Raw genomic sequence first — 144179 nt, forward strand, 5'->3', positions numbered from 1 at the left:
CCTAGAATCACAGCTCTTTCCCTCTCAGCAGCACTGACCTGTACACTGCAGGTCTGGTGGGGTAAAGACCATTCACAAGTCTGGAAAAAAGGTATCCTCTGAATCAAGGGACCTGAGTCCCAACATGTGAATTTAAATAAGCTTCTGACTCAGGAGAACAGGGACTCCCCATATGTTTTTTTCCAGTAGTTGCCCCAAACAGGTATGCATAAGCAGAATGGTGTGGATGGAGGAGGTGCTTCCCTTAAAAAAAAGTGATGAGTTTTCTGAAATGATGGGGGGTGGTGGTGGTGGGAGAGATAGATGATACATTTTTAGCAGGCTTTTCAATTTTATTGTCTTCAGGGAGAGATTAAAAAAATCAGAACACGTCATGTCAAGCAGGCTGTAATACTTAAGTCTCAATCATCGGGATGCAAGACCTGTCAAACTGATTGTAGCTTTGCACTTTTGTATCGTAAAGCACAGGTAGAGAGACCTAGGTATTTTTATTATGCCTGCTCTGTGGACGGATTTCTTCATTTTGATGCAAGCCATATGGCTTTCACAAAATTTATTTATTTTTTTCCTCGAAATACTAAAATAGAGTAATATATGCCTAATATTTTATTTACTTGCCAGTATCTTCTGAGGACAGTGATTCAGTCTGGGACAAAATATGCATTACAAAATTTGTGACAGTTACTGAGGAGGTGTATCAAGATACAGAGGTATTTGTCTTATTCCTTGCTGAAATGAGTTTGACTCATAAAACCATGTCTCCATTGGAATTTTACTCATGCCATGAGAGCACTAAAATAAATACAAGTGAAAATATTAAGTGTTCTATTTTTTACTTAGAGATTATTATTCATGTCAGAGAAATGTATCTGCAGAGCTACAGAACCTAATTCATCCTTAACACTAAAATTCACTGGAATTAGACCAGAGATGAGAGTGGCATAGCAACTCCAATACTGCAAAACCATTTCTGTGTGTGTGTGTGAAGGCATTCAGGACTGGTATTTATTTTCCTTCACCCATCTTTCTTTACTTCAGACATGGTATTTGTTCAGAGGAGTTCTAAAACCTCTTCTTAGATGTAAAATTATGTTAGGATCCCAGACATTACTTAAGTGAAGTAAAAGAGAAAGTAAAAAAAAAAAAAGTGCTTTCTGGAATTTAAAGAAATTGTTGTTACCAAGCAATGTTTTTGCTATTTCTTTAAAACATCACTTTGATGTTTGAGGAGGTCACAGTTTGCTAGTATACAAAATACTTGAAAAATGAAGTACAAAGTGTACAGCTCATGTTGATGAAAGCATACAAAGGGATGGCAAAGCACAGGCCAAATTCTGTTCTCCTGGGCTAGTCTTACAAAAGAGTAGTTTCAAATGAGCAGTAAAGAGCACAATTTGCTTACTTTTCAAGCATTTTACAGCATTCCAGAAATGAAGAGAACAAAGTTTTCTATGTGTCACATCTAGCTAGATTGTTCTGTACTTTTAGAAGAAACTCATAAAACAAGATTATAACTTGTATTAACAAAAGAATACAAATCAACAGTTTACATAACAAATGTGTCAAGTAATTGACCCCCTCCCTGCAAATATGAAGATTACAGAAAGCACTTGGTGTGATGGTGCAGGAAAGAAATTGCATTGTGTTTGATAGTGGGATTCAGAACTATAGCAGGACAGCTCACTGGATAAGGAGAGCTGTAGTTTATCTGGACAGATTCAATTTCCAGAAGACAGAGAAGGTTTGGTAGATCAACAGAAAACCACTTATGTAGCTTGATAGTTTGGATGGTATAATAAAGTTATAGCAATGACGCATTTTAAGACAGAGAGAAAGCCAAAAAGGAATAGCAGTCAGTATCTGCAACAGAATACCACATCTGCCGCTCAGAAGAGCTAATGAATGAATTCTGAAATGTCAGCATGACAGGTGCAGAAATTAACTTTAATCTTGGGAGGAAATCTGAATGAAGTTACTTCAGTGATACTACACAAAAGATGAGCATAAAATCAAGCAACTGTAAAATATTCAAGTGCAGCACATCAAAGTACTGGTTTGCAAGGTAGCACAGAAAGTAATTGGGGAGGACAGAAAGAAAGGCAATTCTATGGCACAGGAATATTCATGTACAACTACAAAAAAGGCTATCAGGTTGGCTGTGCAGACTCCTTAGGAAGTGCAATGTAATAAAATCTGTTAGCATAATTAAAATTGTAGGTTTTGTGTTCCATGCACACATGGGGAGATTATGTTTAAAACAAATGCAGTTTCTTCCTTACTTTTCTCTCAGGATGATACATTCAGCTCTGAAAGTGTGAGAGGATTTGGGAAGTCCATCTGAACCAGTGAAGCCTCCCAGGGAAGCCTCTGCCTCCATTTTGCACCTCATTTGGTAGCACAGCCATCGGCAGCTATTCAATTCCTTTTCTCAAACATCACCCTTCTCAGACAGCAGTACCATTGGGCCCCTGTCCTGGATGCGTTGTGAAAACAGACTTGGAGCTGACAGAAGAAAAACAGGCATGAGAGTCACCTAACATTATGCAGTCCTGCGGTGGAAGGTGAAGGAGGGGAGCGCCCTGCTGCAGAGATATCTTTGCTGGCTTCTACGACTTTCCGTTCAGACTGCAGCTGGGATTTGCAAGTCCCTGACCAGGTAATTGCTAGCAAAATGAAAGAAGAAAGATCTCTAAATTGTTTCCTGTTTCTAGTCTTGACATAATTGCCTTGCATCACAGCAAAAACATTTCACAATAATGCAAAGTGTATTGAGTCTAAGGCAAAAGAAGAAGGGCTAGAGATTCCGAATTAAAACCCTGTGATGCTGGTGTGAGATACAGTTCACCTGAGTGACTCTAGCAGTGATAAATTATTAAGACCAAATGGAGGAATGGAACTGCAGGGAACCCTACAGTCAGTCTATGATCTTCCTTCAATGATCACAGATAGTATTTGGAGTGTTCTGAAGTGCTAACACAGTGCCCACAAGCAAGCTAACAGTTCACTTCAGAAAATGTGCACGATCCAGACTTCACTGACACCCATGAAATGGATAACTTTCACTACAAGCGACAGTAAAATGTTAATTTAAATACTTTTGGAATATTCTTTTAGCTTCTGAATTTTTCCAGGCAAAAGAATATGCGATCCCTTCACGCCAGATCAACATATTTTCTTCATATTCTGTGGTGATATTGTACATCATATGTCCGCAACTGCAATATCTATGGCATCAAAGTTTGATTTTAGCACATCATAAATATACATAAGTACAAATACACTTACATTGGAAGAAATGCATATTACAGGTCAATAGAATCAAAAGTCAGACAGCCATGCAACCCCAGAATATTGCTGCCACCTTCAGGGAACATATGATAAAAAAAAAAAGACCAAATACTAATTAGAAAAGAAATGGAAAATAAATTGGAGATTTATGATGCCACTTGGTTATATGGTATTTCTGTGACATTAATTTTTATAATGGTATGTAAATATAATTTTATTATGCTCAATTTCCAATAGAGATGTAAGTCCAATGTTAAGAGACTTGCCTAAGGCCAATGGGAGCCAGTGACACGGGTGTTCTTCACTCCTTGAAGTTTCACCAAGAAAGATTTGTGAATCAGAAAATAATTTTATTGGCATTTGGATATTTATATTGTCATTGAAGCCTCTTTTGTCTTTAATTCAGTGAGGCAGTTACTTTGCATTGCAGTGTAAATTTTATCACTCGCACTGTACCTCAGTTCCAATAGTTACTTTTACAACCACATGCAGAAACTGAAAACTTCACCATAAAATACAGATGAAAAAAATCAGTGTCTATATATTCACTAAGTTAAAATTTTAATCAATAACATTTCCTGATTGCTATTGGGCAGAATGGTTCTGAGTTGGTGCTTTACAATGTTATAAGAGAGTCTCCTGCTAGTTTCTCACTTCTTCTTCTCAGACAAGAGAAGCAATGTAAGGTCTTTAGTCTTTATGAAATGTCAGCATAACTGAAGTTTAATTATCAAATAAGTAAACTAACCCAATTTTAATTTTTGATTCCTTTAAGAGCTTGCATGCATCTCATATTGGCTTAGCTCTCAGTAGTAGGGTACAAACTCAGCTGATGTAACTTTAGACAAGAGTCATGATAATTGTTTTGTTATGGAACCGATGTAAATTCTGTATGGATATGTTTTAACACAAGCCTTCAAAGTAGAGCTGATAGTATGAAGTGATCCAGCATGCAACTCTCATGCCCATTTACCCACCAATTCCTTATTGTTTGTTTTAACGGAAACATCTAGTAATGTGCTAGTATTTCTAGTATGTCCCCAGAGTGCACAGGGAGGAAAGGACAGATGGTCTCCAAAACAAAAAATTTCCTTTGGAGATTATTTAAAAAGACTTTCCCATCAGCTGTAATATTTTAAGCAGTTTCCTTTTTGATATTTATGGTAAGATTATGATCTAATGAAGTTTCAAAACATGTTCATTGTTCCTCCAAATTTGGGAAACTCCCATGAATAATGATGGGAGAGGGCAACAAATGCTACAGTGGTCATAAAAGGGTTGACCCATAAAAGGGTCTTCATTTTTGCCTGGGGGCTCAAGAACTGCTTTAGGGATATCAGAGTACTCAGAAAAGTGTGGTAGGCTTCTTGTGTAACCTCCAGAGCCAGATTTCACACTTACTTCTCCTTTCCTGACACTTATCTTCGTCCTATCACCTGTCTAAAGAGGGGATATCCTGGACTCTCCTGGTCTTGACTTAGCTGTGGACTAGAGTACAGAAAGTTTGGTTTGATCAAGCGCAGTTTGCTTTTCTCTTTAGTTCTTCTTTGATACATACTCCTTTGAAAACTGTATCAGCCAATGAAAAGCATGACATGGGATTTCAATATAAATTGGTTATGGTAAGTTATTCTATCAGATACCAAAAACATAATCCCTTTAATTAAAAAAAAACAAAAACAAAAACAAAAAACACCAAACCAAAAAAACACCCCCCCAAAAAAGCTCTTTAGTTTTTGCTTAAAAAAAAAAACAACAAAAACCGTAGGAAGTCTCTACCTACTTAGCTGCTGAAAGTCTTAGTTAAACATTCTTGGAGACACTAATAGCTGTGCATAAACTACATAAAATCAAAAGCTCTCCAGACCTTTGTGTGCCATCCACAAAAGAGTGGTCTTTTGGACAGTTACAATGCAAGAAAAGAGAATGATGAGAGAAATTCTGTCCCTGGGTGTAAGGACATCAGCATTAAGACTGGCTGTTCCCACTACTACAGTTAGCTGTAAAGAAGATTTTGTTGTCCGTCCTGAACTGCCACATTGGAGAAACTACAGGTACATTTTAAATTTACAGAAACTTAGGGTAAATTAGTAATTCAAATTTTAGTACATGTTCAAGGTATGGAGAGAGAATCTTATATGAGTCATAAGGTATGGAAATGAAACTCCTCTATAATACCTGACTCACATCTCTATGTTTCACAGTTTGAAACTTTGTTTATCCTATGTGCTACACACTCCAAGAACTGATGCACCTGCTGTTTCCTCTGTTTCTAAAATTGTAGAAGTCAGGGGTCTTCCTGGTTGTACAACCAGGAGAGAACAACTGGACTATTTTTGTTGCCAATGAGAAGGATGCCTTGGTCTACGAGACTGTGGAATCTGAGCAGCATGAAACTGGCATGAGTAATTTCACAGTGATTGCAACATCTCTTTCGTGTGACTGACATGCATCCATGTAAACATAATAATCTTCAGGATAGTGTTGCTCACTCTGTAATATCAACCTCAGAAGGTATTTGCCTGGATGCACACTCACGACCATGCCAAATGGCATCTGAGGTCTGCAGTTCGGCTCCGGAGAAAGGGCGCTGGGTTCCAACTGCTGCAAAACATATAGCAAGAGAAGCTGGAGGAGATCCAGAAAGTGGGAGAGAACAGAAAGAAATGAAAGTATTTTGGAATCACTATAGGTACCATGAGAACTTCTTTCTGTGATACCACTACAACTGAAATTTGTCTTATAAGGTGCTTTATAAGATAGGAATGGCATGCTGAAATGGAGGCTCTTTCAGTAAGGACTCGGAATGCTGAATGTTATGTATATTGAGTTCCTTTATTCCATACCAGCCATGAATTGAGGCGCTGTCACCTGAATCAGTGCTTGTGAAGCAACAGAGCAATTAGAAGTGTTGGACCGCAACACTTCTCATCTGGTATGGGGACAGATAAGGAGTAAGCTGCTCTGCTGCCTGTGAAATAAGAGCCTGGCATGGATGAAGAATAAACTGCTGTCACTTGTAGCCCATTCTGAACAGTGCACTTAGAAGACATGGAGAGTACACAGCTGAGCTAACAGGGCTCTGGTGAATGCAGCAGCCAGCAGATAATTATTCCAGTTTTTGTTTTGCAGGAACCCGAGGGCACCGACCACTTCAAAGTGCTGGAGGCAACAGCATTAAAGGTACCCCAGAGACTCTATTCCAACTGATCAAAATCTTGTTTCTGAGGAGCTACCAGGTTTATGTTTCAGTTCTTGAATCATCATTTTCCAATAGAAATACTGCATTTTACATGCCTGACCCCAGTGTCCTAGCAGTTCTGTGAGAGGCTGGATCATCTCACTTAGATAGAGCTCTATTAACTGTATGGGCTACAGATACACTTAAAGGAACATGTCCTCATGAAAGACTAGCATTACTGACATTATCAAAATCATTAGAAAAAAAAAGGAGTAAAGGAAAAAATAGGTGTGTCACATTACATTGAAGCACTGTCAAACATCATTATCGGTGTTTACTGGAACTCATTCCTGGCTTGCTATAGCTAAGCTAATTGGAAATGATTTCAAATAAAAATGCTTTTGCTGTTTTGTGTTACGCATTTGTCAAATAGTTAAAATATTATTTGTTGATTTTGTAATATGTCCTTCATTTCAGCAGGGGATGGAGAGTTGAAAAGCACTGGAAAATACCTTGCCATTCATGTTTCAATCTATTGAGACAATCTGCTCCTCTGCTGATGTAAACTGGAAGAAACAGCATGAGTGTTTTCCTTTGACTTCTCTGGAAAACCTGTGCCACACAGGCAGCTGCGGGCCACCAGGGCTGGGCAGAGGCGAGCCCTGACACTCCAGTCTGAAGACAGGGAAAGCCAAATTATCTGCAGCTGAATGTTTAGAGTTTTGCTGGGTGGGTGGGGATCATTATCGATCAATGTTCCAGTTATCTATGCCATGGGTTTTCCCTTGTCATTACCTGGGTGCAGGGTACTTCACGATGTAAATCAAACAATTGTAGACTACCAGGTAGGAAGGAACCTCAAGGATCACCTGGTCTGACCTTTCTAGGCAAAGCATGACCTAGACTAGATGTCCCATCATCCTGTCCACCTAAATCTTAAAAGTGTCTACTGTTGATGGACAGCACTTCCAATGGCTGATTGATCTCACTGTGAAAAATCTTCCTTTTGTCCAGTCAGTATCTCCCCAGGAGTAACCTGTGCCCATTACTCATCTTTTCCATGTGCCTCCTTGTAAAAAGGTGAGTTGTCTTCTTGGTAATCACCCTTAAAATAACTCTCCACTTGACAACATGCATGAAGGTTACTCAATCCCCTCCCGCATGTGGTTTTTCTCAATGGCATGTGAATTCCATAATTAGACCATTTCTTAAACTTTTTTTAATTGGACAGACTCCCAAATATATGTTGTGGGTTTTTTTTTTCTTTAAAAAAATAATTACAATTTATCCACTTAAAATAACTGATAAGAATTTAGTAATTTTGTCATCAGAATATGCCATCACAGTGCTAAGAGGGCAAACCGCAGATCAATCTTTCCCAGGTTAGTGCTATACCTCGGCATCTTCGTTTTGCATTATTTGGCAAACACAAACCACCAAGGCACGCTATGAAGCACCGAGAAAGCCAAACGGCCGGTGCACAGCAAACGACGAAGCTTCATGCTCCACAGGGTTGCCGCAGGACCTCTGGGGCTACCACTCTTCCCGCCCCTGTGGCCGGGAAACCCTGCGGCGACCCAGAGTACAGGCGAGGTTTGGAGCCAGCGAGGGCCGACACCTCAGCCTCGCGTTGAGCCAGGACGGCGGCGCGACTTTGCCCCGCAGGCAGGAGTGGAACTAGCGGTGACCTGCAATGGCCCAGCCTTCCCGCGTCCCTCCGGACTCTCGCGATGTTGCTAAGGGCCCTGCGAGAGTCAGCAGCAGGCGCCGCTGGTTGCTAAGGGCCGCCGCCCCGGGAGGCGCACGGCCGCCGGGACGGGGAGGGAAGCCGCTGCCACAAGGTGATTCCCTCCGGCCCGGGCGCTCGGGATGGGGCAGGGGCAGGGGCAGAGGCAGAGGCAGAGGCAGAGGCAGAGGCAGAGGCAGAGGCAGAGACAGAGAGACGGCTGGGTCGTGCACCGTGACGCTGCTTTCCGCAAGCCGCGAGGCCCAGTTGGGCCCCCGGAGCCTGGGGCTGGGCGGAACTGGTCCTGCGGGGCCCTGGGGCCGGGTCGAACCGGGCCGGGCGGAGCGCCCCTCGGAGAGCTCTTGGCAAGCAGCCGCGGTTCTCATCCGGCGCTTGGGGCTGAGCGCGTTCAAGATGCCGTGGCGTACCTCCTCTGTGCTTTTAGAGGTAGCGTTGAGAGAAGGACCTGGTCAGGCTTAGCTTCTCCTAATACTTTAAAAGACAAGCTGCTCTCGTACGTGAGTTGTTAGAAATCTGGTTGCTGCCAAAAACTGATGCGCAGTTGAATGATGATAAAAAATCAAGAGGGGGTGGGAATTCTCACACTACTTTTATGTCTGTTAACTGCTACAGTATGTTTGTTGCTAAAATTACCACTTTCTTTTGTTCAAGCAAAAGCTCGTGCAAAGATAAACGTTGCCCCCAACCTGCTGCTTCTGAATCATCCCATGGGTTTTGGGGCAGGATTTTCAGGTGTGGGACAGTGCTGGGAAAATGAATTTGAACTTGGAAAGACAGCACAAACTGGGTTTAGGGCAAAGTTTTTTAGGGAGAAAACAATAACTTGACTTTTGCCTGGAAACAGAATGGGGGATATGTCTGCAGAGAAAAAACGGCTATAAAAACCTGAACTCAACAGGTCACAAACCTATACAAATTAATTTTAAGATAAATATCTGTGTTGATGATTACAGAAGTCGGATAAGTCTTTTCAAAACAAACTGGAGGTGAAACGGCAGTATTCTTGTTATTTGTCTTTATGAACAATTTAAGTGGGTCTTTGCACTGATTGCCAGCTAGCATCCAGATACTTTATGCTTTTGAAAATGCCTAGTTATACCAAAATACTAAGTGAAGTTTTTGCAGGGGATTAGGATATTACCCAGTGCTAAGGTCAAAATAGAAGGCTTATGAGACTGGTTTATATAGACCTAAAAATGCATTGACTTCGATTAAATATCTTGAGACTCGAAAGAGGGCTGTAAATCAAGGAGTTAAGATTGTTACAAGGGATTTATGTGTGTTTGTTTGTTTGTTTTTTTTAATTTATTTTATTGCAGTTTCTGGTAAGATGATTGAGTTAATGCTGAACTCTGTTTGGTCAAAGTAAAATGTTCAGCAACTGTGCTACTTCTCACAGAGAAGTTAGCTTTCGTAAAGGGGTAATTTTCCAGCTGGTGTTACATGGCCTTGATTGTTTTGTTAGTTAATAGTGTTTAAGTCTGAAGAAGTGATTTATTATATTGTTTCTTTCAAGTGTGCATGTTGTTTATTCAAAGAGAGTCTGATTGACTTTTTAAAATAAAAGTCTCTAAATTAGCCTTCCTCAAATAGACTAGAAATATATAAGCTGGAACTGCCCCTGGGGGTTGAAAGTATTCTTTGGCATATAAAGAAGTTTAAGCAACAAATTTAGGTTAATTAATCCATGACAGAAGTGGATGTTTGGGTGGTGGGGTTTGTTTTTTTTTTTTTTTTCAACCTTTGAAAATTAAGCTGATGGACAGTCTTCTGAACTTGGCAGATGTCTCTAGTTTCTCACTGCTGCTGCTGCTTCTCCCAGGTTTTCCCAGTAGCTGTAGGGTTAAATTGACAGGACTCTTGCCGGGTCATTTTAATTGATTACTGCAGGGAAATGAAACTGTTCTCATTATTCCACCTGGTCCTTGCAAAAGCTGCCAGCACCTTCAGTGATGGGCTGCAGCTCTGAGGAGAAGGATCCAAAAGTCAGAACTGGGTAGTAACAATAGATGAGAAGCAGCTGAGAGACATGTAGAGGTTTCTCATCATCATTACATCTGTAAAAATCGTTTTTTGTTTGTTTTTGTTTTTTTTTTTAAATTATGGTGTAAACTTGTGCCTATTTGATAGGTCCTTAAACAACTACAAAAAGGAATAATCAGTTTTTTCTTAATGCAGTATCTCATTTAAGAATGTTGTACTAAGATAGCTTTATGAAAACTGATTTGGTTATTTTGTTTCCAGTTAGTCTGAAGATAAGCTTTTATCAAATATTTTCTGTCTGTAATTGTGTCTTTTGATAGAATATTTCTTGTTATTTATAACAGGAAAAAAGTGGCAATTTAAGGATTTATGCTTTTCTTAGAATCTTGAGGGGAGGGAGCTCTGAAAACTTGTTACTATGTTTGCTTTATACAGATGTCTTGCTTTACAAGTGAAGATGAAGCTCAGTTACAGTCTATGCTTAGACAGTTGCTACAGAGTGTGAAGGAAAAAATCACTGGAGCCCCATCAGTAGAGCGTGCAGAAGAGATCCTCTTGCACTTGGAGGAAACAGATGAGAATTTTCACAAGTAAAACTATTTTTGCTGTTTTTAATATTTTGAAGGGATGTGAAATGTGTTGAATTATATTATTCCTGGGAAATGCTTACAGTTTATATTGCAGTGTGAATGTGTATGTATTTTTATATATAGGCATTCCTGTCACAAGCCAGCTGTCAAAAGATGCTAAATTAAAGAATGAATTAATTTTGTCAGATTTCTTTTTTGTGTTTTTTTTTTTTTTTCTTTTTCACTCTTGGTAGTATATTTCTAATGTAATAGTAACTCATCAGCTGTTTGTGAGAGGAACTTGCAAAACTGCCTTACTCTAGCCCATTCTGAATGTCCACATGTAATGTACTAAATGCACACGTGAACAGAAGGAAGGAGAAATCCTCACTTAAGGCTGTCGGGCAGTATTTTTGACATCTGCTAGACAATTTTTTTTTAATTTTTTTTTTCCCCTCCCAAAATAAGGTAAAATTTTCAGTAGGCTATTTCCACATTTGATCTGTCTGGCTTATATTACCAAATCCTTCTATATCTTACAGGTAGTTGTTCTTTAATTTATGTTTTGAATAAAGCAGAAATGTGTCCCTGTCACACTCATGTTAAATCAGACATGACAGTGTGACCTCACTTACATGCAATCTAGATTTTTGGAGCCCACACTCCTCTTCCCTTTCCATGGTATTCTAACTTGTTTACTTTTTTACACATGGGAGATTTTTAGGATGCATTTATGATAAGTCAAGAGGCTATCAAGCTGGAATGACTTTGGAGGCATTTTAGTGAAGACCAGAATTTTGGGTACTGATTCCTGAGAAAGCTGATTGCCTGCCAGTTTTGTTTGTTGTGGGTTTGTTTTTTTTGTTTGTTGTTTTTTTTCCCCAAAAGTGGCACAATCTGTGTTCTCTTAAATTTATCTAGTTTTTACCATTACTTTGTCAGTGATAGAAGTTAGGTGAAAATAAATGAAATAGAGCTTATTTATCTAAAATGTTCACTATAATTTTAAAACATTTGTGGCATTGTATCTTCTGAAGATGCTAAATGTTTTAAAATGTATTTTAGCTCAATTTTAATTTGTATTACGAATTGTATCAGCTACCACTTTGTTGGCAGTCTTACTAGGTGACAAGCATCAGATTAAAAAAGGTTAATTAAACACATCAAGTTGAAAATTACATGTAATTTGGAAGGAAAAAAAATGAAACCTCAACAATTTAAAGGAGGATATATGCAGTAAAAAAGTATGAACAACAACAAAAAAAAAGTGAAATTACTTCTGTCAATGTTTCTTCCTCTGAGAATAGCCAGAATGAGGAAGTAAAGCCCACAGCTGATGGAAACAGTGTGTATACAGCTTTCCACTTCAGAACAGTGAAACCATGGCATCTGTTAATCTTTCTGGTATGTTAAAAACTTGGGTCATCCTAAGGATTCTTTGTTTTTATAAGAAAAGCTTTTGACTTTCATTTAATGGAAAACCGAGTGATGCTTTACATGCAGAATGTGAGTATTACTCTGCTGCTGAAATATCTTTCTGGAGGTATTCTAGTCTTGTTCATGACCCATGGCAGTATAGGCTGGTGTTTGTGGAAGGTCAAAGAGACCATGTGGTGGTTTATTAGTAAGACCATTAAGAAACTTTCTCTTTGACCCTTAGCCCATCCATCTACACTGCAAATGTCTTTATCAGTAGTGTGTGCTTTAGGATTGTCCAGTTTGCTAGTTCAGAGCAATATTTTGATGAGCACTCTCTTTGCTTCATGGTTATTTTGCCTCAGAAATTTAATCAGATTCTGAGACCTGCCTTTATCCCTCATTCCCACTATGATGTAGAAAAGAGGGAAGCATGAGATCTTCAGAAAGCTAATAAAAAGGAAAGTTGAATAAAATTAAAAATTTATGTGCAGTGATAGAAATCAGGATTTTAAACTATATAAGTAGCATGTATTCTGTTGTATTTTTTCATTAAAGTCCTACAACTAGTTTTGGGTTTGTTGTTTGGGTTTTTTTTTTGTTTGTTTTCTTTCTCCTCCTGTTTCCCTGGTGCTTCCTTTGTAAACCCTGTTTGATTCCACATGTGAAGAATTAGTTCTGTAATTGCTGAAACACTTATTTGTTACGAAACATTTTTAAGGTGGAAGAATGATGCAGAAGATCAAGGCTACAACATCAAGGAGACACAAACTTAGGGGAATGAATAGTGATGTGATTGCTGTGTATTTCAGGGTGAAGCAGTCACTGCAAAAAATGTATGCCCTGAAAATGTTGCTGTCATAAAACAAATAGGAGAAAGTTTTATGAAAGCTTTTGTTCAGTGGAGAGTCATGTGCAGTTTCATTATTGCAGAAGTAAAAAGACAGCCTCAAAGATAAATGAAATGAAACGTTTGCATCTTTCTTGAGGTGTATTTCTGTTACTTTCATTGAGAATAAAAAGTGATGTAGGAATGGAAATAAGGGGGAGATGGAACTGTTATACCTGATGGAACTTGAGGTAGGTAATGCAGTAAGAAAGTTATGTATCTTGATACGAGACAATATTCGATGCTTATTTTTTATATATATCTTGAATGTAGTCTGTTTATGTATATTCACCCAAGACAGGCAAAAGCTGCTGCCTGTTTTAACAGTTGTTTTTACTTATATTTGCATTTTACAGCTTTGGACTTTGTACCTACATGGTGAACTTTTTATTTGAATTTTTCTCATTCTGTGTTTAGCCAAATTAACACAAAGTAGCTGCACATCTGCGTTTGATGTAATGAAAATGCAATGATGCATAGAAAATACAATGATTCATCTACTGTTTATGTATGTTTACTTTTTTGTGTGTGTTTGTTTGTCTTGTCCTTTGAACAAATTGAAAGACTAACAAAAAAAAGTTTACACATTATGAGCAATATTTTTTAGCAATTTCTGTAGCTAATACAGGGAACCCAGTGATAGTCTCTCTTTTGAAACCCCTGAATGCTTATCCTTTTGTTTAAACTAGTTTCTGTTATTATCTAGTAAGAGCCTTAAGTGCCAATTTCTTTATGTTTGAGACATACATGTAATCACAGAGAGTTAGTTTGAGTACGATCTTCTGTATGTTGTCAGGACATACTGACTTTCATAAACCTTTTAGAAAACCTTCTAGCGTGCTTGTATGCTAGAATTTGTAAATTGTGTTTTCTGTGTTACCTTTCATATGCAATGGCATAAATAGTAATACCAGAAGGATATACTGTAAGGCAGTGTTATATTCAGGATGCCCCAAGTAAGATTCTTGTGGAATTTTAAATTTGGGATTTTTTGATATTCTATGATTTTTGTCTACAAAACCTTAACCTTTTGTCTGAGTAGACTTTTTCATTTAAAAGAAGTGCAAAAGGAAATTAGGAACTATTTCATATTGTAGATTTAAATTGCATTATTAGGGGGATATTCTTCTGTAATTGTGGTGAGACACTGGAAGAGGTAGCCCAGAGAAGCTGTGGCTGCCCCATCCCTGGCAGTGTTCAAGGCCAGGTTGGATGGGGCTTTGGGAAACCTGATCTGTTGGATCATGGCAGGGAGGTTGGAACTAGATGTTCTTTAAGGTCCCTTCCAACCCAAACCATTGTATGGTTGTTTCTGATAATGACCATATTGAAGAAAATCAAACTCTATTGTGTTTTTTTTTTTACACTGATAAAGTCACAAAACCTCACCTTAAAGTAACAAGTCTGCTGGGATGGAAGATAGCACATGTAATGTTGAAAATGTTTGATGGTGAGTTTAAGGAAATCTGTTACATTTTATTATTGTATATTTGTTGCAGCTATGAGTTTGTGAAATACCTTAGGAAATGTATAAATAGCACTGTGGGATCTCTGATTGAAGAAGAAACAGAAAAATGTATTTCTGCTCAAAGTCAGGGTGAAGTATCTGGCTATGACACGCTTGTCCAACATGTTACTAAGAAGACCCGTGAATCAAAAGAGTGAGTATATACATGTAATTCACTTTTTTGTTTCTTCTCGGCCTTTTTCTTCCATTTTCTTTGCAAGAACTTGTTTTGAAAAAATAAATTCTGAAGCAGTGGGTGACAAAAGCGATTCTTTGCTTTCAAAATCCAGTGCTAAGCAGTTCATATATTCCCACCCTACACTGCAATTTGTCTTGCTTCATCTCACTCTGGAATTGAGATTATGATCTATGACCTAAACCTGTTGAATTTATTATGAACCAAAGATGCTTCTTCAGTGCTGTCCATGTAATGAACATACCAAAGAACTGGTATGCATACCAACTGTCTATAATCATCCAAGATTTTTTGACTCAGGCTGTCAAATGGCTAGTAGTAAGTAGATGTGCAAAACAACATATTACCACAGGGGTCTATAGTCCAGATTAGTTGCCTTTGAACACTGTATTTAGTAAAGAAGCCGTAAATGGGAAAAAAAAAGCTCTGTGAGTACCAGTTATTTTTTTTTTTCTCAGTCATCTCTTCCCTACCAACTTTATTCACATTCCCATGGGTATTAAAATAACTATTCCTTGGAATACAGAGGCTGGTAGCAATCTTACTGAATTTTCATGCTTTGTATTTCGAATTTGCATAGGCAAATAATTGCTGTGATTCTTTAAAGCAGTGGTCTGTAGTGCTTATGAGATGGATTTTAGTATATACAGCTGTTATTTCTAGGAAATATGTAAAACCTCAAAAATATAGTAATCTTAAACATTTAAGGTACATATATCTTTTGTTGCTCATTTTGGATTTGCATTTGCTTTTCATTCATTTCTGTAAATTCACTGAGTTTGGGTCTATGTAACATTATAGCATATTCAGTTACTCATGATTTAGAGGTGTTTTTTTTTAATTGGGGGTTCTTATGCTCTTTAATATTAAAATAATTTTTACTTTGAAGATACAGAGAAATGATGCATGCCTTGAAGAATGTCATGATGGTTGTGGTAGAATCTTTGATTAACAAGTTTGAAGAAGATCGGATACATAATAAGGAGCTGGATAATAAAACAAAGAAAGAACGTCGGAGTGGCTATTACACAGACAACTGTTCCGACAGTGACTCCTCACTCAACCAAGTACAATGTGTTTTCTCTCTTACGAAATAAGCATGATACTGCAAAATTGTTCAGTTTGTTGGTGGAGACTGAAAGCAACTGTATATATCCCAAGACTGATTAATTACCTTTCTCTCACACTGAAATACTAAGCATATGCTAGCTATCTAACCTTTAGATAGCATATGCTAGATGAGATTAATATGATGGCCATATGCTCTAAAGTACAGATGCAAGTACTGCAGATAAAAAGATAAAATAATGGTAAAAGCAATACGTCATCTAAATTTTTGTGATTTTACTTCTGCAATTTATTTCCAGAGTACTGCGCTAAGATATATTGCTTACTGAAAGAATTATTACAAGGGATTTTATGAAGATAGAGGAAACTTTAAAGCAAAGTAAACTATGTAACAGTAATTCTGTTGCTGTAAATTTAACTTTGGACAAATGGCAGAAGACATTTAGAATGTTGATTTTAATGTTAAATTAATATAAATGTTGAAGTTCAATTATTAAAAGTAAATTAGATATCAGAAAGAGGGATGATTTTAATCTTCTGCTGTTCAGTTTAATGAAATATACTAATGATCATTGTATAATATATTACAGAGTTATACGTTCTTGAGTCAAGAGCAATTGCAGCTGCTTGTAGAAAGGCTTGACCCTATTCAGCCTACGGAAGTAAGTTTAAAAGCAGAAATAAAATGTTAATGATGAATATTTATGGCATATTGGAAAACAGACTATGTACATAAGAGTTTATATGTACCTAAGTGGAATCTTGTCTTTGTTGGTTTGTATCTCTTGGCTTCAGTGCAGCAGCAACTGCTCTGCAGTGCAGTATTTCATTGTTCATAACCATGTGCTTCAAAAACTAGTGTTGTATCAAGTATCTGTCTTGTTTTGTTTTGTTGGGAGTTTATGTGTCTATAGATGGGCATTTATAGTTTGGAAAAGGTTGTTCTGTCTGAGATAAAGTTATTGAAGCTTATTTTCCTGTATATGTGTCCCTTGTCCTTGGTAACTTTCATGTTGTCCTTTGTGTTACCTCCTGCTGATTTGCTAACAAGCTACTGCCAGAGGGAATATATAAAGTCCAAGTTAGGTTTGCTTTCCTGTCAGTGGCAGTACTAATTTGGGTCTCTAACTGTCAATCGGTACCAGCTGCTGATATTTTTGAAGCTTTTAGAAGCATCATTTTGAGAATGCTGTCTCAATAACATTTGGGATTGTCTGCCAGTTGAAAAATGCATGGTAGGTTGGGATTGGTATAAACATTGTGATCAAGTTTTGTTAGAAAACCATGTAGAAAGACTGATACTATTAAATATTGTTAAAATTTCCAGTTTGTTTCAGTAATATGAAATGAATTACTAGAGATTACAGTTGTCTACAAACAGAAAGAAAAAGTTATTTGAAATTATTTAGATTATAATGCTGATGAAATTCGGCAGTAAAACAGTGTCTTAATAACTCTGTTTCCAATGTATTGATGTTTTGGAGAGCTGCTGGGCACATTTGTGTTATTTGGTGATAGTTCCTATATACCCTGATAAAAACGTATCTGAGTACAAGCAGAAAGTAGAACATAATCTTTGCACCCAGCATTGAAAACTTACATGAAATAGTTTTGTTACTTCTTCAAATATGTGCTTTTTTTTTTTTAAACCTTATCTCAGTGATACAGTGTTTTGCCTAAATTGCTATAAAAATGTAGCAGAAGGTAACTATTCTGGAATTCCTTATCTGTTGTACAGCTGGGTCCTGTTCCTTCCTTCCTCCAAATTATATTGTAAATTAAATATTTGAGAGGTTGTTGTGAATGGATTTGTGGTGTTTATCTTTCTGACCACATCAGGTTCGCCAAGAAGCATTGCAGACACTGTGCTTTGCCCCTCCTTCTGATATACTGAACTCTGAGACTTGGCCAAATCTGCGTAAGCATCTGACGATGTGTCTGTCAGATCCTGATGCTGCATTCAGTGTAAGCTAATGTTCTGTATTTAGTTATCACATGTGTAGCCATAGTAGAGAGTACTGAAGAGGTCTCAGAAGTTAAATATATGTTATGAGTAGTCCAGCAGTGTCCGAAGACATTTTCTTATTTATGTGTCACAAACTCTTTTTGAAGTAAAAGAACTGTATGATATCAGTAGGTCTTAATTTAAAGCATTACAACAGGATTTCAATATTTCAAATTTCAAAATATTTAGAGACTGGAATACTCGTGAATCTTTTAATGGGAATGAAGAGGTTTGAATATCTTTTAGCAGACATGTAAAAATAAAAGTTGACAAAATTCTTCTGTAAAACATGCTATGTTAATATTTCCTATTTAAGTCAGGTATGTGCTCCATGGTGAAAATGATAGGTGGTAATATTACACAGGCCCTGATGAGGAAAAAACATAGCAGCTACTTAAACTGCTTTTAGATTATTTATTATGCCAATTAAGTGTTTTTTTTAAATTTCTTTGAATTTTAAAGTGATTACCAAATTAATAGGAAAGCTGCTGTCATGTACTTCTCTGTCATCGTAGAAAGTATACAGTTTCTTTTAAAACAGTGCTAGTTACAAGTCACTGGTATATTTAATAACATAAAAACATTAATGCTAATGGAAAAGTACAGCAGAATACCCTGATCTAGTTATTTGTATTGTAGTGAGACTTTGGTGCTGTCAGTTAAAGTATTCAAATAAAATTTCCTTTAGACTGGAGGTTTCTGTTGTCCGAACCTGTGTATTTGTATGAACTATGCTTAACATCTGTGGATCTCAGAGCTATATATGTTAAGAATAATGCCACTACATATTGATTATTGTGCAATAATAATATACAGTTACATGACTATTTAATACATTGCTTGCTTTTTCTCCCTTAGGAGAAAATTCTTAGGTTCTATGCAAAAGCCTTTTCTTCTTCTCCATTTAATATGACAAGAGATGTGTATACAAGCTTAGGTATGTACATTTAATTATATTTAAGACTTAATGATTTGTGTGCAGTATAGTCTGTATCACTACTAGTTTCATGGAGGTTTTTTTTTTTTTCTCTTGTTTTTTAGCAAAACACTTGGAGTTCTATTTTCTTTCTGGAGAATATTCTCTCCGTATTTCAGCTGGTCTGGATGTATCTAACCCAGATATAGATCGTTTACTTAGAAAGGTATAAATAAATTCTCTACCTTTTTTTATCATTACTAAAACTTCATGCATTATTTCTTTTTATATTTTAATAATTATGTTTCAGGTCCGCCTTTTAAATGAGTACCAGAAGGAAGCTCCGTCTTCCTGGATTCGGCATCCAGAAAAGTATGTTACCTGCAAAAATCTGTCACTGTTTCTTAATTTAATGACTTCTGACATACAATTAGATGCATGTAATTGCTTAGTAAAGGGTTAATTACAAGACACATAATGACTGGTCAGTGGTGTAATAGTGAAGTTATATAGGAGTAGTCACGGGTCATATTAAGCTGCATATTTAGCTTTTGAAATGTTGCAGGTGTTTTTTAACAAAAATAATTTGGATGTTTTAAGAAGTGACAAGTGTAGTAGTTGGTACTTACAAAACATGAAATAATTTAGGAGAATGCATGAGTATGTTAATATTAGTTTTATTCATGATAATACAGAGAATGAATATTCTTACAAGATCAAGTTAAAGATGATGTTGATATTTATGATTTATCTGAACAGCAAGGTTTTACAAGATTTTTTTTTCCCTGGGTATTACTGGTAGAAGGATTTATGTAATTTTTGATTTCTGCTAATTTTTTTCTATTTGTGTCATAAGGTACATGGAAGAAGTAGTAGATGCTACCTTCTCACTTTTGTCAGTAATCCATGAGCCTACTCATCCTGCCTCTCCAGATGTTTTGAGTCCAGTCTACTTCTTGGCCTTGCTAGATATCAAAGCAGTATGGTTTAAAAAGTGGACGGTAAGCAAAAAATCTCCAACCCAACAATCCATGACTTGTTCATGTCCGACATGTATTTTGAAAAGTTTGATTTATGACTGTTGCTATCACAGATCCATTGTGTCCTGATAACAGCCTATAATGAGCACTGTAATTAAGGAAGTCTGTTTTTTTTTTTTCAGGCATTTATGGCCTTTGCCCTTTAATGCTACTGTCTCCTTCCGTTTCTATTCAGTCAATAGTTTTCATAAGATTTCTGAGAATTTACTGCACTTAGTGACTTCAGTCCCTTTTGTCATGATTGACTGACAGCCATCAAAAGATAAAAGTATTTTTCTGGAAGAAATGATGAGTATGAAACTACAGTTACCTATATCATACACCCCACACAACTTGCTAAACTCCAGAGGACATTTGAGCTTTTTCCACCCTACCATGTTTAAAATAGTTTATAGTATAGTTTAGGATTTACATGGCTATGCCAAAGCATTAACCTAACATTTCAATGTGGTTATTGCTTACTGTGTGTTCTGCTACATATTTTTTTAATGATGGTTTTTTTGTCATCCTAAATGTACTGCAAACAAAAGACTCAGTTGAGTATAATTTGGTTTACACAATCTGGAGTTCAATACATTGAATATGTACTGTGCATGGGATTCCTAATAGAATAGAATTAGAGATAATTTTACTTTTTAATTAAAAAATAAACATGTTTGAAGTTGACATCAGGTTGTCTTTGTCATTTTAGCATGCATATTACAGCAGAGCAGTGGTACTTAGGCTTTTGGAAAAGAAATACAAATCATTGGTAAGTATTTCCCAAGGTAAATTTATCTGTAACTTTATCTGGAACTTCCTGCTCTTCACATTGTGGTTTGAATATGTGTTTTTCTTTTTTCTGTTTTGTCAGAGCTATTCCATGTTGTTTAGCTAGATAAGCCTTTTGGATTTTCAAAATTTATTTTTAAATTCTTTTTGCTTAAATTACTTACTGTTAAATGCAAAGAAGGGTATGTGACCAGCTCTGAGTAAGAGGAAATTTGGATGTTTTATAGCAGGTGTTTAATTAGGATTATTATTTCTTAATTCCTGTATAAAACAGCAATGGTGGATGAAAAAACATCATGAAACCTCTATTCTGAATTTGGGTTTTTTGATGGGCGTAAACTAAAAAATCACCATTGTGTTCTTAAAGTTGTGATACAAAGCATTAAGGATTCAAAGATAAACTGAGAAAACATCTTTAGTAATGGAGGTGTTAATCCTGTCACATATTCTGTATGGGCAGTTCTCTTCAGTGGGATGGAACTGTCATTTGTGTCAGTAAGACCAATGTAAAATTTTGCCTCCTGTTGGTTAACCCATCCAAAGCACTGAAACATGAGGTATTTGCTGTGAAGTGGCTGTTCAGGTTCTTGTGTTAAAGGACAGTACTTGGATACAAGAGAGAATGATGTTGTAAAATATCAGGTATTTTATTATTTTGTGCTTTTCTTCACAGATTAATGCAGCTGTCCAGCAATGTCTTGATTATTTTGAATCTTGCAAGGCACGAGTTAATAAAAATTCCAGTGTGAGTGACTTCTCCCATCAGTATTGTAGTGAGTATCTTTGCATGTACATCCACATTCTCTAGGTCTTTGAGTATGCTACCTCAAGAGGAAGACATTTTATCTGTTCTTTTACTTCCCAAAATATTGTATGTGTGTCTTTTGAGAGAGAACTAATAGCAGTGATTAAGTAACAGCAGTTACTTAAGCTGTCTGTCTTTATATACAAAATGATCCATATTATGTTGCAGGTAATAGTTAGGTATTGTGAAGTAAACGAAAAGAATCAAGTTCTAATTTTTTTTTTTTATTGCTAAAGGTGATGAGAAAAACTTTTCTTACACTGGACAAGAACTGCAGTATGTCTATTTTGTTCATTCACTGTGCCTTTTAGGAAGATTGTTGATATATAAGCAAGGCCAAAATCTCTTTCCAGTACAGCTGAAAAATAAAAAAGGTAAGAGGAGGGCTGAGGAAAATGGGAGCTGTTGGGAAACACTTTATCCATACTTGATAGGCTTCTACTGCACCATTGTGGACATTATAGGACAGTACTCTGTTCAGTAATTCTGTGCCTGGAAACCTTTCTTAAAAGATGGTATGGGTAACTTTGAGCATCAACACAGTTTCTTTGATGGATGTGGTTGAATAGATTGCTTTTTGTCCTTATGTTTAATGTGTTAATTTCATGTGGAAGGAGTTGGATTCGTATGGGATTCAGTCTTTCTAGGTATGAATAATAACTTCTGTTGAACTATCAATATAATTGGTTGGAGGAGAGACATATCCAGGGACCAGAACTGTTTTTCAGGTGTGAAAACCAGTCTTTCAAACTAATTGTGCATTAAAAAGGATTGCTCTGAGTTTAATGTATTAATAAAAACAATGGTAGAGGAAAAGGTGGTACCTGTGGAACAGATGAGTTAATGAGGACAGAAGGTAAGAGATGGAAAAGCTGTTGCGAAATTTGCATTGTGCAGGGTTGGCAAATACAAGTGTTTGAGGATTGTAGTGTTCCATTACATTAATATCTCTATTAATTCAGTGTAGAATTCAAAACAATACTGTATACTAATTCTGAGGTGTTTGAAGGTATTTTTTCCTTCTGGTTTGAGGATCAGGACTTAACAGATCCAACAGAGCAGTTGTGAGGAAGAAACATCTAATAAAAGGCTTTTGTCATTTCCCTGTACAAGACTATTCAAGCAGTGATCCATTGGTGATGTTTGTTTTTTTTTTCCCTTTCCCCTACAAAAGTAACAATCTCAGTCTTCTTAAGTGTCCTTCTCAGCCTCGTAGATAGCAATGATTTCCTCACAAATTGTCTGATTTATTAGCATAATTACATTAAACTTGGAGCAATAGTTCCCAACCTACATTTAGCTACACATTTTTGTTTCAGACCTGAGGAAGAGTTGTCTGGCAGCTTGTCTCTTTTCCAGTTGCTTCGCTTAATCCAGTTGCAAGGTAGCGCTTTGTCCTACAGCTGTGTATATTCAGTATTCTCAAATGTTTGCTGCCGTTTTTTTATTTTTTATTTTTTTATGGAAGACTTGGTAAAATTACAATTGGCTAAATTGGGAGCAAGATGAAGGCTTCTAAACTGATCATGAAATACTTTGGTAGAATCCCAGGGGCGTGCATGTCATTTACCAATTGTATATATGTTGTTTTCCTCAATATAGCAAGAAATTGTTTACCATATATTTACAAAATCCATTTTATTTGTGAAATTAAAAGTTGCACATTAATTTGCAGAGTACCTCCTTTTTTTTTTTTTTTAAATAGATCGTGTATCCATAACTGATCTGTTGGTATTGTTTACTCAGCTTATTTATTACTCTCCAAGTTACCCGAAGACAGCTTTGGCAGGGCATACAGGTAAATGCTTGATTTTTCATATCTACTAATGATAATGAGGCACCTGGTAACTTCTTGTGCAGTTTTTAATTTGGGTCTGTTATTTGTGAAGATTTTTCTTTTCCCTTTTCCCTGTACCTTTCTTTCTGTTCTCTGTGTTAAATCAGTACTTAGGAAAATGGTAATTCAGAAGCATGTATATAAGCCATACAGATATGTCTGCGTAAGCTAAAATATAAATAAATACTTCTTGTGTTCACCAGACAATTATTCTCCAGCAAGTCTTGTTATGGAGATTCTGCAAGTTTTTTGTGATCAGACAGGATGTGCTGCTGAATGTTTATATACAGATGCAGTGATAGATGCCCTGCTTCATCCTGTTCAAAGTGTACTGAGTGGCACAGAGGTTTGTAGAAATCTTACAAATAATTTCTAAATCTATACAATATTACATTTTTCTGTATTTTCAATGTATAAGATCCATATGGTCAAATCGTAACTTCTGTAGTATTTTCTGCATTTGCTGTTATAGTATGCCTTAAATAGCAAAGACTGTCATAATGATTGGTCTGACAAACTTGGCTTTCTTGAAATCATATGAATAGTAGAAAAAAAATCTGCTGTGCTGAGACTGTTCCCTCAGGAAAATCATATAGCTTAATTTTTTTTTTTTTCCCTTCTGATGTCTTTTGGATATTTCTTGGGTGCTTATTTACTCTTATCTGCTATTTAAAAGGCATCATACATTTATTTCTTTTTAATTCAGATGGCAGCTTGAAGCAAAGTATTCTTAATAATAGTATATGTAAAATATGTAATTCTTCATGGAAAAATATTACTTTCTGAATTGGTAAAAGCAAGGTTATTTTTTTTTGTTGTTGTTGCCTTTTTCTAAAACATTTCTGTAAGAATTGTGAAAATGTTGGGAAACATTACCTCTAGGTGTTTAAAAGTTAAGTTATTGTTTCAGATTGTCCTATTATTTTTGTTTTGACTGAGATGCTTTAATTGATCTAGGTAGCTGTAAGTCTCAAGAAAAAAGGTCTGAAATGACTGTGGACGAGCCTGACCTGTCTCGCATAACGAGACTTTGAGAGAAATGAATGCTGAGAATTTCTGAATTTATTTCCTGAGACTCATGCTTGCAAAGAGTCTGGGTCCCCAGCTTAAATACCTCAGCTAGGTTCTTGAAGTTGAATTTTGTGAGAATCCGTCTAATTATATTTTCAGAGCAGCTTGTTTGTTTTTCAGAAAAGATTCTTCATAATAATTCCCCAAAACATTTTTACCTATACAGAAATATTCCAGTGCTGTTTCAAAAGTGTAAACAAGGAATTTCCAAGTAAATATTTTAAAGTATGTATTTGCAAGTGAATGTAGGGATAGGACAAGGGGGAATGGCTTTAAACTGGAAGAGGGTAGATGTAGATTAGAGTTCTTTATTGTGAAAAAAATTCCTTAGTGTGAGGGCAATGAAACGCCAGAACAGGTTGCCCAGGGAAGCTGTGGCTGCCACATCCTTGTAAGTGTTCAAGGCCAGGTTGGATGGGACTTTGAGCAACCTGGCCTATTGGAAGGTGACCCTTCCTGTGGCAGGGGGATTGGAACTAGATGAGCTTTGAGGTCCCTTCCAACCAAAACCATTCTATTATTCTGTGAAGCTTAAAACCGTAGTCCTGCAAAAACTTGATCGTGTAAATAATTTAGCTCTTCTGTGTGTATCTGTACTGAATACAGTAGCATTATTCATACATTTCGTTATAAGCTTATCTATGGATCCTTTTGCAAGATTAATATTTTAAGTTGTCTTGTTTTTACCATACTTTGCAAAAATTTAGTGCAATTTTTTTCAAGTAGGCTGAGCCTGCGAATACTTTGGACACAGTCAAAAACCGTACAAAGGCAATACTTCATTGATTTGCTGTGATGGAGTCTGTAGTCATATGGTACGCTAAAGAATATGCACTGTAACCTTTATTATACATTAGTAATTAAAAAAGAAAACATTTTAATATTTAACAGTTTCTCATTTTCATTTTTTTTTGTTTCTGTCATGCTCAGCTGTCTCTTGTAGGTAGATGAACTCAACAAATGGTAAACCCTCCTGTGACTTGATAACCGGTCTGTTTAAAAAAAACAGGTCATGTGTAGGAATACTTAATGCACAGTAGCAGTAGTAGATTGGTTATGTGTTATGAATCTGGAATATGTCATATCTGTTCTAACAAAGGTGCAAATAGCTAGAAAGGTAGACCAAGTCAGAGTGATCATCTTCCTCTTTTACAATTGTAACTGTTTTTTCTCCCCAGCCAAGCCATTGTCACTTCTTAGACACCCAGAAATCCTAATGCTGGATTCTAGTACTGGGCCGTGTCTGCCTCACAAGGAAGGATATGGCCATGCATGCGTCTTTCTTCAGCTGGAACTGGGGGGTGGGTGGCACTAGAACTGCATATGGGCCTAATGAGCAAATGCAATGCTGTTATGTTTGAGCTTTGAACTCACTCAGATAAATGCAAGGCTTACCAGGTTTTTAAGCAGAGTAGTATTATATGTTTGTGGGAATTCATCTGAGAGCAGGAGTTGTTAGAAGGATCAGTTCCTGGGCAGCAATATTGACCTTTTGGACTCTGTAGCCTTGGAGTTGCTGCTGAAGCATAGCTGGTGCAGAACATTGCATTCACATTTTAAATAAACAAAGTACTGTGTTTTGGGTTTTCTTTTGGTGATGCACAAAGAAAGCAAATTAACAGTTTTAAAGAAACTGACGGCCCAGTATGTCCTTTCTTAGAATCCTGAACAATGATACCCAGTAACTGAAAAAAATAAAGAGGTCAGGGAGATTTTTAACCCTCTGTCACTGAAAATTTTAACTATGAAACAAAATCAAAATTTTGTTTTTCTCTTGGGTTACTTTGACCACTGGCATTAATAATAAATGCTTTAAATTTTAAAGCAGGAAGACTGTTTTTCCTCTTCGCTATATAAAACGTAGAGCTCCCTGTAAGAGAAGAAGCAGGAGCATTTAAAAAATAATTTGTCTTGTGAGTCCAGCTGTCCTTCGTGAATAACAGAAGAGTAGAAAAACTTTATGCAGCAGACTTCAGCAGAGTGGTATTTATTTCCCTATTCTGACATACTAGATACTTAACAAGTGCTACTGGGAGCAGTTATCCTCCCTAGCTCATCGTTGCCTCCACTCTGTAGTTCTGGGTGTGGGCATGGGGAAACTACCAAAGAGGACTTCTCGCTTTGAAAACCATCCTTCTCCTTTTAAGTATGTTTATGCATAAATCCTAGGAATTTGGAGTGTTTCTCAGTCCCTGGGTGAAGAAGGTACACTCTGACTATGTCGTGACTATATAGTTGAGGCCTATGGACAGTAACAGAGTTTTGGTGAGCACCTTTAGGAAACTGTAAATCCTGCAGAATTACAGCTACTTGTCTGCTGTCAGGTCTTGGCACATCTTCCCCCTAACTTCCCCTCACGTGGGCTTGGAAGCCTAGGCTCAGAGCCAGCATAGGTAATGCTGTGGGTGTTCAGCCTTCAAGATAACTGTTTTAGAAAGCTCTGCTAGGAAGCCTTAGCAGAGATCTCCCCTGTGACAACTCTGTTGATAAGGTTCAGTGTGGACTCATCACAGGAGTGGCTTTTAAGACAACATTCTTCTCATTCACTGCCTGTACTAGGTTGTAGCAGCAAGAAAGCCTCCTGTCCCATTAATCTGAACCTTGACCCACAGACCATGATTTCTTAGGTTGTTTTACCTCAGACCTGCATTGTCACTAAAAATTCAGTTGCATGGTGAGCACTGTGCTTTGTCTGACTGTGGTTGCTCTGACTGGAGCTGACCCTAACTCAGACTTTGTTTCCTGGCTTAACCTTGGCCCTTCCTCATCACTGTGAAGGGAATCTAGACTGTTGGGTGAACCTGGTTACTATGACTGGACCTCTGGACCTTGTCTGCTCACCTTGTTTGGGTATGGTGGGACTGCCTCCTCATCCGATAGTAAGCCATTGTCTCTGCCTGCATCATTATTCTCGGCTTCCAGCTTTTTGTTCCTTGTAGAGTATTCTCCCCTTGCTGCTCCCTGACAGGTTCTTCATCGAACATCCATGTTCTGCTTGTCTGCCGTGGGACATGTTGACTTCACTTACTAAAAAGGAGTGGCCAGTTTAACCTTGATTTGGATTTAACCATGTTTTCAAGTAGTCATGGTACCATATCGAACAGTCTGAATCTCAGTGTTAAATGTTCAGGTTGCTTGATTACAGTCTAGTTATGGCTATACAGTAATCTGAAGTGAGTAAGAAATTGGTAGAAGACTTCTGCTTTGCTGTAGTGGGGAAGAATCTCCTCATGGTTCCAAAGCAAACCACTGTTTCAGCCTACTGCAGCCTACAAGTGAGGTGAATGCAGATGATCTTGAAAACTTGAATTCCATTTCAAGCCAAAAAGTTGTCAGTGCTTATGCAGCAACAAATGAGTAAGAATGTTTCTTGCCTTGATTCAGATGTTGTTCTTAAACCCCTAGATGGCATATCAAGAGCCTTTTCACATTTATGTGGGAAAAGAGAAAAAGGAGTTCAGAAACGTTTGTTTTCTATATCTGTGCAATCTTTGGACTTCTGCCATAATCATTGAAAGTGACGATTACTGCCATTTGTGATGAAGATTTGTATATGATGGTGATAGGCTGTTTACTTATTTTGTGTAAGTGATTAAGCAGTTGTATGAGAGGTGGCCTTCACGTTCTGCATACATAAGCCGGACTTGAATAAGCAGCTTTCACAAAAGCATTAAATTTAAAACTTTCTCTTTTTTTCTTCCATATAGGTGTATTTGAATTGTCTTGAAACCACTTTAATTGATGTAGCTGATATTCTGGCAAGGATTGCTGCTGTAGATGATGGTCTTTCTTTTCTTCTTCACGGAGAAAATGAAAAAACTGCCAAAGAAGATAGGTAAGAGTGCTTTAATGAATGGCATTAGTGAGTACTTTAATGCATTAGATTAATGTTACGAGATTTATTTTCTCTTTTCTCATTTATCTGTAACATAATGTGTTTTGTTTGGAGTAAAATACCTGATTATCAAGTAAAGTAGTAAGTGATGTATTAGGGAGATGTGTATAACCAGGTGAAATGACAATTTAAAGAAATACTTTTATTAAGGGAGATTTCAACAGTTCTTGTTTTTCTTATTCACATGAGAGCTTTTCTTTCTCTGAATATATTTCCATTGTATTTGTAGTGCTACTACTCAAGCCAAAGGCTTTTCTTCTCTGTTTTTTATTTGTTTCTTTTTAGAATAAATATTAAAAATCAATTTATTTAAAGAATAGATTTAATAGAGCATTCACTTTTCAATACATCTGGTAAAGACAGATCCTCTATCAGAAGCTGAAATTTGTAACACTGTAGCTAACTTAAGACCTGTGTGATGCTGTGGGCAGTATATTGTTAGCTGATGCTAAAACTTAAAACTGGACAGTAAAATTGAGACTAGCCTTTAAAAATAGCTAAGATGCAGGTGATGAAAATATTTGGTGTATGTCTGCTAAGTGGACGGATCTCAGAAGTTGCATGTTTTTATGGGGGATTGGAAGTAAAAGAAAAGCATTTTGAGAAAGAGTTGTCCCTTGTATTGCAAACCTAGAAGACTTCAAAATGACATCTCAGATAGGAAAAAGGAGGAAAGAGGACAAATATTGACTTGTAGTGATATCCTTAACACTGATTAAGCAGAAGCTAAAATGGTTGTCTTGTTACTCTTCCCAACTGGATTCTTATAAAACACACAGGCTGTGTAGATCATGGCCGTGTGGGATGGATGGAAGACAATGGATGCATTTTTGCTTTATGTAGACCTGTAGCCAAAATAAAATCACTTCCTGTACATTTCTTTCCTTCTGACTGGTGCCACAAATTATGATGTAGTGGTTCATAGTTTTTTTCCCCCTAGAAAAAATTGAGTAGATTTGGTCAGAGGTTTTGTTTCATGGTTTATTGATGACTACAAACCAACATTTTAAAAGTGTTACTTTATTTCTAGTCCTACAGGTGTTCATGTAATTGTTCAGTTTACAAAGAAACTTCTTCATGACGACATTTCTCTTTTGTCTGGATCCGAGCTTTTGCCAGTTGTTAAAGGAGCTTTCATTTTTGTATGCCGTCAGATGTACAGAACATGTGAAGGCCTGCAAGTGCTAATTCCTTATGGCTTGCATGAATCTATGGCAGAGGCCTGGAAAAAGGTAAATCTTGTTTTGGACTGGGAAAATTGAAAAAAAAAATCTTGAGAGATTCAGCTTATGCAATAGTTGTACTTTGCTTCGGGTTGCTTATATTTAAGTAGTGAGGTAATGCTTGGGATTGTTCTAAAAATGAAGTTCTACTTTTCAAATTTGCCTTCTCTATGTGAACCTAGCAGAAGCTTTGTTCGAGACTTGATGCCTTAGGATTAAACCAGGAACTCTCAAGGTGGAAAGGCCATTGCTCTTGATGCTAGAGGTCTCTTGCTGTCATGATAGCTGGTGTCCACTACAGATCTTGTCTTTACTCTTGATTTGGGAAATACTGAAAGAAAAACTCCCAAGATGTAGTCTTAGTAATTTTTAGATTAAACTAGTTCATTTTGGTGGGAGATATGGAGGAAAACAAAAAGGGAGTTTCCAAATATTTGACTAAGATGGCATTGAAATGCTCTGAAGAAACCATAATGAGAAATGCTGGTTAAGAGTTCTAGCTTACCTATGTACTTAGACATCTTATTAAGTGTAAACTCTGTACCATACTTCAGTTTGATTGCTAGTCCACTAAGAGCTTGGATCTAACAGTTCTGGGTAATCTGCTTTCTGTTATAAATTTACTGAAAAAGTTATATAGATCTCTGCTTTATTCACTATTCTGTTTTCGTTGTTCTGATAGCCATGCAAAGTGTGAAAATTCTTATCTGTTATAAATATTTAGTTAAGATGGAAAAATGATAGCAGATGCTGCAAGATTAGTTTTCAAAAAGTTGACAGTGAAGTAAAATTCAAACAAATGTTTGAATCTTTAAAGTGACATTGACAGCATTGAGGGGAGGGTAGCACACAAAGCTTCAACTTTGGCTTCCAGCTAAACTGAAAGTATATTTAAACTATAGGTATTAGAACTCTTAGTGGAAAGCAAAAACAGCTAGTTTGTTTCACTTTATATTGAAAAATTGAACTACCTTTCTTTTTTTTTCCTTCCCTCCCCCCCGCCCCAGTAATCGTAAAATATTTTCTTAGAGAATCAGACCAAGGTGGAAGAAAAAGCTGGCTAAAGGGGTTTTATTTTTTTCATGCGAGGAAGTGGGAGAGAGATTGAATGCAAGGGAGAGAAAATAGCTATTCTTCCTGTCAAATGTTGTATGCTTTTATTACAATTAGAAATTTTAAGAAATACAGTTGCAATTTAAATTGAGGCAGAAAACATTATAAAGATGAAACATGAATAGAAGAGACTCTTAAATCACCAGCTTGTGGGTATTTCTCACTGTTTTTATATATTAATATTATCAGGAATGCATACATTTTACTTATTTACAGTCATAATTCCATCACAGTAAGCTCTTGTTTCTCACCAGAGAACGCTGGTTTTGGAACTTACTTTCTTCTTTGCATTGAGAACTTTAGGATCTTGTTGAATTATGGAGTTTGGTTCACTTGAATCATGCTGTAGTTTACATAATCTGTCTTTTGAGTGGCTAGTCAGTCTTCCTTGAACTAACCTGTTGTCTGTTTAATGTTTATCACAGGCAAACCATTAGATGCTTTTGATGGGCATTTCCAGTTATTTGCTCTAAAGCACAGCAGCATTTACACATGCACAAAAGACTTCTTTGCACATGAAAATCTTTTATTATGGTGTAGAACATTGTTTAGAGAAATTGTTTTGACACATACAAGATAAGTAGGCTGAATGTGATGAATTAAAAAAAAAAATTAAACATTTAACTGACAAAAGGCCATTTCCTCATTCACTTTGGAGATCAAATTGAGACTGAAATGGAATCTACATATTCAGGACTTCAAGAATCGACAAGTCACATTTTGAACTTTGCCATCTTGATTATTTTTTTTAATTATTTTCTGACATTGTTAGTTTTTAAAACATCTGCAGTTTATAAAATATTGCGCCATTTATAGCGTAGCAAAAATGGTGGATTTTGGAGTCTGTCCAAGCTGCAGTGACAATTTTTTTAATGGATAGACTGCTAATTTGATTCCTCCTCTTTTGCACATCTCCTGGAGTTTTAAGCCTGATGGAGAAACAACTTTTTTTTTAGTAGTTTTTGCTGGAATTCTGGGACAGAATTTGCAGGACAGTTGACTATTTTAATAGAAGAGTCTTTTGTATATTTATTAAATCACATTTATAAGAGAGTAGATTAATGACTAATGACTTTCATTTGTGTGGTGCAGTTTGCTTTTATCTCTGGAAATATAAAGCCACTTAAATCAGCGATCTGAAATATACAGTGTTTTTCACACCAGTTATTTTCAAATATCATTTAAATAAGAAACCTTGTCAAATACAAAGGCATGTATAGAGCTACATAAATATATAATTATATCCACACAAATATAAATAAATTTATACAATTTATAAGTACAAGTTGTCAGAATTACTTCATTTGTTGACTCCAGAGGCTGTTATTTCCATTACCTGTGATGGAAGTGAAGAGTTGCTTTATTTATTATTTTTAACAATATTAAGGTTAGAAAGTAAGAAGAGTTTTAAGAATTTTAATAAAATTGTAATAGCTTTAAAATGGTTTATACTCAAGGAAGAAAAACATGCCAGCCTTTTCTGTAATAAAAAATGTAGTGAAATAGTGTATTCTGTGCCAAAGGCTAGACCTGTTCACTGCTTGGTTTGATTGGTTTTTTTTTGTTTGTTTTTTTTTGTTTGCTTTCCTTAAACATAGAACAAGAATATCTGGAGTTTAAAAATGGTGTAAATAAACATTAAGGAGGCATTTATTTATTTTTGATTTTATTTCACAGATGAGTGTGCTTTCAGAAAGAGTACCGACTCCTGTAACTGGTGTGGACTCAATTTCATCAATAAGTCTAGAGTCAAAAAACAGGTAAGTTGATACTTAATTTATACCCATGCATAAGTGTTGAGTACACACTGACTCTTTATCCACAACTGAGGCATCTTAATTACCCTGCTTTTTTTTTTTTTCCAAAAGCATAGTGGTTAGTAGAGTGAAATCATCCTGGCATAGGCCTTAGTAGAGTTACAAAATTGTTCTTGAGCTTTCACAACTTTCTTGGCTTACAGAATTGTTTCTCATTTATGTAAAATTGACTTATGGTCGATTCTGACTACAGAAATTGACTTGATGAAAATGTGAATTAGAAAGCATAAAACAAAGTGCCTGTCAGAGTTTATCTTACGGGTTTAATGTGGTGTTAGTCTAAAATGCTGTTCTGCTGAATGGTACCGTACACCTTCACAATATTATGTAACAAAAAATGCATTATGCATATTAAGTGAAAGTCATCCTTCCTTTTATACAAAAACTTGGTGTCCTTTTATAGAAGTTTGTGTGCATTAGGATGGGAAATAACAGGTATTTGTGAGCCTGAAAATTCAGGGTGACATTGGTGTTAGTGCAGAACCTAGTTAATTAACTAGATTCTTGTTTATCCTTTACAATAGAGTTCATGTATAATTTGCAAAGATACTTCAACAGCTCTAGTCTGTGATGGTGGCATGTGAACTGGTTATAGCACCTCAAATCTAGAGGCAAAAAGAAATCTCGGGTGCAGAGCTCTGACTGTGAAGGCTGTTACTAGTCATTACCAGAGACATAAAGTTTTCTCCTAGTATCTAGATTTTTCATTTAGCTGTGAAACAAGACAGCTGGGTCTTTGGGTGAAATTTTTGCTTCTGAACATGACATGGCAGGGATTCTGCAGAAATGATTAAAGCTTGGGGTAATGGATGACTGCTATGAGGAAAGCTGCATGCCGCTTACTGGTGCGAGAAGTCAAAAATGGGGAATGAGAACAGAACTCAAGATGAGAATCCACTTAGCAAGTGCTTTAAGAGAAGCAGAATCACAAGAGTCTAATGGTACCTGCAGGAATGGTACCTAGTCAGAGGTGATGTAGTTGCTTCACTTTTCTTTATGGGGGATAGAATATTTTGTAGGGCAGAGGGATATCATCATACCTCATTCTTACAATTGCTGTCCTTCCTGCCATGTCTGTAGGAAATAGGTTCCGTTTATTGTTGTTAGTACATGAATGTATTTTCTTTATATATAATATTTTAGTTTCATAATTCTGTACTCACTTTTAGAAGGTGCTTTATCTCCTCTAATGTGAGTTTTTTAGCTCCTTGTAAGTCATCTTATGTTGGTGAGAAACTGTGCCCGTTTTGCTAGTTTGTAACTGCCACATTAAAACCTCAAGACTTGTCTAGAGTCAGATAATAAGTCATAAGTATATTTAAAGATGGCATAGGTCTTTTGGGTTCCCCATTACATCATATTTCTGTTATGTGTTCCTATTTAACCTTAGTTTTGCCAGGATGAGTTTGAATATTTGTACAAATACAGTCTAATACATAAGTTTCCCAAACATTTTTCTTAAAACCAACATAAATGTTGTAAACATAGGGTAAACATAGAGTCCAGGAAATGAAGTGGTGTTTTTCAAAGCTAGAAATTGTAGTCTTAGATTTTTCTCCTTGCTTTTTTACATATCTTTTAAAATTATTATTTTTCTACTCTTGCAGTTTGTTATGGGAAGAGACTTTGTTAGATGCCTTGCTAAATTTTTCTGCCACACCCAGAGGATTGTTTCTGCTTCATAGTACAGGTGCCATGAATGACTGTGTGAACTTTATATTCAGCAGTTTATCAAAGAAACTCCAGGTAAGCATTGCAAGTCTGTCTGTACAATTTTACTTTCTTTTAGTGATTATGATGAAATAAAAAGGAAGAAAATAGTACATAAAAGAATCCAGAAGCCACTTTATCACTTTCTTTTTTTTTTCTCCCCAAAAATGAATTTAAATGCAGCTTATCTTTGGTATTTGCACTACCTTAATTTAAGTTTATTGGATGTTGCTTATCTTCAGATATAGAGGCATATATTTATTTTTCAGACTTCTTACTGTAAAGTTTGAAATGCTAGGATTTTTTGTTTGTTTGTTTTAAGTGCAAATTTTTTTTGACCACCTTGTTAGATGTTAAATCTAGATATGCTAGACAGTACTTGCAATGCACATATCAGGAGACGAAAGATGATGTTATAGGTATCTTAATGAATGTGTACAAAAACCGTGATACCAGTGTTTTTATTCGTTGCTGATGTTGCATGTCTCAGCCATAGTATTTTGTATTTAAATTTTTAGAAGACACTTGTTAAAGATGTTTGATTTGGAATCTGACCCTGGTAAGTCTTTAGAGGCTAGTTTCTCTGAACTGTTCAAGTCTAACCATATAGTGGATTAAATTCTGTAAACAAGTGTAGGAAAGATCAATATTTAAGAGATCATTGAAGAGTTTCGTGCCCTCTGAATAACTAACACTGAGCTTTATATGTGTTACTAACAGGCAAATGAATATGAAGAGTTTGGTAATAAAGTGATTATTACACAAATGGCAACAACACCATCAGGTGCAGTAGCTCTGCAAAGTTCAGGTAAATTGAAGAATGGTAGTATTATGAAGACTTATCTGCTGTAGTCTTGCATATTGGAAAAAGACAGTGAGAATGATGTTAAAAAAGATCAGCTGCATAGAATAATTATACTTTATTAGAAAAGAATGCCTAGATGTCCATTGATTTCTTCTTGATGAAACTTTCTTCTTTCCAACTTTTAAGTAATCTGCTTATCTTGATGCAGCGCTGTATTTGTTTTGGTTCGGTTTGTCTTTTTTTATTTCCTTAAATTAATCAAAATCTTTACTCCATTGGTTTGGATTTCCAGAAATTTCCTGTATGTGCATGAAGACATTTACATCTGTTAAAAAAAAAAAAAAAATTGCTTACAATTTGCAAGTGCTTCTTATGATATACACATCAGAATTGCTAACTGTTGATTTCTGTAATTTGTATGTACTTTTCCATGGTTACTGAGTACTCAAAGAGTGAGAAACTGCAATGGCCTGAATTTCATTGGTGCTCTTATAAAATAGTGAGATGGAATTCAGATTGTCTGAATTGACAGTTCTCGTATGTCAATCCATACCACAGAGTCCCTTAGTTGTTATGTTAAGACTAGAATCTTACCAATAAAGTAAAGCTACTTAAGTTGCTAAGGAAGTCTATGAGGTACAAGTTTCCAAGTATCTTTTGAGTGTTCAGAAGTGGCTGATGTGTAATTAAAATGACTTGACGGAAAGACTCAGAAATGTAGGCAAATTCTGCCAGGAATTCAAGGAAACTGATTGCTTGTTGGTTATTTTCGCATCTGGGGTCTTTCGGAAAGCAGCGAGCAGATCTAGTTGAGGAGTAACGATCTTGTTTATGGTTCTCAGCCAGATTGCTTCGTATAGCCCTTGGCATCAAAGACAAATAATAAGCATTGTGTTTCAACCCTGAAAGGAGGCTCTGTAATGGACGTGAAGTTTGTATTAAGCACATAACTTAGGATAGTCATCTAACTCTGAAATCTCCAAACTTTTCTCTTGTATTTTAAAAGGTAACATTATAAAGTCAGCTAGTAGTGCTTCTCTTAAAAATTTTTGTTTCAGTCCTTAACTTTTCATTGTGGTATATTTTCATTTATTAATGAGTTATACCAAATCTGTATTTTTTTTTTTAAACCATAGAGACAGTGCTAGCTAAGCCTTGATCTGTAGCAGTTAACTTGTTAAAGAAGGTCAGATATGTGGAAGATATATATAAATATCATCCTACTCTAGTGTAATAGTCTTTGCAAACTGTTGCTGTATAGCTTAGATTTAATATAAGGAGGTAGCTTGACAAAGGATTGAGAATGGCAGGAAAAGTACCCCTCAGGCAGTCTGTCTTGTGAAATTTTAGTCTACAGTGTAGAGGATATTTGAGAATCTGAGTTAGAATTGTGGTGTAAAATGTTTTTCTTATGAAAATTGTTTTTCTGGTATTCTTGTCATTTTCGTGATTAGAAAAAAAATTTGTTTAGGCTTTATAAAGGCACTTGTAACTGAATTATGGGCTCTTCTGGAGTGTGGAAAAGATGATTTAAGGATAGCCCAACCCAAATCTACTCCCATTGACCCTATTGACCAAAGCTGTCAGAAGGTGAGAAATTACTTAATCTTCTGTATTGGCATGGAAAAAACAGTGGTGTATGTCAGATAGGATGTACATACCTTTCTGTAAATTTTTATTGCACTATACCAGCTTCTTGAGACGTGGGACAAAATTAGTATAATACACTAGTCAAAGGATGACTGATTGAAAGGATTCTTTCGTTTCATGGCAAGTCACAATGCCAAGGACCCATTAAAGTAAATATAAAATAATTTATAGCAATCTTGACAAAAGCGAAATTCTTAAAATACTGGCCATCAGTTCATGTCTCTGATTACTGTAGTTAGATCAGAGAGGGTGACGTTTTAGAGTATGCTGTGTCTCTAGATTTTAGAATTACATGGTTATGAAAATACTATAATTTTAAAAATTGCTTGCACAACTTGATAAATAGTACAAATTTCACAGACATTACTGTGCTTTTAGATTATATAGACACCTGCCAGGTTTTGTGGTCTCCTTTTAGGCAGCTCTATTTATGTCAAGTTCAGCCTATAAAGAAGAATAAGAACAAACTTAAAGTAAATGGCAAATAATTCTTAATATTTACTTGTTTAGACTTAATGGATTAATGCTTCCCGCCCCCCTTTTTTTCTTTTTCTAGTCTTTTCTGTCTCTGATAAACTTGCTTACATATCCTGCAGTTTTTGAGCTCCTGAGTAAACAAGATATACCAAATAAGCCAGTGTATTCATTCCGTGAAGTACCTACAGATATTATTGTAAGTACAATTTTTATTTTGAGAGAAAAATACTTATCTAAAGATATTTTTCCTGAGAAAATGTTACTGTAATAATAGAATATGCTTTTTCTTATCACCGAAAGATATTGACATTTTCTGCATTTTATATTATATACAGCATGAGGGCAGTATATGCACATACCACTTCATGTTAACCTAAATTTTCATTTTGAAATCCTAAAGATAATATGAAATATAATCTGTGACCTTGAGTGGCAGTTAAAATCATGTTTGTTTTTTTCCTAATAAGCTAGCACTTTGAATTGCAGCTGTGTTTAAGTGTTTGTTTAGCACAAGATCTCGATTTATGTTAGTTGAAGTTGTTTAGACAGAGTATACCATGATAGTGTATGTTTGGGATTTTGTAGTTCTTTTATGTAATACTGTTTTGTGATTTCAGGAGGAAATTGTATGATAAATTCTATTTTTCCAATTCATTCAATGTTAGTGTCTGCCAGTGGATAGTTCTCTTCAGTCATCAAGTTTTCTGAGGCACTGGGGGAAGGGATATAGATCTATGTTGAAAGTGAAACATATTTGAGAGCTTTCAGATCGGGGTAGATTTTAAGTAACAATTTTTGTGACTGTTGAAAGCTTATGTTGTTTTGGCTTTTGAGGTGGCACTTCAATATTTTGATGGAATTCTGTCAGTTTCTAGAAATAGCAATACTGATACAGTTACGTATGGTACAGTTAAAAGTTCTGAGAACAGTTATAGGTGTTTTGGGTGGGAGTTGTCTCACTAACTTCTGTGCAGCAGTGGTTTTTGTAACCCTAAACTGGTCATCCAAGATTATGTAATGTAACAGAAGGGAAATAGTTCCTCTGATGTTAATTTAGTATCTCATGGCTAAGTCTAAATACTCAGTAAACTTCTGGGGTTAAGCAGACGTATAGATATCCTATAACTGTATTTTTGGGCAATGATTGTAAAAAGCTAAAGATAAAAGATTTGACAGGATGCAACTATGGTTAAAAAGCAAAGTAAAGGCAGTTTCAGTGGCACTAGAAGATTTGGTTAGATTTAATTGGTCTGCGTGCTTAATTTTTCTATGTTTGTGAATCATGTCACATTACCACAGGATCTGACTTTTAATATTCATGCTGAACTTTATTGATAGCGCACAGACCTTCGTCATCTTTGTATGCCCTTTATTTCTTAAATACACAGGATTTAAACCTTTCTTCCTCCTTTATATTTTTGGCTAATTACTTGCATTACTTGCATCATTGACAAGAACAGATCATCAGTTGAGCTTTTCCTATTTTCAGCTGTGCCCTTAGGAATTTTTTTCTAAATATATACTGCCTTGGGTCTTTAGGGGGGGATTTGTTGTCATTGTTTTGGTTTTGGTTTTGGTTTGTTTGGGGTTTTTTGGTTTTTGTTGATTTTTTTTTTCTTTTTTTTTTTTTTTTGGTGGGTGGGGTTTTATTTGTTTTTTTTTTTTTTTTAGCTCTGCTTGCCATATTTTAGAAAATGGAGCAGATAAATCAGATATCAGCAGATAAATCCCTCTACCTTCCATCACTCTTCCTTTGAGAGGTTCTACAGTACACAGGAATCTAGTTTGAAAGATACCCTGCAGATCTGTAGCTTTGAAAGGCATGCCAAAGTGGGTGAAATTTCCCCCTCTTTGCCTTCCCCCATGAATATATAGAATCTTATTTTTAGATGGTGTTTCTTAGGTAGTCAAAGTAGATGACACCCTACCTGTAATTTTTAAGCTGTGCTGTGCGGTTGGGCAGTGGAGATCTATCTGCACATTTTTCTTACTGGGCCTTGTGTTGGATCCTGTTTGTTTTCTTCTTTCCTTATTTCCCAGATCAGAGCTTGGTCTGCTTTCTCAGTAGTCTCATATCTTTTGCAAGCTCCAAGCTTTGATATATAGATGAGAGGAGGAGGTTGTCACCAGGGAAATAGCCCTTGGCATTTAACTTTTTGTATGTTCAAATACTTAAAAAGCCCCAAACAAATCAATTACTTTTATTACCAATTTTATCAACAGCCCTGAGGTGTGAGTTGAATTGTTTTATTGTGAATTTTATTGTGAACATACTTTGTGGAAGAAGTGCAGTGTTCACAGCTGCCACCCAGAAAATCTAATAGGAAGATATGGTTTCACTGTATTCTAAATAAGAATGCATTTTTTGAAGACAAGTACTTTGACAAGTACTAGATTATTTTTTTTTCTCTTCCTGGAAGTTTTACTTGTAGAGTTTACTTTTCTCTCTGTTAAAAAAACAGAGCTGTAGTTGGTTTCATGAAACCACAGATCCTTACTTTTCTCTCATATCATATTGATATGACTCATTGTTCTAACTAGTTAAATAACTACTCTCTCAGAAGTCTCTGAAACTGTACTTCTTATATGCAGAGAAAATTGAAGTTTGGATTTAATCCAGATTATCTAAAACCCACAAGGACTGCGTAGCTTGTTTCTTCTGACCGTAACATAGTAGTCTGTGTCTGAGATGATAACATCAGTGAATGTGTTTATGCATTTCTTAGTCTCTTAATGAAATTATTTCTTCAGAAGCAGTTTCAATATGCAGTGAACCAAAGTGGAAGATAATTAGGTTGGATTTGTGGAAAAAGTGGGAAGCAGCCACAGATCATTGTCTATTACATGAGATGGTGTAGGATAAGATGTAAGCCTCAACATCCAAGCCAGGCCTTGCTACACTGAGAATAAATAGCTGTGTTTTGAAGCATGTAGCATTAACTAGTGTTAGAAAGGGTATTATACTAAAGGATTTACTGTTCTTTTCAAGAAAACAGATGTATGCACATTTCAAACATAGGAAAAACAGTTTAACATTTTTGTTGTGGATTAATAGTAAATGAGAACTAGTATATTTGATATGCTAGGATCTTTTATGCCCACTAACCTTCTGTATGGTTTCTTTTTTGTCATTGACATTTATGGTGGACAGAAATAATTCCACTGTGTGTTCAATAGTAGGTTTCATTTTATAGAAAACATCCCTATAAAACTGTTACATGCATAAAATATGAAATCATAAATCAAGTTTTTAATATTTGTCATCTTTTGGCAGGATATCATTGACAGGCTTATAATTTTGAACTCGGAAGCTAAAATTCATTCCTTATTCAGTTATGAGCAATCACATATTTTTGGGCTGAGGTAAGACACTCAGTTTTTGTTCTTTGGTCACATTAACTAGGATACAACATGCTTGGATGTTTTGCTTCTGATAACAATGTTTGGTTTCTATTATGCATGAAGGTGAAATTCCCTCTTTTTTTAAAATAAGAAGATTAAATGAAAATGGTGATGAGTCTAATCTTATTACCCTCTTAAAATAAGAAGATTAAATGAAAAATGGCCTACGAAATGGAAAATGAGTCTAATTTTTTAAAATAAGAAGATTAAATGAAAAATGGCCTACGAAATGGAAATGGTGATGAGTCTAATCTTATTACCCCTAAATGGATATATTGTAATATGATATGCAGTAACAGAAATTGCATGTTATTTCACCTAGTTGATTATAAAGAACATGCAGCACAGCCATCGTAGCTCAAAAACTAAAAAACCTTCCACAGTACTAAAATATTTTTTACCATGCTTATATTGGAATTTGGTTTATCTAGTTTCCCTGTACTTAAAATTATTTTTTAAAGTATTAATTTAATTATCCCCAATTTATCAAAAACTATTTTGAGAAGGAAAGTACCATTTAATCCCAACTATTTCTAGAGCATAAAGGAACACTTACGCTCACACTGTTATGTCATGCTTATGTTTTGTAATATTAAGTGCTTTATAATATTTTAACATAGAAATTGGTTTCTAATTCTTTCCAAATTTGAGTATATAAATCCTTGAATTCACATTTTTGTTATTAACATATTTTATGCAACTGAAGTAGATCTGCTGGATTGTACTTCATAGTATGGAAAAATTTCATAACCTTGCTCGACAAGATATAACCCAATTGATTAAGTACTGTGACGTTAGCGTTCTGCAGCTGTATTTTTACTTTGATATCACAGTAAAATTATTTCATAACTCTGTATGAATAATCATAATATACAGTATAATTTGCTGATAAGGATAAGCATGGAGGAGATGAACAGTGGCAGAATTTGGAATTGAAAGATACATGATTTTATCATATAAATCAGAAGTTTTAAATGCTGCTTTGGAGGAAATCACTAGTTGGGTAGGAATGAGAAGTCCCAAGATGAGATTTGAAAAATAAGATACTATTTTTCATTAAGGATTATACTGACTTCATAAAAAGCTTGACAGAACTCCCATTGATTGAATTAGAATAAGGGAAAGTGAGATGTTTTATGGTTTTAAAATTATAGTTTACTTTAGATTGTATTCTATCTTTGTAAGGTAAAAGAACAGATTTATCCCACAGTGATGCTAGGAACACTTATAAGGTATAGGCAATTGAATTATTCAATCTGATTGTATATGCTGTTGACTCCCATGCTGTAAGACAGAGGCTGATGATACACAAATACATGGAACATGTGTTGAAGTTGTGGTGAATGCTTGCAATATTTTTTTAAGGAGACCTACACCCTGTGAAGCAACAGAACCATTTGTAAGTACGCATATGAGCAATGTAACAAACTCATCTGTAATCATGTAAAAAAAACACTGTTACATGGATAAGAAGATGAGCTTTAGAGTTCACTGTGGTAATGGTATTTACTGCTGCGCACTGACAAAGTCAAAAACCAGGTGAAAGTCCAGCAAACTCCCAGATTTCAAGAAAAGTTTTAGTATTTTCAGTGCAGAAACCTACTCATAAAAGTGGTAGATATTGTAATAATTAAGTAGTAATCAGGCAAAGGAAAGATTTTTGAAACAGTTAAATATTTTCAGTGGAAGCTTTTGTCTTCTGCAGGGATTTTTCAAATCTCAGTGATACTTTTTCTTTTATTTTTTAATTTTAACTCTTAAAAAGCCATGTTTCCTGCCCCCCAGCTTTCTTTACCTTTGCTGTAAAAGAAAGGAAGATAAAATTCTAGTGATTTTAATATCAGCCTCTTTATACCACAAACAACGTAAGAGTGTGTTTACATACTGATTAAATGGCTTCTCAGGAGCATTTGGGGCTTGCTGTAAAGATGTTTTTCCCACATAATAGAGAATTGGCACATGCAAGCCTTTTATTATGACTAATTCTCCTGCCTGCACAGTGAGAATTTTTATTCTTACAGTTATTCAAAGTTCCCTGTTAAAATGATACCAGAATTCTGGATGATTCTGGAATTCATCATGCTTGCTATATTGTTTTTTAGTGTTAAGGCTTAAAAGAAACCCTAGGCTATATTATCTGAATATGAGAGGTATTACAGTTTATTTTAAATACCTTTTGAAAACAAGTTCCATGAACATTTCTGTGAGCGCTCCTGATTGCAGACAACTGTGTTCTATAAAGTGAACCTTGCCTTGTGTAGTTGGTTTGCTCCTTGACCAAATTCCATCAGAATACCAATTTCAGCAGCAGTTAGATCCAGTAATATCAAATGCTTAACAGATCTGAAAATTTAGAAAGTTAATTAGAAAGAGCAAACCTCTTTGCTGTTATGTAGAAATAAAATATTTAAATGTTTATGGTAACCACATTATTGAAAAAGTGAACAGTTTTGTGAAACATTTGTCTAGAAACATTTCTTTCTGCTAGACTTAATACCAACTATACAGCCAAACCCACATTCTTTTAATCATTCACAGATCTGCACAGCTATATATTTTGTTCTTTGTATACGTGGCTCACCCAGAGCTGAGTGCTGAAATTCAGTTCCCCTTAACTTACAGGTTATACTCTGAGTTCCTGTAACCCACTTTTATTGTTCAAAAGGTTTACAAAGTTGCTTACTTGAATGTTGAGCAACTCTGCAATTTAGAGCTACATTTTTGTTCATGTATATACTGTGCTTCAGTGACTTAAAATTATTTTGGTTACTAGCTGTGTGACTGCATTTAAGCTTTAAAGTATATAGGTATTTGCACAGTCTGTTTAATCCAGAACACACAAGCGTATCTATTATGCTTTTAATGTTAATATTGCATTTTTTGGTCATAGAATTGTAGAATGGCTTGTGTTGGAAGGGACCCTAACAATCATCTAGTTCGAACCCCCCTGCTGTGGGCAAGGATGCCTCACACTAGACCAGATCGCTCAAATCCCCACCCAGCCTTGCCATGAACACTGCTAGGAATGGACGGGGCAGCCACAGCTTCTCTGGGCAACCTGTTCCAGTGTCTTACTACCCTCACAGTGAAGATTTTTTTCCTAATATCTAATCTAAATCTGTGCTAATTCAGCTTAAGGCTATTACCCCTTGTGCTGTCACTACATGCCTTCATAAAAAGTCCCTCTCCAGCTCTTTTGTAGGCTTCATTTAGGCACTGGAAGCTGCTCTGAGGTCTCCCCTGAGTCTTCTCCAGGCTCAACAAGCCCAACTCTCTCAGCCTGTCTTCACAGGAGAGATGCTTCAGCCCTCTGATCATTGTGGCCCTCCTCTGGAATTGCTCGAGTAGTTCCATGTTCCTCTTGTGTTGGAGGCTTCAGGGCTGAATGCGCTACTCCAGGTGGGGTCTCTTGAGAGCAGAGTAGAGGGGCATAATAACCTTCCTCAACCTCCTGGACACACTCCTTTTGATGTAGCCCGGCAGTCTTGCACAGGCTCTGAGGTCAACTTTCCTGTTCAAGCTTGCCCACTCTGAAAAGTCGCGTGCATGCGGTAGAAATCAAAGGGGAAACATAAGGAAGCTAGATGTAGATTTGCATAATCAATATCTCTGCCTATAAAGAATGCTCTGTATAGAATATATTCTATAAAGAATATAAAGAGTGTGTTCATACAGACTAGGTTCTGTGTGATCAAGGTAAAATACTTTGTTCCACAGCAAGCTATAGCCTAGTGCAAATCTTTTTTTTTTTTTTCCCCAGTTTTTAGTTTGGAAGTATCTCGGCCTAGGATTCTTCTTCAGTAGTTTCACAGAAACATGTCTGATATTCCTTTAATTGCAGTTATTGCATGCTTCTAGGATGAGATTTACTCTCTTGAAGGTCCTTTTAAATGTTTTTTTTTTTAAATAATATTGATAATTATTAAAGAAAAACTTCAGGAAAGAAGTTGGAGATAAGAATAGAAAAGTAAAAGTGTATAGATAGTTCCTACTTTGTGTATTGAAAGATTTTTCAAGCTGTCAGTTCAACTTTCAATTTCAGTGAGGATTTGTACTTATTTAGAATCAGGAAGTCTCTCGAGCAGCCAGTATTGGTTGATAAAAGAACACTGAAGGCTGTTTCAGCCACTCCTTTGTGGCTGAGAAATATGGATGTGTAGGAACTGATGCAAAAATTCTCAATAGTCTCTTTCTTCTACAAGATTCTGAAGTTAAATTGCTTTCGGAGAACAAATCGTAGAGAAAGGAAATTCAAAGCAGTAATTACAGTAATAAATTTTAACATGGAAAATTCTCTTAATGATCAACTTTATTTTTGCAAAAGTGTACACATTGATCTTATTTAGAAGTTATTGAATATGAGAGAAAATTCTTGTAAAGGTGTAACATTAGAGATCTTAACCACCACCCTTTCAAGGCAAAGCTCTTTGAATGTTCTTCTTTTATAGTAACAAAGGAATAATATACTTTTTCAGAGTGGTAAATTCTATCAAGGCAACTTATCTAGTATTTAAACATAAACGTATGCATAATATATATTTTCAAAGTCTCTGTATAAAGCGTTATTCAGGTATTTACATATTGCTGTTCTCTCAATTCAGAAACTTGAGTTTTCTGTGAATGTTAGTGACACTGTGCTGTTAGCTGGATTCAAATGGAGCAAAGTACTAAATTTTTACCTTTAATTACCAACCCTCAATCCCTAATAAGTATCAGTGTTCCAAAATAAATCCAAAGATACTCCGTCAGTGTCGTCTTGCGTAAAAAACAGAAGGAGAAACACTTCTGGGAACAGACACAGACTACAGGCAGTAGAAAGGGATCAGAGCTGGTCTTAAGGCAGCTTTGCAAAAATTCCCCCTATTTATTGCTTTGGCTATACTATGTACATATGCCACTATTGATATAATTTTTTGGGGCTGTAAGTCAGTAAAACTTGTAAATATCATGAGGTCGAAAGGCCTTTTGTATGTACATTCTGAATTAGACCAATCATTGTTCACTTGTTCACTGAAACACCTCTTGCTAATGAGCATCAAGCACCAAAGACAGCACTGTGTTCAAGAGTTTGGCTTTCTGAGGAAAATACCTGGGAAACTGAGATTAAATCTTTTTCCTTCAGATACATAAATTGGACTGTTTAATTTTAAAGACACAGTGTGCTTGCTTGGCATTAGAGATATCTGAAGATTACCTATTTTGTAGAGTCACAAGTTGATCTGCAATGAAAAACAGATTTATTTTAAGCCTGGGTAAGGTAAGGCTGAAAAAGAAATATTTATGATTATAATGCTCTGTGTGAATCATATAAATACATTTATGTTTCTGTGGAATTATAGAATATTGTCAATATTAGTTTAAGTGACATGTTCATCAATATCAGCCCCAGGATTGTAGAGCTGCAGAGCCCTCTGCAGATAGAAAAAAAGTATTGGCTTGTAATTTTCAGATTTGTATAATAAATATTTTGACATTAAGTCACTTTTTTGTCATATAAGATATCATTGTGAATGTTTTTTCTCATAATACTCATTTTCTTGCTTGAATGGGTGCAGGAGATGATAAAAATGCATTTTGTCAGCCTACAGAGCTACTAGGAGAAAAATTTAGGAGAGAGAATTTAAATGCCTTATATAGTACTGGCATCAAAATCAATCAGCATCTTGAAATTTGCCTCAAAACAGTATGTATTAATGAAAATTTCATCTAGTGAACTCCAGTGAAATACAGATGAATGAATTAAAACCTACAGGAGCTGGAAGGTGAACAAACGTGATGGGCAAGAGATAAATTTGTGGGTTTAGGAAATGCAGATAATAAACACTCTTGCATTCTTTTCCATTGTTTTTTTATCTGCAATTTAAACACACTGTTTTCCATATAATTGCATTTTAATGAGGTAGATTCAGCATATAAAATAATTTGCTCGTTTAATTGTACTTACATTATGTGTATTGTTAATTAAGAAAAGGTGTGATTTTAATGATTGCAACACAGTGGAAGGAGCATTAATTACCTTGTTTTCTTAAGGTAGAAGATTTGAATCCTGATCTTTATTCTTCAGGTCAATCTGCTGTTCAGATTTGTCCCCTCTTTCTCTGTATTAAAAAGCATCATGAATAACAGAAGATTTCCTATAAAATTCTTCAGAGTGTCGTTCATTAAAAATTGAAGCAGGACTTTTTATTTAAAACTGGTTTTAAACAAATTTAGTTTCCCCTTTAGAAAACCTGGCATTTTTTTTAATAGTTTCTTGTATTCTTTCCCATCTTCACTGCGAAGCCAGAAACAATTCCATACATCTTGCTTTTCATGTATCTTTATTACAAATACCTGTCACAGGCCATGAGCATTGTTGTCTGGTGTCACTGATGGATCTCTTTGCTCACTAACATTCTAATGATTGGCTGGTACGTTTACTCTTGCAACAAGATTTGTGGTGCTGTTGGCTGGATGTATTCATGCCACATCCTGGAGCATTCAACATCCTTATGTGTTTGTGTATGGAAGAAAGCCATATTCATGGAGTTCCTCTTCTCGGAGGAAGGAGTATGGTAAAAGAAGGGAGATATTGAGCCTGTAACAGTATTTCTTTCTTCCTCTGAATCTGCCAGATTCGAGTTCTCTTATGTTGGAGGCCTGAAAGGCTATGTAGTCCTCCAGTTACTTTCTACCAATTTTTTTTCAATTAAATAAGGAGAATTGAGTTAATAATTAATCAGTGAGCTATTTTCTATTATTTTAAGCATGTTTTCTGTTTAGTAAGTGATATACATTTATTCGGAAACAAACCTCTTCGAAGTGTGCATGCTGGATGTGTGAGGGAAAAGACTTCTGTAGTAGTGACCACTGGATAGCGCATGTGTCCTGTAAATCCTTGAACCTTGTTTAATGATCCAGAGGTGACAAGAGTCTTCATTAGTAGTGGTGGGGATTGGACGCAGGATTAAGTTGGCACGCTTCCGTATAGAGTTATTTTTTTTGTTAGTCTAGATGTTAATGGAAGTTTGTTAGATGTATTAATTTAAAACAATTTATAATTAATAAAATAGAAACAATAGATTCTGTCATAGGATTGTGTCACTTGATGTTTTTTTATTTTTTCTTCGCTGAGGGATATTAAAATGCTTCACTTGTGCAATTTAAAATCTGCTTCAATTCTGCGTCCTCTAGGCTGGCAAGTGATGCTCATGAAAAGCATTTTTGTTTAGCTAGGGAAACTTTTATCTTAGTAATCATATTGCATGTGGTTTGTAAGTACATTGTGTAGCTGTAGGTACTCCTTTGAAAATCTTTTCATGTGGAAAACATTGTAAGGAATACATCAGTCCCTGAGTTTTCTTACTGGGAGAGACATGATTGCCCTGAGGTAGTAGCTTCCAGTGCCCCAGGCATTGGAGGTGTAACTCAGGGTACTCTGTATCCACAAGAGCTGATGTTTTTCAGGACCACTATGAGCATTGCCTTCAGTGTTCTGCCATAATTAAAGAATTCGTAATGATTCCACCTACCAAAACCCAAGGAGATACCAGTTTATGTAGGTACACAAGTACTAGTTAGAATGCCTTCTTTCAGACTAGAGAGTTCTACATTGAAGTATTAGGTGTGGAATTACAATTCAAGGGGGGAGAGTCCATGGAGGACTGGTCAAGAAATTCAGGGATGACACAGGACAGTAAATGGAGAATTAGGAAACAAAATTACTTATTAATACTGTATTTTCACAACTATGATGCATATTTTGACTTTTCTGAATTTCTTTAAAATTTCTTTTAAATATATTTAAAGTTATTTTTTCTGTATTGCAATTTGTTTCTGGTAATATAGTATATCTTGTTAGTGGTTTTCATGGAATTGTAGATTCAGGATTGATAGAGAGATTGAAGATTGAGCAGAGCAGTTGGACTATGCAAAGTGGGTTTGAGCATTATTCAGGGCTATGTCCAGTTTAGAATATCTCCAAGGTTGGTGATCTTGCAGCATATCTGGGCAACTTGGTCCACTATTACACTACCATGACAGTATATTAAAGTGGAATTTCGTGTGTTTCAATTTGTGCCCACTGCCTCTTGTTCTTTCACTGGGTATCAGTGAGAAGTGTCTGGCTCCATCTTCAAACCCTACTGTGAGGTATTTATACACATTGACAAGCTCTCTCCTGGGCCTTCTCTTCTCCAAGCTGAGCTCTCTCAGCCTCCTTCCCTGTGTCAAACAGCCCAAGGCCTTCATCATCTTCGTGGCCTTTTGCTGGACTCACTCCATCTCATGCTTTTACTGGGGAGTCCAGAACTGGACCCAGCACCCCAGGTATGAACTTACTAGTATTAATAGAGGGGAAGAGTCACCTCCCTCGCATAATGTTCTGGCAGCACTCTTCCTTACACAGTCTAGGATGCTTTCGGTCTTCAAGGGCACGTTGCTGTCTAACGTTCAACCTGTTGAGCACCAGGATCCTTGTCTGAAGAGCTGCTCTCTACCCGGTCAGTCCCCCAGCCTGTCTGTTGCGTGAGGCTGACCAGGTAGAAACACATGCATCCTTTCCAGGTACAAGACCTTGCATCAAAACCTATCTTCCAATTTTCAGAAACATTTAAGTTGGAAATTCTATCCTCTGCATTAAAAAAAAAAACAAATTTAAAATATATCTCAGAAAATATATGCTTTCATTTTTATTGTATCTGTCAAGGTTATATACTTTTTTATATGCCTATACTCCTTATAGATGGGATATTGAGCTGAATGGTCTGATCAGTTGTTATGTTCCCAATGCAATTAAACAAAAAAGCAAAATTTCATAGCTATATTCAAACATGATCACAAATATACACAGTGTAAAATGTGGGGGGGTTGTTTGTTTTTTTTTAAGTTTCAAACTTTAGTCTATACATTTATGACTTTGGAAGATAAAGCAATAGAGCATTGCCTTCAACCAAATACCTGCAGTTTAGTGATGACATTTTAAAATAGATCTTTCCATGTAGATCTAAGTTTCATTTGAATGCTTCAGTAGAGGCTCCTAATACTAGATCTCATATATTTTGTCATTTATTCTACCACTATCCTGTCTACCTAATTTTATTTGCTTATGCTTTGTTTCTTTTTTATTCCCCCACCTCTCCTTTCTCTGCCTTGTGTACCAGGTGAGATGATATAAGCAGTCTCAGCCATAAATCTTTTCCCAAGGGGTTTTTAGCTGCTGGAAACAAGTTCTGTGCCATCTAAAGTCATCATACTTAACAGAAGAAATGGTCCATCTTCATAATGATTTCAGTACACTTTTTGTAGGTTTTTCTTATATATATTAAAAAAAAATATCCAGTGGAATTGTAATTTCTTTTTTTGTGATTTGGAAAAGTACTGATACAAATCAATGTCAGGAAATAGTTAACATAAAATAAATAAAGCCTGAAGAGGGCTGAAACTGAACAGATCAAATTATATTTAAGAAAAGCAATAAACCAAAACAAAACAAAACAAAAAAGCCCCAAGCCCCCATGTATTATCATCTTGACTGTTGAGTCCCTGGCCGCAACTGTGTGAATCTGCAGGTGTTAAATATCTGGAGAAAGGCTTTTTTTGCTGTTGTCAGTAGAAGCATATTGGGAATTACGTGGAAGAGAACAAGCACTGACTAACAGATTTCAAATTTCAAGCTATGTATTGTCTAGTTCATATTAAGTCTTATGTGAATGCAGAATATAATGCTGATCAGGCTAATTTAGGTGGTGTTTTATAACTGTGATAAAACAGGAAGTAAAACTAGCAATAAGAATGTTTAGTCATATTATTTTCCAGGAATGGGAAGCCTTGAATGAAATTTCTGTTGCTGAGTTAGAGTGAATAGATCAGTGAAAAAAAAAAAGTGATAGGATTTGAATTGCTGTACATCAGATTTACATGAAATATATTGGAGTACTTCACTGTCCTGAAGTTATAAAAATTGTATGTAATCTGCTGTCACGTGCTCATGATTATTAATTTCACTTACCATTGTTTTGTGTTTCTCTCAAAAAAAAAAACAAAAAAACCCCAACCCCAAAACAGTAGACTTCGTTGTTTTGGGTTTTATTTGCATTTTAAATCCTTCCTTGCTTTTGAACTGTGTTAAATGTGATTAGACAGAAATGTTTAAAGACCTGTTTTCTGAAGGAAAGATGTATTTCTATCTCCCTCTTCCCCCTTATGTAGAAAAACTGATTCTGAGTTGCCTTATCAGCCTATTATTGCATAATTTCCTCTTATTTCACATGGAATGTGTTATTAAGTCTGTTATTCTGTTATTTAAGCTCAAAACCAGATTGGGCTCACCAGTGAATATTTTTCCTGGTTGATCAGTGCATACAAAAAATCTGTTGGGAAACTTGTGCTATTTGGTTAAGGGTGTGCCTCTTTAGTGGCTAAAAAGGATATAAAAGAGTTTTCCTGACCCAATTCTGGCTGGGTATTTTTTAATGTTTCGTATCTCTCAGGTTTTTTGTTTGTCTCTTTTTCCATTCTGAGATCTCATAAGCATGTTTGCCTCTGTCTTACTCCGCATTACTAGGTTCCTGACTTACGTGCTGTCATTTCATGTGTCCTTCTGCAGGTTGTTAAATGTGCTGTGCTGTGAGCTCAATACCCTTTTACTCTTGGAGAGTCAGTATAAAGTGTCACAAGTTTTACTAACAGCTCAGGAGGAAAATGTCACAGAAACTTCAGAAGGACCAGGGTAAGAAGTGACTGATGTAAATGTTATTTTAACTATAAACCTTTCCTTCTGAGAACAAATACATGAATACCTTAGTGGCTTTAAACGTACAAGTGTTCTCACTGAAGCTGGCTTATAATATGTAAGTTTACTTACATGTAAGTTTGTCATCAACCTTACATTATGACAAGATACAACAGTACTGGTTTTAATCCCACATCCATGTTAAAAGTGTAAGGGATAAAAAAGCAAATATTTTTCTCATTTTTATTTGTGTTTATCTTATTTCTTAAACAACAAAGTGCAAAATTTATGGATGTAAATATTCCTAATACTAGTATCCCTTTAAGTTTTGTATATAATATAAAATTAGGGTATTGTTTAAATGTTTATAAATTAAAGGCACCATCAGTACTTTTTTTTATTTTGTGTTTTTTATTTAGGTATAACTTAGTCAACTCCCCAACTTTTGTGACTTTCTATTGCTGACTTCTAAATAAAATTGCACAATGCATCTTTTCAAAAGGGAAACTGTATTTTTGGGACAGAAATGGACAGTCATTTAGGCACAGGCATGTTGTCCTTTCTCTCAGCATGCTGAGTTTAAGAATCTTCCTCTTACTGTTTGTTACCTGGGACCAGTACAGAGTTTAAACCAAACAGTATGGGTGAGATCTCAGCAGATAGAGATGATAGTTATTTACCATTTGAGGATGAAGCTTATTTCCTTATTTGTAAAAAATTGTAAGAAACTTGGTGTATAAAAGCTGAAAATTCAAATGAAAAAAGAGGCTTATAAAAAGTGGAAGCAAGGACAGGTGACCTGGGAAGAGTACAGGGATGTTGTCTGGGAAGCTAGGGACCAGGTTAGGAAAGCTAAGGCCCAGTTAGATTTAGACTTGGCTAGGGATGTGAAAGATAACAGGAAGGGATTTTACAGGTACATAGCAAATAAAAAAAAGAGTAGGGACAACGTGGGCCCCCTCCAGAAGGTCTCGGGAGAACTGGCTACACAGGATTTGGAGAAGGCTGAGGTTCTGAATGACTTCTTTGCCTCGGTCTTCACTGGCAAAGGCTCTGACCACACCACCCAAGTCTTGGAAGGCAGACACAAGGACTGTGAGAATGAAGACCTTGCGCGCACTGTAGGAGAGGATCTGGTTTGAGACCGTCTTAAAAATCTGAACGTGCACAAGTCCATGGGTCCTGATGAGATCCATCCGTGGGTACTGAAGGAGCTGGCAAATGAAGTTGTGAAGCCACTGGCCATCATATTTGAGAAATCATGGCAGTCAGGTGAAGTTCCCGATGACTGGAAAAAGGGAAATACAACCCCCATTTTCAAGAAGGGGAAAATGGATGACCCAGGAAACTACAGACCAGTCAGTCTCACCTCTGTGCCTGGCAAAATCTTGGAGCAGATTCTCCTGGATGGCATGCTAAGGCACATGAAAATGAACAAGGTGCTTGGTGACAGCCAGCATGGCTTCACTAAGGGGAAATCCTGCCTGACCAGTTTGGTGGCCTTCTATGATGGGGCTACAGAACTGATGGATGGGGTAGAGCAGTTGATGTCATCTACCTGGACTTGTGTAAAGCGTTTGACACTGTCCCACATGACATCCTTGTCTCTAGATTGGAGCGACATCAATTTGATGGATGGACCACTCGGTGGATAAAGAACTGGCTGGATGGCTGCACACAGAGAGTTGTGGTCAATGGCTCAATGTCCAGCTGGAGACCAGTAATGAGTGGCATCCCTCAGGGATCAGTGTTGGGACCAGTCTTGTTCAACATCTTTGTCGCTGACATGGACAGTGGGATTGTGCACGCCCCCAGCAGGTTTACCTATGACACTAAGCTGTGTGGTTCGGTTGATACGCTGAAGGGAAGGAATGCCATCCAGAGGGACCTTGACACACTTGTGAGGTGGGCTGATGCCAACTTCATGAAATTTAACCATGCCAAGTGCAAGGTCCTACGCCTGGGTGGGAGCAATCCTAGACACAGCTACAGGGTGGGCAGAGAAGAGATTCAGAGCAGCCCTGAGGAGAAGGACTTGAGGGTGCTGGTCGATGAGAAAATGAACATGAGCCAACAGTGTGCGCTTGCAGCCCAGAAAGCCAAGCGTACCCTGGGCTACATCAAAAGGAGCGTGACCAGCAGGTCGAAGGAGGTGATCCTGCCCCTCTACTCTGCTCTTGTGAGACCTCACCTGGAGTATTGTGTGCAGTTCTGGTGTCCTCAACATAAAAAGGACATGGAACTGTTGGAACAAGTCCAGAGGAGGGCCACAAGGATGATCAGAGGACTGGAGCACCTCCCATATGAAGACAGGCTGAGAAAGCTGGGGCTGTTCAGCCTGGAGAAGAGAAGGCTGCGTGGAGACCTCATAGCAGCCTTCCAGTATCTGAAGGGGGCCTATAGGGATGCTGGGGAGGGACTCTTCACTAGGGACTGTAGTGACAGGACAAGACATAATGGGTTAAAACTTAAACAGGGGAAGTTTAGATTGGATATAAGGAGGAAATTCTTTCCTGTTAGGGTGGTGAGGCACTGGAATGGCGTTGCCCAGGGAGGTTGTGAATGCTCCATCCCTGGTGGTGTTTAAGACCAGGCTGGACTAAGCCTTGGGTGCTATGGTTTAGTGTGAGGTGTCCCTGCCCATGGCAGGGGGGTTGGTACTAGATGATCTTAAGGTCTTTTCCAACCCTAGCTATTCTATGATTCTATTTTTATTCCATTTAAAACGTTACGTAGCTTGGGCCACAGAGTGACTTCAGATAACAAGTTGGCTGCATGTCAAGTTATCAGTAACTGCTTATTTGTGACAGCAGACATTTGCTGATAGGCCAAATAAGGAGCAAATTTTATTGCCATTAGCTGTGCCCTAATTACTGAGCATCTGGGCATAATAAAGCTTGTAACGTTTTCTATGCTTTTGCATACAGTAATTGCTCAGATGTTTCCAATCAGCAGTCAGTACAAAGTTACTATAATGCTTGCATGCGTCTCAAAATACTTTGGTTTTGTTTGCTTCTTTATGCCTTTGTGTTTTCCAGATTGCGTTTTAACTCCAGCATGTGTCTCAAGGTATTCTTGTTTATTGAAGTTTTCCAAATTAAACTGTTGGTAAATCAAAGTTGTTCTGATTTTTTGAGGTTATGGGGTTTTGTTTGTTTTTTCCCCAGAGATTTTATAATTGATTGTCTATCAGTGGAAAGAAATCATGTTCTTGTAAGGATGAATCTGATTGGAGGACCACGGGAAAGGATTTTGCCTTTGAGAGTACTAGATAAGGTTAGAAACTAAAGTTTTAGAGTGTCTCTTTCCATAACTCCTGCCTTCATTAATTGAACACTTTTGCTGATAATCAACATGTTGAACATGATTTATGAAATACCAGTCCATCTTTAGCTTTATAAAGCGCTAAAATTTTTAAGAAGCGATGCACTGAAAAAAAACCCACTTTATTTCCACTATCTGGTGGAATGTGCATATGTGAAGGACATACTGTGTTCAGATGTAATATATATATTGCTTCTTGTTACTTTTCCTACTATATAAGTGAATGCAACTCATCTTTTACTTACTTTCGTATTTCTGTTTGTTCTATCTTCCTTTTATTTGATATTTTTTCCTTGTTTGGGTTTCATCTGCAGCATGTAATACCTGGAGCTTTTCATCAATGTTCTAACAATAGTTTTTGTAAGCAGCTCCTTTAAATGTTCTGCTTCTCACTGGCTGTCAGTCTTATAAAGATGAAATGCAAATTACTGTGCTGTCAGCACAGCAAAGACAGATCAATGTATAAAATTGGAAATGCAGTTCTGTGGGATGTTTTTGTGTGTGTTTATAATTTCGTGATATACACCCAAAAAAAAAAAACCTGGCTCAAATGCTTTTTAGATTTTTATATCCTTTAACTTTTTTCTTTTTTTCTTTTTATCCTGTTATTTACAGAAAATGTAATTGCAAATTACTGTATCAAGCATAATTTTTGTGCATAGACAGTAATTCTGGGAACTTCACCTGTGTGTTAATCAAGCAAATGCTATTAATTCTTCTCCTAAATTAATTTCTTTCTGGTCTTGTTTCTAGGGCAGTAATTCATATCCTTGGCCAATGTTTTCATCGCTTCCTTTGCCAAAGTGCTATCTTGCAGAAATCCCTAGGAAAGATGAATTCAGACATGGTACGTATGAAGCATGCAAACAGTGCAGATGTCAAACAAGTGTCTGGTTTGATTTTGTATCTATTTGTTTATCCTTCCTCTACACCTCCCTCCATCCCCCAAATTATAATCTCATAAGTATTTAAGGATTTTTGTTATTGTTCACTGTATTTGTAGCTAAATAAGTCAGTTTGAATTTGCTCGTCTGGTTTTGTCCAACTGTCAATCTGCAAAGCTCTGTTTAGTAATCTAATTCGTATGCAGACTTTAAGATTAACCTTTTGGCTCACCTTAGGTGAGTGACTCAGGAGATACATTTATATAATCTCTCCAGTAACTGAAGCAAGACAGTATGGTTAAGCTACAATTATTTTGTACACTGTTTTCATGATTCAGATCCCTGTGTTTACAAAGCTTGGTGGTGTGTGAAATAGACAGTGTTTAGGATAGTTGGTTTTCATATTGAACATCAATTTGGCATGTGAGCAGACTGGAGAATCCTTTCAAGAGCTACCTAGGCAAAGAGGTTTAATTCATACGGAGAAACCATTTTAAGGTTTTAATTTGCATAGAAAATGGAGAAGAACCTGATGAATGGTTTATAGGAAATAAATAATTTGTTGTATTTGTTCATGTTTACTGTATCCTTGAGGTGTACTTATGAGAAATTATTTGTGAATTTCCTTAGCAGATGCAGATTTTCAGAAATGACAGAAATTCTACATTATAATATAAAATAGTCTGTTTATGAATGTCTAGAAAAAAAAAAACAAACAAAAAAGGTGATTCCCTTGTCTAATAAGGAAAGGACATGTAGTTATAAGAGGGATCTTTTCTGTATCTTAACATTAGTAATACCATTCCAAGCTTCCCAAGGCAATTTTCATAGGACAGCAACAAAATCACCATAAAATGAGTGCCCAATTGTTTTAAATGTGTCTTTAAGGAGGCAGGTAATGCTCTTAGATTGGAAACAAGCATGTTTTATTGTATCCTACAGGACCTCTCCGCTCTCTTGTTCAGAGCAATTCTGTTGCTCATCATTAACCAGTGGGATAATGGAATAGATATTATAGTTGTCACTTTTGTAGGTGACAGCCACCTAGAAAAGCTTGGATAAAACTTCTTGACTAGCAGTATGTTGGGTAAAATGAAGTTTCAAAGTTTGCAAATGTTTGATGAAGTATTGAAGTATTTTAATTTTAAATAGTATTTTTGATATTAAAGGTAACTGAAGTAAAAGACTAAAAATGAACAGAACATTTATTTTCATAGTCAAAGTATTTTGTGTTTTCTCTTTGAGAAAAGAAGGGGAAATGACATTGAAAATGTTCTATTTCAGTTCTTATTAAAAGAAAAAAAAAAAATTGATTCTTCCAGCAAACTGAATATTTGATTTGCCAGACTGGTTTTCAGGATGTTAGTTATATTGAAAGAAAGTATCAGAATAAATAGATCAAAAATGAAAAGAATGAAATTCATAAATTGATATTTCCAGTGCTTAGTAAAAAAAGAAATCAAGTGCATGAGGAGAAGATGGGGATTATCTGAACTGTATTCAGCACTATGGTATGGTAGTGATAGGAATGCTCTTTTACAAGAGAGCTTAAAACTATGATTGTGAGAAAGACCTCCGAGTTATATTTATACAAAACAGAAGATGGCAATTATCAGCTGAAGGTGGCGAGTCCTTGGGTGGAGTACCTCTAACAGGGGCCCTTGCAGTCTAAGGGAAATTGATACGTTTGAGGGATTCTGGAGCACAGCTACATATCACAACTTTGAAATGTGATATGCTAATATAGATTGAAATAATTGGAACTGGCTGATGCTGAAAAAACAGAGGTCATGCAAGTGTCAGTATTTTAAAAGCAGTTATAAGGAAAGCAGGTTGATGGTTTTCTATGTCTGTGCAGAAAACGGAATAGTTTGCTTACTTGGCAATGAAGATTTGTTATAAATTAATAAAAAAATCTAATTGGATACATTTTGAAATAGTGAAATCATCATTGGAGGTTTTAAGACAACCTCTTTGATGTGAATATTCAGAGTTCATGTTGTGTGTTATATAGCTTGCTTGAAGGTTTTAAAATTAGTTTGGACAAATACTTGTTAAACCTTAATTCTGCTTCAGTTCAAGGAAATGGACAGGATTCACAGAGAAATTTTCTGAATGGCAAGAATTCTGCAGTCATGCAAACTCTTGTGCATTGTGTGGCTGGGAATGCATGACTGCTTTGTTATCTCTCACCAAGAGTTGAAGGCTAGCGCAATGTTTCTGCAATTCCCTGAAGCTGTCTGTGTTCAGATTTCATGCTGCAGTGTTTCATTATGTTACCTGTGTGGTATTATTCCTGTCCTCTTCTTGGGGTGTTTCTATTACTTGGATTGTTAAGACTACTAGATCCTTAGTACAGATAAAGAATGTACAGTTTCTTTGGCTGAAAAGGCTGTAATGGTAGGTTTTATTCTGTCTGTTCTGCTTTCTTAGTTACCCCCTCTCCTACTGCCTAGGTGACACTGACACCTGAAGAGAAACTTATCTTCTCTTTCTCCTTTGAAAATTGGATGTGTCCATCACATAATTGTTTTTTCTGTTTTGTTTTGGTTGGTTGGTTTTCAGTTTTGGTGATTTTTTTTTTTGTTTTTTTTTTTGTTTTTTTTTAAATTTGATCTCTTTTCAGCCATGGGTTTGGTGGGGTTTTTGGTGGTTTTTTTTTTTTTCTCTTTCTTTTTATATCTGCCTGAAACTACTGTCAGTTTATTTTTTTTAACTTTCTCTGTTAAAGAGCCACCTATATTGGCTTTCCTGTTATCTCTTAGAATTTCACTTAAATGGCTTCATCATCTGCATTTATTTGACTTGACCTCTTTTTTATATTTGTCTCTGTATTCATGTATGAGCCTGTTGTCCTCCACTCTAAGAAATCGTGATGAGAAGCGGACAGGTCCATCAGAAATGTACCTGAGCTTTCTAAAATACATATCCTTATATGGATTTGTTTTCATGTAATAGTCAAGTGTAATATAGTCATGTTATTCATTATCTCAAGTTTAGATTCTGAATAAGATACACATGGATTTGCAGGTCTTTATATCTTAGTCACAGAAAAACAATTTTTATCACAACATCCAATCAGATGAGAAATGGCTTGGGCCGTTTCTGCCATTTATGAAAACAGCTATGAAGACACTGTATGAAACAGGCTAAGTTGGAGCTGTTCAGCCTGGAGAAGAGAAGGCTGCGTGGAGACCTCATAGCAGCCTTCCAGTATCTGAAGGGGGCCTACAAGGGTGCAGGAGAGGGACTTTTCATCAGGAACTGCAGTGACAGGACAAGGGGTAGTGGGTTCAGGCTTAAACAGGGGAAGTTCAGGTTAGATATAAGGAAGAAGTGTTTTACTGTGAGGGAGGTGAGGCATTGGAATGGGCTGCCCAAAGAAGTGGTAAATGCTCCATCCCTGGCAGTGTTCAAGGCCAGGTTGGATAGAGCCTTGGGCGACACGGTCTAGTGTGAGACATTCCTGTCCATGGCAGAGGGGTTGGAAATATATGATCTTAAGGTCCTTTCCAATGGTGACCATGCTGTGATTCTATGGATTTTCCTAAGTCTTACCTGCTTTAGATACAAACACTCAGTGAAGAATTATTTGAAGAATTATTTGAAGAATTGTAAAGCAGGATCTTTTAGGGAATGAGATTAGTCTAAACCTGCAGAAAGTTATGGTGTGGTGGTTTAGATCTCATATATACAGGTGTCGTGGTTTAAACCCAGTCAGGTAACTTGTTCACTCACTCCCAGTGAGTGGTGCCGAGCTGACAACAATCGAGGTCCATGTCCCCCCCCCCACCGGGGTTCTCCCCCACTCCTGGAGGAACGGGGAGGAGGATCGAAAGAGTGCAACTCCCACGGGTTGAGACAAGAACAGTCCAGCAACCAATGTACACAAATCACCACCGCAACTATCAACTACAACAATGATAAGGGAAAATAACAAGGGAAGAGAATACGATACCACCGGCCAAGAAGACGAGTTCCACCCGGAAGCCCATGTCCTTCCGGGTAACTCCCAGTCACCCCCCATCCCGGCCATGACGTGCTGTGGTATGGAATACCTCCCTGGCTAGCCCGAGTCAGGTGCCCCATCTCTGCTTCCTCCCGGCTTCCCCTCCTCCCTGGCAGAGCATGAGCCTCACAAAGTCCTTGGTCAGGGTAAACATCACTTAGCAACAACTGAAAACATTGACTTCACCAACACTGTTCTCAGGCTGGAAGTCAAAACACAGCACTGCACCAGCTAGCACAAAGGAAAAAAAAAACAAACATGACTGCTACTGCTGAACCCAGGACAACAGGTAATTCTAGGTTATTTGTAGTGCAGTTACATAGCTTCATAAACTAGTAAATGTAGTTATTTGTGACAAGGCTACACGGAGCAACCAGTACTAGCACAAAGGAAGGGATGGGATGGCAAAATATGACCACATAGGAGGAAGAAAGCAGGACTGTAGCAGCTTAATTAATTAAATTGACAATAAATTTCTCTTCAATCACACTCCTGGGGTTGAGCATATTTAAAAGAAAACTATCATCAGAAGAGGAAGGTCTTACTCATTTCCTTCCTTGCTGTTTTTTTTTTAATCTCTCCTCCCACCCATTCCCTTTCCTTCTGTCCTTCACCTTTCTCTGCAGTTATGGTATTCCTTCCAGAAAAAAGAAATAAATTCAAGTAATTAATGTAGCATAACTAGTGAAGCCATTTATTGATGTACATGAAAAGAGAAGAAAGAAGAGCAGGACTTCTCACCTTTGGCATTGGCATGTGTTTAGAACACCTCTAGTGATTAGAATCATAGAATCATAGAACAGTTAGGGTTGGAAAGGACCTTAAGATCATCTAGTTCCAACTTCCCTGCCATAGGCAGGGACACCTCACACTAAACCATAGCACCCAAGGCTTCGTACAACCTGGACTTAAACAGTGCCAGGGATGGAGCATTCATAACCTCCCTGGGCAACCCATTCCAGTGCCTCACCACCCTAACAGGAAAAAATTTCTTCCTTACATCCAATCTAAACTTCCCCTGTTTAAAGTTTTAACCTGTTACCCCTTGTCCTGTCACTACAGTCCCTAATGAAGAGTCCCTCCCCAGCATCCCTATAGGCCCCCTTCAGGTACTGGAAGGCTGCTATGAGGTCTCCATGCAGCCTTCTCTTCTCCAGGCTGAACAGCCCCAACTTCCTCAGCCTGTCTTCATATGGGAGGTGCTCCAGTCCCTTGATCATCCTCGTGACCCTCCTCTGGACTTGTTCCAACAGTTCCATGTCCTTTTTATGTTGAGGACACCAGAACTGCACACAATACTCCAGGTGAGGTCTCACAAGAGCAGAGTGGCAGGATCACCTCCTTTGACCTGCTGATCATGCTCCTTTTGATGCAGCCCAGGATACGGTTGGCTTTCTGGGCTGCGAGCGCACACTGCTGGCTTGTGTTCATTTTCTCATCGACCAGCACCCTCAAGTCCTTCTCCGCAGGGCTGCTTTGAATCTCTTCTCTGCCCAACCTGTAGCTGTGCCTGGGATTTCTCTGACCCAGGTGTAGGACTGTGTGAAAGCCCTGCCACTCAGTAACCAGCAATATGCATAACCCAGGACTCTGTGGTAGTTGGAGTTCCAGCTGCATGGTAATACTGTTGGTCAAATTATAGTTGCTTGGTAACTTGTGAAATAATAGATTCTATTAATATTAACATATTAATAATTTTTAATTTTAATATATAATTTCCAGAACTTTGTAATTATAATATATAACTATAATAATAATTTATATTAAATTATAATAAAACATGATTATAATTTATAACATTTATAATTTTAATTTTATTTTAATAATTTAATATTTTTGGGCTAAAACCATTTATTTGATATTATGAGTTATTTTGAACTTATTTTCATTTAAAAAAAACACCCTGATATTTTCCTTTTTTTGTACTGTGATGACCTATTGGTGGAAGTGATAGTCTATGTTGAATGACAAGTTGTTAAGAGAAGCAAGTGGTTTAGCTGGATGAAATAAGATGCTGTAAGTTGCCACTATATGATACCAGTTACAGTATGTATTAAATATAGGGTTATGCTCTTGGTTGCATGGCTCTTAAGCTTGTTTCTCTGTCATTTGAATATGAACATTCCTGTGTGCTCTTTGAGGCTCTTAAGTCCTGTATCCTTCCTTGACAGGAAAGGGGAGGTTGAAAATCTACTGGTTTATATGAAGATGGGTTCTTTTCAGTAAGTCGCTTGCCTGTCACTATTCTAATGACAGAACACATGTCTGCATTAGTTGTATTTGGTTGAAGTTGCTTAAGTTCCTTTTTTTATTAAACACTATCTTCCCAGAGAAACCTTAAGGCACATACAGTAGTCAATGCTCTTTGCACTATTTTATGAAATTTTGCTAATACTGTAATTTTTATTTCCTTATCCGATTGTTGGAGCATAAATCAACATTTTAAAAGGTTACATGTTTAACAATACAATTTTGAATGCATTGATGCTGCTAGATACTAGCATGTGTGCATTTCAGCAATCACAAAATAAAGGTTTAATTTTGGGAAACCTGCAGGGGAGGAAGCATATTAGAGAGAAAAACAGTGAAAAGAAAAATAGGACTCAGATCAAGAAGTCGGAAGGAGGCAGCAGAGATGAAGGGCCATAATCTTGAAATCCTGCTTTCTTGAGAATCTTGAGCGATTTTCATTTTTTATTTTTTTTTAGCAGTAGTATTTCCTTCACAGGAATCTAAGTTTCACCTTGGTCTCTGTTTGGTAAATTGACTGATTAAATCTCAGCTTGTTAGTCTTTGATCCTTGTCTGCCAAACTGAATTACTACAGTACTTCACAAAGTAAAATAACTGTTTTGCAGTTCTAAGATTTTCTTCAACCTTGACTTTTATAAAAATAGCAGTAAAGGGCAGAAAAAGAAATAGAAATCCTACTGACAATACTATAAGACTAAATCCTTCTTCACATAAAATTTTCATATTTATGTAATCTAAGCATATGTACATTTTTTTTGGAAAGATATTAACTGAGGACTTAGTTATTTGTGGATAACAAAGGAATTCCAGGTTAATTAAATTGGAATAATTATTAAGGATAAGTTACTATAATAAGCTTCTTTTGAAATACTCTGTATTGAATAATAAACCCCAATGACAGGACACAATTTACTTAACAAATAATTTAGGTTTTAGGTCAGCTTAAAATAAATTATATGCAATATTGAAAGTGTTGAAAATATACTAATCATCTTAAAATAATTAGGTTATTTAAAGATAATTTGAAAATAGTATTTTGTTTATGGAAACCTTTAAGTTTTATTGGAAAAATAAAAACTGAAATACTAAGTAAAAGTAAAAGCAAGTATTCAGAAGATTCTAAATAGCCATAGACTGACTGAAACAATTGTAGAATCTTTAATCAGAAGTCACCTTTCATGACAGGATTCATTTCTATAGTGTCAAAAATGTAGAAAAAGAATAAAGGAAATCTTGCAAGTTATGAAGAACCTTTATCACCCGAGTAAATATTCAGTAGTGGTGTAGGCTGTGATCCTTTCATAATGATGGGAACTGCATGGTCCCACAGCAAAGAGATTGCTCATAGCTGGAGTGAGTGTATGTGCATTTCCCTTGTTACAGATGCCACCTTTATTTTTTCCCATCAAGTTGATCAGAAAATATTTCATAGTAGCATCAAGTAGTCTGGGAATGGAGCTGCCTAAGGCAAGGCAGCTTAACTGATTGTTTCCATTTTGTAGGAGTCAGTATTTTCTGTTAGAAAACTTGAGTTTTATCAGTTTTATCTTACGTAAAATTACTTTATGAAAGGACTTGTCATTTGAACTTGAAATTTGTTCTGCCTTCAGAGAAAAAGAATTTGAATGGTCAGCCCTTCCCGATATATTTGCATTTTTAAACAAATGTTGTATATGGGAAAAAATTATTTCCTCTTTGATTTGCCAAAGCCTATGTATGCATTATTTTAGTCACTACTTTGCATTTATTATTCAGTGTCCTGTGTTATCAGATATCATGATAGCTTGCTAATATTTATAGTTCACAGTGAATTACAAGATGCACATTTTGGTTGCAGAAGATATTTGATTTAAAGAAAAAAGTTCTCAAGGCTTTAAGTAGTTGAAAGCCAACTTAACATTTTCATGTATGATTACACATGCTGGTTTTACATTTGTTGCTATGGTTCTTCTGTTTTCAAATCTCTTTAGGACTCAGCTAGTTGTGAAATTTACTGCCTCAGCCTGTGATATTTTACTGTAGGAAATTGGTAAAGTATATGCAATTTCCTCTAACACAGTGGAAAATAGAGGGGAGGCTGGGGGAAGTGAAACACTTTTAGCCAGAAGAGAAGAGAACATACTTACTATCCTTTTTTCATTGCATCAATGGCAGTTTTCATTTTGAAAACATCTCCCTGTTGTAAGCAAGACTGTGTCTTTAATAACAAGGTAAGAGTAACAGTAAGGAGTAATCTCTGAAATTCTTTCTTTGCATTTAAAAGGAGTCTCATAAAGATCTGTTTGTAAACTTTTCTGCAAAATTGTTTTATGAGCAAGCTGAGCATATAATAAAAAATGTTATTTGGTATATTTGTGCCTCATAAATAACAATTGCACCAAAAGACTGTGTTTTAATAGTGCTCAGGTAAAAAGTCAAGCATTCAGAAGTTCGAAAGTGCCTGAATTATATTGCTGCAGGCTCTGACAGTACCAGCATTGAGCCTGAGGCCCAGGGCTGAATCATGCTGGGTGCACCTAGGTTTTTCAGAATTTGAAATTCTAATTTTCTCCAAATATTAATGCAAAACATGCAAGGTAATATTTCACTGATTGCAGAAGTATATTTTTAATGTAACCTTTTGTCACAATTTTAGGTCCTTGTGCTAAAGTTCGGAAACACAGGAGATTATTAGCAAAGCTTTTAAAAGAATTCTTCCCCCGTGGGCATCCCAGTGTATTTTGCACAATTTACTCAGTAGGTATACCTAGGAACCTGAAGACGTACACATATGTGCCATAATATCTGTCCAGAGTAGAAGCCTGTGAGGGGAACTGCTTCAAAAAGAAGCAGAAATTTTCTGTGAAATACTGTTACGTAGCTGTCTTATCATGCTTCATTTCATGCCCTACAAAATAGTACTGCAGCCTCTCCATTTTATTATTAAACTAGTGTTATTTGGTAGAGGATCTTTGCCTCTCTTCTATTTTTGATTTTCAGAGTGGTAAAATTACATGGAAATACTAAACTACTTTCTTTAAAACGTCTTTCCAGTTCTTATCATTTGAGGACAGAAGAGTAACAACTTTATAGAGGAGTTATAAAATGTGCCTCAGTAATGTCTTAAATGTTTAAAGCCCATCACATAAGTCAAATGAATATTTCTGGGTTTTTTTATAAAGCAGAATTTCATCAGGTTTAGGACTGCTTCTCCAGTTTAACTGTCAGATAAGAGATATTTGTTTAGTCTCTTCTTCCTAAGGTATGAGGTTTGCCAAAAATACCAGGCAGTGACAGCGCTCTAAGCTAAATGTGACTTTCCTCTTCTTTGTTAAAATGGTCTCTAGTTTCTGAATGCATCTACTCATTTCTATGGCACTCTGTAACTATTAGCTTCTTACTGCTTATATAGTAAGTTTAAAAGAAACAAAAAGAAAGGAAAAAAAAAAAAAGCCTTGATTATCATTACAGAATAACACTATTGGTTTTTTTTTGTTTTCATTTCTTCCAGATAAAGATCTTGACAAGCTCTTATCACTCTTAAAAAGTCCAGAGAAGCAGAGTGGATGGACAGAAATTTGCAGAAAACAGTTCTACAAAGTCATGAAAGCCAGACCAGATATCATCAGTGGAACAAGTGAGTATGGCTTAATGAGTCTAACAGAGAAAGCAAACAGAAGGCCACTACTAAACAACCGTTCTTTAAAGGTTCATTGAAGATTACCTATACAAGTAGTCAATAATTTTATGTTGATTATGAAAACCATTTCAATGGGATTTTCCTGACAAAACAAGGTTTATGCCTCATGTCCAATTTTTTCTCTTTATGGCCATCATCCTTTTGTGTTGGCTGGTTTTACTGAAATTTGACACAGAAAGAGGGCTCATTAAGATGAATGACTTTAAGATGGGTTGGGAAATGATATTAATAGACAATCCTGTAAAACTTTTCAGAATTAGGCCATACTAAACATCAAAGAACTTATTCAGGTTTTTCTTCATTTTCATGTGTATTTTCTAATGAAGAGTACACTCATGCAGGAGCATTGGGATAGATCAGATAAAACATCATACCAGGCAAAACAAAAACAGTGATCACCCATGTGACTTAGATCATCAGGAAACAGACTTAATAATTTAATTGCCATGTCATATAAATCTGTGTAGCAATAAAGAAGCTAGGAATTTTTCAGAAGTTGTACCTCAGAAGGTACCTCAGAGTGTCTTCTACTTCTGTAAAAATTCTGATTATGGTCAATACATAGTCTAGCTTTTTTTACAGATGCAAAGGCTTCCCTTGAAATTCTTTAGGTAAGCAATTAATACAACTGACAGTGAAGACAGAAGTATCTTCTATATAGGATCAAAGTAACCCAGCATTTGTGTTTTACATAAGAGACCTGAATTTTATGTAAATTATGTAGCAATATAGAAGCTACAGGGTAGTTTCAGAAGCCTTAAGGAAGTCATTTATACAGGAACTGATTTAATATTAAAATAGTTAATAAGTTTATGATTTGTGTAATATGCTTAAAGGCAATAATTATTGAATGTTTCTAAACTCCTGAGTTCTCTGTTCTTGCTGCTTGTTTGAAACAAGCTTGAGTCTATAGTCTTAAGTGATTGTAAACTGAGCTTTCACCTTCCATTTGGAAGAATGTGTGTTTAGACAGAATACTTATGTATTTGTAAATAATGCATGTATGTGCTTTTATATTGTACACATCCACAAATGCATATATTCAGAGAGCTTTGTGAAAGGTGAACAAATAGAGATTTGTAAATACTAAGAAATACCTAAATGTATTTTATGTGAGCTTCTGTTAGTATAAGGAAAATAAATGGAGGAGTAGCAATTAACAAAAGCCTATTTTTTTCTAGCAAAATCATATGTTTATTTTCTTGCATGACTCTGATCTAAAAGTTCATTGAGGGCTTTTTTGATGTTATATATTGTGAAGCACAAATAATTTAGTCCTTGTAAAATCAATTTTATTTGAATGCATATTTTCTAGACGGATCTCTTTTTGGTTTATATGAAATTTCTGTTGAAAATTGCTTGTATGTATTCCTGCATCTAAAAGGAATTATTTGTTGTAAAAACATCTTTTTACAAAAAAAAAGATAATATGTGGCTTACAAAGAAAGGAAAAGTCTTTCTTTTATGTAGCTTCAAAACCTGTGTAGTTCGTTTTCTGCAGCTTCATTAGAGATACCAGAAGTTAGAATGCAGAGTTAAAGAGAGCCATTAAGATTTGTTAACCCCAGGCAAAACATTATTCTTTCTTCTGGATAACTGTTTCCAGCTGAGATGGAACTGGGAGTAAAAGTCAGCAAAAAAAGTATCTGTGGAATCATTGTTAAGTCTCACAGAGTCTTCTGCAAGTGCTTTCAAAAACCACAAAAAACTGAAGTAGGAAAATAGAAACAGAATAGCATAATGAAGTGCTAGATAAATAAAAACACCCTACAAAAGGATAATAAAAACTCAGTGTAACTACTGGTAATTTAAGGTGAATATAAAGATATGTCAGATGTAGCAAAATATCTGTGGTTTGAGACATCATGTTCATAGAAACTATTCTGTGATGGACAGCTTTCCCAAGCTCTCCCAGATTTCAAAGGACTGAGAGGCTTCAGTCTAGATCCCAAGAAATCTTCCAAACAAAACTTTCTCTTTAGTTACAGATGGAGCAAAGTCCACAGATTACAGAACAAAGATGCATGCTTATGCTTCCTGTACCAGACCCTGTCTAATGGAGACTAGCATTAACAAGTCATCTGTCTTCATTAGGTCCAGCTATAGAAGATTTGGCTGTCTTTAGTCTTGCATAGTAGTCTTCCAAAGTCTCTTGCTAAGTATGTGAGAGAGAATTCTCAAGGCTGTGATTTCAAAAAACCGTATTAGATTTCCATTCTGCATTAGATTTTCATTCTGAATTGATCGTCAGAGGAACCTTCTCTGTAAGAACACATATTCTCAAAGCTCAGTTTGATCTTTTTAAAAGTGGACCAAATTTTCTGCCTCAAAGATCATTCAGTTAGATCTAGATTCTGTCTGTGTTCTGCTCACATTTTTAATGTGATGAATTTAAAAATACTGCATTGCAAAAGAGGTGTTTAAAATAAGAATAATAAGAAAAATATTTACCTTTTTATGTCCTTACTTGGTTTTTCAAGGAACCTTGTTTCAGAATTAGAGTGGAATACTAAGTCTTTCATGTTACACAAGAAGAACAATTGCAGATCAAAACTTCTTTCTTCTGTCCCCCAAACCAGTTTGGAGTAATTTCCAAACTAGTACCCTGTAAGCAGTGTAAGTGCATGTGAATGTGCCTGTAAAGATTACACCATTTGATTAGGATTTGAAAGGCTGTGTTTACCACTAGTAAAGACGATACTTGTATATTGGTGTAAGGTATGGAATCTTCATTTCTGATGGCAGCACTGTAGGAACCTTTTTATAAGTTGTTTTGTTCAAAGGAAAGGCAAGTTGTTCCTTTGCCATTTCAATGTACAATAATTGAAAGTCTCTCCTGTTATCTTAGCAATTAAAATAGTACTCTTATTGTTGCCATTAAGAATGAAACTGCCAGCTGCGTTCATCATAGATTTATTAAACTGAATTTGATGAAGTTGGAAATTGCTGACACTACTCTTACAAATTTGTCAGCTGTCCATGGTTTTTACTCTTGTTATTTTTAACCTCTAACAGAAGTCAAGCAGGGCTACTGTTAACTCTTAAGAAAGATTTTTTTCTTCTTTTAAACTCCTCCCAAGCATCTCTTGAGTTGGTATAGAATAAGATCCAGTACAGAATATGATCCAGTAACACTAGTTACATTAGAGGATCTAAAAAATCTGTCACTTTTCACAATTTTGGAAATTTTTGGCATAAACCTTTCAGAGTAGGAATTAGCTCGTGGTTACCTATTAAACCAAATTTTAATCACATGAATTTTTTAATCAGTGTTCTTAAGAAGTTTAGAAGCTATTTTAATTTCCTTCCTTTTGTACATTAGTTCTTCAAGGTGGAAAAAAAAAAAGCATCCTTCAGGAATTCAAGTATTTTATGATTGCATACTGCAATTGTTTAGGGAATCTTAAAACTCCTTCATTTATTTTGTATATGATTACACATTTCTAAATTAAAATTCTCTTTATTTTGGATATACGATTAAATTCACATGAGTTAATTGTCATTCTCTTAATAACTTAAATGTTAATACAGCCAAACTACCATAATTTAAGAAAATCAACGTTTTCACTGAGTTAGTAGGCCACAGCACTCATCTCTATCTCTAAACATAACCTCAGCATAAGAATGTGAGCTTTTACAATACCGACTGTAGTATATACAATGAACTTTCCTAAATTTTTTTTGTCTGCTTTTTCAGTAAAATGAAAAATCACTAAGCCAGTTTCCACCTTTATAACAGTTATCAGGTGGTGTCCAAATGGCAGATAAATGACTTAGTATTAAGAGACAAAAATTAAAATAACTACTTGTCATTTCTCATGGATGTTCGAGTGTCCTGTGAAAACCCTTTTTGTATCAACCGCATTTGTTTTGATAAATTCATATGTGTTTTCCACTCTCAAACTTGATTAAAATCTTTTTTCAAAGATCCCGTTAGGCACTTAGATAAATACTTTCAAATGGTAGAAATCAATTTAGTGCTTGAGTTTCAAAAAATTGCTTAGCAGTTGAGCTGTCACTTCTCCCATTAAGTCAAGCACTGAACTGAAATATTCGACTGCTAGGTCAAGCGTGTGGTTGCCTTCCAGCAAAAAGGGAAAAAATGTACAGTGTTCTGACTCAGTTTTAAATTTTCTGAATTATGTTGGTCTTTTTAACATATTTCCTGTTTGTTATTGTAGTATGGCATATTTCTGTAATAGCTATGCTAGTGGACATACAGTAAACTTCTAGATACAAATTTCAAGTTTAATTTCTGCTTTTTGCTGTCTGCAATGCCAGGTATAGACAACTTTGCTCATTTTATACAAATACTTTTTATATTATTTGTGGACCAAATTCCACTAAGCGTATTAGTGAAAATCAGTGAGATTGTTTATTGTGTTCATTCTCACAAAACGAATAAACTATTACTCTTCTATAAAATTAATTACTTTTTGCTAGCCCCATTTGGTTTATTAACTACAATTAAAAATAGCTATTAATTAATTAACAGTTTCTTCTCACCATAAAAATGCTTAAGAATATTAATTATGGGGGGGGGGGGGGTGGTTTTGATTTAGTAGTCCTTTGCAGTGTGAAATTAAGTTTGTTGATGTTGGCATTGGCTACTCTAACTGTAAATCCCTGTTTAGCTGTTGTAAACTCTTTTCCCCTTTGCCCTAACCATCAGTGTAGTGTTGCCAAAACTCTACGCTTTTAAAACATTTTTCTGGACTTACTCAGTATCAGTCATTTTTTGTACATATTTTAGACAACTAAGCAAAGGAAAAAAAAAACAGTCATGATTTAACATCAGTATGTTGGCTTAAAATGATTGGAAGGAGAGTTAATTGTCTTTGTGATATATTCTTTATTTTTCTCGTATAACAAGCATCAGACTGTGGTTGGAGGTTCTGTCTTCTCCTCCTCACACACAAAAGATCTTGCATTGCAGTGTCCTGTGTTAGTGTTCCTGTTCAAGGCTAGCTCAAGATTTTTCTAGCATTCTCCACTGCCACCTCCACAGATTTTTACGCCTTGTGCTGCTGTTCACACCTATCACAACTATTCACACCTATCTGCTAAAATGGTGTAGTGGAATTATTCAGTTTAAAACTAGCAAAAACACCTTTGAGAGCATGGCGTTATGTGCAGGAATGGGGGACCGGGTGCTGAATCTTTGGTGGTATTACATTCAGATGGTAACATGCACTCTTAAAACAGGAAAGGCCATGTGTAGCAGCACTTGTTACTCTCTAAATACATTTCCTTGCTTTGCATTATTGTGAAAAGGTTATACCACTGTGCTTTAAACCCTATTTATCATGATAACACTTTTAGGATAGCATTTGCTTATAAAAATTGTTCATTGTTGCTATCTCAAATTCTTAATATGATTTGCCTCATTATGGTCTTCCTCCGTGCAGTGTACACATGCAGTATGCATAAAGGCTTCCTTGTTCCTGTGTTTAAACCTGTAAGGTGGCACATGCGCAGTTGCAGTAGCCTCAAACTTGGAGAACTGAAGAATCAGTTTTTGTTAATGATTTGTTATTTGATTTCTTGCTAACTTCCTGGCTACCATCCTGTTGAGCTGGGACATCCCTAAAGATTCACTTACTTTGTTAGCGTCATTTCAGGGTCGTGGGAGTTTTTTGTTGTGTGCAGGTTGTTGGGGTTTTTTAGGGGTTCTGGTTTGGCTTTTTTGGGGGGGTGGTAGTGTTTTTGTTTATTTTTCTTTCCTGTTTACATACACAGACATGTGGTAAGATATTTTAGTTTAATTATAGTTAATTTTCGTTTCATATTGAAACCATGTAACAAATTCTGAAGTAATCCCTGGAGGATATAAATATGTGATTCTCTCCTTCTTTACACACAATATATTTTCAGTAAAGCTATTAAAATTTAAGTTTGGAATACTGTTAAGAATGCAGAAGGGCTATGCATGCTTTGAATTGTTCCACCATAAAGTATAAATAAACACACAGGCATTCAAATAGCTTTAATTTCTCACATATTGTCACTTGGTAGGTTATGTAGTTCCACATTTTGTTCCTTGCCTCTAATGTTTTAATGGGTTTTACTTTCTGCAGTTTTGGCTGAGTTAATTGAGAATTTCGTGTCACATCTTTCTGAAAGCCAATTGGATTGTTATTTCAGCACGGGAAATGATAAAGGTCAGTTTCCTAATAATTTATTGCCAGCAGCCTGTTTCTATTTAAAATACTTTCCTTCTTAATGCATTTGTAGCATTTTGGGGGTTGTTTAAAATGTTCTTTACCAGCATAGAAATTTATTTCTTAATGGGTGGGAAATACCTTTGGTACAAAAGATGATGTGCAGGTGTAAATAGTACAGATAATTATTAATGATGGGCTTTCATATTTCTGAATGTGTGATGGAAAGCTGGCGATACAGAGCAGGTGAGAGTATGATTAAAGTATTTGTTCACACTTATTATAGAATGATTTGCAAACCTAGTGGCATAAACATTTAAGATAGTGTAAGCAGTCTGGCTCACATTTGAAAGCCCCATAATATATAATCAACCCAAAGCTATGCAACTTATATTAGAATCATAGAATAGTTACGGTTGGAAAGGACCTTAAGATCATCCAGTTCCAACCTCCCTGCCATGGTCAGGGACACTTCACACTAAAGCATAGCACCCAAGGCTCTGTCCGACCTGACCTTGAACACCACCAGGGATGGAGCATTCACAACCTCCCTGGGCAACCCATTCCAGTGCCTCACAACCCTTACAGTAAAGAACCCCCTCCTTATAGCCAATCTAAACTTCCGCCGTATAAGTGTGAACCCGTTATGTCTTGTCCTGTCACTACATTCGCTAATGAAGAGTCCCTCTCCAGCATCCTTATAGGCCTCCTTCAGATACAGGAAGGCTGCTATGAGGTCTCCACGCAGCCTTCTCTTCTCCAGGCTAGAGAGACCCAACTTTCTCAGCCTGTCTTCATATGGGAGGTGCTCCAGTCCCCTGATCATACTCATGGCCCTCCTCTGGGCTTGTTCCAAGAGTTCCATGTCCTTTTAATGTTGAAGACACCAGAACTGCACACAGTACTCCAGGTGAGGTCTCACAAGAGCAGAGTAGAGTGGCAGGATCACCTCCTTTGACCTGTTGGTCACACCCAGGATATGGCTGGCTTTCTGGGCTGCGAGCGCACACTGAAGCCAGCTTGTGTTAAGTTTCTCGTACACCAACACCCCCAAGTCCTTCTCCGCAGGGCTGCTCTGAATCTCTCCTCTGCCCACCCTGTAGCTGTGCCTGGGATTGCTCCGACCCAGGTGTAGGACCTTGCACTTGACATGGTTAAACTTCATGAGGTTGACATCAGCCCACCTCACAAGTGTGTCAAGGTCCCTCTGGATGGCATTCCTTCCCTCCAGCGTATCAACCGAACCACACAGCTTGGTGTCATCGGCAGACTTGCTGAGGGAGCACTCAATCCCACTGTCCATGTCAGTGACAAAGATGTTGAACAGGACTGGTCCCAACACTGATCCCTGAGGGACACCACTTGTTACTGGTCTCCAGCCAGACACTGAGCCATTGACCACAACTCTTTGTCTGTGGCCATCCAGTCAGTTCTTTATCCACCGAGTGATCCATCCATCAAATTGATGTCTCTCCAATTTAGAGACAAGGATGTCATGTGGGACACTGTTGAACGCTTTGCATAAGTCCAGGGAGATGACGTCAACCGCTCTACCCCGTCTGTCAGTTCCGTAGCCCCATCATAGAAGGCCACCAAATTGGTCAGGCAGGATTTCCCCTTAGTGAAGCCATGCTGGCTGTCACCAAGCACCTTGTTGATTTTCATGTGCCTTAGCATGCCTTCCAGGAGAATCTGCTCCAGGATTTTGCCAGGCACAGGGGTGAGACTGCCTGGTCTGTAATTCCCCGGGTCATCCATTTTCCCTTTCTTGAATATTGGGGTTATTTTATCCTTTTTTCAGTCATTAGGAACTTCACCTGACTGCCATGATCTTTCAAACATAATGGCCAATGGTTTAGCAACTTCATTTGCCAGCTCATTCAGGATCCGCGGATGGATTTCATCAGGTCCCATGGACTTGTGCATGTTCAGGTTCTTAAGATAGTCTCAAACCAGATCCTTTCCCACAGTGGGCCTAGGGTCTTCATTCTCACAGTCCCTGCGTCTACCTTCCAAGACTTGGGTGGTTTGGTCAGAGCATTTGCCAGTGAAGACTGAGGCAAAGAGGTCATTCAGAATCTCAGCTTTCTCGAAATCCAGGGCAGCCAATTCTTGTGGCAGCTTCCGGAGAGGGCCCACATTGTCCCTAGTCTGTCTTTTATTCACAAAATAAAAAAAAATACTGCATTACAGGATATGTATTAGCTGCTATTGTTGGCAGAGTTATCTGAGCATTAGTTTTATACTGATGGTGTGCATGCAGCCAAGAATAAAGGATGAATGATAAAGTTAATTTATTCTGAGTGTGAAGTAATATGTTTTAATATTTTGAGGCATTTGAAAAATTAGAAGATTTAGCAGCGTTGTTACTATCCACTGGAAAATGCAGTTTCATTCTTTACTATCTGTCCAGGGCTTTTCTCTTACGTTGTAGTTCAGTCACTTAGTGTAGTTATTCTGCCACTAACTGTGGATAACTAAGCCTGCTTTGAGGAGAGTGTTCTTTATACTGATATTTTAATTCTCACATCTGTAGGATGCACATATGGTGTCCTTGGAGGCTTCAGACTTGCCTTTAAAGTTTCAAAGCATGAAACCCCTTTAGAGGATCTCTTATGTAGTGGCCTATACCTTCTGAAAGCTTGCTAACAGAATACCCTTAATTTTGAGAATCTCTCTCCTCTTAATGAAGAGCGTTGCTGAAATAACACTTCTTTCCATCACTATTGTACTTTTTCTTAAAAGATGCTTAAAGAGTTTTTTGTTGTCCTGTATTAGTTAGTAATTTACTTTTTAACTTCTCAGGAGGCATAGTGAGCAATAGAAGTCTTTTCATGGACTCATCAGACTTGATACTTACGTATTTCTGATACTTTCCAATTCAGATTATGATTATGATTGTCCTTTAGAAGCCCACATAATATCTTCATGGTGTAAATGATTTACTCAGCACTTAGACTGCCCTTCTTGCTCCTCTCTGTACATCTCTCTTTTTAGGTCACTGTTCAAAGCATCACACATTCTTCAATGATATGGAAGGCTAGGTGTAGTTTTCTTTTCTGCGTTGGGGAATGCACATCTCCTGTTTCTTTGGAGAACAGCATAGCCTAGAGATCAAACTTTTCAAGGTTATTTTAGTGTTCCCTGTTAAACAGGAAAACTCGCTTTGTTTGAATAATGCAAAAATTAAAGAGAGGAGGAACAGACATCTAGCTGTGCAACTTCCAGGTTCCCAGCAAAGGCAGCATCCTGCTGTTTCTTAATCATAACTGCTAAGTGCTTCCATCCAGTATGGAAGAACTCTAATGAAGGAAAGCAATAGTCTATATTCTGTTCACTTAGATGTCGGGTACCTTAGTGTCAGTTTACTCTCCTCAACTCTTCGTTGAAAGCTAGGATTTAAAGCATGTTCAGGAAATGTCACCTGGATCTTCTACTTCATTGATTTCCCTATGAACCACTGATTAGGTGGATATAGCAACAACACTACACTATTTATCTAAAATTTAATGCTAGAAACACTAGGCTGGAAAATCCTGTGACAATTGCATAGATTAAATTATCTTTTTAGAATGGAAAATCACAAAGAACAGGTACAGAAACTAAACAATAACGACATAGAAGAAGCCTCAATTCTTGATTTTCTTGAGCTTGACAGATTTTATTTCTTTTTTCATGATGAGCAGACTCAATCTATATGAAATTCCTGTTTCTATTTTATGAGTAATTTTTTCATTTAGTCTCATACAGGCACTACTGGGCATGAATTCTGGGTAAGTTTGCCTGTTAAAAAAAGCTCCAAAATGTAAAGGGTCAGCTGATAAACAATTTTAATTTGCAAATGCTTTTGATATTCCATGTGCTTGAATAAAGTCAAGCTTGGAAATCAGGCAGTGAGAAGCCTTCTCAAGGATAGTAGTCTGGTAAGCAACTGATGTGAAATGTAGGCAAAGGGCTGGTTTTGTCTCAAAGCTTTCTTTCCCTGTCAGCAAAACCATTATCACATATTTTTGTTGTGAAGAGTTCTCCTGACCAAAAAAGAGGAAACAGCATATGTTTCATCAAGGCTTTCTTTTAACTTTTATAGCATAATAGTTACTAAAATTTTTCAGGCAGGTGTGGCAGTGAGTCCAGGGACACTAGTTTAGACCAATAAATTCATGGTAATTGACATGAAAGTGAAACAAAAGTATAGCTCTAAAAGCTATGATAATATTCTGCCCTGGGACAGTAAAAAGGCTTGATTGTAAGAATTAGTTGTATAGATACATTTACATTCATTTCAGGTTCTTTTTTACACCATAAAATATACAGTATGGAATACTTATGAAGATAGGAATGCACTTTGAGAACCCAAGCTTGTGTTACACTTCCTGTTTGTACAGAAGCAACAAAGAAAACATGCTCAAATATTTATCAGGCCTTATTTACTTAAAATTAGTTTTCTCACTGATCATATTGATCAGTCAATCAAACTCACAATTGATCAGATTTCTGTACATTTCCCAGGGTTTTCTTCTAATGAAGGGTTGGAATTTCTCCAAGGAGAGCTATTAATTATTTGAACACTGTGTTACTTCACAATGTCTTTTCTGTATGCACATGTGTAGTCACTATCTAAGCTAAAGCTAATGAGTTATTAGAAGGTAATCTATATTCCAGATGCATCTTTCTAGCTGCATATCAAAGTAAGCCAAACATGTGCTTGGCAGTTGTGTATGTCCACCACTGTCTTGAATAAATTTGGGTCTGAGGAACTGAAAAATGGCTTCCAATAGTTGTTTAATTTTTAATGAAAAGAGGCCACAATTTTCATGAAAATGGATGCAGCGCAATGCATAGATATTCAGTGTTTATCATGTTTCTTGCAATGAGAAATTGATTCTCTTAAAAAATGACAGCTTTCTGAACCTGTAGGTACTTGTAATTAGAATAACAGTCATCCATCTGCTGCGGAATCCCTCAGGATTTGAGTCTATTATAAAATTTGCAAATAGGGAAAAATCAAATTAGTTTGGGTTGTTATCATTTTCAAGATAAGAGGTAAGAAAAAATGTCTAATAAACCACTATGCATTTGCAGTGTTTAATTATAAATGGTAACACGAATCTTACTTTGTTTACTTCATACTAGTAGCAATGATGTGGATTCAGATAAGTAAGATAACATACAGTATGTACATTCAATGTAAATGAACGCTATCTATTCCCTTTCCTAGAATTAATACTTTTTAGTTTGCTTTTATTTTTATCTTTCTTCATTAAAAAACACCAAACATCAAAACCCAAATCATTGATATTTAGATGTAATGGGCAATAGAATGGTATGAAACTGAAATTTGCTGTATTAGTAAAATAGGCATTATGCATTAGGGATATGAATTTCCTAAATAGCCAGTTGCTCTTCCTGTTAGCAAATTCCAGTTCATTGCAACATAAATGCTTTGTGGAAATGTATTAGTTTTCTCAAGCTTCCAACAAACCCATTTCTCAAAGAATTCCACTTGCTGTGTCATCTAATACATTCGTGTCTGGATGTCTTAATTCATCTCCACCTGCGGAAGGTGTCCCTGCCTATAGGGGGTTTGGAACTAGATGATCTTTACGGTGCTTTCCAACCCAAACTATTCTATGATTCTTGCAGAATGCCCAAGCTTGGGAATGTTATGAGCTTTCAGTATCAACTGGTTGGGTTTTTTTTTTTGGTAGCTCTGGTTGTGTGAATGACCGTGCACTGCCACAGGGACAGAATCTCAGGGATTTCAGGTGTTGGCCATTAAACTCAAATGTCATGGTGTGTTCCTTCTCTAGGTGAGGTTTAGTTCTCTTGCTGAACAAAATCTCATGGTAGTTTTCTGTCATTTAATGAATTCTTAATCTTCTAAGGGTTAGGTGGATCAGGTAATGAACTGAGAAATTTAAAAAACATCAATGCAAAGCTATCTACTGAGAACTGATCAGGAGGAGTAGCAAATGAGAAATACAGGACTGCAATCCCATCCCATTTTTCCCTTCTTCCTGCATCATTTGGTGTATTCACGTCTTTAAAGATGGGTGCCCACTTTAAAGATGCAGAAAGCATTTTGCCCTTTACCAGTTTATGTGTAGCTGGACTGAAAATCTTATTAATTTTTAATAATGTTGCTGCCAATAGCTTGAGTATTTGTAATGGCCAGTACATAAAGAAGAAGCTCTAAGTATGAACATTTTGATTTTGTATTGTCATGACAAGCATACTTTTGACATAACAGGAACTTTCAGTATTCAATGGAATTGCATATGAGATTACCTAGCTCTGATGGGGAGCCAGCAACATAATTCAGCAGTTATTCTTGGATCTTGTTCACACTGACAAGTGTCTCAGTGAGCCCTCTTCCCTACCCTCACTGCTTCTCCCACTCATGCAGTAGAGGTCCTAATTCTCTCTTTTTTGGTTCTCTGTGGAACACTGAATTTGATCAAGAGATTGAAGGGTTGAAGTTAAAGAGGAAGATTACCAAGTCACAAACAGATAGTCCAAGTCATAGAAAAAGATAATATTCTACATTTTTTCACATGTAGTGTTCTTTTGTTTGTTTGTTTCAAGTTATCACTGACAATTAATAGTTCACAGTCCCTGTCATTTCAAAGGAAGTATTTTGTTTTCTTGAATGAGCAAGATTGTGTTAAATAGTGGGTTAAAAAAAAAAAATTGAGAGCAGACATACCAATATTTAATATGATTAGCTTATCTGAAGCGTGTATGGTAGGATGCTAGTATGAAGAGCAGTTGCTTGGCTGAAAAAGGCAAAAAATAAAATCATTTAGACCTAAAAATGGTCCATACTTCCTGTTGTTTTTTTTTTAATGCGTTTTAGAATGAGAGATAAAGTCAACTTTCTATTATATTTTTTTCTGTTAATTGTAAATCTGCTCCTAGAGAGTTCAGATATCCTTCAAATCACTGGATTAATTTTGATTTCATTTCTATTTACAGTGTTTAAATTTAAAAAGTATAAAATACCTGTTTAACATAATTCTTTATTAGATAAATAAAAAGCTGCCAAAGCATATTCTTCATGCCATTTTGTATAGCCACAGTGCTGTATCATGTTTTATCTGATTCACAGTTCAGAGAGCTGGTGTGTTCTTTGAGCATAAATGGCATTCTTATTCAGAAAATTGATCTGTTGATGCATAACAAGTTATGAAACCGATTGTGTTTCAAGACAGTTAAATCAGGTATGTTGATAAATATCTGTCAAATGAGCTTTGTAGAAAATGAAATTCAGTATATTAAATCAGGTGTATGAGTATCATTACAGTAGTACAGGGACAACATACTCCTGCAATCATACTGGTCAACAACTCTTTTATCTGTGGATTGCAATACGCCATATTTCAGTATTCTGCTTCTTGTTAATAACAATTTTCTAAGCTTAATGGAGCATTTAAGGTTTCTAGGTCCAGTTTTTAATCAGAGGGAAGTGGTCCTTTGTATATTCTGTATGACTGTATAGTTTCCTAAAGCCTAATCTTCCCAGTTTGTAGTTGATAAACAAAATGAAAAAAACAAAACTTTTGACCCAGGACAAAGAACCACAGTTTGTGTGTTCCTATTGCAAGTTGTGGATTGGCAGCAACTTTACTACCTAATGTATGGAGCTATTATTATATCATATACACTGGTGTACAAAAGCAAGAGTTTTTGCCTTGATGAGGTAGTGTGCAATATAGAATTATTATTCAATTCAATCCAAACTCTATGTAAATTTTATCTTCTTTCACAATACAGGGGAAAATATCAAAAAGAAAACTGATAGGGAGAAAACCCTTTCCAGTAACTAAGAAATTGCTACAACAGAGAAGAAAAGGCAATAAGAATCAATTAAATCAGTGTGTTCTTTTAATGTGAATGAGAAATAAGCATTCAATATTTGCTGTAAACTGTTACAGCATGGAAACTGGGCTCAGATTGTGGGCTGTGATGCAGCTGATCCTAATTACACCCTTCCTGGACTGGGATTCCAGCTCCTGCATTGCCACCCACGGGATGATCCCCCCTCCTAGTGGATGCGGGACTTCCTTGTGGCTTAGTTGTTATATTGCTTGCCCCTCTTCTGTCGTTAAATATGGTCATGTCAGGGCTGAATTAGCAATTAGTCATAGCAAACTCATTCAGATTCCCCCGGTTTTTAGATTATAAGATTGCCTCTTGCCTTCATGATTGCACACAGAAGCCTGAAAATGAATTGACTTAGTATGGTAATTGCAGCCTGAGTAAACAGGTAACTTGGACCAGGAGCTGTAAAAAGATACGAGCTGTTTCACTCATGTCTGGGGGGTTTTAACTGAAATGATCTGTGATTTTATATGTATTCTTCCAAATACTGTGTTGCCGGTATGCTGTGCAAAAAATATTTGAACTTCTGTACTTTGGGTAAAAAAAACCCTTTCTGATGTGGTTTTGGTATTTCAATCCCATCAGATTAATAAATTAATTCATTCTACTCAGAGACCAGTTGATTTTTCTTATATATAAATGTATTTGTCAAAAATACGTTAATTTCTCATAACCCTAACACTTAGATCATTCTTCTCTATTAAAGTTACAATACAGAGTAGGTTTTTTTTACCATACTTCCTTTGCTGAATTTTATTGCTTCATTGCCGAGTGTAATTTTGCTGTGTTGTTTTCTTCAAAGAAATTTCAACCTGCTTCATCCCATCTGAGTAGGTGCTCCTTAAATAATTTTTCTTGAACTTTTCTTCCCAACCATAGACATTTCCTCCCTTAACCTGTAAATATTTCATCTGTAATACCTTACTCCCTGTTACTAGGAACATAGAGTGTTTACCTGAATAGGTAGCCAGGGAATCCTGGCTTTATTTCTGGTTTAATTCTCTGTCTGAGCAGGATTTCTAAAAAATACATATCAGGTTACCGTGTGATCTGCTTAATCAGAATTTTGCATTAATCACTTACATGAATATGTTTTAACTTCTGCTGCCGTATCGGTTATTTACATTTTTAGCAAAGTATGCCAGTTGCGGGTTGTTGTTTTGTTTTTTTGGTTTTTTTTTTAAATTTGCTTAGTTTGTTGTATTTTAAGTAGCACTTTGAAAGAAGTATATTAAAGGTTTAAGCCCTCAGCTTTGTAAATCATAATATTATTTTTTCTATCTATAGTTATATTAGATGATATATGCACATGAGAGAAGCAATGCCCTATTTTTAATTGCATTTGCAATTTAAAATTTTGAGAAAATATTACAACAGATGTAGCTTTAATTCATGATTTACTAATTAGTCTAACTTGTTTTTTTTAATTTGAACAAATGCAGAAAATGGGTTATATGTTACTGTGTAAAGAACAAGGCAAAGACAGGATTCTTAAATCCATCAATTATAAAGTTTCCTGTGAGTCACATCAAAACTGAATTTTTGTTAATAAAGTTGGTTTTACAGCTAGGAGACTTAAAGGACACTGGAATGGAAGAAAATAGATCAGAAAATGCTGCTTTATCTAATTTCTTGGCCAGAAGGGATAATGTTCTACTAAGAAATGGGACTGAAAAATATGTTGTTTACATTGTGCTGTAACGCTAATGATCACCATGCTAACAGTGAAGATTTTCTTCTAAAGAAGATGATTTTAGTAAATAATAATTAAAAAAAAAAAATATATGAAGAATTCAGATTCCTGATGCACCCTTTGCAAAAGGTTAAACTCATTTTGATTAAGAAGCAGTTCTCCAGAATTGGTATTAATACATAATAGAAGCTTTACTTTAGTATTCAGTTAAAATCATATTTATTGTAATACTTTATTATATCTTTTGTTTTAGCCATGGATGGAGATGTGAAGAATGAAGGCCTTTCATCTGCGCAGCAGCTTGGTGTTGAAATGACAGTCAGGTATGTGGTATTAAAATACTTCCCTAGTGTATTTCTAAGATTTGTTTGATTTTCATTGAATGACTTTAATGATACTTAATCCATCATCTCAATGCTTTCTACCATTTTAAATCTAAATATAATCTTAAAGAAAATTAACTTTCAAAGTGAAAAAGGTATTAATGCATAATTACATTATATTTACATATTATAGGTTATTATCCTTTAGTGTTGTAAAGGGTAATTGTAACTTGTTAGTAAGATTTACCATAAAATTACATTATCCTTAGTTATATGTGGTGAGTTTTTTTGTGGGTTTTTTTTTTCCTGTATATTACTTCTCTAAATGGTTCTGTTTAGCTAAGCTTAGTTATAAGCCATTTGAACATTTTACTTGGCTGGTAATTTGCAGAGCCGTGATGAAGGAAAAGCTAATGTGTCTGTGCTTCCAGAGATTGTACTCTTTAGCAATAATATTTGAATTCTGATGCTAATAATTACACATGAATGAATATACTCAGATGGAATTCTAAATAATGTATGTGAAGAAAATGAGTGTTAGAATACATGCTCCTCCCCACCACTGACTTTAAAACTCAACTAAAAGGAATTTAGGTGAGGAAGTGTAACACCGAGTAGCAGATATTTGGTGTGCATCCTTCCTAGATAAAGCATAGTAGGTTTAATTAAACCATTTATGTGTGTGTCTACAGCATAGTGTTTGTAATGACCAACACTATGACAGCTTAATTTTCACAGGTCTATTAAGTATCATTTCTTGGGTTTTAGGAATAAAAAAAAGAAAAAAGACGTTTAAACAGTTTTGGTTTTCTATCTTTTTGTGCTAGATACGGAAAATATCTAAACTTGCTAAAAGAACATGCTGAAAATGGGTTGTGCTTCGTGTTAATGAACTGCAAAAAATTTTTGAAACAAGAGCAAAGAACTGTGGTATCCTCACTTTGTATCCTTTCTTGATGTCATAAACTCTTGTTGCCTAAAAATACCAGAACTGGAACTCTCAGTTTGGGCTTTTGGTGTAGTGTTAATGTATAATATGCACATGCACATATGTGAAAAATGGGGTGGGAAGGCAAAAAAACAAAAAAAACCACCCCAAAGCAGCACTTTTACTTTGAAATTTTGTTAAGCATGTTAAAATGCACACCCAATGCACTCCAGAAACTCTTCATCCTTTTGTTTCTATACTTTGTTAAAATTGTAAGTCTTCCTCATTTTTGTCATAAACTGTTTTGGAGTAGGATCACGTCATTCTGTATGTGATAAAGAGTCTGCAGCAGTGAATCTCTGAGCATTAATGAGTATGTGTGGTACTCCCACAATACCAACAGTATTAATGGTATTGTCCATGTAATGATATGTGTCTTTAAACTGATCAATGGTGATGTTTTGATTTCAGACTGGAAAAAAAGTAGTGTATTGTGAAAATAGCTTAAGTTTCTCTTAATTCAGTTTGAGAGGCATCTGTGCCTCAGGAAGCTGGCTTCTGTGCAGCTGTATTCCCTTTGTCCCATCTCTAACAAACTAGCTCTTGCCTTTATTGCGCGTGGGTCTGGGGAGAAGGAAGGCTGCAGTTCCCAAAGGACAGTGAGAAGTTTTCTGCTCAAGTTCCTTAACCTTCTCATGCAGGCTGCTTGCAGGAGCACTGTCCTGGCTATGACTGGTTTGCGTCTTCTGTCTTCCTCATCATGTCAGGGGACAGGGAGAAGACACTGATGTTTCTTAAACAATTTTCACGTCTTCTTGTTTCAGCATTTCTGTGGCTACCAAGACTGCATATATCTGTAAGAACTCAAAAGCTGTCTCTTTCTGAAAAGCAACTTTGAAAGTTTCTAAAGGAGACTGTTAATTTCCTTAGCTTTGGGTGTTTTTTTTTTCTGTTTATTTGTTGTTGATTTTTTTTTTAATGCGTTAAGTTTTTATTAAAGACCTTTAACTGAATAAGTGACCCTGAAAAAGTCTCCCAGAAAAATATAGATTTGACATTTGTTCAAATGATTGTTTAAAAGTAGTGAAAATACAGGTGAACTGATAATAAAGGGAACATTATTTAATTTTAAAGCTGCTAGTAAAATAAACTGTCAGTGCTATTAAATTCTGTGTGAAGGCTGTGGTACTGTGGAATGACCTTTTGTTTTAATTATTGTTATAGAGTGAAAGTTCATCCTTTTGATTTTTTGTTTTTCCTAATAAAACTACCAATCAGTTTTAGAATTTACTGAATAAACTAGGATATATTTGTAAATTAAAAAAAAATTATTACTGCCCAAATACTGATTGTTTGACAGTTTGAAATTATTAGCATCTTGGATCAAGTTTGTAGTATAGGAAAAAACATTTCCATATTTCATTAGGTGTGATTCCATCTATTTAAGGTAAAACCCCTTCAGTTTTACTTTGTACATTGTTATGTTGTCTTACATATTTTGAATGGAAATTGTAGAACAACTCTAGTCTTTATTAGAGAACTCCAGGCTACAAGAAGCACGGATTAGATTCCTTACTTCTTCTGCACGCAGTCTTCCACATTAATATGAATTGGTCCCTCTTGTCACCAGAAGTGACTGTATTGGTCCACTCATAGCACTGAGTCTAGCTGTGAGGTTTTTCCAGCAGAATGAAGTTTTGCTCCATTGTGTGAATATAATTGTGCTGAACACCATCATTGCTGAGAACTTCAGTTATCTGTACAGGTGTCTTTACAAGAACTAGCCAGCAGTGCAGGCAGGTTACTGCAGTGCTAATGTTCATTCTCAATGCCTAAATTATTTCTTTTTCATAATATATCTTCAAGACACAAAGAGAAAGTTAAGTAATTAACCTATTTGCATAACTGCTGCAATGTCAACTAAAATAAAATGTCAAAACATGAATGACGAATTATCCAGCCTTTGCATTATGTTGATGCCTACTTCAGGAAGGAGTAAAATGCCAAAGGATGTACCTTGACAGTCCAGCATTACCTGGAAACCAGACCCTGATTTCCAGAGCTTTCCATACTTATAGAATCTCTGTTAATTTTGCTGCACAGAACAGAATTTCACCAGCCATACATACTGCAAAGAAATGTGCACACACACGCAGAACAACTTCAAATACAAGTTCCACTCTATTCACTAACAAATGGGGAAAAAAAATTGCAACATAGTCTTTTTTCACTTCTGTTCTTTTGTTTAAAATATAACGATAGTTTCTCCATCCCTGCTTTCACAATTTAAGCTTACATGAAATAAAGAACTAGGTTGCTATTGCAAAGGAATTGTCAGGATATATTTAATATCAGTTTCTAACTTTTAATTTTCTTTAGTATAACTACATGTTTTTCCTAATTAGTACTTTTTTTGTTAATTATATTTCCTATCTCTAAAATAACTGGGATTACTTATCCTACAAGTAAAGATGTGTACTTTTATATATTGTTCCCTCAAAGGTATTTTAAAGTAATGTATTTTCTGTAATCCTTTTCCTCAATTTTGTTCTTGCTGCTGCTGCTGTTGTTCTTGTTAATCAGATGCACCTACCTGCTACCACAGTGGAATCTGGCATCCATCCAGTCTATTTCTGCAGCACTCACTACATTGAAATGTTGCTGAAAGCTAAGTTGCCACTTGTCTTTGCGGCCTTCCAAAGGTCTGCTTTTACTCCATCCCAGGTAACTGATGAAAGCATATCAAAGTATCATCAAATTTTTGCACATAAATCCACCAAATCAAGTATGTTTATACAGCAAGTGTGTGCGGTTATGAAAGTGTGGGTGAGAGATAGTATTGAATGTGAGTGACTTAGAGCATCTGAAAACAGAAACTGACTTTGGTGGAATAATGACAGTGAACTGCAGCTAATTACCTTCTATTACATGTTCATGCAGAAAACCTGATAAAAGTACTATTTACTAAAAACCTCAGATTTATCATTAAAAATAAGTAGAATATCTTATTCCCTGAAATAACTTTTTAAATTTTCCATAGGAAGGAAATGAGTAATTTGGGATAGGTGTGTAATAGGAACCAGTTCAGGTAATATGATAGCAAAATTAGTTTTATATGAACTACCCATACTGTTACAATCAGGCAACACACTAACCTTCTATATTAAAGAGATATTACTAAAGAAGAGTATTTATCCATAATGTTAGCTTTCATTTCACCTACTTCCTATGATTCTTTGGTAATACGGCATGGTAATATGTGTGGAGAATTACTTGTAAAGACTACAGTCATGATGAAGTGTAAGCAGTGTCATGCAATAATAAATTAGATTGCAAATGCAAAGGACCTCTTGCCACAATAAGAAAGCTTAGTGCTGTTCCAAGGGAAATATTTTTCATCTTATTACTTCAAAATCCCTTTGCAGCTTAAGAGACTTCTTAATGGGAGCAGATGCCAGTGTGGTACAGATACTACTTTAAAAAGTCAGCTTGGGATTTGGTCTTTGAGGAGAGAAGATCAGCAGATGAGGGACTTTTATCTCAGCATAGGAATGAGGTGCTCATAATAAGGTTCTTGTTTTGGGGTGGGGAAACACATAGAGACTATCACTCCTTCCTCAATTAGTCTTGTATAAGTTATACTGTATACTGTTCTACTGCTTTTGTATTTTTTTACACTCAACTAGTAATAGACTAGTTATTCTGAACTGCTGACAAAGTTTTTTGTTTGGGGATTTTATTTTTATTTAATGTGTTACTGAAATGCCACTGGTGGGTGCTACTGTATCTTCTGTATGCTACTGCAGTTCTACTACAGGATTAAAAACAAATGAACCCTGAATTGTGAAAACAACTCTGTAGTTAGGTGCATGTATGTTAATAAATACCTGAAAACAGATTCAATGCCAGGGTATGGCTGCTGTCATCTAATTAGAATTTTGGTACTTTTGCTTCTGCATATTTTTAAACACATTAAGGACTGATTAGCAGAAGATCTGTGGTCTGGAACTAAATGAAGTTAAATGTGCTATATGCTTCTCAATATGTTGTGATTTAGAACTGGAAAAAGGAGTCACTAAATGTGTTCCATACGGACTTCATTAAATGAAAACATGTCTTGGGGAAGGGGTTAACATTAATTTATAAGCAAAGAACTGCTTTTATTTAGAGGAAAATCCATGTTAAACATACCTTCATAACCCTCATTACACTTTAGGCCACATTTATAAAATCTTGAAAAAATCCCTTTGCTTTTATTGGACTTTGAGCTTTATGTCTCAGCCTCAGTTGCCCAAACGTGCTCAGCTAAGTGAGATGCACACATGCAGGGTGTTATGTTTAGCAGAACCCACTGGAACTCTACTTGGAGGCTGCAATTTAAAGAAATGGTGATTCTTGGCTTCTTTTGTACTTTATCACTTTTATTTTCATAAGTAGGGTAATGGTATAGAAAAAGGAGTCCATAATGTAGAAAAGAGGTAAAGGTGATCAGTTAAGACTTGTCTACAGCGATTTAATTATGTATCATTTTGTTCTCATCTAGATTTGTCTGCAATGGATAACTCAGTGTTTCTGGAATTACATGGACTGGAGGGAGATCTGTCACTACATTGCTACATGTATCTTGCTTGGCCCTGATTATCAAATATATATATGTATTTCTGTGTTCAAACACCTACAGCAAGACATCCTGAAGCACACTGAAGCCCAAGATCTCCAGGTTTTCCTTAAAGTAAGGGTTTCTTTTTAAAATTTTTTAACTGCTGAAGGGAAGCAAAACTCTCCGTACTGAAAGGTCTTGCTTGAATTTCACTCACTGATTTTGAGTGAAATGATACTTTATTTACTTCTTTGCAGAAAATTATGGTATTTTCCAGAGAATAGCTTTCCTGCATTTGTCCTGATCAGTTCCCTTTGTCAGCAAAGTAAATAGCCACACTAAGTCATGAGGTCATTTAATTCAGTTCTCTGTAAGTGACCCCCATCTCATTAAACTAGATGTTCTTCATAGAAGTGGGTTTACAAAGTGGTCTCTTCCTGAAGCTTGAAGAGATGAGATGTGGCACAAAGCTCAGTGAGCTGTTATTTTGAACAGATGCCAATTACTATATAGCCAGCCTCAAAATTTCATATTCTTTGCTATATTATAAATTACATTTCTTTATTGGATTCTTTGTGCTCAGCTATAGATACAGTCATAACTCTTCTTCCCAGAGACACCTCCGTTTATTTTCATTGATCTTTTTCTTCAGTCAAAATTCTTCTGAGAGCTAGATATCTACATCTTACTTTATCCTAAAAACAACAGTTTTCTGACTAATTTGCATCCAACTTACATATACTTAAATATGAATAAGCTGATCATTTTCCTTGAAATGTTTGCTAAGGTCTAATGATTGGATTGTTTTGTTTGACCTGGTTTTGGTCAATGTGGCTTAAAAACTACTTTGTCTTGATGGTTTTAGTTGGATAGGGTATGTAACTTTTAGGAAATTTTAAGAGCATATGCACCTACAAGCCAAAGATTTGATGTGGTACTGTTAATGAGAAATGCTGTATATTAGTGCACTACTGGAGTATTTAAAATTCCTTGAGTGACTACTGTAGAAAAAGGGGAGTTAATGGCATACTGAAATAGTAATCTTGGTTTCAATAGCTCTTAATACATCTAAACAACAAAAAAATATTCAGCTATTATATTCATTCAGTTTTATGTGAGGTTACTTGGGTTTAATACTTGCAAAGGTGTTAGCTGCCCTTTTTTTAGAAATAACCAAATTAATTTTCAAGTTTTAGCCGATTTCTCAGCACAACATTCATGAATTTGGATTACTGTAGTGGAGTAATTCTTTTAAAAGTGGAAGTATAAACTATTCTGAGAACATGGTCCAAGTGAAGAAAAACTCCAAGTGAAGAAAAGACGCCTACAATCTCTGAATATTCATGTTATATTTTTTTCAATGAAATGTCACATCTTGGACTTCATACTAGCAATGGTCATTTGCTATACAAACAAGTCCTGCTGCCTGTTTTAAGAACCAATAGTATGTTCTGTTTTTAAGTTTCCAACATGCTTTATGTCTGTAATGGAAATATGATGATTTGATAGCAATACCAACATTTGTTGGTATTATCTAAAAAGTAGTTCCTGCTAGCTGTTAAATTTAAACCCAAATATTTTCATCTTCAATATTAATGTACTTTTATTTACACAAAAAAAAAAGTTGGAGACAGCTTTGCTGTCAATTCACATGACATTATGCCTAGCACTTAAAGTTGAAACATTATTAATTAGTAGAACTTTCATTCTTCCAGTATCACCTTCTAGAGATAACATGACCACCTGTGAGAGAGGTCATTTTCTATTACTCTACTATTTGTCTTTCCTCTGTGCCAACAGGAAACTTAAGTAATGAATTGTCCATGAACATTTTGTCCATTTTTCTGGTTCTTTCCGTTGGCTGAGATGGATTGCTAACAGTTATGATCCCTTTGAGATATCTTGGAGTTTCAGCATTAACTGAATTTTTTAAATTTATTGCTTGGCCCTTTATTAGTCCTTTCATGGAAGGGTGAAAGTGCATAGATTTGTAATTTCTACATGTGAACCAAGAATACTGTAAACTGCCACCTCAGTAAGCCCATCTTAACTATCTTGATTTCATTGGTTTAATTTGGATAAAATAGAGAAACTCGGGCTACAGGGTTTGTGACTTGTAATAGCACATACAGAGCTAGTATGTCAGTCTTCTGGAAGTAACTTAGCTACTGCTCACTTTATTTTCTGTGGGTATGGGCCATATTATTGACAGCTAAATCACTAACCAATGTTTTAATATGTGTGCACAGTTAATATGATATTTGCTTAAAAAAAAAAGGGAAAGGAAAAAAAAAAGAGTTAAATACCTACTACAATTCTCTGTTGAAGTCCATTTTCTTTTCCTCTGTATTCCTGTTCAGATGCCAGAGTGCAGCCTTCCAAGCCTGAGTAGACGTTCTCAGGAGAGTTCTACTTAACAGAGATGTAGAGTCAATACCCCAGTAGATAAAATGTGTCCACAATGACTCTCTGGCTCCAGTGAGCTTTTTGCAGCATATGGTGTCAACAGTGGTAATACTGCTTAGTAGATGCTGGGCACACTAATTTTTCCAGTTCAAAGCAGCAACTAATTTACCCGTTTTATCTAAACTCTTCTTCAGATCCTACTTTCTGCTGTGCACCCTTCCCAACCCTCTAATCTAGCAGCCATAGAAAGAACATGGCCTGTTTCTTTCTTTTTCCTGAGGGTCCCCTTTTTTACTGTCTTGGAATTAGTGAAAATGTAATGATTTGTAGTGATGCAGAAGTCTTTATTATGTTTTTAATCACTTTATAACAATCTTTGTCATTGATTTTAAAAGTAAGTATCTACTGTTACTGTCCTAGTTTTATTGAGTATCTAGTTGGATATAAAAACCACATTAACAAACTTCCAGCATGCCATGTGCTGGTATAGAAATGTTTTAAAAGAATATTTGTGTACATGGTTTTGCCTTCTTAAAGCTTACTTTGTTAACCCTGAAAATCTTCAGTATGTAATGTTCTCAAAAAATGAGATAAACAGCATCCACCTGAAAAAACTATTTGATACTAAGACTTTAATTAAAAAGAATTGTCTGGAAGCAGATATTAGCAGTTCTTTGTTTCTAAATGAAATGTAATAAAATGTATTTTAAACACCCAAGCAGAACAAAATGAGGTATCTTTAGAAGCTTTGAATTCATTAAATTTGAGTAGTGAGTCTTTTTTCCTAGCTTATAAATGTTTCTATGTGTATTTGTGCAGGAAGAACCACTCCATGGATTTCGAGTGAGTGATTATTTAGAATACATGGAAAGCTTGGAGGCAATCTACAGACCTATGCTGCTGGAAGACATGAGGAACATAAGAGTGCAGAATACATAGATGAAACAAACAGGCACTTCATTTTCCCGTTTTGATTACATCCTTTAAAGGGATGCTGATTGACTGATAGATCAGTTTCACCGAAAATAAGTCAGGCTGTGTGAATATACATACTATAAAATAAATAAATAAGGAGGGGGTTAGGAATATAGATTTTGCAAAAGGACTTAATCTATGTTTAAGGACCTTAAGTAACACATTTTCCCAGAAAAAGTGTATACGCAGCCTCATTTTCAGTTAGCAAAAGGCAGCTTCAAAACCCACCTGTAGGATGCTGAAGTGTCTTCCTTAAAAAGTCCTGGGCCTGTTCCCAACTTTCTGCATTGTCACCTCCTTGTAGCATGGTCCTAAAACCTTCATATTTTGCTAAGGTCTGACAAAACGATTTTTCTGAGAAACAATGCTAGTATGTATTCCCGTGCATGAAAAGTCAACAAATGAAAACCAAATTCCCTGTACACAGCTGTTCTGACTTTGTGGATAAGGTTGAGAAAATGGGGTGCTCAAATGCATGCAATAAAAAAAGACTGATATTCCTGTCTTTTTAAAAAATAAAGTCATAGAATCTGTGATTCTAAAAAATAAATCATTTTACATCATAAAACATCTATCTGTAACATACACACTTTGACTGCGTAAGTAAATGAGAAGTCCTGAGGAGCTTGCTTTTCATACCTCTGGAAAATGATAACTTTTAAATATTCTGGTTTCATTCAGACAGGAAAACTAATAAGAAGCTTCATTTGTGCTTGCCTTTCATTATAAATGAAAAGCAAGAATTAAGGCTGTTTGTTAGGTATTTTCTAACACCAGTACAGTGTAGGTAAAATTTCAACATTAGTGAAGTTGATTGATTGACATTCCCAATTTCAAAGGAAACGTGGTTTTCTTGGGGACTGCTGCATCCCATTGACTGTAAGGATAGGTTTCCAGTAATGATCAGTGGGCAGCTGAGGAAACATTCTAGTAACTTTATTTTCCATATTATATCAGTCATTGTTAAATATTAAGAATTCTGTATATATTTGTGCACCAATTAATAGTTCTTTTTTGAATCCAAATTTTAAAGCACTGGGCATGATGTTGAGTCAGTAATACTCAGATGACAACATATTCTTTGAAAAAAAACAAAACCCAAACCAAAAAATGTTTCAAAAACTCAGGTGAAAGGTGATTTACTGGAAGAAAGAAATGGCTTTAGTGGAGATTTTGCTTAGAAGACTTCATCTCTAGACACCCTCCCCTCTCCTCTCCCCCCCCCCCCCCGCACTTTATTAGTGCATTGTTTCAAACTGTATTCTTTGAAAAAAAAATTAAAAACTCAGACTTAACTGCCCTCTCACCTAGCCCAGCCTTCAACAAGACTTACCCAGCACCTGTATTTACTCGTCTTCCCACAAAATTTTTATTTAAGGTCTTGAGATCTGTGTTAGAACATAGTATTACTCACTAATGGCATGTTCAGTGATGGCATCTAAATAGGCTTTGCAGAAAACAGCAAATGCCTGGTTACTTTGAGAGTATAAGAGGTTCTCTAGTGTCATCAGTATCAATTCCTAAACAGCTTCTTGAAAACAAGATTAATATTGGACAATAGGCCTGTTCTCATCCTGAAATACTCTTTTTCCCTAAGTAAATTTGCATTAATGAGTCTGAAGTTTCTTTAAACTCGTGCTTCATCCTTTAACCACCCAGAGCTTCAAGCAAATGCTGAATGTAGCTTTTTATAAGGTGATCTGTCCTTTCTTAGGATTTCAGTTTTGTTTCAGCCAAAATAATAATTGCACTACTTCAGTTTAAAGTGATATGCCCAATCCCTGCAATTACATTCAAAGAGATTTTTGGTCTTGGTAATTATTTTGCATAGAAGTTTGGTAAATTGCCCTGTACCTTGCAATACCAGACCCTTAGTACTTTGATGTTTCCCGTGACATTGATGCTTTATCAAATGAAGCAAGATCTAGCTTCTCTAGCAAAAACTTGCTGTGTTCTTACAAGAAGTCTTTACACTGTGAGGTGTTAAGGAGCCAGCATAATTGATCAGATCCCTGCTGTAGCTAATTTCGTAACTAAGCATTATAAATTCCCCAAATGCATCCAAGTTATCTAGGCGACATTACCACATGTTATTACATAGTGAAAGTTAAGTAGTTCTTTATTTGATTAAAGAAGTAGAGAAAATATTATGCTTTATGAACAGCTGCAGTAGCACTTGCTTTACAGAATGTCTGGAATCTCAAAGTATTTTGATGAGAATTTGTGACACAATAAATGTTTTAGGAGTCCAACAAAACCCACGTGTCGAATTTAGACTTGTCCAATATTATTGCCACATCCCTGGGAGACAAACTGAACATTACTGCAAAGATCTTGAAAAACAACATCACTAGCTAAAATGAATGTGTGAGCACACACACAGATTATAAAATACATTAGAACCTGCAGTGAATTTCTGTAATTATATGTAACAAACCTAAGAGCGAACACTGACAAAGGCTATGCCACTAATTTATATTTTCCTGACTGCATTTCATAAGTTCAGGGGTTTAGCTTTTTTCCTGTCTATAAAAAAATAAAAGTCTTAAATATTTTTTGAACTGTGTTGGCTCTCTTATGTTAATAAAAGAGGATGGCAAGTATGAGGAAAAGATTACAACTGATGGAACCAAGTATTTGCCTGACACCAGGGTAAAGAATGTTAAGACTCCCATAAAATCTGTTTTTTTTTTTAACCTTCATAGCACTCTCTGTTTTTAAAATAACAACTTTTTGGCATCTATCTCAAAATAACCAAATGACAAACATCCAGATGTGAATAATATTAGAGAACTAATGTATATGTCTTTCTGGAAATTCTCTACATTTTTAAAGATACCATAGTTCATTAAGGTGCCATTTAGGAACTCAACAGTTCCTTTGTATCAATCAGCAGCAGATATTTGTCAGGAAAATCAGCTGTTGTGCTAGGTATTTGGGTCTCGCCATCTAAATAGGTGCCACTTTCTATTCATCATCCCTCAAGAGAGAGAGGCACTGCAGAGCTGACTGTAACATCAACAACTTTTACCGATACTGCACCAAATCAATGCAAAGAGGTACAGCACACAAGAATCAGGAAAATGAGTCAAATACAGATATAAAGCAAACAGCTTAAGTACCGTATGCTGCTATTGACAAAAGCACATTTTGCCTTGCCTCCAGCAATTCCATCAGCTGCAATTTCCCCATCTGCAAAACAGCTATATTTTCATACAATCCATGTAGGTGCTGAGATGATTAATTGGAGAGTATTTGTAAAACATTTAGTGCATGAAAATTCTATGTAAATGCTAAATCTTAATACCAGATAATATGAAATTCCATTGTGCCCTACAACAGAAAGCAGGACGTTGGCACATGTTACAAGTATACTGAAGCAGCTTGAAGTGGTGGTGGTCAGGGAAAGCAATGGCATCTTCTTTGGATCAGTAACAGTCTGAAAACAAATTACCATTTTAGCAACAGACATCTGAAGACATGCTCACATCCTCTATTACCTCTGGTTTGAAGCCTTCCTCATCCAGCTTTTCTGGCTTATATATAATTTCTCCACTCCACTCCCTCTTTTCTTTCAGGGAACTAAAAGTCTACTGAGATGTAGATATTTTCTGTCTCTAAATCTTTATGTGTTTTTCCGGTTGCCTCTTCCAGCTTCTTTTTCCCTGCTTTCCATGATTTTATTTACCTCTCTCAGGCTTCTTATGTCTCTTATTTTCAGATGCTTCATTGTTTACAATCCCCAGTAAGGGTCCCAGCCCTAATGGTTAATAAGTGTTCCCTCACTTGTCTCTAAAATTTGTAACTAAATATGATTTAAAATAAACATAGAGGTAAAAAACATTAACAAAAACCCAAGCAAACCAAGCCCAAACAAATAAAAAACCACAACACAAACACTAAAAATCCCAACTTGGAAAAAATGAGAAATTAGGTGTTTCTTTGCAAGCAGAATACATAAAGATTTTCTTTTTTCTTTGGACAGACTGGGTAACTCTAAAGTAACTTATTAACTTAACCATCACATCTAGTCTAAACTTCTCAATTCGTGACAAACCAGACATGACCCCCCCTCAAGTAAGCCATCAGCAGTCCTGACCCAGTCTTCCACTGGACAGAGGTAAGCACTGCTGACTCTGCCTGTCACATCCCCTAACCGTCATCTGGGATGCCACTCTGAATAGATATTTTCCTTAAAAGACATGCAGTTTCCAGCAGCCTCTGTAGCATGACTCAGCCCTTTGGGATGAAATGAGTAATCTGCAAATATATTTTTCATCTGTTCATGTCTGCCATGTTGCCTTTTGCCAAGTTCTTTTATTTCTGAAAACTTTGAGTACTTATCTAATTAAATTAATAGTGCTTACTTGCTTTTGTAGAAATGACAGTTCTGCATGTGGAAACACTTTCCTATGTGTTCATGCAGTGTTCATGCAGCAAGAGGAATACTGGCAGTGCAAGCAACTAGAAAGTTAAAAAAAAGATAAATTGTTTAGATATGGTAGGAAAAAAGAACAAAGTTAAATAGTTATACTCTAGACTCCTTTTTTTCCACTGTTTTAAGACGTCCAGCTCAGACAATCAATAGGTCTCTCAGCTTCTCTAAACCATTTTGCGTTTTCTTAATTTCTATCTAATCCATAGCAATATTCCATAGATTACAAAAGGAGCTACATTTGAGTAACAGTAAAAGATCCCACTAAATAGGCTTAATCTCAGTGTAATGTGTTTTGAGTAATAGGGGCCAAACATTGTGTTTACAGCATGAAGGACTTTGCTATGAAAGGGCAGTGACAAAGACCAGTCAGTTTGCTGTCTGAAAGAATCCCATAGTATCACAATAGAGAAATTATGAGTTGTGGCTAAGAAAGAAATCCTAATTTGTAAAAGAGACTATTTTCCTCTCTGTGTAACATCAGGGACTATTTAAAGAAATAACATCTTATTCTATTCCTACACTTCAAGAAGCATGTGTAAAAATCAGAATGCTGTGAAAGAAGCCACAGTGTCATACTAAATAACTCGTACACTTGGGGACCTATGAGACATAGTCTATTTAGTCCATTCACTAGAAAACTCTTAGGTTAGCTTTTTGGAAGGTTATTTGCTCACTGTCTGTGATTGCCTGCATGGGGAAGAGATTTCTGATAACATCTTTTTAACCTAGCCAAACGTCTTCCCCTCTACCCCACCCCACAAACAGGAAAAACACATTGCCATCAAGAATCTGTGAAATCTAGCAATGAGGAGCTGTGGAAACAGACTGGAAGAGGTTGTCATTTTACAATGAAGATAACCATTCGGTAGAACAAAGTTACTTTTGAGATAATAAATCATCAGTCCTGATCTGTTTTGTTGAGAAGTTGTGCTGAACACGTGATTCTAAAATACATAATCTATTTCAAGTTCCACAGACCAAGTTATAGTGAAGTAACTTATATGTGACCTTTCTCTTCCTAAAATATACTAAAAAATAATAATAAAAATCAGTATCAATAGTTTGTGATATCTTCCATTTTTTTGATGCATTTTAGGCAAATCATAACAAAACCAAAATCAATAAAAGGAATTAGCGATGGACAAATCTGAGGTCAAACAGCAAAAAATGTATATATAGAATTTAAGAATAGATAGTAGTGACAGCACACATTTTCCCTTTCAAATTATAATATATGTCTATAGATCACATTGGACTAGAAGATTTGAGCAGAGAGAAAATCTAACTTGTTTGAAACATAACATTATATTTGTGTCAGAAGAAGTAACTAGCATTTATTTCCTCTAAGGAAGGCAACTGAAGAGCTGCAATGTTGTTTGTACCATTTCTCAAATCACTGGAGTATATTCATGACACCTCTTCTGGCACTGTTTATTTACTGATCACACGTAAGTGGACAGATGTATGGCTCTTCAAAGCTAGATTATTCAGTTTAGTTTCCCATAATTTAAAATACTATTTCCAGGTATTTTCAGACCATGTCCTTTCAGATTTCATTTTTGTTCAAAATCTAAGCTAAAGCAGAACAAATATTTTAATTTCCGATCACGAATGAGGTATTAGTTTTATTACTTCATCTAACAAGAACTGGTTCAAAAAGTTTTGCATACTCAGCAGAGGATAAGGGAAAAAATACTTTCCCTGTTCCTTCTGATACCAAACCACCAGTAAATTAAAAAAGCCCCACAGCTCCAGAGCATAATGCTATTTCATTCTGTTTCATCACACACAAAGAAATGGTCTTAAAGCTCAACATACAAATGCAGTGGTGCATAGGGAGGTAACAACATGGTCTGAAAAATTAGTTTAGATGGGGTTAAATCAGGAACTGACACTTGACTAATATTTCATCAGGTCAGTTTCCTGCTCAGAAATAGAATGAGGGAAGGGGAATACATGAAATTCGCTTAGAATGATGAATGGGGAAAGCAGGCTTATTCTTTCTTTTTTTTTTTTTCCTCTTTGGTATACCTTTTTTTATTTTTGTGGTAGATTTTTAAAGAAACACACATAACAAAAATTAAAATGCCAGGTGAAATTAACCAAGGGAACTCCAGGGGAAAGAAATCAATATTTGCTCTCTCAAAAGATTTCATCTGCTCTTGGCATTTCCTCTGTTCTAACTCAAAGCCCGCCATGGTTTCAACATTCACTCATGATATGGGAATTAGCTGCACTTAAAAGGGACTTCTTAGCTTTTAAAACGTTGCTTTAACTTAATACAGACATTCATAAGCCAACACAACAATCCATTTACAATGCAGCATTCCTTTGCACCATGGCTGCAGGTAAGGTCACTACTACAAGAAAGAAGGCAATAGTTCTAACAAAACCAGGAGACTGAGGGTCTCACCATTTTGATAAAATGAACATACATTGAAAGGGGAAGTAGCCTAATAACAACATGGATTTGTCAGGTTTTCTCTACAGTAGAAGATGAAATTTCAAACAAAGCATAAAAGTGATGCCCATTCTGTCATATTTGCATTCATCTATTTGAATTTCTCTCTCCGCCAAATTTATGAATGTGTAGATATGGTACATTTCCTGGAGTTATCAAGACTACCTCCTGCAGCACAATTTCCACTTAGAAGGCAAATTACAGGTATTTTTTTCAGATCAATCTTTTCTTGTTTTGTCTTATGCACTGTTGTGAACAATGCTGTATACTGTCACAGTTTGTGTCATGGACCTTCTAGGTAAAACTTTCAGGTCCAAAAGAAATTATTCCCCATTTCAATTCAGGATGGTGTTTCATTACAATGTTATTTTTCTCCATCTCTAAATCAAGAAAGAAAAGCCTGCTGCTAGAAAATAGGGAATCAAAGTTTGGAACAAATACAGTTTTGGCAAGGAATTCCTTCTGAGGGAAATTATAGACCCATGAAGCCAGCTAGACCATCTGTCTAAATCACTTTGGAGTCATTCAGATACTCATAGGAAATTCATTTTGCACAGATCTTGGAGGAGAGGGGGAACCATGGCCTCTAGATACCTCAACCCTTTCAGACTTGCATGAAAATTAAATTTAATGAATTTTTGGCCAAATCACATGAAGCCAAACAGCTTTCTCCCTTAGAGAAACTAATTTTGTATCCTGAAAAACTGCCTTCATCTTTCAACATGCAGTAGATTTGAATTTTCCAAAACTTCCTGAACTGCAGGAGTAGGAAAATCTCAGTCTAACTCTTAGGAACCACTGTTCTGGATTTATTCTGCAATGCTGCTACAGACTACCACTATGGCAATTCTTAATGCCAACTGCTTTTTGTCTGTGAGGTTGGAGTTTCAAACAGCTACTGAGAGCATCATGCAATCCTAACATGCTATGCTGAGGAAAACAGTATGATCTTTCAACCGCAAGCTACTAGGTCATTCTCTATTGAGAATAATAATGGAATTGTTTGCTACAACAAAATTTCTACATCAGATTTAATCAAATATGTGTTTCTTTTCAGAGGGAAACCCTCTTAAATGTCTCTCATACAAATAGCACCCCCCTACTGGCTGTAATCCCTGCTCCTATGTTAAATATTACCACCTCTTGTACTACCACTCTGATTTTTACCAGATCCTTCCACTAGCTGGTTTATATCATTAAAACAGTAGGAGGACATTTTATTTTGTGGGAGCTGTTTTCTAGATGCTTGGTTGGGGAGTGGGAGCCCCATCAGGGTTGCGAGCTGAACCTGTAACATGAGTAATAGTGCACACATGGAAAAAACTCTCCTTCACATGTGTCATGTACAGTTAAACTGTTGTTTGTTACAGTAGAGAACATAAAACTGTCAGAACTCCAATGTAAGAGTAGTTTGGTTACCCCTCTCACCCTCCCCCTGAATGTATTCCTACTATAAATTTCAGCTATCGAAGGAGGAGTGTGAAAGATTCAAAGAAATACATTAACATACTTCATGATATACCATAGTCTGGATTGGAAGCAGACAGCTTGACTTGGCTTTACAGAGCAGTATAGCCCTCTAGGGCTATATCCCATGTAACCTTACTAAACAGATTCCTGAAGAGGCCAAAGTCTGCTCTCTTGAAGTCCAGGGCAGTGAGCTTGCTGCACGCTCTTCTCACTGTCCTGAGGATCTCAAATTCGAGCATCTCGTGATCGCTGCATCCAAGGCTGCCCTGGAGCGTCACATTTCCAATGAGCCCTTCCCTGATGGTGAGCACGAGGTCAAGCACGGCACCTCTCCTTGTCAGCTCCTCTATTACTTGCAGAAGGAAGTTGTCTTCCACACAATCGAGGAACCTCCTGGTTCCCTGCTTATGCTGGGCCGTACCGTCCTTCCAACAGATATCAGGGTGGTTGAAGTCACCCATGAGAACAAGGGCCTGTGAGCGTGAGACTGCTCCTATCTGTCTGTAGAGTGCTTCATCCAGTGTCCTCTTGATCATGTGGTCTGTAACAGATCCCTACGGTAATGTCATGTCCCCCATAGCTGTTCTACATTAAGACACATCATTACCTTTAACAAAGAACAGGGATTTTTTGAGAAATCTCTTGCTTTTATTAATTCCAGAGCAATTGATCTGATAAATTCACAGGCTTTCTTCTGACAGAGTTGAATGTTAGGTAAAGCTTCTAGCCAGGTATCAGTATGGAGAATGAGAGCTCATCAAATTCACCAGAGGTTTTAGCAAGTATACTGTGGTCATTTGTGAGGTGACTGTGCAGTTTGACGGATTGCAATTATTATCAGTTAAATGTTCAATTCTTTCCACAAAGTAATCAGCCAACAAAGATTAGCTCATTATGCAAATTCAGACAGTGAACACTGTGTGCACAGTAGTGTAGCAAAGATGCTGCAGTGGCAACAAGCTACTTAAGGTACAGAGAGAAACCAGAATTTAAAATAGTAAATGCAATAATAAAGAACAATTAGAGAGAGTGTAAACATTAGGTCTGAGACTAAGAAATTAGAAAAGAAATAACTATCAAATTAGCATGCCAGCATGGAGTTGGAAAGCAAGGCCCTTCATAAAACAATCAGAGCACAACAGAGACCATCTGAATTTAAAATTGCAGTTCCAATGGATATGAAAGTATCAGCCACTTGCAACAAAAACCAGCCCCAATGAGTATATGAAATAACAGAGCTCTCACCCAACTGTAGAATGGTGTCTGTGCAATGCTGCCAATTTCTTGACGGAACCATTTTGTTAGAACTGCCAGTGTATTGGCCTCAGGCAGCTCTTTTGAAACATCTTACAGTGAAGAGTTTTCCATAAACCCCTGACAGCTATTTTAAAAAGCCTGCTTGCCTTAGCTGGGATCAAGCTTTTCCACCCTCCTGACCCATGTGAAGTGCTGGCAACCTCATCAAGAGTGAACAAGAAAGTACTTACCTTGTAACACTAGACAAGTTGGCTGTTAGCTGACAAGGCACAGCCCAGTCCAGGCTGGGAAGTCTTTCAGAGACATGCACGTACGCCTGTGCTATGTCCATACAACTTCCAGGCAAGAGGGATCAGCTTTGAGTTAGCACGTATTTGCACATCTCCATGGCAGCCTAATCAGTTCCAATTCACTGAGAAACTGCAGAGTCTAAACACTTCTTATATGGAAGTGCTAGAATAGTTGCAGGCTTTTGAATCAAAAAACCAATTGCAAATATCACGTGGAAGCCCCAGGTCTACACATTTATTTAGGTAAAGATAGTCCAACAGCACTACAACAGATAACAAATCCTGGAAACTAGCTTCAAGAAATGTACTTGTTTCAAAGTTTGGGTCACTTAATACTTGGCATCCAATTCTTTGTATAGACATTCAAATTACCATATATTTTTCACATCTTTAGAAGGATCTAAGGCTTTAAAACTGGTGTTTTAAGTAAGTGTTCCACTGCCAATTATGGATGTGCATCCTAAGAAATTGCTCAGTTTCTTTAAAATACTTTGATCGTTCAGTCTCAGATATACGTCACTGATACATTAACATCCAAATAGTTCACTGCTTTTCAACATGTTCTTTTTCAGGCTTTATCCACAAGCCACCAATAATCTATTCAACTGCTTTTTGCAAAGCAGAAAGCAGTAATGGATTTTAATTAGCCACATATAGTAGAAAGCATTCATTCAGGAGACTGCTTCTTTCTGAGTATTTTCAAATTGTGACTATCCCCATCTCTTGCTCTGCTTTGCTGTGACTCTGCAAGAGCAATTTATTTCTTTGTGAACAGGGAGCATCGAAAGAAAATGTGTTCTGAGATGCAGCAGTGCAAGACTCCACCTGGTCTAGAGATGAAAGGTACAAAAGCTCTTAAGCAGCATAGGCCATTCATCAAAAAGAAGGATTCCAGACGAGGAAAAAAAAAAAAATTAATCCCCTTTACCCACAAAAAATTAGGGATTAAGCCCATGCCCAATTTGCTAGAGAACATTTTTCTTGCTGTCAGTCTGAAAGCAAAACACCACTCTTAGAACCCGCTATAGATGTTTGCAAAAGAGAAATTACAGAGGAATTAATAACAAATTATCCTGGTTTCTCAAATTTCCCGGTAAGCGACAAAAGCTAATTGGAGAGAGGAGAATTAAAATAAAACAAATAAGCAAGTCCTCAAACCACCAAGATTAATAAAAATGGGGATAGGGAATTTTTTTCTCTTCTGCATCTCAGTCTAATGCCAACAGGCAAAAGGGATTTATACTTTATGATTGTGATGACGTAAAACAGGCCATTTCTCAGATTACCAAGAGAACTGGGACCCAACTACCTATAAATCTGTTGGTTAATCTACGTTTGTTACTGTAAAAATCACTGCTGATCTCTGAGGTAACCCTGTAGACAATTCAGGCTCTGGGATTTCAGATAGGGAGACCTCCAAACCTAATCCAACCATTTTAGATTTACTAAAACTCTGAAATTTACACCTGGCTCTTCTGTAATTCCTAAATCTGTACCATGTAATACCTAACTTGTGGGTGTAATCTCAGCTTTCCTGCCTGTGCACTGAAGAAGTCAGTAGAAGAAATTTATACCATCTACTACCACTACATGTGTAACATTTCAAAGGAAACTCTAAGGACCTGTTTTTTCACAGCCCAAGACCACTGATAACACTCTTCCTTCGCTTACTATGATTACCTTTTCGACTTTACCTCTTTCTCCATACTGCTTGTGCACATGACACTGATCCTCATTTGTGTTGCTTCCATTTCCCTCAAACTCAATTTGCCTGTAGCACCTGTAATATATGAATACCTGAAAACCTGCAATTTAAAGCTATAGAGATTAAGTCATTACAGGCCAGAGTTCTCTGACATAAGCTTTATAACATCACCCACCTAGAATTATATTAGTCCTTAGATAAACACTCATCTGAGTAGCATTTCTACTCATTCTTTTCTGCTTTATCTCCAGGAGTCAGGCAAGAGTGCTCAGTTGCAGGCCGCATGAGCCCGCAGTTTGTAAGGGGCTCCATGATGCCATACGCTGCTTCCAACATGGGTTCAACCCTGCTTTGTTTCCAGCACATTATTTGAAACATAGAAGTCCTTAGGTTTTTTATAAAATGCCTTTTGAAACCTTTGCCAAAACTGAACTCAGCATTTTGCGTTCAAAGCTTGCATTTTAAAAATTAAAAGCAGCAAGGAAGGCACTCCAGCAGTCTGCTGTGGAAACCACACCAAGAACAAAGCCATGATATCCGTATAAATGAGTACTACAGTTTCTTTTTCCCTGCGTTATCCTGCCCTCTTCTGCACCATATGCTAGAAGTTCTTGTTTTGTTCTTTCTAACATCCCCTTCAGCTGCCCAGGTGCTGGTGGAGGGCTGCGGGGCAGCCTCTGTGAGAGCGGTCAGGGCTGTCCTGTGCTGGACACTGGGTCCAGCCAGCTCCAACACACCCACCCCAGGGCACAGCTAAGCCTCTCAGATAAGCATGCGTAGGGAAGGGGAAAACACTGCCCAGATGTACAGAGGGAGAGGAAACTCATTGCTCATGGTGCAAGGAAGTAGAGAGGTCAGAAATGAAGGAGTGAAGTCGAGGCAAGGGAAAAGGTGGCCAAGGGAAAGATGTTTTAGTTTTGTCTTTGATTCTCACCATCCTATTCCATTTTTAACTGGCAATAAATTAAATTAATTTTCCTCAAGTCAAGCCTGGTTTGCCCATGACAGTAACTGGCTGGGTGGGGGGCTGACCAAGGTCAACCCACCCCAAAGTGGGGTTTGTTCTGATATTGCCAATCACCTTTTCCCCATGCTTTAGGAGGAAATCAAATACTTTGGTTTTAATTGTTACGACCGCTTTGTTTTTCCTCCACCCAGCAAAATGAACAACTATTTCTGCTATTTTCCACATTTTTATAATACTGGAGTAAATGATATAACTGGTTTTTAACAACTGATAATGTTTACCTAATTCCCATCCTTTCAAATAGTTACTTTGCCAACATACTGATGAAGTGATACTATTTCCACCATTTTTGCAGCATCATCAATGGACAAACTATAGCCACATTCAATTGAACAATTTAACAATTTAACTCAGCTCTGGAAAACCTCATTCATTCTATCCCACTTAAAAGAGTATACAAACACTATATACATATTGACTATAACTCATTACATAGGTGGAGGTGTCTTTATATTGTTTTTATAAGTCAGAAAAACAAACCGCTGGGTTCACTGTTACCGTACTTCAGAAATCAACGTGCAGAATTATCACTCTGATACCCTCTGCTGTACTAATATAAACACACATATCATCTTATCTCTAAACAAAATTCTGTCGGGGTATTCAGTTAGGGTTTCATTGATTATGCTTTTATCGATTAGTTTGGTTATATGCCTTTGAGGACAGGGTGTTAAATCTGAATGCAAAAGGACTTTGGGAAGGGCTTTGGGGTTCAAAATTTCAGTCTATATATGCTGTCACAGACATTTTTTTCTCTCTAGGTTTGGAAATAATGCCTTCTTAAATAGTTATCTGATCAGGAGGACTGTCTCCTGTGGGAGGGGACCCCATCCTGGAGGAGGTAAGAGTGTGAGAAGTCCTTCCCCCTCAGCAGGAAGGAGCAGCAGAAACAAAGTGTGATGAACTGACCACAACCCCCATTCAACATCCCCCTGCTGCTGGGAGGAGGAGGTAGAGAAAATCAGAAGTCAAGTCCAGCCCAAGAACAAGGAAGGGGTGAGGGGAAGGTGTTTTAAGATTTGGTTTTATTTCTCATTACTCTACTCTGATTTGATCGGAAATAAATTAAAGCTGTTTTTCAAGTTGAGTCTGTTTTGCCCATGTCAGTAACTGGTGAGTGATCTCTCCCTGTCATTATCTCAACCCATGAGCCTTTTATTATATTCTCTCTCCTCTGTCCAGCTGAAGAAGGGAGTGACAGAGCAGCTTTGGTGGGCACCTGGTGTCCAACCAGGGCCAACCCACCACACTGGTCTGGAAATACACAAGCATCTTACAAATGATATCTTATTGAATACCAGCTGTTCTGTTTTAAAGGTATCTTCCTGGTACAAACTCTTCTATCTTAAGCAAAGCAGTACAGGATACACCACAGCAGACCTTATTGGTGTCTGCAAACATAGCCCCAGGGGAGTCATTACCATCACCCATTGCCATAGCCCAGTGACTACAGTTAAGGAGGATTCTTTCTGTGTTGATGCATCATGTCAGACATCGAAATAACACTGAATAGCAGCAAATTGTGCTATATGCCAGCATGGGGGGACTTTAATGAGAACAGAAGCTCCTTTGTGTTAACGATATTCCTAGCTATTTTTTATCTTTTCCCATGGATATCAGAGCAGTGGAAAAGCTTCCCCAATTATATTCTTGAATAGAAAAAAATAGGCTCTTCTGTTAAACTCCAGAAGGAGCTTATCATCACCCATTAAACACTATACTTTCTTCCCCTTTAGAAAAAGAATACTCAGAAATAGGTTTCATTTTCTCCCTTTTTTTCTCCTGCTTTCCCTTCCTCACTGTCTCCACACAAATGAGGAGAATATGGCTTCTCTGGAGCTACCGAAGCTCACCACCCTTCCACCACAGCTGCGGTTAGAAGTTACAGGCAAGTGAAGAGGCACTAGTGATTGCTGAGGTATATCAGCCAGACAGCCGCCCATGCTTCCTTCATCTACTGCCAGAACTGAATTAGTGCTCTTTTACTGTTCATTCAGAGTTCACACTGGCCTGTACTCTGTCAGGGTAGTTTTCCCATCAAATTCAACAGCACTCCTAATCCACTGTTTGGATTTCTGCCTTTATTGGTATAAACAAGGTAAGATTTAGCGGCATATCATTCACATGCCCAGCAGAAAGAATAAAGTGGAAAGAATAAAGATGTTTTGGGTTTCTCTTTTTCCAACTCTTTTTTTTGTTTGTTTTTTGTTTTGTTTTTGTTTTGTTTTTAATAGTACTCCTGGCAGTACTTGCTGTAGAGAAAGCACCAAAAATTTAACAAAAAAGAATAATCACCTCACTGTTATCACTATTCTATTACAGCAGTCTGCTAAGAGTTAAACATGAGGATTACAGAAAACATTTCAAAGCTCTAACATTACATTTTGCTTCAAAGAATCTAAGCAAACTTTGCTAATTGAATTGATTGTTAAAAAATACAATCCCTAAATTAGCAATGGAACATCATCAATTTTTTTTCACCTTTCCAAGAAAAGCAAAGCACTTGTTCCAATAAATTTAATTAAAGGTGCATTAAGCCAGAATCATCAGGAATAAATACTTAGGTTATTAACATTCCAGTTCCACTTTAATGCCACTGGTTTGAGCAATAGGTCGGTAACAAAACCAAATTTTCTTTACAAAATAATAATAATAAAAAGCTGCTTATTCAATTTATCCTTATTTAGCACAATTTTCATTTCCTTTATTTGAATGTTGCAGTTTGCTCTCTTTTTGCCTTGCAATTCTGCCTGCAATGATTAGCTCTAATTCAGTTCTAAACTCTGAATCAGACATTAGCATACCATACCTTCACCCATTCCATGGTCAGCTCTGTCAAGGGTTGGATTTTTGAAGGTTCCAGGTGTTTAGTTCATCCCAGGCTTTTTAATGTCATCCTACCTGAGTTTACTACACACCATGATGGGGAATAAAATGGTCTACTCGTCTGTGAGGGTGCCTGGTAGTCTAATAGCAGCAGTGAGACAGAAGAGGGACTTCATGAGAAATAAATCAATGTTGGATGTGCAGCTTGTCAGGGAAACTAGATATTTGCTTCCTGTTGATTACAAGAATTGATCATTCTTCAGTGGAGCCTCTTTGAGGTACTTAGGATGATTCTCTGTGCTCTCAAATACCTGAAACATAATCCTTTTTAAGAAAGCAGCAGTCATCATCAGAAACTCAGACTTTTAGATAGGAGTAAAATAGAATACGTCCATTTTATCTACCACTGTAGTCTTGAACAACAGGGTTTTTAGTGCATAACTGATAGGCAATGACATTTGTACAGAATGTCAGTGCTGATGAATTGATGTGGTATTGCAAAACACGGGCAGCTAAAAAGGCAGGCGTAAATAAGAACTGTTCATATTGCTTTCCCAGTCCATGTAAGAACTAATGCCATTATCCAGAGAGTTTTCATTTACAAGTTGTCTTTTATTTGCTGTGAAGATAACTGATCAACACTAGATCAACACCAGATCAACCCTCCTTATCTTCACTCAGAATCAACTTGGTCTTTACCCAATATATATAGAAAGATTACATTTCTGAAAAATTCTGATTCTGAACATCATCAGTGCATGTGGAAACCTTCACAATAAAGGATAAAAGTCTCTAAAATTAAAAAATTTCCTCTCCTCCTCAATTCTAATAGAAGTTAAAAGTGAAAATTTCTATACATTTTTAGCATCTTAGGAAGAGTCACAAATCATGCTATTTTCCATTACGGTTAGGTAAGTTCTGATTTATTTTTGTAATAACAGTGAAGCTAAATTACAGCCTCATGTTTATCTGCAAAACTAGAAAACCCCCAGGCATTTTAAATCTTTATGAATCACCATCTCAGGATCCAAATTTCATAGCTGAGACTGACTTTTGCCTATGAGCAATGCTCACCTCAGTCTACATCACCTATGCAAAAGTGATGTTCCACAGTAGCACAGCACTATGAGGTGACTGGATTTCAAATGCCAGACTGCCGTATTCTTAAAAGCTAGTCAGAGGTAAAATCAGACCTAATGAAACAGACCTCTGGACTATGCTTCTCCTTCCAACAAAGCGCACAGAATCTTATAGGCCTCACATAATTCTGTAACCTTCATGATTCTTGACTGAACTACAGAAAACTATTTCTCTTTCACATTGTTATTTTTTTTTTCTGCATGCGACACAACAGACAGTATTGATCCCTTCACTATACATTCAGCAGAGACAGGAGATTAAGACATTCATAAGGTTAACTCAGAAAGACCTTTCTTGGGAAAATATTTCCTTTCATTATTTTCATTCTTTCACGTCAGTAAAATCAAGAGCATCCCTCAAAACAGAGCCTATTGAGTATCCTGGAGCCTGCTTAAAAGCCTTCCCTGACACTGTTTAAGTTGTTATACCACCAACAACTGTTAGCAAATGTTGTTACACCTTCAACAACTTTTAGCAAATATCACTACACTAAAACTTCACCCACTTCCTCAGATAGGTATGAAATTGAAAAAAACAAACAAACAAACAAAAACAAAAAAAAACCCACCCCAACCAACAAACAGAAAGAACTTTTGGTTCAGTGATCTTCAAGTATCACAGCTTTTTATAAAGCACAAAACACAGATACAAAGCTCTATTTCAATACAGCCTTTTAGGACAGTGTAATTTCTATTCTACAGCAGCAGACAAGAGATGATTCACCTGTGCTGTCTCCTGGCAGTGGTGATTATACTACAGCTTTTAAAACTGTTATCAGCTCATACGGAATACTGATGCTCTTCTGTTCAGCTAGCACACTTTGATGAGAAAATTGCCCTTTCCTGACTTTAATTTAGCTCACTGTTTTTTTCTAGTGCATTGAGTTTCCACTGTCCTCACAGAGCCAAATTTGTGGACAGAATACTGGCAGCAGGTAGGGCTAAGCTCAATTCCTCCCCACAGTTCCCTCACCCACTGCAGTAGATGAGGCCTGGACACATTACAAACTCATATAGATGCCACCTCTGTGTGAGAAAGATCTTTCCCAAATGAAGGAATATATGGTATTGCACTGCAATGAATTCCTATTTCGCCTGCCTATTATGGACAGATATCTCAACTCTTATAAACCCTTATACCTTTGTCTTCCTATCTCCCTCTTCCTCCAAAATCAATACCAGAATGATTTACAGTTACGGGGGATATTGCCTCTTCCTTACATCTCCATTTTTCCTTCAAGAAGAGATGATAAAATTCCCAGCAAGATGGATGGAATGTTAAATCTGAGCAGAGACAATGCTCTGTTGACATAAAGTGGTCAGCACTTCATCAAAATTTCTGGCAACTACAGAAATAAACCCATATGAGAATCTGCTCCTAGGGCTGCAGTGAGGATTAAACATGAACACCAGTTTTAGCAATAAGCAATGTGAACATCAATAAGCAAGTAAATTCCTTGGGTTCTACTACAAGACGTGAAGCTTTAAGTGAAAAAAAAAAGGCAAACAAAAATTCTATCTGCCTTCCCCTGAAACACAGATATATAATGCAGACAGTCTCTATCACAATGAGTTAGGTGGAGTAATGGTAGAATTCTGGATTAAAGCTGAAATAAATACAATTTGGAAAACATTCAGAACAGGATTTTTTGAAAGCTTATTAAGAAGAATAAGCTATTCAAGAAATCCTGAAGTGCTGTTCTGCACCTTTGCAAAAGTTCAGACTTCACATTTCAAACCCCAAAATAAGTAGCAAAAAGGCCTTATCTTTTCTGTTTTTCACCTCATTACAAGCTTTATTGGTAAATGTCTAGTCTTCATTCTAAAATCACAAATTGAATTCAGCTGAAAAGATGCAGTGCATTTGGCCTCTGGTTCCCTTACACTTAATTAATACAGGTGATTCTAACCATTGTGAAAATTGTTTCAGGCCACATCTAGAAAGCATAGCCCATGGCAAATAATATTTCATTATAAAAGCAAATAATTTTTTTCCTGGCTTTAGGAGAAGAGAAGTCATAACTTTAGTTTTATGTGGCATTCCTGATTTAATTAGTGAAGGGGCTCTAAACCCAAATGATGCTAACACTGGAAAGAAGTGAAGCTGACTTACTCACTGCTTCTGGTTTCCATCAGAACTGATACTCAACCTCTGGATGTGTAGTGCATAGAACTGCAAAAAATTAATCTTACTAGGGTGTGTAAAGGTGGTGCACTGCTTTGTTGTTAACACTTCAAAATTTATTCTGCCTTGCTGGGTTTTCTGTCTAAAACAAAGTGAGAAGCTTTCTTCTATTTCGGGTGTGGTTAAAAGCTTTTCATCTTGGAATGGAAGGGAAACTGGTCAAATCTCATCAATCAAGAGCTAAATTAAATTATGATAGAGACCGTGTCCTTAAGGTGTCACTTAATCTGTGAACTGCTAGGCCCCCGCTGACTCTATTGATGGACAGACACATACTGGCTGCATATAGAAATGTGTCATTGTCCTTGCCAAGATGAAAACCTAGATACTGGGATGACACAAACCCACTTCAACAGAAGCCATTCCATCTGCAGTCACTTGGTCTCCACTTTTATCATTGCAATTGAGTAACAAATACATTAGTCAAAGGATATGGTCTTGTCCTGTGCCATTATTGACAAAAAGAAATGTATTCGTATGGACAAAATGTGGAATAAGAGGACAACAGAGGACAATAGTTCCTGTGTTATGATAGCTTGTCAGTCCATATGCTCTGTGTAGTCCCATATCAAAAATGCTAATAGGATAGACTGATGATTTTGAGGGAGTTAGGATGGAAGTGTTCAATCAGGAACATTCCAAAAAGGACAAAATAAATGCTCTGAACAAACCTTGCTGTAGGTAAATTGAGGATCAAAGGGAATAAGGAATAAAGCACAAATAAGAAACCTGCATTTATAGAAAAGTCAAAAATCTTAAGGACAACCAGGTGCTTAAGCATGTCCAAAGAAAGGCAACAAAGCTGTTGAAGGGTCTAGAGCATAAGTCTTATGAGAAACGGCTGATGGAATTGGGGTAGTTACCCTGGAGAAAAGGAGGCCAAGAGGAGACCATATCTCTCTCTCCAGCTATCTGAAAGGAGGCTGTTGAGAAGTAGGAGTTGGTCTCTACTCCCCGGTAACAAGGAATAGGACAAGAGGAGGTAGCTTCAAGTTGCAACAGGGAATGTTTAGATTGGATATTAGGAAAAATTCCTTCACAGAGAGGGCTGTCAAGCACTGGGACAGGCTGCACAGGGAAGTGGTGTAGTCACCATTCTGCAGTTGTTTAAGGTGTAGATGTGGTGCTTAGGGTGGACTTGGCAGTGCTAGGTTAACGGTTGGGCTCAAAGGTCTTAAAGGTCTTAAAGCTTCTTGCTTGCTGCCTTTGATTAAACTTGGAAAACTATACTTGTCACAATCATAGATGTAGTAGTGACTCTTATTTGTAAGAGTAATAGAAAACATTAAACTACCTCTTGAAATCGTATATGAGAACTACAGAACCTGAGTGTAGAGAACTTCTGATAAGGAGCAGGGCTGGGGAAAGAAGTCTAGACAAAAAGCTGACAAAAGCTCCCCTGTAGCCTCTCAGCAAAGAAGCTGTAGCCGGCCAGGGAAACTAATGCAAGGGCTTACATTGCTCCTTTGCCTGAAATTATTGAGCTTGCAAAGACCCTCCCAGATTTCCTCAGAAAAAGATTGTTCTTAGGTCTACAGCTAGCAAGATGTCTCAGGCCTCTTCTCTAGCTATTTTCTTTCCCTGATGAATCTTTGAGGAATTAAGACACCATTTCATTATTAACTCCTGACCCTACATGTGAGAATAACAGATTATTCTCATCCACCTTTACAGTGGCAGTTAAATCTCATACATAGCTGCCACTGTTGATTGCTTTATGACCCATCTGATGCTTTTACACTTCCATAAGCGTCCCCAAATCCTTTAACAAGAGTTAATTTCACTGCAGACCCCAAGATGCTGAAGAATCTCTGTATTTTATATCTTTTTACAATGGCAAATTAATACTCTCTGTGCTAAAAGACAGCAGTAAGCATCCTTTAAACAAGCTTCCTTAATCTTTAATTCCCAGTGCAATGGAAGAGCTACAGCTAGCAATAGGCGAACACTTTAAAACAATTGTCTAAAGACACTAACTCATCAGCACCTTGGCTTATAAGGTTGATGGAACCCTCAAACCCATGGAACAGCTTACCCTATGTTACAAAAAGGACAATTTTACAGCTTAACTGCATGTTGCGGTTTAAACCCTGTCAGGTAACGCGTTCACTCTCTCCTCCCCTTCTTTCCCTCCCTCTACTCCCGGAGGGACAGAGAGGAGAATCGAAAAGAATGCAACTCCCACGGGTTGAGATAAGAACAGTTTAGTAACTAAGGTATAACACAAATCACTACTGCTACCACCAGTGATAATAATGATAAAGGAAATAACAAGGGAAGAGAACACAACACCTCACCACCAGCCGACCGATAACTCCCCCCCCCCCCCCCCCCCCCTCCCCAGCCCGACCAAGCACCAACCGGTACCTCCTCCAACCCCCCAGTCCCAGCCCTTCCAGGTAACTCTCCCTTCCCCCGGGAGTACGGGGAGAGCAAGAAGTGGGGGGAGTGAGTGAACGAGCCTTCTGCCTTTTTTTAAACCATGACAGTTCTTTTTGGCGCCCAACGTGGGGCACGAGGGGTTGAGATTAACGACAGATCTGACCGGATTAATAGTCACTAGTCACAAGGCTGATTTATTGGCTCTCAGAGTTGTTCCTCTTGATCTCACAGTTTCAGAATGTTGTAACTTACGTAGAGCCGGTATTTGCTGTGTTAGTGTTTATCAAGTGTGGGGCTTGGGCTAAGGTTCTTGTCTCACTGTGCTTTATGGCCATGACTTGTAATACGGGTGGGCTCCAGCAGCAGGGTGGGACGGACGTGGCCGTGGACTTGTACCTGGCCGTCCGGCTGCTCTTCACCGTCCTGGCCCTCGCCCTCGCCTCCGTCTTCGTGAGGCCGCGGGGAGCCGAGGGGGAGCGGCCCCGGGAGCCGGCGGCTGCTGAAGCGGCCCGGGAGAGCGGCCCCGGGGACCAAGCGGCGGCGGGAGCAGGGCCGGAGGCCGCGAGGGGACGGCTGCCGGTGGAGGAGGCCGGGGCGGTCGAGGAGAGGAAGGAGGCGGCTGCAGAGCAGCGGGAGAAGGCGGCGGAGGAGCCGAGCCCCGCGGCCGAGCCCAGCCCCCCGGCGGCCGAGAGGATTCCCCGGAAGCCGCCCGCCGAGCGCCAGGAGGATGCAGGAGACCACGCAGCATTTCCCAGCAAGGCAGAGGAGGAAGAGCTGGACTCAGGAAAAGAGAAGCTGGTGGTGGGAGAGCCGGCAAGCACAACAGCAGCTACACCAGCCCCAGTGACAAGTACAGCAGCTACACCAGCCCCAGTGACAAACACAGCAGCTACACCAGCCCCGGTGACAAGTACAGCAGCATCAACTGAGAGTTCTGAAGGTCTTGAATGGCCTTTGGGTACCCTTGGGACCTGCCTGCTGATTGTGATGGGGATCAGCATGTTGGCACACACACAGGCTGTGTTCTACCCACAACCATTTTGTCTGATCTCAAAAGTTAAGCAGAGTCGGGTTTGGGTCTTGTCTGGGGTTAGACAATGATATATGAGGACCAGGAGATTTTCCCCAAGGCTGGACAGTCATGAGTGGCAGGGTGTGTGGGACAGTATGGGCAAGTATCTAGTCCACTGGGCCCCTCCAGTGCTTTGGAAGCGTCGGAGATGGAAGGCAGCTGTATGGAGTCCCCAGCAACAAGCTGCAGAAACTGCTGAAGGGGACAGTGAATTATTTTGAGCCTGGTGGGCCCATGGCACTTCAGGCCATCAGAGCAGAGATGCAACACAGAGATGGACTCATGATCGAGGGGTGGACTTAGCAATGGACACTATTGCCCAGGTTATTCATAAGTGGGAACACTGCACAGTCTCTCCTGCTCTGACTGTTATAAGAGATGGAGCCTGGCATCATGGACCAGATGGATTCAGCAGCTTTACAGGGACTGGTCCATGCACTAAGATAAGAGTGATGGTATATTGAAAATGTGGGATCTGAGCATGACGTGAATGGTATGGAAAAAGGGGTGGATAATGTCCTGGGTTCAGCAGTAGCAGTCATTTTTCTCCTTCTTGGTAGCTGGTGTAGTGCAGTGTTTTGACTTTCAGCTTGGGAACAGAGCTGATAACAATGATGTTTTGGTTTGGCCAAGGACTTTGTGAGCCTTATGCTCTGCCAGGGAGGAGGGGAAGCCAGGAGGAAGCAGAGACAGGACACCTGACCCAAACTGACCAAAGAGGTATTCCATACCACAGCACGTCATGCCCAGGATGTAACTGGGAGTGAGCCGGAAGGGCTGGGACTGCGGGGTTGAAGGAGGCATAGGTCAGAGCTTGGTCAGGCTGGGGGGGGCAAGTTATTGGTCAGCTGGTGGTGAGATGTTGTATTCTCTTCCCTTGTTATTTCCTTTATCATTGTTATTATTGGTGGTAGCAGTAGTGATTTGTGTTATACCTTAGTTACTAAACTGTTCTTATCTCAACCCGTGGGAGTTGCATTCTTTTCGATTCTCCTCTCCGTCCCTCCGGGAGTAGGGGGAGAGCGGGGGGGGGGGGGAGTGAGTGAACGAGCCCTCTGCCCGGTTTTAAACCACAACACTGCATGAGAAGAAGTTCTGTTTCTGAAAAGTGACAACAATAGTTGTCTAAAACCTCAGACTCAAAAATCTGACACTAAATTAGGAAAAATTAAAAAACTTTATGAACCTGAGCAATAGTGAGTACCACATATTTTGTAATTTGTAGATTAACCTTTTGTATTATTTGCAGTAAGTTATCAGGTCTTTTCCAACTAGTGATCTAGCAGTCATTTTTGCTTTTTTCCTTGTAATAGTCTCTTTGATGCTACCTAAACATTTTCTAAGGTATTACTCAAGTTGTTGAAATGTTGAGAGCAATTAACAAAGTAGCATGCTAAGAAACACAGCTGTCTCTCTAGATTAGGAATCAAATGCCATCTGTGGATTCATACAGAATTTTACATTTTCAGAACTCTATGTACACTCTGGATAATTGTTTCTCCAAGTAACAATATTAAGAAATCAAGGATGTCATATATTACTCTCATTCTAAGCATGGATGCAGTGGCAGAGAAATAAAATGGTTAGCCTAGGGTCACGCAAAACAAGGTAGGCAGAGGGACTGTTACAGGAATACCCATTGCTCAGTTCAATACCTAGTTTGCTTTGCAGCTGCACATATTAAGAACTACATGGTGTTACTTGTCAGTCAGGGTTTAGTTGCTTATTTGCAGAACACTGTAGTCTATAATACAAGCCTAGGAACTGCAGTTAGGCAGGGAATAGCTTACTTTTTGAGGTCCAAGTGTAAATTGCTTCCCTCATTCACATGCACCTCACAGGTAGCAAATATCAGTAGTTCATTTTTAAGAAGGGCTATTAAAAACACAATGAGAAATTTTGAGATAGAATCTTGGTCTTTGCCACAACTACATCTGAGCTCAACTTTACAGAAGAGCTGCCTTATTTTGTTTACTCACCAAAAGCTTGTCAAAACTTTTCATTTTTGGTGAAAAAGGAAATCTTGATAGCGATGTGCTTCATGTATTGATCTGGACACGCAGTCACAAGATTCAGCCCAGTCTTGTTTCAAAGACCACTCCACTCATTTTGGGGGAAACAAGTGAGGCACATATCCTTTTCAAAGGTGGCTTCAGAAATAAAAATGCTGGTAAATGCTTTACCAGTTTTAGCATAATGGATTAACCCTCCTGTGCCTGTTTGGTCCCTTTGGAAAAATCCTGACTAACATGTTGGGAATACAGGAGTATGCCACCACAAGGACTTCCAGGATATACAGTTCAGCTGCAAATAAACAGCAGCAGAACTGCCAACTTTGTTTATCACCATTGGCCTGCCATAAGCAGGTTAGGGCTCTGTAGAGGGGAGTAGACCAAGGCTTATAAGAATCCTGTCTAAAACTAGTTCTTGATTCAAACACTGAGTGTAAAACAAATGGAGGTAAACACATGCGTATACATTCACAGGCACATACAACAAAATGTAACTGACAAATAATAAACTTTCAGTTATAAGAGGCCAAAACGTTATTACTTACTATTATTTTTAAACTTATATTTACTTCTATTTTACTTTATTTTTTATTTTATCAGGTATAATGATGACTTATACAACTTCAATGAAACTTTCTGGATCATAGTCTCCTAGGAAACAAAAGAAGGTCTACATGAAGACCATTTAGAGATACTTCTCTGAAACAGCTGCATGCTCAGACTCTTAAAATGGGGATAGGGTATTTTTGAAAGGTTGCCTGATTCAGGTCCCTTCAGGTCCCTTCAGGACCATGCAAAAACTGTCCCAGAGGCACACATATTCTACTTCATATTAGTGGGGGGAAAACCCCCAAAGGTTAGTTATGAAGATTGGATTCTGTAGTAATCATCTGGCTTGTTATTCCAAAACAAAGTTTCAGTGTCCTGTTTAACAAGGGACCTTTCCAGTGTTACTGCAAGTAAGCATTATTTTGAATATTTTAACTACTTACGTTTCCCTATTTACATTACTAATTACCTAATTAAATTTCTTTGTCGTATTAGCTCATTGTCAATTGTAATACGTATTTTTTGTTGACGCGGGAGTCACGGACAACGCAGAGACGATCAATGTGATCAAGCGATTGCCAAATTTATTACAAAGCCTTAACTCCTTATATACTATTTCTTACATGCAGTTACAGTGATTTGGCATATTATGATTGGATACATGTGTTGAATACCCTTCGTGACTAACATATAATTGCTTAAGCACAGGTGTGAGAACTTGACCTCGAAAGCTTGCCAACAGTCCACAGTTCTCATTAACTCAGTGAATTCCAGCTTCTTCTTATCTTGCTTGCTTAAGCTTCTTTGGGCCTCTCATGGCCTTGCTGTATCTTTCAGGATTATTCAGAGTTTATGTACTAATTATGCATTCTCTCGTGAGAACATTGTCTCCACATTTTTTTTTATAAATCCAACACAACATTAGAGCAAATATGTGTCAATAAAATTACACAGCCCAAAATGAAAATTGTTCCAGGCTAGATATTTAGCATACACAAATATGTCTATGTTTGTATGCAGGAGGTAGACAATCTAGAATAGGAAGTGTATGTCATAGAAAATAAGCAATGGTACATATTTCTTGATTGTGATTCCTGTATCAACAAAATCATATATCTATAGAGTATAAATATTATTTATATAAATAAAACACCTTGTAATACCTTGTGTTTGACCGTTCATCAAGTAAAACAATAGCCTTTAAATTTCTCATGAAGGGTGATCTCACATCTCTAATGGATTACAAACTGATCATTCATCAAATCTCTAAAACAGGAAGTACTAGTAAGAATTTTCTGACAGTAGCAGAGCACATGCTAAATACATGCTAGAAAAACTGGTACCACAAGTTGCACACTTTCAAATATTGATTCACTCTAGTAAAGCTCATTTCTTCTGCTGATTCATGTTGCAGTTCAGCCCTCTCCTGTCTAAGTTCAAATCATCGGTGAAAGCAAAAGACCTTTTCTGCTCAGAAATTTTATTGAGGCCGTATTGAAACACATATTAACTGCATTTATTTTTTTTAACTGGTTGAGCACTTGTGCCCCCCTTTCAAGTAGCAGTACGTCATACAGATACATTCAACCAAATTAAATCAGTTTTCCCCTCTCCCACATGTATGTTATCATCATAAGTAAAGGACTGTAAGTAACCCTGGAAAAGCAATTTGTAAAAAAAAATAAAATAAATTTTCATATAAACAGTGTTGGATTTGTTTTCAAAGGTTCTATATCTGTTAGAAGACAAAATGGACAGAAACCATATCCTGGTAAAAATGGAAATCCCAAAAGCAGAAAAAGAAACAACTCACCAGGTTGAACTCAGATTTTCAAATAGAACTGTTAGCGCTAGGAGATCAGGTGGTTCCGGTGATTTTGGTAAGGCTGCCTTTGATCGAACTCAGAACCCGGCTCATATTTTTAACACTAGTTAAAACATTAGGATATGCAATATTATGTTAGAGTGAGAGGCAAAATATTTATTAGTCCACACATACACACAAAAATGTATCTACGTTAAAAAAAAAAGGTTTTCCAATGTGGCATCTTCCAAACATTGCATAATGACATTTCTAAACTCTTTCAGAAAACGACATGATCATGCACTTGTACTTGCAGGCTGAGAAAGTTGGGGCTGTTCAGCCTGGAGAAGAGAAGGCTGCGTGGAGACCTCATAGCAGCCTTCCAGTATCTGAAGGGGGCCTATAGGGATCCTGGGGAGGGACCCTTCATCAGGGATTGTAGCAAGAGGAGAAGGGGTAATGAGTTTAAACTTAAATAGGGGAAGTTTAGATTACATATAAGGAAGAAGTTCTTTACCATGAGGGTGGTGAGGCACTGAAATAAGTTGCCCAGGAAGGTGGTGAGTGCTCTGCCTCTGGCAGTGTTTAAGGCCAGGCTGGACAGAGCCTTGGACATGATCTAGTGTGAGGTGTCCCTGCCAATGGCAGGGGGATTGGAACCAGGTGATCTTAAGGTCTTTTCTAACCCCAACCATTCTGTTATTCTACTTGCACAGAATTTAGGGTCGAGTTCTGGTGTCCTGTTTGGGCAATAAGATATGCTACACCCATGCAGACCCACTCTCAAAATTTCCCATCCGCTCCCAAATATCCTACTCCCTTTTCTAGAAGAAAGATAATCCTTTACATCCTCTGTGCTCCAAGCATTCAATATTATAGTCTGGAAGAACATAACAAAGTACTCAATTCAAAAAGTAAGCATATTTAAAATCAAAAGATTGATAGTGCTTGAAACAAGCTATCCAAAGTGGTAACTGTTGATTTCTTAACATCTTCACATCAATAATTAATGTCTTCTTGATCAGACATGCCTATCAAATATTGGTTACTGAACTTTGTGACAGTGACCTGTCATACATGAATGAACAGACAGGATCGTATCATCTGATGTTGTACACCATGCATCTCATTATTACTTACGTTTGAAGTTCTAACTTTAGATGTCTAAAAAATGAGAAAAAAATAAAAGAAAAAAATTGGTTTAAGGCTTACCTTCAAGGTCCATGTTTGAATTTTTTTCTCTGTACATAAAATATCAACTATATTCAGTCACCCTTTCTGAAAGTCTAACTTACCATTCACTATTAAGAGTGAAGCATTGAAGTTTAGAAAAGAGGGACTTAAAGACAGTAAGAAAGTCTTCTAGAAACAATACAGTTTTTCACCAGATGCTGTACTTACCTAAATTCAAGCATATTATACTTTGAAGAGTAAAGGTTTTACTATTCAGTGGTTTAGATTCAGATTATACCAGTCCATAAAATTCAGCAAATCTTACTATATCCTGGTACGTTATTTTAAAAACAATTTGATTCAATCTACTCCAAATATTAAGCTAAAGAGGCAAAACTTTGTATTTCTTAAAACAAATTTTACAAAGACTCAGCTTCAGGTTTATCTACTACAATGGCAGTACCAAGTTTTCTATAAGATATTTGGTAGAGTCGTGGTTTAAACCCTAGCCAGACAGCTTGTTCACTCACTTCCCCCCCTTCTTGCCCTCCCCCTACTCCCGGAGGGACAGAGAGGAGAATCAAAAAGAATGCAACTCCCATGGGTTGAGATAAGAACAGTTTGGTAACTAAGATATAACACAAATCACTATTGCTACCACCAATAATAATAATGATAAAGGAAATAACAAGGGAAGAGAATACAACACCTCACCACCAGCCAACCGATAACTCACCCCCCAAGCCCAACCAAGCTCTGGCCCATACCTCTCCAACCCTGCAGTCTCCCAGCCCTTCCAGCTAACTCCCAGTTACATCCTGGGCATGATGTGCTGTGGTATGGAATACCTCTTTGGCTAGCTTGGGTCAAGTGTCCTGTCTCTGCTTCCTCCTGGCTTTCCCTCCTCCCTGGCAGAGCATGAGGCTCACAAAGTCCTTGGTCAAACCAAAACATCGCTATCAGTTCTGTTCCCAGGCTGAAAGTCAAAACACTGCACTGCACCAGCTACCAAGAAGGAGAAACATGACTGCAACTGCTGAACCCAGGACAGGTAGTTTATTAAAACTACTGAAAGTCCCTTAAGGCACACAGACATTTTAATTTTTATATGCTGTTCAGTTGTTAACTAATAAAACTCTTTAGAAAGGAAACCAAAATAATAGATGCTCCGATCTGCTGAAGGACTTAAGATTTGGCCAAGGACTTGATATCAGTCCCACTAATGCTGTTACAGCCCTTAATACATGGATTCCAAAAGTTACTTTTCCCTATTCATAGAGAATTCTCCAAATCCTCTATGCTTTACAACTGCCCCATGTGCCTGCCACTCACACTTCTGAAATTTACTGCTGAACATTACAATCTATTTGATGAAGGCAGAGACACAGCTCTTGACTTTCGTAAGTACGTGACAGCAGCTTTCAGACAATGGAACAATGCTCGCTTGGCAGACATTAGAGTTGTTCTGCTCACTTTCAAAAGTCATTTCATTTCCACATCTTCAAAGAACAAACATGCTTCTAGTCCAAACAAAGTTAAGTTTACACTAAGAGAAACATTTAAGAGTGAAGATTCCAGCAGCTTTATCCAAACCCTCTTGTGACAGGGTCAGGTGTGTGTGTGTGAGTGCCATGTGTTTCAAGATACTTAAACCATTTTTTCCATACTGAGAACTTACTCAGTTCTTCTAGATTTTAGAACTTATTCAGAAAAAAAGCCAAAATACTTATGGGAAATATTTACCTGCTTAGCTAATAAGCTGTATTTCCACAAAGATTATTTCTGTCTGTCAAAACCAATAGACCTGTGAAGCCATGTTTTTCTTCTGTAGAGACTCCCAGTACCTAGTCCACATATTACCCATGCTTGGTAATAAGAGCTTGACAGGTGCATGAGTTGTGATTATCATTTTCCAAATGGGAACTCTCGATATATTAGACATGGTTCAATAATGTAAACCCAGCCACTAGTGATGCTAGTGATCAGCTTTCTTATCATCTGTTACTGTGGCTCTTCCACCAAGATAGGCCTGTGCTGTTGCCTTGAGTCCATGTAGAACTACAAACTCACAGTGATTAGGTATAAGTCATTGACTATCTTAGTCAGCTACAACATATTCTGTCAGATCATACTAAATAAGACTTGAAGAGAATTTCAAAAGTTCATTCTTCAAACACAGACTGAAATCCTTCTGTTAATATTTTTGGAGATAAAAAGATTTACACATATTTGGTATTCTGTTAAGAGATTCTGGAAAGGAGAGAAGTTGGCTGCAGGTATCAAATTTCTTCAAGGATGCAACACAGGCTGAGAATATACAGAGACTCAAAAGAATTATATATTTGGAGATGATATTCTGCATTTTTGTACAATAATAGAAACACAGACTGCATATCTGTTCCAACTGCAAAATGGAATTTCCTTTAATATAGAATAGAAAATGGAAATTTCTTTGTATCTAGTATATTAGATACCACAAGATAAATGTGTTTCCTTAATTACAACATGCAGAACTTTGGAAAACTGTTTAGATTATTTGTCTTGTTTTAGCACTACAAATAAATAATGCACATTCACGAGCAAAAGCCCTTTTGAAATGTCTTTAAAGCAGACAAATAACATTAATTTACTTCTAACAAGCCAACAGAACAGTTTCCACTTAGAAAACCATGAGCCACAAAAAGAGAATTCCCCCTTCTGTCCATTTCAAAGGGAGAAACACTATTTAAACTTATTGTGGCTGAGAAGTAAATTTTTCAATCAAAAATAAAATATGGAGAATTTATTCAGAAACATGATGAATTATGGTAATGCTTAAGATGCAAACATCCTTTATACAAAAAGCATTTTACACGTATATAAATTGACTGCAAAATGTGACAAAATAATAACCTATTTTAAATTAAGACAATCACAGTAGAATTTGAACTCTCAGCATTCTAACATACAATACTGCTGCATTAATAACCAGTAGGGTAACTTTTCATCAGTTAATAGATGTGGGAGTTCACAGATACTACACTACTTCTAGGGAGATGCATCCTTTTTCCATGACTTCAGTAGAAATGGATTAATAATTGCAAAGGAATACTAATAAAGACGCTGAATATCAATGCTTGCACATTTTAAAGCCAGTATATTCACTAGCTAATTTAACTAAGTTTTTAGATATCACAGATTTGTTATTAAATATCTTGTACTCCTCAAAAATAGAAGAAATGAGGACTAAAAAGTTACCTTTATGAACATAGGTTTTTCTTTGTAAGTTAGATTTATTAGGCTTGTGTAAAATGAAAAGTTGTAAAGATCCAGCTACCTGGTAATAGTCTGTATAGTACTTCAGCTTTCGTTACACATGACCTGATAACAATTAACTCAAAGAGAAATACCAAAATTCACAGTGACTTCAAGGAAATCTGAAAATAACAGATCTTTTTGCAGTTTGGCTTAGAGTTGTCATTGAAACATTGGATATACACACAGAACAGAAAGAAGGCTAGAAGATCCTTGAGTTACAGGCCAGTATATGGTGGCAGCAGCTAGTTCAAAAACCCCAGGAACTAAGAAACAATCAAGAAGGTTGAAAATCTGTTTCTAAGAATGTGGTATATTCCTGGTCACTGCAGTGTTTTTAACCTCCCATTTCAAGATAGCAGTGTAGAAAAAACCTCGTAAGCTGCAATGTCTTAGCAGTCTACAACTAAAGGAGGAAACAAGGTGAAAGTGAGTCTTAGTTAGTTCCAGAAAATAAAAGGAAATAGGCACCTTTTCCAGTCTGTGTCCAGGAATTCACAGTGAGTTCTTAAGTGGCAGTCTAATAAAATGCAAACATTGCTGACAATTTGAACCATGTTAAACTGATGGAACATGTAAAATACAACAGGGTTTTGTTTTGTTTTATTAGATCACTATTAGTTTCTAACACTGAAAGACGTTCTTTAAAACATCCAAGCAGAATATTAATGAGCATAGGAGGCTTTTATTTCAAAATAAACACTCGAATTTGGTGTGCCAGCAAGTGGAGTAGTATTGTAATCGCCAGCTGTGTCACAGCTCCTTCATTTGATCTTAAACTTTCTCACAAGGAAAAAAACCAAGCTATTAAAATTCACTACCACATTAGAACAATATCACACCGAAACAAAAAACAGTCATGACGTAACTTCTAGCAAGTGCTGAGAGAAAATACAGATCCTGTTCTTTAACTGCACACAGTCCATCACAAAGTCACATTGGATATTTTTGTCTGAAAGTGGTATCTAAGTCAAAATTGCTTCCTATCTCTATCTCCTTCCAGAGTCTGGAATCTTGTCAGCTCAAACGTTTCATTACTCTAAATTTCCAATCTCAGTTGTATCTCTTGGGACTGACAGGAGTTTGTCAGAAGCACAAGGTTTCATGTTCTAGCTGCCTTGCAGTTTTAAAGCCTCAGCTTCCCACCAAGGACTGTCATCAGTGATTGCACCAGCAAATGAGGTTCAAGAGAATTTAAGACTTCATCATCATTTTAAATTACTCCCTTCTTCAACACTAGTAAGAGTACATTTTAAATCCATGGGTAGAATTGCTTTTCTTCTCTCAGCTTTGAAATACATAATAAAAAGAGGATTTCTTTCATATACTTGTGGGAGCAATGATACCTGAATGTAAATGAAGGCCTTTTGTTTTTAACTGTTTTTATCTTCTAAATCGTAGTTGTTTTCTGAAAAGCCACAAAAAACACTGATTCCTTTTCAAAGAAATCTTTTTTGACAAAATGGCTTGTACACCTGTCAGAGTACTAGAGGATAATTATTTGTTAAACAAAAACACAACCCCCCCAGCAATACCAGTGCTAATTGCTGTGCTGTTTTGAGAAATAAAAAAATCACAGGAAAAGGTAGCAACTGCACACATAACGCTGCGTTTCTAGAAATTAGTGGAAGCTAATTGCAACAAGCCTGAGAGTTGTTTCAGCACTCATACTTCACAGAGCAGAAGCTTCAGGAAAAACTAATTCGTTTACCTTTCTGGCTTTTGAATCTTTGGTTTTCTTATCAGTTTACTTCTCAAGTAGTCTGTTGTTTTTAAGTAGCTACTGCAGCACAAACTGTTATCCAAACTAGAAGATTCACTGCTTCACGCAGAAATGCATTTCTTGGGGAAATTGAATGTGCAACAGCATCCACACCACTGTGTCTTGGTACTGGGTGTGCTGCCAGTCAGCAGATGCAGAAGCTGCCCTCCCACCCTTTCCTTGGCTCAGACCACAACCCCTCTCACCTGTGGTTTCTACAAGCAACTGGGATAAACTTCTGTTGTGACTAAATCAGGGACAGAGGGGAAGATGTGGGACAAACAAACAAACAAAACCAAAAAGAAGCCCTCAGGTTGCCATACTCATTAGCAGAAAGGCAGAGCATTAGCAAATAATGTTATCACTGCAAATTAATAATTACCCCCATAAAAAGTGAATTACCAACGCAATTTTATACCCTATTTAAATCAAAACACTGATTTTCAAATCAAGAAACAAGAACAGAACTGTGAATAAAAAGTAACTCCTTCAGGTCAAAAACATCTCTAGTTTGCCTCAAATATCACAGAAAATAGGATTTTATGTATTTCTTTTTTTTTTTTTTTTTTTAATAACTGGTTCTATCATATCATTTTGCTTTGTTAAAACACAGACCTAAACTCTCAGGTGGAAATTTCACAATGAAACATACCCTTAATCTTGATAGTTCAGGGTGGGCTTTCTAAGCAGCAGGAGAAAAGACGAGACGCTACAAAGTCTCTCTTTCTTACCTTTCAGAGTGTTATGAAAGCACAAGAAGGAAAACTGAAGTAGAAAACTAGAGAAGTATGATTATACCATATACAGCAAAAGGATCTTTAAGTTTCTACCTAAAAACAAGTAAGGCAGATTAACCACCAGTGTTGCCCCACCAACCTGAAGTAGAAGGGACTTCCAAGCGTCATGCAATCCTAACACAGTCAAAGAGCTCAGAGCTGCACTACACATTTCACATAAATTCCTCCTTACAAAAATATCTTTGGTAAAATCCCGTCAGCTTAAACAGGGCCAAAATGTCACTCACAGATCCCTTTTCAAACAACATCCTAACTGTAGCTCCCAAATTCAGAACTCAGCTTCAGCCTTATCCGCAACAGATTTGTTAAACAAAACATCCTGGATCAAGCCTGAAGACATGAGGTTGGGTGGGTAACTTTTTTTTTTTTTGATAAACCCCCCAAACCCAAACAGCAGGTGATAGATGGCCTTGGGTGGATTTGTTTAACTAAACATCAGTATCTGAATCATTCAACATGGACCCTTTTTTGAGTCAGAAGAGAGCTAGTCAGAGTTAACTGCATCCCAAAGCAAATGTTCAGCAACATTAAAACCAGCTGAAGTTCCTCCTAAAGCACCCAGTTCTCTCCAACTTAATAATGAACAGAAAACTTTCACCAGGTTCCGTGTAGCTAGGACTTTAACTTAGGAATTCTTAGCATATATTTAAAGTGATACCCTTAAAGGTGCATTTTGAAACCAAATATCTTCTCAATTCACTAATTTTATAGAGCATATCAGAGCTTTCCTTAAAATAAAACTCAAGTGATTATTGTCTGTTACTGTTCCCTCAATACATTGATTTCATTCACGTGTGAAAGTAGACAAAGTTTTAAGAATATTAAAATTGTTTTATGGTTTGGTTAGGGTTTTTTATTTTATTTTATTTTTTTTCCCACTAGAAATTTTCTTCTAGGGAGAAGAGAAATACTCTATTTATTCCCTTGATAATGGAAAAATCAGAGAGCTCCGTTCAAATCTGTTCTAAGAGGCAGGAGTCACCATACAGGAAGAAAAAAAAATCTTTATTATGCAGGTGCACAGCTTCAGACAAACTGTGCTGCCTGCTGTGGTGGTTGCATGACAAAATATACAAATGTGGGCTGGTGTACAAGGACTGGTGACAATAGGAAAGTATTTTCATTAGTTCTGCTACTAATGGAACAGTTTGTTTTAGCCTATAAACATTTCAGAAAAATTTAATAGATATTAGAAACTTTGAAGATTACATTTGATCATTAAAGTGTGAAATAGAGACATTTATGTCTGCTTTAATTGAAAAACTCAATATAACCTTTATGGCAGAGTTACCTCATGATATATCTGCAGAAAATTTTTTACAATGCAGACTTTGCATATGCCAGGAGATTCTAACTATGAGAATTAGATGGTGAGGACAGAAGCAATTTAATGGAGATTCAATTAAGATGTTCGTAATCAAAATCTGTACACTTAAGACTGATCAAATTGTACTTTATAGCTTTTCTAGTTGTATAAAACAAAGTGAAAAGTTGGTGCAATCATAAAGTGGTCATTTTAGACCATTTCAAGAGAATACCCCTCCACACAATGTATACTCAAACTGTAGATTTGATGGTGACGAGGTCAACACGTCAAATCCCCACCTGCAACACTCTTCAGAGTTGAATTATTCTATTGCAGCTAGTCAAGCTTTTACTTACATGAGAGTTCACAAAGATAATGAAGCTGCAAAGTTTGAAAGGATCAAAGAAAATCCTCCTGCTCTCCATTGCATCTGATGTTGAATAAATTATATGCAGAAACCACTTTTTCTCCCGGAAACTGTCAATTATAGAGTCAACTGAAGAGGGTCCAAAGATGACAGTAGATTTGATGCAGAAAATGATCCTTAGTACATTCAAATATGTGGATCTATAATTAATATTCAAAATCAAGTTCCTTTACAAACAGTAATTTAAATTCATACTGAAGTTCTTACCATAAGTAACCTTATTTCCCGTAGTGACAAAAGGCTAATTGATGTCAACATAATGAAGAAGAGTTCTGTGGAAATACTCTTGTTGGGAACTATACCAGAATTTAGACCGTCACTTGTGGCAGAGAATATGTAATAGTTCCATTTAAAAAACGGAGCCATAATTGCCAGAGGAAAATAGGTGAGGTGTGTAGAAGTAGCATCTACAACTTGAGCAGCCACTCACGCACCACAGAATTTAGATTCCACTTTCTCTAGCAGCAACAGAACACCTCAATATTCATTCATTAATCATGACTATATTGAGTTAAAAGTGAAAACTGAAACAGCCAACTTTGAAAATCATACAATAATAGAATAGCTGGGTTAGAAGGGACCTTTAAAGGTCACTGAGTCGAACCACACGCTGTAATGAGCAACGAAATCTTCAACTAGATCAGGTTGCTCAGAGCCCCATCCAGCCTGACCTTGAATGCCAGGGATGGGGCATCCACCACCTCTCTGGGCAACCTGCTCCAGTGTTTCACCAGCCTTACTGTAGAAAGTTCCTTCTTTCTATCTAGTCTGAATTTACCCTCTTCTAGTTTAAAACCATTACTCCTCGTTCTATGATTACAGGCCATACCTACAAGTCTACATAATCACGCAAAGGTTATTATTTGAATCTCTAGATATATTGCAAGGCACCAGGTGACAGTATGCAGCATACAGTAAGATGCAAGAGGAAAAGCAAATGCTCTTTCTTCATCAAATACTGAAGAACACTCTCCAATAATTAACAAAAAAAATGACTCAAGGGGGCTGCACATGTGAAGGACCCTGTTGTATAGAAGTTAAGAAAAAAATATCCCTGTGTTTTCTATAGAGGACTCAGAACTCTGAAGCATTTCTAGATAATACCTCATTTTGTAAATGTTAGATTTTTAACTTTGCAATGTTAAGATGAAATACACAATGTGTACACAGCACACATGTCTATGTTGATATGTAAGAGATGTTCTTCCCCAAATAAAATGCATGTTAAGGTGATATATAAGCAGTCAATGTTCTGAATTTCAGCTGTTCGCATTATATATATCAAGGTTGGTTTTGAGGAATACTTATTTAGGTGTCCAGTAAAGGTCACCAGAGTGCTGGTAAAAAAGATCATGCAACACCAAGGTGTTATGCATTTTGATGAACTATGCAGATATTGATTTGGTAACATTTTAGAACTGCATGGGGGACTTTTCAGGAAAATTATTTCTTACAGACATCTCTTAACATGTGAAGTTCAGGACCTGGAATCACAGTGAAGGGGTTAAAAGGAAAAAAAAATAATGAAGTGTGGTATATCTCCAAAATAACTCATTATTAAGAAAGTCATTGCTATAAAATAGGATCTCTTAAACCTTATAATTCTAGTTGTCAGTATAAGTCTAACTAGCTAGGGTCTTTCTCTGTTTTACATAATTCCTTCTATCCTTCTTTGTTCTTTAGCACATAGGGAGTCCACATGTATATATTTTGTGAATACTGAAGGATAGGCTAATCGTTGTCCACAGAGATGCATTCACATTATAAATGAACCATGTGAAGCTCCTGAGTACCTTACAGATAGCAGACACTGAACTTATCTCTGGAACCAATTACTTCCCCTTAAAAATTCTGGGTCAGAATGAGATCATCAGAATGAATATACTTGAAAAGAAAAAAAAAGCCTTCTAAAGCATTCTGTAAATTTTAGAAGTCTCATCAGCGACTCATTCTCAGTAAATTATTGCATTTTACATTTTTATTCCATTATTTATTTCCGTTTCACTTTTGTTCAGAATATTTTTCACTGCCTTAGGTATAACCAATAATCCTAAACCAACACCTCTCCTACACCTAATGAAATAAGATGTTAAATGAAGAAATGCTCAAGATAAAAATCTGTTATTATGATGAAATATTACACTAATGTATAAATACTTACATATGTTATTATTATTAATTCTGTTATTAACTCTATTATTATTATTAAAACACTTATTGTCTTCCTGTCGGAAGGCACAGTAACCAGGACTGTAAAAAAGCCAAGACTTTCTTAACTGACACACAGTCTCTGATCTTTAAAATTTTGAATATCACTGTCCCTGGATTACCTATCTTCCACAACCTTCCCTTACGTTGTAATATTTCTTCCTACCTCAGTCATCTGGTGATTTTCTTGCAGATATTTCAAAACTAAAGTTTTTGTACAGAGTTAGTTTATACAGAGTTAAATCATCCACTAGACAAAAGAATTAAATAGTAATGTCATGGCTCAAGATTATTATTAGAGCTGGGAAACACTTTGAATTGTTTTGATGGCAAATTAAATTTATTAAATTGAATATGCAGTCAAATTTGCTGAGAAATAATTTACTATTTTACGATTACAATAAGACACCTGAAATTAAAAGTGTCATTGCAACTTAAAAGACAACACTTTTTCCTCTTATAAGCATCTTCAGAATATCTTGAACTTATACCAAGGATAGCCTCCCTCCTCAAGCACTGCAATTTTAAAAATAAATTTTATTTCAGAAGTTTATTAGGATAAATTGGAATAATTTCCCATTGGAAACATGTTAAATACGTACTGCTACTTTGAATTATTATGCATTTTTTTGCATGCAATTTTGTGCGCTTGGTTTTGTTTTTTTTTTGGTGCATTTTGGGGTACTTTTTCCACTCTTCGTATTCTACATCAATTGGTACCTTTGCTTTGAAGTCAGCTATTAAATAGTCAATGTAGCAAAGTACTTTTCCAGACTTTTGATTCTCAGAATTTGCGTCTTCATTTAGTGATGTCTTTACTGGTTTTACTAACATTTGGTGCCTGATAAGCAATCAGGAAATCCCTACCAAGGTCAGGCCTTCTGCTAGCCTGCATTCAAATAAGTACTTAAGGACCCCTTTTCTCAAAGAACCAGAAATCTAGGAAAATCCAGTTCTAGTTGGTTAGACTTAACTCCTCTTCAGTAGTGTCAAACTGGTGCTTGAAAAATTTATGCCTTCAAGGTTACTGTCAGGCAATCGTGTAGAAAGCCAAATGCAGGGTTAAATGTGTCACATGGAGAGACTTCATAGATGTTAGAGATTTAAGCAAATGAGAAGACCACAGAATCACATATTGGTTTGGGTTGGAAGGACTAAAGATCACCCAGTTCCAACCTCCCTGCCCTGAGTAGGGACATCTTCCACTAGACCAGGTTGCTCAAAGCTCCGTCCAACCTGGCCTTGAACAATTCCCGGGAGGGGGCACCCACCACCTCCCTGGGCAACCTGTTCCGGTCCCTCACCACCCTCACAGTAAAGAATTTCTTCCTAGTATCTAATATAAATCTACCTTGTTTCAGTTTAAAGCCATTGTCCTTTGTCTTACCACTACCTGCTCTTGTAAACAGTCCCTCTCCAGATTCCTTGTAGGCCCTCTTTACATACTGCTATAAGGTCTCCCTGGGGCCTTCTCTTCTCCAGGCTGAACAAGCCCACCTCTCTCAGGGTCTTTCATCTCAGTAAAAAATAGGATCTAGACAGCAATATTAGACCTCACAGCAGCCTTCCAGTATGTGAAGGGGGCCTATAAGGATGCTCGGGAGGGACTCTTCATTAGGGACTGTAGTGATAGGACAAGGGGTAACGGGTTAAAACTTAAACAGGGGAAGTTTAGATTGGATGTAAGGAAGAAATTCTTTCCTGTTAGGGTGGTGAGGCACTGGAATGGGTTGCCCAGGGAGGTTGTGAATGCTCCATCTCTGGCACTGTTTAAGTCCAGGTTGTACGAAGCCTTGGGTGCTATGGTTTAGTGTGATGTGTCCCTGCCTATGGCAGGGAAGTTGGAACTAGATGATCTTAAGGTCCTTTCCAACCCTAACTGTTCTATGATTCTATGACTACGTGGGTCAAACCATCTCAAGACACCTATAATTTCAGTCTTGAAAGTGGTGGCCTGCTGTAATTAATGATCGCGACTTAGGAATCTTAGTTAAATGTCTAAAAAGTTCAGTGGCACACAAAGTTCCACACTTCATATCCACGGGAAGAGAGGGATGAGAAGAGGGGGAGAAAAGGGGGAGGAAGTTAACCTAGGAGTACATGTGTAAATGAAAAATTTCTTAAGCAACTGTCCTAACAAAGAGACTAGAGTCAGGCATCCAGGTATTGCTGCTTCTTTCATTTCCAGGATCCTGTACAGTTTTTGCTGGCAGACCTGGATCTACAACTTATCCAAATGTTTTGGCAACTTGATTATAATACTGCTGCTGACCTTTTGTATCAGCCAAGCACCTACAAGTCCACATAATCACACAAAAGTTTCTCTTTGAATCGGGGCTAGACATATTACAGGATACCAGGTGATAGTATGCAGCATTTTTGTTTTCCAAATCCAGAAGATATATATCAGAGGAAAGCATATTACATTGTTTTAAATACGAGTATGTAGACTGTAGTTCATTGTTTTGTGTGTCTGAATTCAGGATCAAACCATTATTTATAAACCTATCATTAGCTAAACCAATACCAATACTTAGAAGACAACAAAATAACACATTCTTCCATGTGAAATTATGTCTTGAAATGCTGATTTTCTCCATGTTATTATTTTCTTTCTGTAAAGCTACATTTGAGACATTAAGAAGAAGGATTTTCCCTTTCAAATCAATATGGGTTTCAATTCTGATTTCAGTGTTTTGGGAATGGTGACAGTTTCTGAATTACAGGTTCCTGTACAGTTCTCTGACTCAGATTTATCAGCAAGGTCAGACATGGCAGTGTGAGAATGGCATTATAATTAGAAAGGTGCTTGTTCTGCCAGCAAGGTGTAAAATGCCCCAGCAGTGCACAGTGAAACCTTTATTTTATGCTTTAATTAATTGCAGTAACTATAAAACTACAGCTAGTAAGGCAGCAAGCCATGCATAAATGGAAGTTCCAGACTGCCAGAATGTTCCTGATGGAAAAACTGTCTCCACAACACAAACATCATCTGTTGAAAGTGACAAGCAGGAAGGGGAAAACACCACCTTGAGCACCTGGCATGAAAGTGACCAACCAAACACCTGATTCTTTAGATAAGGGGAAAAAAGGAACTCTGAATAAGCCTTCAGGAGCTGTTTTATGATATAGTGCAAGACCAAACATTTAAGATTTCATATTTTTACAAATACACTTGAATCACAAAGCCCTAAGTAGGTAAAACTGTCGGTTTCTATGCTTCTATATTTAGTTATCCACCCAACCACTTCCTTCTGCTTTTTCATATGGAGATGAACACCAGTTAGAAGAAGCAATTGTATGGCAAAGTAGCAGCTCTATGATACAGGGTCTTCAGCAACAGTTCCTGCAGTGATGCCTCTTTCACTTCAATGACAAACATTTGTGAGGCCATTCTTTTAATTGACTCCCTGAACACAGAGGATCGAAAACAAATCTTGTGGGAAAATCTCCTAATACTCAAAATCTAATGTAGAGATGAAGATGTCAATTGAACATTTTGTAGCTTTTGTTGTTGGTTGTTTTTTTTGTTTTGTTTTTTTTTTTTCAGAAGAGATGGCTTGTTTTGGTTCCTTCCTTCTCCTCCATCTCTGGAGAAAAGTGTTTTCCTTGCTGCTTGTAAGTTTTGAGAGTGTATGATGGTAGGGGAAAACAACTATGTGAATTGACACAAGATCTGACCAAGAAAATGCCACAGGAGGGTGGGAGGGGAAGAAACCCTAAATTAACACAATGGAGTTGTAGATGAACTTACTGAATGCTCTCCTTAATTACCTGTAGCAATGAAGGACAGTAGTAATTGAACACAATTACTGCCCCATATTTTCAGATACTGGCTCTGGTATTAGCTAACAGACTGCCTACTCGTGCAGAGTTGGCAGAGGAAAAGTGAGGAAAGAAGGATTCTTTCCTGTTCAGCAGAAGGCTTAGGAAAATCTAAGACATGCTGATTACTGTAAAAACGAGTAAGTCTGAATGTGACATATTAGGAGATACAGGAATGTATGAGTACTTCTTTGCTTATCCTAAAGTCACAAAGTGTACTAAAACCACCCTTCACACCATTCTGCAAAGACTGATCTGTTTGTATGAATGCTCATTTGCCATGTGTAACTTTGAAAATGGGCTGTTCTTGCCTTTTTAAAAAATATATTGTGACCTGAATAAGATGGTGACTGCATCTAAAAGACAGCTTAAAAAGCAGTTAACTGAAATGTCATTTTACGGTTCATACCTGCTGGAGTGATCTAGAATTCAAAACTTAACAAGCTCAACTCAATAAGTTAAATAGGTAATGCTACAGAGTCAGGAGCAAGGCAGGTATCAGGCCAAAGTCCCTCAGGAGTGCCCCTAGACTTGCAGTCCCAGTCCCTCAGAGACAAATCCTTCCCTAGCACAGAGCATCTCTGGCTATATTTCCTTTGGTTGCGTCACCCTATGTCTCCTACTGCAATGGCTACTGCCCTTAAGCGTGTTTGAGCAAGGTGCCATGTTCTGGCGTGCAGTGGGCTGCTGCCATTCATTGGCATCCCCTGCAGTCTGCCCCAAACTCTTCCAGCTCTGCCTGGTATTGGAGACCACCCTGGCCACTGGTGCCTGAAAAATACCAGACATAGTGGACTACAAGATATAAAAAAAGAAACAAACAGATGAATCAGAGATGAAAAAAAAACATCAAAAATGATTGGTGAGGAAACTGAACTGTAGCACAGCTTTTGACAATTATTGCTTGAAGCTGAAAAAAGATATGTTTTGCCCAGGCAAGCTCAAAATGGCTGAAAAAAAAGCTGGCAACACCTCGAGTTTGCTTTTTGGTCTATAAAAATAGCAGCAGTTTCCTGTCATAAAGCCTATAAAAGTGTGATTCTACTACAGTATCCAAAACATTTTAAGATCGCATCATCTTGCCAAGTTTCAAAATTTGGTGGTTTTACTATGGTCATTGACCCAGTCAGTATTCAGAAACTAACCAAATAAGCCAATTATAGAAATAACGAATAATGAGAAAAAAAAAAAAGACGTCAACTTCAGAGAAATGTCAAATTTTCAGAGTCCTAAGTTTCAAATTACTTCTATACAATGACACACAGAATGGATTTACTTCTTTTTTTTTATTTGTTTTGATAACTTTCTTGTGCCAGCAAAACTGACAGGTGAGGAGCTGTAAACCTTTATCTGTGTATATACTGCAGTCATGGATGGATTCAGAGCTTAAACAGAGGTTTGAAACATAGGGCAGAAAACTAGCAGCTCATCTATGTCCTGTGAAGGTGTGTTCATGCAGAAGGGGTTGGTTCCTGGTTGAATACACTCTCATGAGAGCCTCAGCTGTGTTGGACATTCCTCTCCCTTTCTCCTCTCTTTGAAAGCCTGCAAGTTTATTCATACAGGCTCTGCTAGTATATTAAGCTCATTTAGAAAAGCATTTTCTATGCTATGCTGATCACCCACAAGGTGTGAATAATAAACTGAGAATAACCTTTCCTGGAACAAAGCTTCCATCAATCAAAATGAAGATGAAACAAACCACTTATTTATGAACATAGAGCATATAATCTGTTTTTGCTTCTTTGCACCTGTTCACTTGTCCATCTGTCATAGAACAGGGAGGAATGTGGTTGAGACCAGGAATTAAGAGTAAAGGTCTCATGCTGTTGGATATCCTCAATGGGCTTGCCCACTTCTAAAAAATGACATTAATTAGGAACATTAATGCTCAATATGGTTGACACAAGATTATGCTTCTCTGTGCCAACTATCCATATATCAAGCCCATTGATCACTAATCTGAGTGTTCAGAATCATACTCAAACAAGCCCAGCTGTAATCACACAGACAGTAAAAACGCCAACAGCCTCTGGAATTTATCCTAGGACCATATTTTCAGGATATAAACCCTATACTCAGAGAACAATTGTGCCTTTAAAAAAAAAAATAATAGACCTTAAAAATAAGTAACATGATGATCTCTTCAAATAACTTATGAAAAAAAAAAACCTACCAACCAACCAACCAACCAAAAGCCAAAAAAAAAAACACCCCAAAAAAGACAAAAGAAAAAAGGGGAATAAAATAAAACCAACAAAAAACCCACAACCCAATAAAAGAGCCAAGGGAAGGAAAGAGTGTTGAAGGAGAAACACCAAGATACAAATGGATCAGAGGCCTTCAAGCTGCCTCAGAAAGAAGACCTATGAATTTAAACTGCTAATAGTTCATAGATGCAAATTAATAAATTCAGTTTGCCATCAAATTCTTTCAACAGCTGTCAAGCAGTTGCCACCAAAAATGAGGTTTTAGACATTGTGGTTTGATAGGGTTCATTTGTTTTGCTTTTTGTTGTTTGGTTGGGGGGTTTTTGTTGGTCGTTTTTTTTGGTGGTGGTGTTTTTTTTTTTTTTAGATAAAAATATTTATCCATCTTCTTTATTGAAAGAAACTCACTTGTGAGTTTCTTAGAAGACACATCCTTTCCATTCTGGCCACATAGCACCAATCTACCACTTTCCTTCTCTCCCAAAGAAGACAATATTTTATGGAGTAAAAACAACAGCAAATGATGAAGTAAAGTAAAGAGATTTTAAAGCAACAAAGGAAAAAAGCAAGATGTCATACCCCTCAGAACTTTGTCTTTATTAGCTAACCTGAAGTCAATTTTTGCAAAACTTATCTGTGTGTTCCTGTAATTAGCAGCTGTAGCAATGAGTTCCACCCTTCTGTGAATCACAGCCTACCGCTTTCTTTACATTACATTATTTGAAGACCATTTCTTACTGCAGCATTCACTGCTGGGTCATTGCATCCTCCCATACCATAAAATGAACAAAATCTTCACATGTCTATGAAAGCAAGCAAACAACAAAAACCTGATTTTATAAGTTGGCACAGCAGCTGTTTATAGGAACTAACACTGATTCTACTTTAATCAAGAACATTTTGGAAAAGACAGTTCATTACTACTTAGGTCAGTCTAGCCAAATGATGAAATTATATTCAGTCTTGAGTGATACTCGTCAAAGAATTCACAGAACATGTAAACAAACATCTAATAAATTATTAACAGTGACCACACAAAAGCTATTCAGTCCAGTCTGCCAAGAGGGAAAGAGTAATAAGAAAGCTGTGCTACTGAATCAAAATATCTTTCAGAGTCTGAACAAGCAGACAAGTGTAACTATGCGTATTTACGTGCCCTGGACTTTGCAGTTAACCAGTGTCCTAAAAATGCATGAATCTCAGTCATTCATTGAGGTTTCACCATTCCAAAATCATGCATTCTGGGGTGTTACATAAGTAAGCAAGCAAATAGCTTACTTATTACATTTAGCCTTAAACATAACCAGTTATTTCTCAATATAGGCTTTGTTACTCTTCTTTATGGCAGAACACACATTTGTTTGCATTTACAATGTATTATTGCCCAGGGTGTTCTTCTGCAATGAATTGTATTATTCTGAAGCTAAGAAATTTTGGAAGACTATTATAAGAAATCGCCAGTTAATGAGGAACATGTTACCAAAGTAAAACGCCTCGAGATGTGTTAGGGGAAAGACTAATGCTATGTCAAAGGAACCACACTGCTAACTGTTTTATCCAACATAGTGGAGGAGTACGTAACCATTTTAAATCAGAAACAGACTTGAAATTAGCTCATAGATTGTCTCACTCCTTCTAATCATAGTATTGTTGAAGAGAGTTTAAACAAATGTTTGTCCTGCAGAAAGGAATCCCAAAGAGGCCTATATGTTCTGTGTTTCAACTTTCTTACAAAGTTGTTTGGAGGAGCTGTAAGAAAACAGGCTGATAGCTATTAAGCTTCTAAGATGATACTTAGGGTACTTCAGTCCAGTACTGCTTGACAATCCAATTTCTTTTTGCAGGTTGGATCATGATTAAGATCAAATAAATCAACTTTGTTCACTCTAAATGAAGTAGGCATGAAGTATTTTCATGGAAAGGGGTAGATTGGTGTCTCTGAAAAATCTTATGGTAGATGACACAATTTACTGTTAAAATGGTTCAGAGGCATTACAGGCCTTTGAGCTTTGAAAAGAATGGTTTGGATTCTCAAAGAGCAGCACAGACTTGGATCATGGCTGATCAGCGACTAGAAATAATGAGCGTTTTCTGTTATGTTGGACCAGATTACATAAGGTTGCAGTAAGAATTGTCTTACCCTGCAGTGAACTACACTGAGCTAGTAAGAGCAAGCAGTCTTGTTCCATCTGTAACCAGATTTGTTAATGCAAACTTCTGATAGACGTTTGGGTGCAAGCACGCTGAACAAGACCTTGCTACACACAACATTCTACCTTGTTATCTGGTATACAGCAATGCAATATCCCTAGGAAACAACAGCATTAGTATTTACACTTATAGTAAGTCACTATGGTATTGAAAATGTATGAACTGATTTTCAGAGACCTGATTATTCTTTAGGAAGCCAAGTTTAAAACTTCAGACTGAATGTTACTCCTTTCTACATCTTCTGGGTGTTTAGAAGAAATATGACCTCTTAAGAAAACAAGCTGAAAAAAATTCAAGGTGATGCTTAAACAGTGTGCCTTTCCTCATTCAGCAGCAGCTCAGCATTTTCTAACAGTCATGCAGAGCTTTACTTACAGAACTTGTGTGGCATCACCCTTGCACAATGCTTTGAAAAATTTAAAAGCTAACGCTGAAAGATGAACATGCAAACCATTATTCTGTGTTTACTTAATCCATATTCTTCCACAGATATTGTATTTCTCTTCATCTCTCTCATTCATGCAGTACTTTGAAATGGCTGCCTCATAAAATCTCAAGAAGAAAAGAACTTGAAGAAACAGGCGACAGAATAAAGTATGAATGGAAGACACAGTATTCTTCTTTTGCCATTTTGGAGACAGTCAGAACCCCAGGGGAGGGGGCAAGAAAGCATGAATTGTGCAACATAATAAAAATCAGTCTTATGAAAGGGAGATAATTGTCTTAAGATGCTATTAAATGAGATGACCATCTCTTCTACAGCGTATCGTAACAGTCAGTAAATATTTGAGGGCATATCTTCTATGAAAGCATTTTATTCTGCTATGTCTAGTCAGAAAACTGAATGGTTAAATGTGTACTTCTCCCTGAACACCTTAAATGATCATAAACCAGCTCCTCTGTGTATTATCACCCAGCATCCCTGAGGCAAGAAAAATGAGGGGAAGAACAAATATTCATTGCTTATTTTCTGTATTGAAAAATGAGTTGCCACAGTAAGAAAGCCCTCTTATTATCCAGTAGAAGCATAAGTTTTCAAGGCAAACTATGAAAGATTTCATTCTCCGGCTTTTCATCAATAAAATCAAATACATTTTTATTTGTAATGATTTCTGAAAGTTAGCTCTAAATTTAGTTTAAAAAAGTCAGGTCATTACAAAACAAAAAAGCAACCCCTCTGCCTTCCCTCAAAAGCTCTAAGGAATATAAATTTAGATTTCAGACTAAGAATATGAAGCTTAATGAAGAACTCTTGGGACAGGCTGCTTTGTAATACCTACCCTGGGGAAAGTGTGGAAGAATACTGAAGAAGGACCGATTTCTGTATGCATGAGGCAAGCAGATTTTTAAGCTTACCTTTTTCTTCCTGATAAAGCTCAAGCATTCTTGCATTAACTACCAAGCAAAAATATCCACTCTTTTCTGCTTATCCTACCTCATTATCATTCTGTCAATTGTTTAGGAGAAGATTCTTTTTCATTGTAAATTCTCTTTCAAACAGTACTCTCTCTGCACCCCCGCTTCCCTCCAAGGGCCTTTAGTTGTTCAGACTACAGACATTTGACAAGTATGACGACCACTTTGAATTTGTGCTGCAAGATTATTTATATACTGCCTTAATTTTAAACAGCAAACCTGATTAAAACCAAAACCTTAAGTTCCAGGATTCTATAAATGAGCTGCAAAATCAGCAGTGCAAGATGGGCATTTCCAGCAAAGAACCATTTTACTAAGAAATTTCAAAGAAAAATTGCAGTAAATCATTGCCCATATCAATTGCAAATATGCAAACACACTCTGCAATTATAAAGTAAGATCTCAAAGTCTGGAGCTCTGCAATGAACCTGTTCATTACAGTCAAAAGAAAGGAAAAGATTTTAGTTAAAAGAAACCTTCTGTCTACTCTACACCTCTGCCTAATTTACACTGCAGTGATTATGAAGATAATACAATTAAATTTCAAATGGAAATCACGGTATTTTGAGGGGTTTGAATGTAATTCTATGCTTATCAGAACACAGAAAAGGAACATTCTTGGAGTAATTTAAGATTGTGTGGTGTTACAGCAATGAGTGTGAAAAAAATGAAGACAGGGAATTAGGGAAAGAAGTTTTCCTTCAGTGCTAATGACTGCAGTCTTCTTTTATTTTCACAATGCTGTTCTGAAGTGTACAAGCACTTGATCTGAACCCTCATCTCCCTTCTGAATTTAAACACAAAACAGTAGTTCAGTTTTTCTTAAATAGGTAGTTAACATCTAAAGAATAAATGGTGCAGGAGTGAGTTATACAGGACTTTTAGTGTTCAAAAATGTTTTACAAGCACATGCAAATAACTACAATATCACAAGATGTGCAGCCATATTGTGATTGAAGCAAAGCAATTAGCTGCACCTCAGTACATTTGCTTAGGTTATGAAAAATAGTAAAATTAAAATAACAAAATAGGAAACTGTGAAGAGATAGAATATAATTTTAACTGAAAATTGCTCAGGAAACTTATTAGCCTTGATAGTCCTGTAGGCAGTGAATCAGCACTTGAGCAGCAGCACTGTTAGGATGTGCGATAAGAAGCTTTTTCCCCCAGCAGGAAGAAACAGAGCAGCCCAGTGAAGGGCCAGGGGAGTAAATTCTAGTCACCCAGTCAGGGACATGAGTCTCTGCTCTGGCACCCTTAGGGCATCTCAGAGGGTGTTATCTCAGTGGCTGACACTCACCAATGTGAGTCAGCAGGAGACGCTGTCCTGAAATCTATAGACTGAGGGGATCACTGCTGGGGAATATGGAGTCATTATGGGAGAAGAGCACTTGGGGATTGCATAGAAGTTATTATGGGATGTCTAGGAGCAGAACTAAATGGAAAGGGAGACACCCGGAGATGCAAGGAGCCAGGCAGCTTTTGGATGGACTACATATCTGAGGGTAATTACTGAAGGCATCCAGTCAATGTGTGTACATGTGTGTTTATGTGTATGGGTGTTTGTACCAGCAGCTGGAGTACAGCTGCAAGACTCAGGGGCTCATGTGCAAACAACTAGGGAGTCCTGGGATCCAGGGGAAGTTACCAGGTAGACTTAGCATCTAAGTCAGGTACTGGAGCAAAATGTATAGTATATGCATAAATATATGTATATATTTCCCACTAATGAACCTTTATCCTGGTCAGCCAGAGAGGGAAATGGGATGAGGCCATTGATGCTGTTTGTATTTGTGTGAGTGTCAAATGTGTCTGTCTGTGCTGATCTGTGTGGCTGGCTATGTGTATGTACATGGGTTATGTGCATGTGTCTGCTGTCTGTGCATGCTCAGCCTCATTACTGGCTGGACCTGGGGCATGAACCTGGGCAGCCTTGACTGTATTGGACTGCTGGATATAAAATCCATACAATGCCAAAACCCAAACCAACACTTAAGGATATTCAGCACATGCCCTAAGCTTTATTTAGAGAAATATCCAAATAATTTTTGGCCAGGTAGAAAGTAAACCACACTCCTTAGTGTGTATATAACACACAATCATTTTCCTTTAATTTTAATGCTGTTTCTAATCTGTGATCTTATTCTCATACATTCCACTTACTGACCTAAGAGTTAAGCAAATTAAAATGTGGTGAAATCTATAACACAAGTGTCCTAAAAAATTAAAGGAAGTCACTCCCCAAGGAAGTCCCTAACAGGGCATAACTTTTTAAATTTTGTCTTTGTAAATGCACACACACACACACAAATATGTATACACAAGCACACAGTGAAATATACATATACATACTTACACATACATGCATCTTCGTATAAAGAAAGGTAGGTAAGAAAGAAGAGGCAATGTCATTATGCTGGTATCTGACTGCATGTCCTCACCAAGGACAGGGATTTTTCAGGTATTGGATCAAGGGCAGATTGTTATAGGAGAGCAAGTCCACCACTGAGAGCAAACCAAAGAAAATTAACGCAAACTACATTCTATTTTCAGTTGCTTAGTACAATTTCATTTTTCAGTCTGAAAAGGGCTCCACTGTGTCAGGCCAGATCACCTCCCAGCATGATGTGACCTTCCTTCAGGCTGGTCACTCAAGTGAAGTCAGAAACTTTCTAGGGCACCTCATTTCAACTGTAGTAGTTTGAGGCTATTTTAGACCCACATTAGCAACTTTCTCTGGTATGGGTTGCATAAGCATTTCCCATCATGTTTGCTCTATAAGTCAAAGTTGCATGTGTATATGTAAGGACAATCCAACATGCTTATCTGTGAACTACAGCAAAAGAGTAAAATAGAAAAAGGCTCATTTAAAGCATTAATGTGTGAACTCACAGGTATTATTTCAAAGAAATAAAGTCCCTGTTTTCCTCCTCCAGCTATGTATAGTTGTTTCACCTTCATTTATTTATTCAAATTTCAGCTGTGTAGAAATGGTTAAAGCAGCACCTAGCACTCAGCAAAGTCTGAATCAGTTACTGAAGTTAAGGTTGAAGCTTGTTTGGCTTCCCACTGAACTAGGCATGTAAGAGAAATCCTTTCAGTCAGGATCAACTGCCATCACTAGGAGTCATGTATCACTACATCTGATAAAACATGTAACAGAGACAATGTGTACATGACCAAGTACATCCAGTACTCATCCATGCTCTGAGCCAGCACAATTCCAGCTCTTCAACTAGGGAAAGTTTCTAAGTTTATTCTTGGAAACTTCATTGTCAAGGGGAAATTGATATGAACAAATTATATCAATCATTTCCACATATGTATTTGTTCAGCTACAAGTTTAATTTATCTTAGACGTTTAATGTCTGTAATTTGTGAGAGGGACAAAGACTTCTCAAAATCTGAGCACATCCATGTATTCTTTTCTGTCTCTGAAGATAAAAGGTTTTCTTCCTGGCAGTCTAACCAGGAGGACAAACACTGATTTGAATAACAATACGATCTGAAGCAAACAATAATGATAGAGCTAATGCTTTTGAAAATAAAAGCCACCAACATTTTTTAAGGCAATCTTTTTTCATCAATCAGAATGAATTCAAATAAACTGAGCACTATTTAAAAACAAAGGAGTTAGGTCTAAAGTACAGCACAGGGAAGAAATGAGGCATGTCATTTCTATTAAGCTATGCTGAGCATACACAAACAAGGAGAGAACATACTATACTATTTTTTTTTAAGGACCCTGCTCCCAAATGCCTTTAGTATGTAAGCTGAACACACTTATATTTGCATTTAGTTTTTCTCTTGTCCTTACATAGAATCATAGAATGGTTTGGGTTGGCAAGAATCTTGAGATCTAATTCCAGCCCCCCGCTGTGGGCAGGGATGCCTCACACTAGACCGTGTCACCCGAGACTCCATCCAACTTGGCCTTGAGTGGAATGGAGCATTTACCACTTCTTTGTGCAACGTATTCCAGTGCCTCACCACCCTTACAGCATATCTCCTCATCTCCAGACTACCCTTTTTTCCTGAGATACCTATAAATATATTAACAACATATTCCTTATGGATAACTACTGAAATTATCAAGTACACAATGTCAGCAATTTTTTACCTGTGCAAAACAAGGAATTTTGCCTTCAGTTGGAGTCTGTAACTAAAGTCAGTTTTTAAATAGGACAATTTGGTATTCTGATCGTTCCATTTTTTCAGAGCTAAAATATATGCATAAAATGTCCATGAAAAGTTTCTGACCTTTAAGGAAATATTCTCTGAGTAATTTTTTAAAGGTGACAGAAAAACTGATTTTGATTTCTTTAGAAAACATAAATCCTTTCTGAATGAATATTCAAGAAGCTTATTTTTAGGTTTTGAAATTTATTCTTTTTTTTCCATAAACTGCTAGTACTGTTCTTAGATAAACTCTGGCTAAAATATCAGAAGAAAATGGTTTAATAAGACATCAGGAACTAATGCCTAAAAACTGATGCCTAAAAGACATCAGGAACTTAGCTCTGAGTTCACAGCCACTAAACTTGCCAATACATTTGGGCAATCCTAGTTCTACAGTTCAATTTCACTGTCAATAAACAAATTATAATTGATTTCATAAAGCACCCAGAGAACTATGGTGAAAGATGCTGAATTATATTACTATTGAAGTAGCATTAAACACCAAGTTTGCTACCAAGTTTGCTACCAGGTTTTCTTTTCATTCACAGAACAAGTTAAATCCCATCTTTCAAATGAAGCCTTTTGTACTCAGCACCTTAGAGCCTCACAGAGACAGTGCAAGAAGCAAAGTCCAGACTTAGGCAATACCTTCTTTCACCATAATTCATCTTCATCATGAAAACAGGCAAGTAAGCATTGATAATGATTCTCCATGATGACACAAAAAGATTTTCTTCCACCCACACCTTCTTACCCACAATAAATGTCATTTATAACTCTGTATCATGTGCCATAGTGAGGCTTAAGAAAGACAGTTTGGGCTTCCAACTGGACTGGCTAGTTTCCAAATCTTTCTGTACATTTTGGAACAGGGAAAGTTTTTTCCTACTCAGGTCACTATCAAGAAGTGATTCCAGTAATTTCTTTGGCAATCATAAGCTTTTGACTGGTTCTGAGTCTTAGCCTATTAAGTACCAAATTATTCTGAGACTTTTTACTGCTTCACCTCTTGGAATTTTTAATTCATGCAGAACAGGAGAAATGGTTACACATGTGTTCATGCAGATGGACACACACAGGAAAACAAAATATTGGCTCAATTTTTCTCCCTGAATCCCACTCTTTAATTTAGAACTGTAGCTGCTTTTCCATCTCAATTTCATCTCATTTGTATGCAGAATTAATATGTATTACTTAACAAACGTATTAGTATAAATAATGTTGATCACAAACAGAAAACCCCTGCATATATCTACATTTTAAATAAAGATTTTCAAGATACTGGTGAATACATAATCTCATTGTTGTTTAGAATTTCCACTTAAAATTGTAAGAATGAGAAAACTAATGCACACTAAGGAGAAAGAAGAGCATGAAGCAGCTCTAGACAAACTCAGAGAGTGATAATTAAATAAAAAAACCCCAACAAAACAACAAAACAAAACAAAACCAAAACCAAAGCAGGGAATCTCCACAGTTTGAGATGCAGGCTGGTAATGAGGCATGCATTACCAGATGTAGTCTAAGCAGCCTTCTGGCAACCTTCTGATGTACAAAGACTTTCGGCCTTTGAAATAAACTGTTACAGAAAATTGCTTGCAATTAACTGGTAAAACCATGTCTGGAGGAAGACAGTCAAGAGAAGAATAAGCTCAAAAGCTAGTCCTTGGTGTGCGAGGAATAAGGAAGGATTCAGCTGTTTGGACTCGTGAACAGTAGCTGCTTCCTAAGGACTGTGCCCTTAGGCCTGGCAGAGGAAGGGCCAGTGATGCAGACATAGCTGGGAGACAGATGAGAATGATGCAGCAGACATAATAAAGACCTTGAATAGAAAGGAAAGCTAGACACAGCACACAACTTGTTTGCATTGTTGATAGTTTGTACTTTATGCAGAAGACCTTGAATAGAAAGGAAAGCTAGACACAGCACACAACTTGTTTGCATTGTTGATAGTTTGTACTTTATGCAGAAGAGGGTGAAAGAGAAGCATTCTCTATGCATGTCTGTAGTTTTGTCTGTTCACTTTTCCTCACTGACCTGGGAAAGCAGGCACAACTACATGAATAAATGATGAAACTAAGAGATCATACTCAAGTTTGGTTATCACTTAGTAATTTCCACCAACAAAATCTTTCCATTGACAGCATGAGTCAGAATCTGCACAGCTTTTCAGCATCTAGGTTGAATAGACATGACTGGCAGTTAGAAGGCATATATATATATATAAAATCAAAATGCAAAGCCACTATATTTCATAAAGAAGGTAAGCTGCCTAAAACTTCAAGCCAAGCATGCCTTTACAGGCTGTCATTAACTGTTCATCTCTCAGCTCCTAGCATGGAAAGAACTGCCTGTTCTTTTTCCATGATTTAGGATTACACACAGTCTCCCAGTGAGGAAGAAGGATCATTTCTGCTCAAAACTATATGTTTCTGACTTTACATGTCTCTCCCTCTGGATGTGGGTTACTATCTGGGCTTTCAGTCATAATTGTTGGAACAACTTGATGAATATCTCAGAACCATTTCATTATTTACAGATACAAGC

At 36.9% G+C, this 144179-nt stretch overlaps 1 protein-coding gene across 5 annotated transcripts; it reads left to right on the top strand.

Annotated features, from left to right (window-relative positions):
- Positions 1–8170: 8170 nt before the first annotated feature.
- TBC1D32 (TBC1 domain family member 32) lies at positions 8171–91327 on the top strand. 5 transcript variants are annotated; one of them, XM_057409629.1, is made up of 34 exons: positions 8171–8310; positions 10635–10789; positions 14573–14734; positions 15666–15843; positions 16435–16506; positions 17684–17809; positions 18708–18786; positions 18891–18991; positions 19076–19137; positions 19622–19766; positions 20497–20556; positions 21250–21349; positions 21618–21755; positions 23087–23179; positions 23422–23564; positions 27997–28124; positions 29215–29416; positions 32198–32280; positions 33945–34083; positions 34768–34855; positions 36324–36442; positions 37059–37175; positions 40254–40342; positions 50967–51089; positions 54260–54368; positions 55170–55263; positions 65052–65177; positions 71318–71401; positions 81229–81298; positions 82126–82241; positions 82928–83082; positions 84810–84950; positions 86770–86958; positions 90052–91327. In XM_057409629.1, exons 2-34 carry the CDS (start codon positions 10635–10637, stop codon positions 90169–90171), a joined length of 3906 nt encoding a protein of 1301 aa, XP_057265612.1. In that variant the 5' UTR covers positions 8171–8310; the 3' UTR covers positions 90172–91327. The 5 variants fall into 5 exon arrangements, 4 of the variants coding, with proteins under 4 accessions (XP_057265612.1, XP_057265638.1, XP_057265631.1 ...); XM_057409648.1 differs by lacking the exon at positions 8171–8310 and adding an exon at positions 8687–8709; XM_057409639.1 differs by lacking the exon at positions 8171–8310 and adding an exon at positions 10164–10275.
- Positions 91328–144179: the final 52852 nt, after the last annotated feature.

The sequence above is a fragment of the Pezoporus wallicus genome, unplaced genomic scaffold, assembly GCF_028554395.1.
Source record: "Pezoporus wallicus isolate ANWC-B61680 ecotype Strahan unplaced genomic scaffold, APGP_CSIRO_Pwel_v1 contig_3817, whole genome shotgun sequence".
In the NCBI taxonomy this organism is placed as follows: domain Eukaryota; kingdom Metazoa; phylum Chordata; class Aves; order Psittaciformes; family Psittacidae; genus Pezoporus; species Pezoporus wallicus.

Coding starts and splice junctions, on each gene's coding strand:
- TBC1D32 (XM_057409629.1), top strand. CDS start 10,635: ATGTCTTGCTTTACAAGTGAAGATGAAGCTCAGTTACAGTCTATGCTT. Junction 23,180..23,421: donor AGCTTTGGCAGGGCATACAG/GTAAATGCTTGA, acceptor TGTGTTCACCAG/ACAATTATTCTCCAGCAAGT. Junction 34,084..34,767: donor GTTTATCAAAGAAACTCCAG/GTAAGCATTGCA, acceptor TGTTACTAACAG/GCAAATGAATATGAAGAGTT.